At 51.9% G+C, this 111,369-nt stretch overlaps 1 protein-coding gene across 1 annotated transcript; it reads right to left on the reverse strand.

Moving 5' to 3' along the window:
* Window positions 1–15,311: 15,311 nt before the first annotated feature.
* On the reverse strand, window positions 15,312–53,292 carry SIGLEC1 (sialic acid binding Ig like lectin 1). Its single transcript, XM_065405615.1, has 21 exons — window positions 53,244–53,292; window positions 51,329–51,688; window positions 50,614–50,910; window positions 48,547–48,810; window positions 46,821–47,075; window positions 44,985–45,284; window positions 39,283–39,537; window positions 37,768–38,070; window positions 35,326–35,580; window positions 33,666–33,965; window positions 31,343–31,603; window positions 29,197–29,499; window positions 28,088–28,342; window positions 25,115–25,420; window positions 24,403–24,654; window positions 22,390–22,698; window positions 20,642–20,896; window positions 19,464–19,766; window positions 17,723–17,822; window positions 16,457–16,529; window positions 15,312–15,341 (listed from the first exon to the last, which is right to left on the reverse strand). The coding sequence occupies exons 1-21, from the start codon at window positions 53,290–53,292 to the stop codon at window positions 15,312–15,314; spliced, it is 5,085 nt and encodes a 1,694-aa protein (XP_065261687.1).
* Between the last annotated feature and the right edge of the window lie 58,077 nt (window positions 53,293–111,369).

A 111,369-nucleotide genomic window follows, 5' to 3' on the forward strand; every position in this document is an offset into this window, starting at 1 on the left:
ATGGTCGCCTTGAGGAGCTGGCAGGAAGGCAGGTACTTGCTAGAGGCAAGCACAACCGTTCCCGCTCTATGACTAGCCACTCACAGGGGTAATAATCAGCTCGGGGGGGAAATAGACCCTTTCTGAACGGCCGTGCTGGGATTGCACCGGGACCCCTGCATCCAGATTAAGATTTACGTAGCTTGTAAGCGCCTTGGGGCAGGGCCTGTCTTTGTTCCGTGGTTGTACAGCACCTGGCACTGTGGAGTCCGGGTCCAGTAGGACTTCTGCCCACTCTGTCTTTGTATTGCAATCGTAATGATCATGGACTGAGGAGGCAAGATTGAAAATGCCTGGCTATGGGCATGGGTGCGTGTGTGGGCCACGCCAACATCCTACAACGATGTGAGCTCTCTGGAGGGACAGGGAAGAGTTCCTGTGACCCAAGGGGGGTGTCGCTAGGGGTGGTGGCATAGAAGTAAGATAGTCGTAGGCTGAAGCTCAGGAGAAGTGTCCTGCCAATGGGATGAAGTTAGCTGGCAACCGGTTTCCCGAAGGGAAGATATGGTAATCCCACCGTTTGGGCTATTTAAAAGCAGACTGGGCAAACGCTAGGCAGTGTCTCCCAGGCAGCCCTGCACTGCCTGGCAGGGATTGTATGGGGATCTCCTAACACTATTCTGCCTCTGAGCTCTGTTGTTCTAGGAAATACATAATGTGAAACCACGGGAATGGGCTTTATGATACTGGCATATTAATATTGGCCTGTTTTTTCATGAATATTTTACACCAGGCATCATTCCAATAACAAATGAGCATGAACAGCCCAGCTCCCATTAACAACATGGCAACAAAGTGTTGCCCGATTCTTTCGTGGTTAGTGATTATTAGTTATTCCCAATTCATTCTGATTGGAAGAGCTGGGGGATTGTAGGGTTCTAATCCAAGAAGCCGGCACAACAGAATGAAGGTTATTAAATGCAATGTCTAGCTGGGAATCCCAGTGTGCACCGTGAAGACACTTTCTGAGGGGAAAGCAAAACTCTGCCATTTTATTAGCACAATTAATTAAGACATCAAAGCTCGGAACCACATACAGCTATAGCAGTAATACAAAGTGAATGCTCTCTTGCACCATTCCTCACACACATACGCACACCCATTCCTGGGGATGTGGGGTAAGAGACAAAGATACAGCCCTGTCCTGGCATACCAAATGAATCCGCTGGTCCAGATCAAGGCAAAGCAACCCTTCTTACGTGGAACCCTGGTCTAGTATAGATCGAGTTCCCTGAGTCTCTCGCTACAAGGCCGTTTTCTGATCCTTTCATCATTCTCATGGCTCTTCTCTGAACCCGCTGCAATTTATCCACATCCTCCTTCAATTGTGGGCACCAGAACTGGACCCAGGATTCCAGCAGTGGTCGCACCAGTGCCAGATACAGAGGTCAAATCCCCTCCCTGCTCTATTTGCGAGTCCCACTGTTTGTGCAGCCCAGGATCGTATTAGCTCTTTTGGCCACAGTGCTGCATGGGGAGCTTGTGTTCAGCTGATTATTCCTGTCTGAATGCTGCTGGGGTTGTGTTGTAGCATTAATTATGTGTTAGGGCTCCTAGCCCCTTGGATTGGGGTCTTTTAAATTTAGTATTTCAATTGAAACAAATACAATAGATAAAATAAAATGGGGATAACGCTTATCTACCACCGGGGGTGGGGTGGGGGAAGGGTTGTGAGCTTTAATTAATGTATTACGTGAGAGATCATTGCAAGGCATATTGAGATGCTATCCTAGGATGAAAGGCACCACATAAGGCAAAACCCAATTCTAGCAATAACAATGATTAATAACATAATGTAGCAAGCCTAGGTCAGCTCTTAGCAGCAGCCCTGTGACATCAAACCCGCGTGCTTTATGAAATAGTCAGGAGCAGCCCAAAACAATGCCTCCAACACAATGTGCATTTCAAATATCCCAGGGATTAGTATAAACAGTGAGTCAAATTGAATACTCCAATGGATTGATGTGCTGAGGAAGGCCTGGTGCTTTTTTAGAAGATACTTGGCCAGATGGTAAATCCCTGGCCTCCAGTTTACCTTCTGACCTAATGTGAGCTACTCACATTGCCTTTAAACCGGGTTAGAGAAGGATTTGGTGTAAGACGCTTTGCTCCAGCCTGAAAGGAAAAGGAGAGAGCGAAGACAAGCTGAGAAATAAAGACCGTTGCAGCTAGTCCATGCAGATGCAGTCACAGGTTTGCTTTCCAGGTGCGATCTAGGAGTTGAGGCTCAAAAGTAGCTGTGAGGAGACAAAGGTTCTGTTCCTGTCTCTGCCGGTGACCTTCGGGCCGACCTTGTGCCTCTGTTTCTCTTTGTCTGTCCGAGGCCTTGTCTACACGCAGTAGTTAGGATCTAGGACTGGAAGGGAATGCCTGGGCCATTAAGTCCAGTCTCTGCTAACGCAGCCTTCCCCGTCATATCATCCTGTTCATAAACTTAGCACGCTCTGTCTTCAAACGAGTTCAGTTGTTTTCCCACCCCCTGGACCTATTGTGAGGCTGATCCAGAACCTCCCTCCTCTGATGGTCAGAAACCTTCTTCTCCTTTCCAGCCTCAGTTGATTCCTGGCCGGTTTCTCCCCGTAGGCAGCGGGTATAATAGGTTAGGAGAGGCTAAGCCTCCCCCGGTGCAGCCGCCGCTGGCCGGATGCCTGGGCCGTGCTAGCTGCACCTGTTCTTCACTTCCTCCCCTTCCTGCTCTGCCCCTTCCACAAGGTCCCCACTGCCTAGGGAGTTCCTCCACTCCAGCCCCCCTCTCCTGAGGTCCCTGCTGCTTGCTCGTCCCCCCTCCTCCACGAGACACCCCCCCCCTCTCTGCGTCCCTCCTCACCTCTCTCCCCTCCCCCCCGCTCCATGGGTGGAGAGGAGGGACACAGAGCGGGAGCGACGGGGGCCTTGGGGGGGGGGGGGGAGCAGGGTGAAGGAGAGGAGGGACCATGGGAAGCTGCGGGGCAGTAGGGGGGAGCAGGGAGGGGGCCGAGTGGGGAGGGGAAGGGGTGGGGCCTGGGGCAGAGCTGGGGTGGAGTGTGGGGTGGGCCGCAGGCAGAAGCGGTGGGACAGGGGCACTAGCCTCCCCCTGGGTAAACTTCACCCGCCACCCATGTTTCTCCCCATTTATTGTTGGGCCACCATCACTCTTCTCCCGCCCTGAGGTATGTACGAGAGCAGGCAGAGCCCCGCTCATCCTGCAGACGAGCCAGGCTCTGTCTAGTCTCCTCTCTTACGCTCGGCGCTGCACGTCAAGCTGTCTGCAGTGACTCGAGAGCGCGAGGACCAGCCTCCGGCGAGGCTGTTAGGAAGCAGGGCACACACCCCGCATGGGCTGTGAGTTCTGGACTTCGATTTCATCCACTGAGCATCAAGTGTAAACGCCTTGGGTATCACCACAGCCTAACCACGAAGCCACCGCCAGGCCCCTGGGGTTCTCCGATCTCTCTCACTACCAGGTGAGCCTGTCTGTGTGATGGATGGTCCCTCACAACTCCCAGTCCCAAAGGACCCGTCATTTAACCCAGGTCAGTTGCAACTTCACACCAAAGACGACGCTTGTAGTCAACCCTACAATAAAATATATACAGATTTATTAAACAGGAAAGGAGAGAGTTATTTACACGGTTAAAGCAGGTAAACAGACACACACACAGATGAGTTCCAGTCTTACATTTCAAAAAGTCATAGAAGCTTCAATGATAAGCAAAGTCTTTATGCCCTGTAGGGCTAACCCAGGCTAAGCACTGGCGATCATTTGCGTAATTCTTGCTCCAAGCAGCACAAAGATACAGTTCCTTCTTGCTAGGCGGGTTTTATCCCTTCCCTGCTTCTCCTTCATTGATTTACATAGGCTGAGGGCTGAGTCCCGGCACTGATCTTTTCCCAAGTCCGTTTTCCTTTTCCTTGCGATGCTGGTTTATCCTTGGGCCACCTGGTTTGAGCCAGGGGATGCAGGCTCCCGAGGACCCTGGGCTCTGCAGAGCCATGGGGAGGGGGACTGAAGACGCAGGCCCCAAGCCCCAGAGCCCGTTCTTTCTCTGCAGAGCAGGATGGCGAGTTGCCAACAGCTCTGGGGACAACGTGGCATTAGGCAGCGCTTTGCATGACAATGGAGCAGTCGGTAGAAAAACAGGGTCCCGGATGCCAGTGATAGGAGTGTCTGGGTGGCAGCACCCGATTTGCATGTGACAGAGCTGTGGAATTATGTTCAGTGTCTCCATTGTGCAGTGTGACACTTCCTGACAGAGATTGCTGCCCCCTCGCCCAAACACGCGGGCCCGGATTTCTATGCTTGCCTGACACTAAGTGGTATGTTTGGGAACTGATTGAATGCAGCACAGTAAACAGTATTCTAATGCCATCATGTCTGATTGCACCGGAGTTGCCGTGGAGATGCAGCTCGGCTTTGGTCTGGCTCTGGCCCACCCCCTCCAAAGAAGGATGGGTCAGCCGGCGGTGCAGGTAGCCAGGTGCCACACACACATACACCAGTTCCGGGGGTTGTGCAGCCACGCAGCGCTAGTAGGGTAGTCCGCAATTCCTCCCAGGGACCAGGACATAGGGAGACCCCTTGCAGTGACACTAAGTCAGCAGTGTGCCCTTGTTGCCAAGAAAGCTAATGGCATTTTGGGCTGTATAAGGAGGAGCATTGCCAGCAGATCGAGGAACGTGATCATTCCCCTCTATTCGACATTGGTGAGGCCTCAGCTGGAGTACTGTGTCCAGTTTTGGGCCCCACGCTACAAGAAGGATGTGGAAAAATTGGAAAGAGTCCAATGGAGGGCAACAAAAATGATTAGGGGGCTGGAGCACATGACTTATGAGGAGAGGCTGAGGGAACTGGGATTGTTTAGTCTGCAGAAGAGAAGAGTGAGGCGGGATTTGATAGCTGCTTTCAACTACCTGAAGGGGGGTTCCAAAGAGGATGGAGCTCGGCTGTTCTCAGTGGTGGCAGATGACAGAACAAGGAGTAATGGTCTCAAGTTGCAGTGAGGGAGGTTTAGGTTGGATATTAGGAAAAACTTTTTCACTAGGAGGGTGGTGAAGCACTGGAAGGGGTTACCTAGGGAGGTGGTGGAATCTCCTTCCTTAGAGGTTTTTAAGATCAGGTCCAACCGCCTCAAGAAAGAATTCCTCTTGGATTCGTTATGGCCCAGTCCTGTCCCTTCTCTGCCAGGTTCTGCTCTCAGCCACACCAGCATATACCCAGAGTCACGGCACTGCCTTCAAGGGGGCAGCCTTGGACGCAGTGCAAGAAGCCAGCCAAAGCCCAGCTGGCACCAGTGGCAGAGTAACACCTGTGCCCCCTAATACAGAGCCCCAGAAGGAGTCTCCATCCCGCTGCATGAGGACTGCAGGAGAGCCCTTGGCATTTTCCTTCTGGTCAGAGAGCTATGTCTCTCCCAAAGTCACCAGGCCCGCCCAGTCGTCAGTGGGGCCTGGGATGGGGGGGAATCCATCCTGCCACAGCCCCTGAGGGGCTCAGAGACAGAGTAGATACCGCCTCTGCTGTGGTGAATCGGGGAACCATCAACAGCTGGGAGAAGAGACGAGAGAGCAGGCAGAAGGTCATGGCTAGATAGTTGAGGGAGGAAGAAAGGTGGGGAAATGGCTCAAGGGACCTCCAGGGACAAAGCCCAGGAAAGAGGTGTGCTGGGAAGCAGATGAAGGTGGCCCAGGGAAGCAGCAGTGAGTCTGAGCATGCAGACCTTAGCTGCATCCCTGGCTGGAGGGCCTGGGTCCCCTCTTGTCACCAGAGAAGGGATGTAAGAGTCCCCTCCCGATACATGGAGGCCAAAGACTATTGAGTCCAGGGTGGGGGCAAAGACCTGGCATAAGGCCATTAGACTTTGTTTGTTGGAGCCTTGGCTACCCAGGAAAGGATGGGGACTATAAGCCACCTGGCCAGAAGGTTGAATTGTGAGAAGGGGCAAACCCCAACGCAGAATTTCAGGAGGCTTGAACCTGAAACCTTTAGCACCACAGGAGAGACAGCACCCACCTGCGCTATAGGAGTAACCCCACTAGAAAGCAGTAGTAGGCTGTTATCCTCTGTGTCGGTGTCTCTCGGCCATCTGAGGTTGGCAACCCCTTATTTGAAGTCAAGCATTTTCATGACCCCCTTACATTTACTATAAAAGTAAGAGGCTGGGCGGAGGGTGGAAATCTATTGACGATCACAGTGCTAAACCCATAAAACTGATCGGTGTGGTTTTCGAGAAGCTGACCGAGAACATATGACCTTGATGGGTTGGGAAGTGGGGGAGCGAGATTTTCTTTGCTTCGTGTTGCAATAACATTTTCCCAACTCCTCACACTGCCCCCCATTGCCTTTCGTGATGCCCCTGGTGACCCACCAGTTGCAAAATGGACTCTGTATGACAGCAGTGCCCTTTTTTGTAATCGGTCTTGTTTTCGGGTCACCAAGAAGGGTTTTGCTCCTGGTGGACCCTTCCCCTGCAGTGTGCGGGCAACCCAAGGCCAAGAGCATGGGGCTAACCCAGGGCACTCTGGGAAGCAAAGCCTGACTGTTCATGGTGAACCCATGGCAGGCCAGGGCCGTGAGTGTGAAAAGTGAACAAGCGGCATAATGCTCTTTCAATTGTGACTTTTCACCACTCATTACCACAAGCTAGACCATTAAATCCACACTTGGGCACTTGTAATAAGTGACTTGATTTGTCAGGGGAGCCCAGGTCCAGCGGGGAGCTGCTGGATGCTCCGCACCTTGGAATGATCAGGCTCCTTAGCAAAGTAACTAAGTAAAGTTCTCGGTGCCTAAGGTTGTGAGACACCAGTTGTAGTTGTCTCCCTTCTCTGATCTCCCTGGTGCTCTGCAGTGATGTGGCATGCCATGCTCACGTTCTCCGGCTGGGGACCTTAACCTTTGTGAAGGAGTCCGTGCCCATGGCATGCCAGGAATACGGATGGTCACTACCATGGAAGATCCTCTCCCATGAGCCTAGGGGTGGATGCCTCCTTTAACACACCAGCCAGCGGTAAGTGACCATTTTTCACAGACACGGAGGGAAATTCTTCCCCTTAGCAAAAACCGGGATCACTTTAACCCTTGCACGTCAGATGGGTTTGCAGGTCTAATCCCATTTATGGGTCAAGATGCTGAACCAGTGTTAACCAAAGGCAGGTCTATATTTTTGCTCGAATCCCAGCCATGCGGCATCGTCTGGGAATTTCTGGGACAGAGAAATGTGAATGGCTGTTAGTCTCCAAGAAAAGAGTCTCTTTGTGTGAATTAGTGTCTTGAGTATCAAAGTGCATTAGAAATAAAATAGATTATAAAGACAGAAGGGAGCAGTATGATCATGTAATCTGACCTTCTGCATAACACAGAGAGATTAACGTACTTTTCCTTTAAAACATCCCTCCCAGCAGGATAAGTCATGGTACATTATTTCAGGACAGTAAATAAGTAGGAGAAAATATCAGCCATCTAGATCAAGACATGCTGTAAGGCCCATGCGAGCAAAACAAACCCACGGAGAAATTTCAATCTGGTTTAGAAAAGATCTCAACGTCCTTACATAAAATACAGCCCCTTTCTCCCACACGGTGCTGTGCAAATTCAACCCCAGGGGTGAATTTCTTCCAGCTCAGATTTCAGTGGTAGCCGTGTTAGTCTGTATCAGCAAAAAAAACGAGGAGTCCTTGTGGCACCTTAGAGGCTAACAAATTTATTTGGGCATAAGCTTTCGTGGGCTAGAACCCACTTCATCAGATGTATGAAGTAAACGATACAGGAGCAGGTATAAATACATGAAAGGATGTGGGTTGCTTTACCAAGTGTTAGGTGGGTCTAACGAGAGAAATCAATTAGCAGCAGGATACTCAGGGAGGAAAAATAACGTTTGAGGTGGTAAGAGAGTGGCCTATTAGAGACATTTGACAAGAAGGTGTGAGGAACAGTAGGGAGAAATTAGTATTGGGGAAATGAAGTTTAGGTTTTGTAATGACGCAGCCTCACAGCGCCACCTATTGTTCATGCCAATGACGGCTAGATCCAAGTAACCCTGGGGGTCTGAGAGCGCTTAGAAGACCAGAAAGCTGGTCTAAACCTTAATGACAGCAGCCCTGGTGGCCCACTCGAATAGGGGGGGGAGGGATAGCTCAGTGGTTTGAGCATTGGCCTGCTAAACCCAGGGTTGTGAGTTCAATCCTTAAGGGGGCCACTTAGGGATCTGGGGCAAAAATCAGTACTTGGTCCTGCTAGTGAAGGCAGGGGGCTGGACTCGATGACCTTTCAAGGTCCCTTCCAGTTCTAGGAGATGGGATATCTCCATTAAAAAAAAAAAAAAAAAAAAAGATTAGATAGATGGGTGTCTATGGGGTTAGACAGATTCATAGAGAATCTCCTTTTATGCTGTAAGCGATGAAAGGTGATGCCGTTTTGGGGGAGCAGTGTGGCTGGCTCAAGAGACTGGCCACGAGGGAATGCAGTCCCTGCCCTGGAGATCACTGGCTCCATGCTGGCCATGGCTGGTAGGGAACCAGAACCGTTGCCATTTGATGGCTCGTTAGCGACCTGCACGACATGAAGAGCGGGAATCTCAGCTGCAGTGAACAGGGGTCTATTGTAGCAGCCACTCATCAGGAACATCTGTGTGGGGAGTGAATGGAAATGGTTCGGGGGAGGGGTGACTCTTACCACTAGGCAATGCAGCCCAGTGGCCCAAGGTCCTTACAGCATCCAGTCCCTCCGGATACAAGCACCCCTTGACTTCCCCGGCAGCCCAGCGTGAGTCAGGAACGTGTAATTGCCAAGTGAGGAGCTCAGGATTTGCCCATAGGCCTTTTGCAGCCAAAGGAAGTTACCGTCTGATGGCTCTTCAGTGGTCCGGTGCAAGATGAGTTTGATAGGTCTCTGCAGCCAGGAACGCATGCTGCAGCCAATAGCAACCGGCACCGCTCGACAGCGCCGCCAAGGGCTGGAGCAGGCATAGGCAATGGGCAGCCCTCTCCGCGTGCAGGCAGGCTGTTGGGGGGGGAGCTTATCCCACAGCTGCCCCTGCTCTGAGGACTCCAGGCCTTTCCTGAGCATTACCCTTGGGAGCCTGATGATCTGTATTTGCAAGACTGGGACCCTGGGATTATAAGCAATGAGATCAGCAGCAGAGAGAAGGCAGCACTTAAAGCCCCTAGCCGAGATCAGGCTCCATGGGCTAGGTGCTGTATATACCCCTAATGAGAGACCGTCGTCCCCCCCCCCCCCCCCCCGCAGGAGCTCACAATAGAGACAGACAAAGTATGAGAAAGGAACAGAAGTACGGATGGGGGAAGTGACTTGCTCAAGGTCACCCAGTAGCTCAGTGGCAGAGCCAGGAATGAAGCCCAGGTCTCCTGACTTCTGCCCACCGGGGCCCGCCGCCTCCCCTACCTAGCTGGCGAGCAGTGAGCGTTGTGTTTCCGGAAGGAGGTGGTCACACAATGAAGAGCTGCTTTGGGAGCTGGCTGAGGAGCCAGAATCCCACAGAGGTGGCAGGTGCGTCTACACTGCAGTGCGGGTGGGATTTGCGGCTCCCGTCCACTAGCTGTACTCTAGCGACCTTGCTAAAAATAGAAGTGAGGATGCCACCCTATGGCCTCCAGCACCGGCTGCACAAGCGAGGACACACCGAGAGGGGCCAGGGGGGCTCGGACGACATGGGGAAGGGACTAGGAGAGGATTTGCTGCCTGTGGTGGTGGTGGATGGATCCAGGATAGGGAGCTTGGAGGATCAAATTCTTGGAGAAGGAAGTCAAGAGCGGGACTGGCTTTCTTAGGGGAGAGGTACCTCTCCTGTGCCTGTCTCCTTGCTAGCTAAGTCCCCACCAAGAAGGCACATGAATTAGGCCTGGTCTATGCTGCAGTGTTAGCTTGATGCAAGGCAGCCCACGTCCACATAACCAAGGAAGCGTCTACACTTCAATTTCACTCCCACCGACACGCCAGCTACACCGACTTAACAACTCCATTCCCCAGCTGGGCAGGGGCAAGGTCGGTGTAGTTAGGTCGACGCAGGGTCAGTGTGGACCCTGCGTTGCTTATGTCGACTGTTGCTGGCTTTCAGGAGCCTTCCCGCAATGCCCCGCACTGACAGTACAACCGATACAAGGGGAGGATGCACAGAGCCAACTCAAGAAGCGGCGCAGGGGCACGCACAAGCGAGGGAACCACTGTGGCGACATACATTTGTTGGACTTAATTTTGTAGAGTAGACGTGGCCTTGAGTGTATGAACTATTAGTGCTGCTTGTTCGCCTTAAGGCAGGCCTGCACAACTCGTAAAGCAGCGAGGGCCATATTACTCCATAGAAAACAGCTGAGGGCCGAAACCCCCCGAGCACCGCCAACCCCCTCCCCCAGTGCCACCCAGCCCCCCCGAAACACAACACCCCCCCCCCAGCGCCACCCACCCCATGGAAACAACCCCCCCAGTGCCGCCGAAACACACCCCCCCAGCGCCACCTGCCCCGCGGAAACAAACCCTCCTTCCCCAGCGCCGCCCCACCGAAACAGCAGTATTGAACCTCGGTAATTTGTTATAGCGGGCCCCTAAGGTAGTATAATTAAGGTAAAAGAAAAATGTCTTTTTGCTAGAAGTAGAATAAGCTCTTCCCCCCACTTTGTAATCAATTGCCCTGTTGAATGAATGAGGTGTGAATGAGGAAGGCGTGGAAGGCAGGCACCTCCAGACAGCTGCAACCCTTGGAGAGGGCAGGGCCAGCTCTAGGATTTTTGCCGCCCCAAGCAAAAAAAATTTTGTCCGTCCCCCCTTTTTTTTCCGTGCCCCTCTGCCCCCGGCCCCAACTCCACCCCTTCCGAACCCCTTCCCCAAATCCCCAGCCCCGCCTCCTCCCCTGGCGTGCCGCATTTTGCCCCCCCTTATTGCTTCCTGCAGGCCCCCCGTGACCTCCCGCCCTAGCTCACCTCTGCTCCACCTGCTCCCCCGGGCGTGCCGCCGCTCCGCTTTCCCCCCCTCCCTCTCAGGTGAGGGAGGGCAGAGAAGCAGAGCAGAGGCGCGTTTAGGGGAGCAGGCGGAGCGGAGCTTAGCTAGGGTGGGGGGCGCAGGAAGTAATGGGGGGATAGAGGAAGCGCTCCCCGCTCCAGCTCACCTCCGCTCCACCACCGCCGCCTCCCCCGAGCGCCCGCCACTCAGCTTCTCCTCCCTCCCAGCCTTGCTGCGCGAAATAGCGGTTTTGCGCGCAGCAAGCCTGGGAGGGAGTGGGGAGAAGCGGAGCGGCGGCGCATTCAGGGGAGCAGGCAGAGCGGAGGTTAGCTGGGGGGGGGGCGCAGGAAGTAACAGGGGACCACTCCCCGCTCCAGCTCACCTCCGCCACTTCCCCCGAGCGCCCCGCCACTCGGCTTCTCCTCCCTCCCAGCCTTGCTGCGCGAAATAGCGGTTTCACGCACAGCAAGCCTGGGAGGGAGGGGGGAGAAGTGGAGTGGCGGTGGCGCACTCGGGAGCAGGCGGAGGGCGCAGCGGAGGCAAGCTGGGGCAGCAAGGGCACTTTTTCCCCATGCCCCGGAGTCGGCACCTATGATGGCCGGCGCCAGAATGCCACCCCTAGAAATGTGCCGCCCCAAGCACCTGCTTGTTTTGCTGGTGCCTGGAGCTGGCCCTGGGATAGGGGATGGGAGCCAGACCAGATCAGTAGAACAGGTCAGCCACCGAATCGCCGCTCGCCTCCTCAGCCTCCCTCCCCCGGCTCACCTCCTCAGCCCCCCTCCCCCAGCTTGCCTACTCACCCCCCGCCACTGCCCGCCCGCTCGCCTACTCAGCCCCCTCCCTCACCCGCCGCTTGCCTACTCACCCCCCGCCCCTGTGGGCCGCACAGTGAGCCCACCTACTCAACCCCCGCGGGCCGCACAGTGAGCCCACGCGGGCCGCATGCGGCCCCCGGGCCGCATGTTGTGCAGGCCTGCCTTAAGGAATCTTCTGCGTCACTTGCCCGCCCCGCCTCTCCGATCTGCCCCTGCCCTCTCTGCAGATTGTGGCTGACCCCCCTCTGATGCAGATGGGAGCAGCCTGCCCTGCTGTGGAGTTGAATCTCCCTGCAGGAGGCAGGTCTTTCTTTGGCTTTATCATAGTCTGGTCAATCACAGGCCAGCAGTGTCACAGGGAGAGGGCGGCGTGGAGCACCAGGCAGCTGGAATCAGAGCAGACGCTGCAGTTCTGATACCAGGCCCTGTGGTGAATTGGATTGTCAATGGGGCTGCAGGGAAAGGAATCAGACCAGAGGGTTGGCTGCACAATTAGAGGGGAGCTGATGGGCGGGGAGTGAGTGGTTAAGACAGTGGACCGGGATCACAGAGGCGTGGGGTCAAGTCCTAGCTCCTCCGCAGACGCTGTGTATAGAAGCAGGCAAGTCACACTCTGTGCCTCAGTTCCCCAGGTGCTGCTGTGTGCTTTCTCTCATGGCTGTTTAGACTGTAATCTCTCTGGGGGACGGGCTGGCCTTCACTATGTCTGTGCGACACCCAGCACCAGGAGGCCCTGACTTGATGTTTTTTGGGGGCCTCGAATTGCAAATGATGGGGTGGGAAGAGAAGGGTGGGAGAAGGAGATGAGGGGAGGACCAGAGGCTGAGGACCTCCACTGAAGTCAACTCTGAGAAACAAGCTGCTTCCCCTGCCCCCCCATGCTCAGGGCTGTGCCTGCTCCCAGCCCCGTGGGGCCCAGCGGACTGAGCTGTAGGACCCTAAGAGGAATCCTCCGCTAGGCAACTCCCCCCCACTCAGGAGCCGGAGCCTCTTCAGTGGGGCCAGCGGCTGCTCGTCCTCATCTTTTCCTTAAGCAACATGCAGCACCCAGAGAAGCTGTCTGCAGCATGCATTTCCCTAACTTCACCACCAGGTGTCACCCTGGCCAATTCACGGACAGACGCTATAGTACAGAACAGGCCTTTGGACCTTAGTGTTCTCCTGGGGTGGAGGGTGTATTCCCAGGGCAGGGTCTGGGAAGATCACAAATGGCCCAGGAGGTGTCTCCACTGGGGGTATCTTGCGGCTGCCTCCTAGGGGTGGCGGTCGCTTGAAAGACACTGCAGGACAAACATAGAACGGCCAAACTAGGTCAGAGCAAAGGTCCATCTAGCCCAGTATCCTGTCTTCCGACAGCGGCCAGTGCCAGGTGCCCCAGAGGGACTGAACAGAACAGATCATCATCAAGTGATCCATCCCCTGTTGGCCAGTCCCAGCTTTTTCGTCTCTTTTCCAAGCTGAACAGTCCCTGTCTCTTTAATCTCGCCTCCTATGGAAGCTGTTCCATCTCCTCGTCATTTTTATTGCCCTTCTCTGCACCTTTTGCAATTCTAATATATCATTTTTGAGATGGGGCGACCACATCTGAACGCAGTATTCAAGATGTGGGCGTACCATGGATTTATATAGAGGCAATTTGATATTTTCTGTCTTATTATCTGTCCCTTTCTTAATGGTTTCTAACATTCTGTTCGCTTTTTGACGCCACTACACACTGAGTGGATGTTTTCAGAGAACTCCCCGCAATGACTCCAAGATCTTTCTTGAGTGATAACAGCTCATTTAGACCCCATCATTTGTATGTATAGTAGGGATGATGTTTTCCAAGGTGCATTACTTTGCATTGATCAAGACTGAATTTCATCTGCCATTTTGTTGCCCAGTCACCCAGTTTTGTGAGATCGATTTGTAACTCCTCCCAGTCTGCTTTGCACTGAGTAACTTTGTATCGTCTGCAAATTTTGCCTCCTCACTGGTTACCGTTTTTTCCAGATCATGGAAATGTGCTGGATTTGGGCATTCTATCCCATGTCACAGGAGTCCGGGCCTTGCTATGGGTGAAGCTGGGGAATGACTCTGAAGCCCCTGTTCTGTACCTGGAGGGTACCCCTAGCTCTCCTTGGGTAGGATGGGTTTCTACCCCGTCAGCTCTCTGCAGATATAATTAGAGAGGGACCTGAACAGGCATCCTCAGATCCAAACACACAACGACTTCAGGGAAAGTTTCGATCCAGACCCAAACTTTGCAGCTGACCGCTGTGTCTCTAATGGGCCGAAACCGAACTCCAGCCCCAGACATCCCCCAAAGTGTGAGAAGTGTTGGGATAAATATCTGGACATGATCAAACAGTTGGAAAAGCTGCTTTTAGTGATAGACTCCAGGAGCTCAGTCTGTTTAGCTTAACAAAGAGAAGGTTACGGGGTGGCTGGATCCCAGTCTGTAAATATCTACATAGGGAACAAATATTTGAGAGGAGAGGCCTCTTCACCCTAGCAGGCTAAGGTCTGACAATATCGGATGGCTGGAAGTTGGAGCTAGACATATTCAGAGTAGATATAAGGGGGACATTTTTAACACGGAGGGTAATTGGATTTTCCATCACTGGCAAGTTTAAAATCAAGACTGGATGTTTTTCTAAAAGTTCTGCTGCCATTCGAACAGGAATGAATTCAGGAATTAATTATAGAGGATGTCAGACTAGACGACCACAATGGTCCCTTTTGGCTTTATAAGAACGGCCATCCTGGGTCAGACCAATGGTCCATCCAGCCCAGTGTCCTGTCTTCTTACAGTGGCCAATGCCAGGTGCCCCAGAGGGAATGAACAGAACAGGTAATCATCAAGTGATCCATTCTCTGTCGCCCATTCCCAGCTTTATAATCAATGAATTCCCATCCTGGGCACATACGTAGGGCACATACCTAGGGCATTAGTCCATACCTGTGTATCTCCCATAGCAGCCCTTAGATACACGAGGGTTGAGTCTGTATTGCTGGGCACACCTCACCTGAGAGCCAAGATCCACCCGTAGCACCCCCTCAGTGGTTAGATACCGAGGGCTCCCCCAGCTCCCCCCCAGTAAGGTTGAATAGGCTTTGAGAATGACGAGGTTTAAGGGCCTGATCCTGCATCTGTGCTATCAAGGGGGAGCTCCCCCACTGCCTTCCCCTCACACGGGATCAGGCCCAGAGGGGTTGTACTTTTGAACATTTGTGACACTGACACTTTGCTCCTTGGTTTATTTTGTGACTGATGAGCTGCTTGGCAGCACGCCGGGAGGTTATTGCAAACGTGGGGGCTTGGCGGAGTCACAGGGCACAGATGAGGGTGCTCCGGATGTCATGGGTTTGTGGAGGGAGACAGCCTGGGATTTTTCACAGTGGTCCTGCATTTGACACATGCGACGTACCAAGTATGGCAAGCACTAAAAATGTGCCCCTGGGTGAGAACAACTTCGCTGCCCGGGTCCAGCCGGGCAAGGGGAGTCTCAGTGCGGCTGCCATGCAGGCTGCTCCAGGCGGCGTGGTTATCTGTTGGTCGAGGAGGTGTCGTCAACCTGGAAAAGTTACACAACCCCTCCTGGTTGGCATTTGCTGGGAAAAACCCCAGAGCCCCAAATCAGCCTGTGGGACAAGCTCCCAAGTGCACGATCCCCGGCCACGCACCAAACACGGGTCTCTGTTATCTTTGGTACCAGAAACGGACCAGGGGCCATAGACAGTGGCACCGACTTGCTGAGCTAAAATCCTGCCCCTCTGCCTATCTTTGACCCTCCTGCAGGGGTCGCTCCGCCCTTCTATTCCGAGCACTCCCTCTGCCTAGCGTCCGGCCCTGGACCCACCCGCCCTCAGCTCTGCCAGCCCGGGGAATGGGAGTGTGACTTCCCACCCTCGCCCAGCATTCTTCCTAGCCAGCGGGGTTAAATTATCAACATCCAGCCGGCGCCCGTCCGCAGAGCTCCATGGACGTCAGCGGGCCGGATCCCCAGCGGGTGCCGATCGGCAGAGATCCACCGACATCAACGGGCCAGTCGATGCCCACAGCTGCCCTGAAGCCAATGGAGCTAAGTCGAGTTGTACCAGCTGAGGATCTAGTCCTTAAGTAACTCCTGCACCCCCAGCATGGACTGCATCTTCCCCTATGCTCCAGGCACAAAGAATTATACTCCTAGGTGAGGGGTGAGCGTAGCAGGGGGAAATGGGGAGACAGGCCCACAGAGAAGGTTCTCCATACCTCATCGGGGCTGGAGGGTGAGACAGAGACTTGAAGGGGGAGGGACAGAGATGGGGGAGGCTGTGGGGAGCATGCAGTTTTCATGCCCAGGCCTTTTTGATAGGCCAGCATGCGCAGGGCAGGGCGGGCTGGAAAAAATTCAACCCAGATCCTGTTTGATCCCAACGCTGGCCCAGGATTTCAGCTCCTTATGCACCCCAGTGCATTAACCCCTCTTCCCGCTCCGTCCCCATCAGTCCCACTCTCCTGAACTCATGTCCCCAGTATCCAGCCCGAGGCCTGCTCTGTAGGCAACAGCAAAGCAGCCAGAGCCTCTCAGTTCAGTTGGCCAGACTGTCTTTTACGGCTTTGAGCAGCTGGGGGCCTGACCCCCAGCTCTGGTGCCCCCGGGCCAAGCCCCAAGCCCGGCACCAACCCAGCCACACTGAGGAATCGCACCTGTGATTGTTCCCTTGTGCCGGTCAGTTCCATGGAGCTTTCGTCTTTTAGCGGCTTCGCTAGCTTCGTTATCCTAGGCAGGGGAGGAGGCGAGGGGGGTTAGCACTTTAGGAGCAGAAAAAGCCCAACTCCGCAGGCCCGCCGTTCCGTCTGTCCACCTACATCGCAAACCCTTGCTTGGGTCATCAGCAGGATCTGAACCCAGAGCTGAAGAGCAGACCTCTGCTGCTTGAGTTAAAGGAACAATCCTGCTAGCGGTAGTAGGCTGTTTTCCTGTGGCGGACCCGCCACTAGTGAGGGGTCTGACACACACTTTGCCAGTGTGTTATTCTCATGTGAAAACACTGGTTCTCCACTTGCGAAGTAACTCCCTGCTCTCCATGTGTCAGTATATAATGCCTGCATCTGTAACTTTCACTCTATGCATCCGAAGAAGTGAGGTTTTTACCCACGAAAGCTTATGCCCAAATAAATCTGTTAGTCTTTAAGGTGCCACCAGACTCCTTGTTGTTTTTGTAGATACAGACTAACACGGCTACCCCCTGATACTATTCTCATGTGCCCATCATTGTGGTGTCTGACCACCAATGCCCCCCTCCGTCAGATGCGGCTCCTGAATGCACACGCTCGATACAAGAGGGGCTGCCATTCTCCGGGGCCATTCAGTTACTGGCCTCTCCACTTAGACTGCCAGGGAGGGGGCCAGTTGTGATGCCAACACCTGGAACTGGCCTGAGACCCCGTGAGGCATTGTGCACAAGGTGCTCAAAAACTCTCAAATGGCACCATCGGGGCCCAAACCAGGGACTTCCAGAGCTAACCATGGCAGTCTCTACAGCATCTGCTATAGAGACCAGCTCTTCAGGTTGGACTGTAACAGCCTGACATCCTCTGTGGATCACGTAGAGTGGGAGACACAACACACTGAGCAGTGGGTCATACAACTCATGTTCACCACTGGCTTGGCCAGTGACCCCGCGGCAAAAGGATTCACAGTCTGTAACCAGGCCAGCAGCCTCTCATGTGCCCCCTCATGGCCTACAGGCAGCCTGCCTCAATTTCCCTCTTGGACTGTTCAAATAAACGTCACTTCAGGCTTTTTCCTGGTCAAAACTTACCCCTCCTTGTGGGCTGGCTTTAGTAATATCAAATAAACAATAAATCACCCACCCCAAAACAAGCCGTCCCTTCCCAGCCCTTGTGAGCCAGCCCAATTGGACACCCCTGAGCTGCTTCTACGAACTAAAGCATCAAGAGCCAAGTTACCTGGGCCATAACAGGACCACTGCAACGGCCAGAACAATAGCCCCCAGCGCTGCGATGAACATCCCAGCCAGGATCTTGTACAAGCGGAGGTCAGCGAGAGCTGAGGAGTAGAGAGGAGAGGAGGGTTATTCCGGCCAGTGTAAAACCACAAACAGCTGTGACTCAAGTCACTCCAACAGGGGCAAAACATGGGTACGGGGCAGGAGGCAGTGAGTTTTGGAAAGGTGAAGTTGCCCCCCAATGTACTGGATTTAACCTCTCCCTCTCCAGCCCCCTTCCTGGAGGGCCAGTGACTTGTGTTTGTCAGGTCTGACAACACACTCAGCCCTCAAAGCCAGGAGGCTGTGTACTTCTACCGCAACATCTGAGTCTTCATGTCATCAATATGCTGTTTCAGTCATCGCGTCGTGGCTATTGTCTATGCTCCATCACCTCCCGATGGACAGGGTCCGACCTGCGTGTGTGTCCCACTGCCCCCTGCTGGGTAGGATCAGATCTCCAAGAGATCTCGGAGTTGTGGATGGTTCTCTGAAAACATCTGCTCACTGTGCAGCGGCAGTCAAACATGCAAGCAGAATGTTGGGAACCATTAGGAAAGGGACAGATACTAAGACAGTAAAAATCATATTGCCTCTCTATAAATCCAGTTCTATATGAAGTTCTGGTCGCTCCATCTCAAAAAAGCTACATTAGAATTGAAAAAGATACAGAGAAGGGCAACAAAAATGATTAGGGGTATGGAACGGCTTCTATATGAGGAGGGATTAAAAAGGCTGGGACTGTTCAGAATGGGGGATATGACCGAGGTCTATAAAATCATGACTGGTTTGAAGAAAGTAAATAAGGAAGTGTTATTTACTCCTTCATATAACACAAGAACCAGGGGTCACCTGCAGATAGGCAGCAGGTTTAAAACAAATCAAAGGAAGTATTTCTTCACACAACGCACAGTCACCCTGTGGAACTCCTTGCCAAGGGATGTTGTGAAGGCCAAAACTATAACTGGGTTCAAAAAAGCATCAGATACACAGGGCCGGTGCAAGGAAGTTTTGCACCCTAGGCGAAACTTCCACCTTGCGCCACCCCCGCACTCAGCTAACCCCGCCCCCCATTCCCCCACGGCAGCTAACCCCGCCTGCGGAGTCCCCCCCGCGGAAGCTAACCCCGCCCGGGGAGCCCGCCCCAGCTCACCTCCACTCCACCTCCCTTGCCTGAGCGGGCTTTTAGGCGCCCTCAACCACTAGGCACCCTAGGCGGCCGCCTAGTTCGCCTAGTGGTTGCACCGGCCCTGCAGATACAGTCATGGAGGAGAAGTCCATCAATGGCTATTCACCAAGATGGTCAGAGATGCAACCCCATGCTCTGGCTGCCCCTCAGCCTCTGATTGCCAGATCCTGGGACTGGGCAACAGGGGATGGATCACTCAATAATTGCCCTGTTCTGTTCAGTCCCTCTGGGGCACCTGGCATTGGCCACTGTCAGTAGACAGGATACTGGGCTGGATGGACCATTGGTCAGACCAAGTCTGGCCATTCTTATGTGTGTCTGTGTTTGCACATGTGCCTCACTGCCCCCTGCTGGATGGATTCAGATCTGCTCCTTGGAGGGTCTGTGCCCCCTGCTGGGTACAACGGTACTGGATGGAGGACACGCTGTAGGGAACAATCCTACGTTGTCTGTGGGGATGGATTAGATGGGACGTGGCAGCCTCACCCATGGCTGATAGCTCTGCCTGACTCACTTTGCGCACTGAAGTAGGAGGTGGCTGTCACGTTGCCCAGTGCATTGCTGGCCACGCACGTGTATTCTGCTGAATCCGCTGATGTGACATCCCAGATCTCCACTCTCAAGGTGTTGTAGGATGGAAACACACTGACCCTCTGGCTGGCTGCTGAGCGTGGGCCTTGGCTGGAAGCCACTAGTTTATCCTCTCTGTACAGGGCTAATTCAGCCCGTGGGTTGCTATCAGCCGTGCAATGGATGAGGCCCACCCTTGCATTGCGGTTCTCCAGGAAGGCGTTCATTGATGGGTTCCTTGGAGCATCTGCATGGAGGAGACAATGTTACTGTTAAATCAGGTGGCTGGACTTCTTCAACTGACAAAGAGGAGGTGACTGGTTAAGAGCAGCCAGTGGTGGTCTACAGTTATTGACTAGAACAGATCACAAAACAGACTTTCCATCCCATGAGAAATTCCAAGATTTCAAAATTTCATTTGTCCTGCTTTGAAATCTCGTAATTTTTTGCATAATGGAATATTTCTTCTCAACCTTATCCAAAAGTTTCTTTCGGATACCATCAGAATGTTTCATTTCGACTTTGTAGTGTTGACTCTTCTATTATATTATGGAAATGAAGCATTTCAGCCTTATTGGAACAAAACATTTGGATCTTATCACAACAAAACATTTTAGTGATTCCCCCTTGAAAAATTCAATGAAATGGATACATTCCGGGGAAATGTTTGTGTTGTCAAATCAGCATTTTCCAATGGAAAACTGTCCCCTTGTAAATTGTTCGACTCACTCTATTATTGACCTTCAAAGTGAATCTGCAAACAGCGCTACACAAACGCCAAGAAATCACGTTAGCCAGGCTTTTAGCATCCAAGGGGTGAGGGGTGAAAGGACAGGGGAAAGAGGAGGAGGGGAGACTGCAGGAGAAGGAAGAGGTTGTTTCAATTATTGTTTGGTTGGGTTCATTTAAAGGGAGGGGACGTTTGCGTCTTGATTTTGGATTCTAGATGCTCCCCTAGTTCAGAGCGGGTTGGATCTGGGGCTCTGCCTTGGGCCTGGGTCTTAATTTTACTCTCATGGAGCTCTGGGCACATCTATGGCTCTATAGAAATAACAGATAATAACAACAAGTTGCCTTTATTTAGTGTGAACAAATCAACCCCCAAATCCCCTTGACACTCACAGAGCACATCCAAGCTGACCAGGGCAGAGGTGGCACTTCCTGTCCTCCCCTCTGCCCGACAGTGGTATGACCCCGTGTCCGCGCTGGAGACCCTATCAAGGTGGAGCGACCTAACGGGACCGTCCTGCAGCCACTTGCTGTTCTTATACCAGGTGTAGTTGGCCTCGCCGCCGAGCCAATCGGCAACCAGGCAGGTCACGTTGACTGTGACTCCTTCGTGGATTTCCTGAGATGGTTCAATCATGATTCTGACAGCTGATGGGGAGAAGAGATCAGGAAAATCAGCCATGTGTATTCTAGTAGGAACTGGCAGAGCTCCATGTTTCATGCCATTAGCTGCTCATCAGCAGAGCTGCTTACAAAATTTTCATCCGAGTTCTTTTTCAGATTTTTTTTTTTTTGACAGAATGGACATTTTTGCAAGAAAATTTCCATTTTTGCTGATTTTGGGGGGGGATGTGTGTGTGTGTGTGTGTGTGTGTGTGTGTGTGTGTAAAAACAACGACTCATTTGGTTTTCAACAATTTTTGAGATTTTGATTTTTCATCGAAAAATTCTGCAAAAAATGTCCACAAAACCAAAAAATGTTAATTTTTGTCAACATTTTGGACAGAAAATAATCTCCATTTTCCAACCAGTGCTAGTCATCTCGGATTCCAGTTCCACTCTAGCCCAAGGTTCGACCCTTCTGATGGCTGTTTGGTGTGTCTTAGTCCAGATGCCTCCTCCACAAAACCCACCACCATAATTGGCACTGATCGGACCCCTTGTTGGCCCCCTTTGAATGGACCAAAGAAATGAACTATCTACTCATTGCTAGAGGTGATCCCTCCAGGTCAGAGCTGGGGCATGGAGAAGCACATGCGTTGGGTATATTGCACCACCATTGCTTGTGCAGATAAAGATATCATCGGGGGAATGTGATTTTCAAAGCAGGCTAGGGGATTTTGACACATATCTCCCAGTGACATTATTGTATGCCATGTTGTTGTAGCCATGTCAGTCCCAGGATATTACAGTGACAAGGTGGGTGATGGTTCAATAGAAGATATTACAACTTCAATAAAGATATTACCTCACCCACCTTGTCTCAGTGACATTATTGGCATCTGTCTAAATCCCCTAGATCAGGGTTCTCAACCTTTTTCTTTCTGCAGCTGCCCCCAGCATGCTATAAAAACTCCACCGCCCACCCGTGCCACAGTAACTGGTTTTCTGCTTATAAAAGCCAGGGCTGGCGTTCGTGCAGGGCAATTGCCTGGGGTCCCACGCCACAGGGGTCCCTATGAAGCTCCATTGCTCAGACTTCGGCTTCAGCCCCGGGTGGCGGGGCTCAGGGCCCTGGACTTCAGCCCCATGCGCTGGGGCTTCGGCTTTCTGCCCTGGGCCCCAGCTAGTCTAACACCAGCCATGCTTGGAGGGACCCCCTGAAACCTGCTCGCAGCCCCCCAGAGGGCCCCAGACCCCTGGTTGAGAACCACTGCCCTAGATCACTTGGCAAATCTCAGTCTTAGCCTCTAGCATTGTCAGCTTAGCACCAGCTGCTAGCATTGAGCTCTACACCCAAATCTGTTGTGATGCTCAGATCAAGATTTAAATCTGAGTTTCCCCAGAGATTGCAGGTGCACAAGCTCCAGATCCTGCTTTGGCCCCACCCCGTGGGATCTGAATCCAAATCCCCCCATAGCCTGTGGGTGCTCCAGGGAGAGAGCACGGCACAGAAGGGTTAAAAAGACACCTGCACTCACTCTCCACACCGAAGCGCACGGATGCTGCGGCACTGCCGTAGGTGTTGTTAGCCGAGCAGACGTACTGGCCTGCGTCCTCCAGCATGACGTCCTTCATCTCCACCTTCAGGGAGTTGTGGGACACGTGAATGCTCAGCCGCTGGTTAGGCGAGCCCCAAGAACCCCGGGTGGAAGCCATGGGCGTGCGCTCAGCCCCTCGGTACAAGGCTATATCTGACGGTGGGTGGCTGTCGACAGTGCATTGGATGATGGCCTGGTGCCCATCCTGGGCATCTAGGAAGGAGATGAGTGAGGGCTTCCTTGGGGCATCTGAAGGGACAAGAACACGCTGTACTTGAGTTAAAAAACAGACAGTGACTTTCTTCTGGAAGGGGGTTGCAGAGTTTGGCCAGATGGCTCTGGGGATGGGCAGGGGGTATGGAGTAGCTCTGGAAAGGAAATGGTTTTCCTGTTCTTTGAGCATTTTTGAGATTTAAAAAACTCTCCCTGTCCCAAATCAGGATGGAAAATCGAAATCTCAACAACTTTCGCAAACCAAAAATCTGAAATTTGTTTTTGAACATCGCAATCGGAACATTTTGTTTCAATGTTGACCGATTCATATTTTTTACGTTTTGTATCTTCAGTTAACTTTCAGAGGGGTAGCCGTGTTAGTCTGGATCTGTAAAAAGCGACAAAGAGTCCTGTGGCACCTTATAGACTAACAGAGGTATTGGAGCATAAGCCTTCGTGGGTGAATACCCACTTCGTCAGTCACAGTGGGTATTCACCCACGAAAGCTTATGCTCCAATACGTCTGTTAGTTTATAAGGTGCCACAGGACTCTTTGTCGCTTTTTTCAGTTAACTTAAATTTCTAAATGGGAAATTGGTTTGAACCAAAAAGCATTTAGAAAATGTCGAAATGGGATGCTTCGACGACGTAGAATCTCTTTTCCAAAAAAGTTTGAAATGGGAAATTCATTGAAACTGACCCTTTCCTATGAAGCTTTTAGGCTCTGAGGTATCAGTGTTTTCCAATGAAAAAACGTTTTGTTACAAAATTCCCAATCGGTTCTAGCGTGATGCTTATAACACTGGGCCCCTGGTCAACTCTCTGACTAGCTCAGTGGTGACCGGACGTCATTGGCACTTGATGACTATCCACCGATCCGTGTGACGTGACCCGGAGCCTGAACAGAGTTGCTAGGGAGCAGTCACCACAACTGGCGCTGATTGCCTCCCGTTGGCAGTCACAGCAGAGAGGCTGAAGGTGGAATGGGCCACAGCAAATGAGCTTCTCCTCTGTCTCTCCTGGAGTTTGCCCTCCAGGCCAGGGCCGAGGCCCAGGCAGACAGCAATGCGGGGAAAGCCCGTGGGGCTGTCTCCACTGTTAATAGAGTGCTAGGGCAGATGGAGTGCACCACATGCCGATCTCCGTTACACTGGTGTAAACACAGAGTAGCTCTGCCGGAGTCAATCTCCTTCTATCTCAGGTATTTTGAAGGCACTTCTCATTGGTCCCTGAATCACTGTGGGGTAGCATTGCTCTGGAGAAACTCTGTTCCTCTGGATTTACGCTGCCACCACTGAAAGCAGGTTCTGGCCTGGTATGTTTCTATAACTGACCCCATCTGAGCCAACAGCAGGATTTGAACCGAGGATTTACAGAGCTAAAAGTGGCAGTGAAAGGACTAAGCCCGTTCATTAGCTGGCAGCCATGGCAGACTCATTAACCTCTGATGTGGAGCAGCCACTAGAGGGGGACAAAGACCTTCCCTTTCTAGTGTGGGTAACGTTTCCACTTAAGATATTTAAAGCTAAATAACGTTTCAAGAATTTGACCCATTTGGGTTGTGTCCAGCAGGGAAATGTCCCCCTTTCCCCAGAGAAACAATGATGTCTTGTCCCTGGAGCTAGTCCTGGCAGGTACCCAGCAAGACTTGGTTTTGTGATTGAAGTCGCCTGCACTGGGAATTCGATTGCATGCTCCATCTGAGAGGACGTAACGTTATCTAAACTGCAGGCAACTTACAGAGCACGCGCAAGGCGGTGGGCAGAGATGTCCTCCTTCCCCTGTCATTGTGAGCCGTGCAGGAATACGAGCCAGCATCAGTGCCCGCCGCACCACGGATCGTGAGGGAACTGCCAGGGCCCTCCGCCAGCCATTTGGTGTTCTTGTACCAGGTGTAAATGGTGCTCGGCTGGGCACTGGTATCCTCACAGGTCAGTGTGATGCGGTCCCCCTCACGTACATCGGGACCTGCTTGGATCACAACCCTCACAGCTGTGGAAGAAACCAGAGCAAAGCTGGAATGGATACAGCTGGAGCAGCCCTTTGAAACCAATAACTAACCATCGGAGTCAGCGTGGTAGACTGTTACAGATCTCTGATCCTCTGCCCAATTCTACCCCAGGCCTGGCACAGGTTAGAGCAGCATGGGGGCTGCTCTAACCTACACACCTGGCAATGATCCACATTCACCAACCAGGGATAGCTGGCGCGCAGCATGTTTCAGCCATATCTGCTTCCCTGTCTCTACACACCCCCTATGCTGGGGTCAGATGGCTCTGTGGCTTCTTTGCCCACTTAGTTAGCACTCTCCTGGCCAGGAGAATCCCCAGCAGAATAGACAGGAAGATTTCACTCCCTGGTGCAGGGGTAGGGCAGTATGGGAGAGAATCTGCCCCGAATTCCCTTCTAAGCAACACTGGAGTGCAATGGGAGTGACGAACTCCATACTCACTCTCGATGGTGAAGTATACGGAGGCGCTGGCCTCGCCGATCGCATTGTTTGCCGAGCACACGTACGTCCCTTCATCCTCCAAGGTGACGCTCCTGATCTCCAGTTTCAAGGTGTTAGGAGAGGACGAGACGCGTAACCTCTGTCCGGATGCCCCGTCACCTCGGGAGGAACCAGAAGCAACCAGCTCATCAGCTCTGCGCAGGGCCAGTTCTGACTGCGGGTTACTGTCAACAGCACAGACGATGATGGCTAGCTTCCCATCTTGAGTCTCCAGGAAGGACTTCACCCAGAGATTCCTGGGAGGATCTACAAGGAAGGAGGATTTAATTTGACTTCAGAACTTTAATGTGACCTCAGTGACTCACAAATTATTGGGTACCTGGGTGAAATTCCCTGCCCTGTGCTATACAGGTGGTTGGACTGGATAATTGAATGGCTTCTTCTAGCTTGGGACTCTGTGAATCTGTGAACTAGAGCCAGGAAGGTTTCAGGAAGGAGCCGTTATTAGAGCTGGGCAAGCAATTTGTCACAGCTCACTGGGGGGGAGGGATAGCCAGGGCCGGCGCAACCCATTAGGAGACCTAGGCGGTCGCCTAGGGAGCTACAATTTGGGAGGCAGCGACCGCGACGGTATTTTGGCGGCGGGACCTTCCGCTGCCTCTGTTTGGGGCGGCATTTCGGGGCGGGACCTTCTGCCACCTAGGGCGGCAGAAAAGCTGGCGGTGCTCCTGGGGATAGCTCAGTGGTTTGAGCATTGGCCTGCTAAACCTAGGGTTGAGTTTAATCCTTGAGGGGGCCATTTAGGGATCTAGGGCAAAAATCTGTCTGGGGATTGGTCCTGCTTTGAGCAGGGGGTTGAACTAGATGACCTCCAGAGGTCCCTTCTAACCCTGATATTCTATGATTTATTCAGTGAACTTTGCCTCTTTTTTCTAGTTATGTCATTATTCAAAATTACTTGGCAGGGGATTTCTATGACTGACTCTTGGCCTGTCGCTCGTTCACAAGCTGTTTGTGATGAGTATTCAATACAAAAAGTCAAGCAGCGTTGATTGGACACGTTGGTGTCGCATGGTGTGTCACTGTTCCCTGATTGGATGAGAGTGTGACTCTAAGAATCAGGGTTCTGGGGGGGGAAATTGAAAACTCGCTTTTCATCAGTATTCTCTAGAATCAGCTGCGGATTCTCCACTTTTGGCAACTTCTCTCCCGGGAACTCTCTTATACTAATACTCATGGAAAATAAACACAAACAGGGCTTGAATGTAGGCAGTGTGAACTCCATTCAAAAGTCAGGCCCATTGTCCTGTGCCATTTTTAGCAATGTTTGCTCCACTTTCTTGCCTCGGCACTTGATACTCAGGATAAGGGGAGTGAGGAGGACCCCTGGACTTGTTGGCTGAGTTTTTGGGGAACCCTAGGGTTGGGTGTTAAGTAGTGCTGGTCACCAGACTCAAGGAGATAAATTTGTTTTACTCAACAAAGAGAAGCTTAAGAGGTGATTTGATCACAGTCGATACGTGCCTACACGGGGAACAAATATTTAACAATGGGCTCTTCAATCTAGCAGACAAAGGTCTAACCGATCCAAAGGCTGGAAGTTGAAGCTGGACAAATTCAGACTTGAAATAAGGCGTGCATTTTTAACAGTGAGCATAATTAACCCTTGGAACAACTTAACAAGGATCATGGTGGATTCTCCATCATTAGCAATTTTTAAATCAAGATTAGCTGGTTTTCTAAAAGTTCGGCTCTAGGGATTATTGTGGGGCAGGTCTCCGGGTGTGTTATAGAGGAGAGCAGACTGGATGGTCACAGTGGTCCCTTCTGGCCTTGGAATCCATGAACCTCTGAAAAATATTTTTAATTGAAACTTTTTTTTAATGAACATAGAAAAACCGGAAACCAAAAATGTTTCTGTAAAATGTTTTTTTGGCTTTCGTTTTAAAAAAAAATGGTTTCCAATAAAAATAAATCCATTTTTGGTTTTCAAAAATCAGAAAATGTTTAATGAAAACAGTTTTTGAAAATGGACCATTTTTCCGTTTCAGTTTTTTGTAAATTTTTCTTGGGGAATTTTGAAAAATGTGAAAAAATTTCAACACTTTCTGTAAAAAATGCTTGGTATTTTTCACCCACATCTAGTTCCAGGTGAGGCTGTGGCTGGTGGTAACAAGGAGGGCCGTGGTTCTGGCTTTAGATGAGATTTGGCAAATTCTGAATTTACCTGGTTTCCAGCTGAAACTAGCTCAGTCCGAACCACTGTCCATCCCACTTCCACACCTAGACGTGACCCTTTGCAGCTGCCTTACCTCCCCAATGAGCTCCACCCACCCATCTCCCTGCTGCCCATGCCCTCCACAGCTACTCACCTGACATGTCCTCTAACAGCTGACTCCTAAACTGATAGCCAGGTTGGGAACCAGCTGGGAGCACATGCCCAGGAGCATGGGTGGATTTCCACTCTAGGGAGTCAGGATGGGGACAAGGAAACCTTCCCTGACCCCCAGACTAGACCCCACCCCTTACTTGACACAATTCCCAGATCCTTCGAACCCCCAGTTCCCAAGGGATAGCTCAATATTTTAAGGCTCAATCCAAACACGTCTCTTGCTAATGTTTGAATGCCTTTTCTCCCATGTGTGGTTTGAGTGGGCACAAACCCTGGAGCACTGTCTGCTTTCTAAAGACCGGGGGGCAGGGGAAGGACTACACTACGCTCCTACAATGGGGTCCCTCTAAGGACGTAGACTTTGCCCTGCAGATCAGACCATAGGTCCACCAACTCTGGGGTCTTGTCTCCAGCAGTAGCCAAAGCAGGATGCAGCCCTCCCCTACCCACTCATGTATGGAGGGGTCGCTTATCTAGCTCCCCTTTTTAGTGCCAGTGGGCTGGGGGCGCTGGGCTGGGCTGGTGGATACAGAGGCATTTTTCTCTGAACCTTGCACAGTTCAACCATGCAAAGAACTTACAGAGGACGTTCAAAGTGCCTGGGGAAGAGCTTCTAACCCTCTCCTGGGTCTTCACCGTGCAGTGGTAGGATGCAGCATCAGTGGTGGTGACCTTGGGAAACACAAGTGACCTGCCAGGGCCCTTGCTGAACCATATGTTGTTCTTATACCAGGTGTAGTGCGGCATCCCCGGGGCATCACTGTCAACTGCACAGGTCAGGTTAACAGCATCCCCCTCGTGGACATCCGGCGAAGGAGAGATCCAGACCCTTGCAGCTGGGAGGAAAGACTAATGTGAGAAAATGTTTATATACTATGGGGAGGGAGGGATGGATGGATGGATAGATAAAGGGGTATGTATGGAGATGGACAGATGGATATGACAGTTATGTAGAGGGATGAATGGATGGATACAGCGATCTGTATGGGGATGCAAGGATTAGAGAGAGAGAGAGATACAGGGATAAGTATGGGGAAGGATGGACAGATAGATACAGGGGTATGTAAGAGGATTGATGGATGGATGGATGCAGGGGTATGTATGGGAATGCATGAATAGATAGACAGATACAGGGGGTATTTAGGTGGATGGATGGATATAGGGGGATGTATGGGGATGTGTGGATGGATAGGTAGATACAGGGGGTAGTTAGGTGGATGGATGGATATAGGGAATGTATGGATGGATAGGTAGATACAGGGGGTATTTAGGTGGATGGATGGATATAGGGGGATGTATGGGGATGTGTGGATGGATAGGTAGATACAGGGGGTAGTTAGGTGGATGGATGGATATAGGGGATGTATGGATGGATAGGTAGATACAGGGGGTATTTAGGTGGATGGATGGATATAGGGGGAGGTATGGGGATATGTGGATGGATAGGTAGATACAGGGGGTAGTTAGGTGGATGGATGGATATAGGGGTATGTATGGGGATGGATGGATGGATAGGTAGATACAGGGGATATTTAGGTGGATGGTTGGATACAGGGGTATGTATGGCTGGATCTATAGCTATAAGAGGTAGTAGGTGGCTGGCTCGCTGGCTGGATACAGCAGTATGTAGGGGGACAGATGGATGGATGGATCCAATTCCCATGGCAGTAGAGGGCAATGTTGTACTCACTCTCTGCAGTGAAGTTCAGTGAGGTGGTTGAGTTGCCATACGCGTTACTAGCAGAACACACATACTCTCCTTCATCCTCCATCACCACAGCCTGGATCTCCACCTTCAAGCTGTTGTGTGATGAGGAGACGCTGACTCGCTGTCCGGCTGCAGGGTGCGAGCCAGTGGTGGAAGCCACAAGTTCACCTCCTCTGAACAGAGATAACTCTGACTGTGGGTCACTCTCAACAGTGCACTGGAGAACGCCCAGCTGCCCATCCGGTGTCTCCAGGAAGGAGGTCAACTCAGGCTCCCGGGGTGGATCTGTTGGGGTGAGACACTCGCATTAAGGCACAGTGAACATGCTCTTCATTTGCCATCATCTTGAGCCTTTAATGCCATGATTCCTTCTTTGATCAGCAAAGCATTGTCTCTGGGCTGCCAGCCTATTTCACCAGCACAACATTCACTGTCAGTTGCTTGAAACGTCTGTGCTGAATCCCTTCTCCCCTCACAACCCTTCATCTCTTAAGTCCTTTTATCCTGTAGGTTCTCCATTGCAGACACTACTACACTATAAATAATAGAAGGAGAAGAAGGAAAGGCAGATCCACCCAGAAGAATCTGATCAGACCGCCCCATTCCCATTTGAAAATCTAAATTAAAGAGTCTACTCCAAATACTTTTTAATTTATACTTGTGGTTCGCTTCTGTTCCTAGAGTTGGTTGGGAATTTTCAATGCAATTTTTTGGGGTCAAAAAATGTTGATTAATTGAAAATGAATCTGCTTGTGAAACAGAGTTGGTTTAGACAAATCTCCAGCCTTGAATAATGTTTGGAAAAAAAGTTGCAGAAGATTTGAAATGAAAAACACCAGTTTTCAAGTTCAAAATGACTTTCTTTTGAAAAGTCAGCCAGTTAGACTTTTAAAAAAGGTTAACAAGGAAAGAAAAGTTCAAAATCAAAACAAAATGGTTTCGAAATGATCAAAATGAAATATTTCCATTGACCTGGACCTGAAGTTTGGTTTTGTTGTTTTGTTTTTTCAGTTTGCAGAAAATTGTCAAGATTTTGGTGTTTGGTCCAGATTCAGGATGGGAAAATTTTTCCAACTCCTGAAAATTTTCGAAGGATGGGAAAACCTTTTCCCTCTTGGCTCTGCCTTCTACAGCGTAAATGCCATGATACAGGCTGAAATGGGTGGTGCCCTGACTCTTTCACCTTTAGTGTTCCCAAGGATGTGTGGCCCGTACCATCTCCTGCTCTGCTCAATAAGCCTTTGATACAACATTGGCAAGGGGCAGCGTGAAACCTGCGTCCCTTCCACGGTTCCTGTTCCCTCTTTGCTCAGGCAAATTCCTACTGAGGTCAGTGTGAATGTTACTGAGCAATATGGGCTCCTGCATCTGGCTCGTCATGATCAGTGCCAGAACCTCTCTCTAGAGCCATCGGGAGTGACAGGCTGTCCTGGAGCAGGGCCCTGGTTCATGGAATCTAGACCAGCCGCAGCCTGTGGCAGTCGCAGAGCTGTGCAGAAACTGCCATTTTTGGTTCAGGGGGAGATTCGTGATTTGGAAATGTCTTTGGTTCCAGAATGGAACAAAATCAAAGAATTCTGAAATTTCCTGCTAGTCAAAATTCTGAAGAAAAAAATAAATAAAATTTCAGGTCAATCAAAACATTTTGTTTTGACAACATTGAAACGTTTCGTCCTGATTTTGCCTTTTTGTTTTCATTTTATGTGATATTTTATAATAAAAACGGGAAAAATCAGAAACCAAAAGACATGTCGAAATGGAAAAGCGAAACGTTCTGGTCCGAGAAGGCTGCAATGGAACATTGGACCCGATTGAAACGCTCTTTTCACCTTTTGGTTTCAAAACAAATTTTCACCAAAGACGACGCGTTTCTGCGAAACGTTTTGCTTTCGATGAGTCAGCATTTCCTGCTGGGAAAATCTCCCGCTGGAAAATTTCCAACCCGCTCCGGGAATAGCCGTCCTCCGGCAATGCTCTGGTGAAAAGCAATGCACCTAGCCCAGGGCGCAGTTAAGCAGCGATGCAATGCAACGGGCTGCTCCAATATCCACTGACATCAATGGGACACTGTCCACAGACCTCCATAAGAACTGGCTCAGCCTCCACCTGGATAAACAATCTCACTTACAAGAGACGTGTAAGCTGACGGCTGGGGAGATGCTGCTGCTGGTTCCCTCGGGGCTGTGAGCTTTGCAGTGGTACGAGCCAGTATCCCCACTGGTTATGTGTGGGAAGGCGAGGGAGCTCTCCGAGCTCGCTTGAAGCCGGTGGCCGTTTTTGTACCAGGTGTAGATGGCGCCCTCTGGAGCATTTCCTGTCACATCACATGTCAGGGAGACATCATCCCCTTCCTGAACGTCCGTGGAGGGCGTAATTAGAACTCTGGCGGCTAGAGGATGGAGACAAGCCACAGCAAAGAGAGATAACAACAGCCTGGATCTCAGCAGCAAGTTGAATCCTACCTCTGGCCCCACCCTAGATGGCCCCGACATGCCAAGTTTGGATCTGAATCCAAAATACGGGGGCTGCTATTCCGGCAGTTCTCATTCAGCCTTTTATAGCCAAGATGGGAAATCCAGATCTGGAAGTGGATCTAAAGCTGGCGCCCACAAAATCCAGGGGGACAGAGGTTGCGTTCAGTGTCGGCTCATTACAGAGACAGGCTTGAAATGCAAACTCTGGATCCAGATCCTAACTTCCCTGAAACTCAGGCTTTGGATCTGGGGTTCCGATTTTGGCCTAACCCTAATTTCCATCACCATCCGTCAAGGCCTTTTCCTCTCCTCCTTCAAGAATCCCCACCCGCCTCAGTTTCCACCACCCCAGTGCACTTCACCGCCCTCCCTACGCTGGCTCAGGTCTTGGCAGCGGCATTCCAGTCTCACTCATTACAAAGTCAACGGGAGTTTGCCTGAGGAAGGGCTGAGCGAGGACATCAAGATCTAGTCCGTGGTTTGTAAGCTTCTTGGGGCAGGGATCTTTATCTGGCTGCCTGGGCGGGACTGTGCACGCCTCTCAGTGCTACATCAACAACAGAGCCCCAAATGCTCCTGCTGGTGCTTTACAATCAGGATCACCCACCATTACTACGCTGCCACCTCTGCAGTGGAACATGGCAACTGTGTATGCAGCAATGCTACATAACAGGTTAGGACAGGAAGTGAAGGCTACGGTGTCCAATAAACACAGCAGAGAGGCCTTAGGCCAAATACTCATTAAAGTACCCCTGAATGCAGAGAGGGCTCTTCCTCTCCTAGGGTGATGGGCAAGTCCCACCCGAATGCTCCCGGGAGTTATTCATCTAGGGGCAGCTCCCCTGCTTCACAGTTCTCAGATGCTCAGCTATTCTCAATGCAGCCATTTTGGGCTGTATAAGTAGGGGCATTGCCGGCAGATCGAGGGATGTGATCATTCCCCTCTATTCAACATTGGTGAGGCCTCATCTGGAGTACTGTGTCCAGTTTTGGGCCCCACACTTCAAGAAAGATGTGGAAAAATTGGAAAGAGTCCAACGGAGGGCAACAAAAATGATTCGGGGGCTGGAGCACATGACTTATGAGGAGAGGCTGAGGGAACTGGGATTGTTTAGTCTGCAGAAGAGAAGAATGAGAGGGGATTTGATAGCTGCTTTCAACTACCTGAAAGGGGGTTCCAATGGGGATGGATCTAGACTGTTCTCAGTGGTACCAGATGACAGAACAAGGAGTAATGGTCTCAAGTTGCAGTGGGGGAGGTTTAGGTTGGATATTAGGAAAAACTATTTCACTGGGAGGGTGGTGAAGCACTGGAATGGGTTACCTAGGGAGGTGGTGGAATCTCCTTCCTTAGAGGTTGTTAAGGTCAGGCTTGACAAAGCCCTGGCTGGGATGATTTAGTTGGGGTTGGTCCTGCTTTGAGCAGGGGGTTGGACTAGATGACCTCCTGAGCTCCCTTCCAACCCTGATATTCTCTGATTCCTCCTCACCCCCTTCATTACAGGTCATTTCCCTGCATACCCTTTGCCCTTCCTAGCTACAGACAGAAGAACCAGGGCCAACCCGTCCCCCATCTTGTGGTATTTCTAGCCGGGTGCATACTAGGACTCTCCATTCTCACACTGTTTCCAGGCTGGTTTTGTAGCCTGGGAAACCTGGTTCAAGATTCGGAGAAGTAGCCAAACTTGAAGGCATTTCCCCAGACAGACCCTATGAAACCTGTAGTCAATCACCTGTCTCTAGTGCAGGGACCCCTGCCTAGTGCCAGGGCTTCCTAGGAGGTCCTTGTCCCCATGGAACTTTAGGGGAGAGCGGGGATCGAACTCAGATCCCGCTGCTCCTGAGGCCCTAGAATCAAAGTAGCATCTGACCACTCCCTAGCAGCACGGGATCTAGGACACACAGATGAGCAGTTCTGCGTGCACCCAGCAGAGGGCAGTGCTGCACATGTCCTCTAGCCATTTCCTCCATACTCACTTTGCACACGGAAGTACAGGCGGCCAGAAGATGTGCCATATGCATTGCTAGCGGTGAAGTGATAGTTCCCTTCGTCCTCCAGCGTGATGTCCCGGATCTCCACCCTCAGGGAGTTCGGGGAGGCAGCGATGCCGATCCGTTGGGCGGCTGCAGTCCTGGAGCTGGTGGAGGCCACAAGTTCATCTCCTTTATACAGGGACAGCTGGGCCGGGGGGTTGCTGTCCACCACACACCGGATGATGGCCAGTCTGCCCATCTCCGCCTCCAGGAACGAGGTCATTCGGGGATTCCTGGGGGCGTCTGAAGAGTCGGGAACAAAGATCGTCCTCAAGTTATACATGTCTTGAGGATTGTTTAAAGACCCCTCCTATCCCTCTTGGACCATCCCATGGCCACCTAGATCCTCACCATTGTCATCACTCTGCTGCATACCACAGCCACTAGAAACCTTACAGGGACACAGCGATGGAACTCAGCTCCTCAACTGATTGAGCTAGCAGAGAATCGCCATTAGCTGTGAGCTGTACTGGGGCTATGACATACAGAAGAAAAGCTCTGATTCCATCCAGTAGAGAGAATCACACACACGAAGGCACATGATCCCATGCATGCTAAAATACACACACATGCTCATGCGTGTTCTAATACACACATGGTCTCGCCCACACCCACACTAGCCGGTTAATTACAGACAAGCTATTTATTGTCAGTTCTGCTCAGGTTTTAGCTTCCTATGGTAACCCTTGAAAAGAACACAGCCTGGCCCCAAATCTACTCTTGCTGGCAGGGTCTGCAGCGGAGGAGGCACTCTCTCATCAGCAGTGACCAAGTGGAGGGCAGGGCGGAAGCTGGTACTAATGACCGGAAGCGGAGAATGAGTTTCTGAGGCTTTGAGACTGACGTGAAGAAACCGACAGTGAGTTTTAAAAAGCCGGGCGAGCAGTTTGGATCCTGACGCAAACAGCCCGGCTGTGCGAGGATGGGAGGGGAAGCAACAGCACTGCGCGTTTTAGACGACAGCACAGGATCTGCACGCGGGCTGGTCGCCAGTGTTCAATAAGTCACATCTGATTGCAGTGTTTCACAGGTAGCTTCTCTCTGGAACAGACGCACGTGTCACCCGTTCGTACTCAGGGTGGCGCATGGTCCCCCTCTCGTGGTTGGATCACATGGAGGTCGGTGGGCTGGCTCCAGCCTTGAGCTAACGGCTCTGGGTATTTTAGCTCATGCTTTTAGAGACAGAGGTCCCTGTTTGGGGCATAACAGGGTCCTCAGCTTTCATGTGATTCGGCCACTACTGGGGCCAGAGCACCAGCCTGAGTAAGCCTGGGTTACACGTGCACATACGTGTTGGCACACACGCATGCTCCTGCGTGTACGCAAGAGACCAGACACACACAAACCATGCACACGGGTGCACATACACCCACACATGCACACACCCACACAGCATGGACCCACGCACCCAGATGAACACACGTGCATCCACCGACATGTAGCCAAATGCACCCTCCCATGTACACACAACCGCAACGCGCACCTGCAAGTGTAGTCAGGTGTGTTGGTTGGGACCCGACTGACTGCACCACTGGGGCCCATGCGCACCTACTCCTGTGGGAACCGGCCACTGCCATGAAGATTCAAAGTGTCTGGCACTTACAAAGCACATTCAGCGAGACCAAGGCGGAGCTTCTGCTTGTTCCGTTATTCGTTGCCTTGCAGTAATAGACCCCGGCGTCTGCACTGGCCACCGGCTGGAACACCCGGGAATTGGCCAGGCCCGTGGACAGCCACTGGCCATTTCTGTACCAGCTGTAGTTAGTCATGGCCGATGAGTTGCTGCTCACTTCGCAGGTCAGGTTGACCCCCTGGCCTTCCTGCACCTCTGAGGCCGGTGTGGCGATGACCCTCGCCGCTGAGGGGGAAGAGAGACAAACAGGATTCAGGGACTGAGCGACGGGGGAAGTGCAAAGCAACGAAAGATGCGTCTCTTTGGGTACATTATGGGGCATGACATAACTGCCTGCTAGGGCTGGAAGACCAAGGGGGCAGCCCATGGGGGTATACGAAGGGGCAAGGGGATGGTCTTTACCCAAGGGGGAGTTAGTCTGTATCCTAGAATCCATTTCCTGACAGTGCAATCTGTCCCCAAGAGATGGGCTGGAGCCCCATTGCGTGGGACATTTAAAATGAGACTCCACAGAGCTCTAGAAAATGTTCTGGAGGCAGCAGTCCTGCCCCTGGGGGCTAGGAGTGTAGAAGAGGGTCTTTTCCATCACTAGATTCTGTGATTTGATGAGGCTGGAGAACAGGCTCTCGAGAAGTGGTGGTAGCTGTAACAGACAGTTAAAACGGGAGTAGGCAAAGTCCTGGAGAATGTGCGTGTGAGGGTTACGGTGTGTATGGGGGGGCCAGGGGGAGTACATTGGGGGCAACATACATTAGATGACCTTGTACATCAGAGTTGTATGATGCTTTGAGAGGGGGATTTTGACACAGAGCCAGATTCTGATCTCAGTTACACCAGTGTAAATGCATAATAATTCTATCGCTTTCAGCGGAGTGACTCTGGATTTACCTTGGTGTTCCTGAGAGCAGAATCTGGCCCACCGATGGGAATCGTTGCCTCTTGGAGTATCGCTGGCTTTGAGGGACTTTGGAAACATTTTGCAAATTTCACAATTGTCTTTTTTTAGCAGCGAATCAATCAATCGTTTCAAATGTCACAAACGGGCCATTATGCTGCCCTCATTTGTCAGCCATTTTCCTACAGCTATCCCCGAGTTCTATCAAATGGCCAGCGCTTGGCAAAATGTGCATGGCCTAAAGTCATTCGTGATATGTCATATTTATCCAGTAATGTGTGTCCGTGGACAGAAGCTTGGTTTTATGTAGCAAACTCGGTCAAAAGGCCCAAATTGGACACTTACATTTCAGGCAGTTTCCTTTCTTCATGATGGATTAGATGACCTCTTGAGGTCTCGTCCAGCCCTGGGTTTCTATGAATCTATGATACACCTCTACCCCGATAGAACACGACCCGATAGAACACGAATTTGGGTATAACGCGGTAAAGCAGCGGGGAGCCCCGGGCCCTTTAAAGCGCCACCCGAGCCTCGCTGCTTTACCGTGTTATATCCGAATTCGGGTGGAGCCCTGGACCCTTTAAATCACTGCCCAAGCCTGGCTGCCGGAGCCCCGCCGGCAGCCAGGCTCGGGCGGTGATTTAAAGGGCCAGAGGCTCTAGCCGCTGCGGGGAGCCCCGGGCCCTTTAAATCCCTGCCTGAGCCCTGCTGCCAGAGCTCCGGCGGTGATTTAAAGGGCCCGGGGCTCCCTGCAGCGGCTGGAGCACCGGGCCCTTTAAATCACAGCCGGGGAAGCCGGTCTCGCGGTCTCACCTATAAGGCGGTGAGATTTTTTGGCTCCCAAGGACCGCGTTCTATTGGGGTAGAGGTGTATTTAATATTCAGTGGTTCCAAAGAATACTGCGGAATCTCCCCTTTTCCTTGTTCCCTTTATGGATCCCATCCCACTAACTCGGATGCCATCCTAGGAAGCAATGGGGGCACCCCCTACAGGAGTTAATAGGGTGGGATCAGTAGTGAATCACCCAGAGATTCATAGATTCCAAGCCCAGAAGGGACCACTGTGATCTAGTCTGACCTCCTGCATAGCCCAGGCCAGAGACCTGCTCCACAGTAATCCCTAGAGCCGAGCTGTTAGAAAAACATCCCATCTTGATTCAAAACTTGCCAGTGATGGAGAATCCACCCCAACCTTTGGGAAATTGTTCCAGTGGTGAACGACGCTCAGGGTGACCAAACGATTCAATCCCTCACAACAGCCATTTCACTAAGGGTTCAATCCAGGGCCGTGACAGGAGTCGGTGGGACGCGCCCCGCCCCTCCAGTGAACCCCCATTGCGATCAATGGAATTGCTGGGGGGATTTTTTTTTTATAACAGCAGAAGGATTCGTGTGAATCGTCCCTTACCGCCAACACGGGGCCTGGCCCCCTCCCTGCCTGCCTGGGTCTCTCTCCCACCACACGCGGTTGGAAAGGCCAGTTCCCTTTGACAAGAGGAACCCAGCTGGGCACTCACTCTCTGCACTGAAGACCATGGAGGTGCTTGCATTGCCGTAGGCGTTCCTAGCCAAGCACACGTAGGTCCCTTCATCCTCCAGCACCACCTTGCGGATCTCCACCTTCAGGCTGTTGTACGATGGAGTCGCACTGAGCCTCTGGCCGGCCAACGAGCGGGAGCCACTGGTGGAAGCTACTAATTCATCTCCTCTGTACAGGGCTAATTCGGCCTGCGGGTCGCTGTCGGTGGTGCACAGGATGACGCCCAGGTGCCTGTTCTGCGTCTCTAGCAGGGAGCTCATCTGGGGCCGTCTCGGTGGGACTGCAGGGTTAAAATGTTGTTGGCCGATATGTTATTTGACATATGATTATTTACTAGATTAGGAGAAACCCTCGCAACCCCCCCTCCTCCCCAGCGCTCTACCGGGTCCTTCTGATGGCACCAGCAGCCAGGCTGTTGCTTCAGTCTCCTTCTTTGCTCAAACAGGCCTGGGCCAGTAAAGGCGAGACAGGAATCTGGCCAGAATTGGAATCTGGAGCAACTGAAGGTCCCTGAGCCGCCAGCCTCACTTTGATAGGACGGACTGTATGTTCTGGGGCAGAACGTTGGGAGTTTAGATGATAACAGTGGGCCAGACTCTCAGCTGGTGTCAATCTGCAGAGCTCTATTTCCTTCAGTGGGGCTACTCCGATTGACACCCATTCAGGAGGTGGCCCAAGAATCTTGCATTGGTATGGAGCCTTGGATCCTGATAGAGTCGAGAAATGTAAACTCCTACACAAGCTATGGGTAGGGAGCACGTCATCCACCTCTGAAATGCACGTGCAGCTCTGGGGTGGAACGTAGCAGCTGTTTTACGGTGCACAGCAACGCTACACTCAAGTTAAGGGCAGGAAGCGAAAACAACGGTTTCCTCCTAAAACGACAGGGAGAAGCGATTGGCAGGACGAACAGCAGTTACCGCAGGCAGAATTTGGGCCTGGCACCGGAGTTAATACTCTTATGAAGAATGCCAGCCAGGACCTCTTTTTACTGACCATGAATGGTCAGGATACCAGTTCTACTCTACATCTCACGTGCAAGATGACAACTCCACCAGCACCACGCCAGTTTAGCACCCTGCTGTGGAATCTGGATTGTGTGAACTCCGCTTGGGCACGGAGGCTAGCTACGTAGCATCAGTTGCAGGACCAGGCCAGTATTGTCAGATTGATCTGATTAACCGACTTGCATCTTACTTTAATAGAGGCTTTCAGGGCCAGATTCTGCTCTTAGACAGGCTCGTGTAAATCTGGAGTCACTCTGGTGTAAATCTGGAGTCACTCTGGTGTAAATCTGGAGTCACTCCATTGATTCAGGGATCACTTTAGTTTCACGATGGGGCAGCTGAGGGCAGAACTTGGCCTTTAGTGTGTGAATTGTGGCCTCCCCAAGATGTCCCCCAGCTGATCTAAGGATTAGCCAGTTCCCTAATCACAAAGTTTTCCCTCTTTGGCCTTATTTGGGGGGCCGTGGAAGGGAGGTCATACTTACACAGCACCCGCAGGGTGACAGCCGGAGAGGTGCTGCTGCCTCTCTTAGTCTGGGCCTTACACTGGAAAGCGCCCGCGTCCCTGCTGCTCACGGCTGGGAGGACCAGGGTGTTCTCGGAGCTCTCCTTCAGCCACCCTGTGTTCTTATACCAGGTATAGCTGGGCCCTTCCTCTGCGCTTCGGGTGGTGACGCACGTCAGGGTGACTGTCTCTCCTTCGCGCACCTCCGGGGAGGGACCGATCAACACTCTCGCTGCTGAAAGAGGGAGGGAAGGAAACACAGTAAAGCAGGGGAATGAAATCTTTGTCGGGAAACTTTTGCCTGCCTGCTAGGGCTGTCACCCAAGGTTTGCCCTCTGGGCCTCACATAAGCTGTGTGAGCCTGAGCAGCCTCCGTCTAGTCCCAGCTGGACACTGGCCCACGTTGCCCATCCAAATATATGCTTTGGTGCTAAGGGCTGTGTGAGTCCGGTGATGTACGGGGAGATGTAATGAAGCCAGGGACACTGAAATCAAGCCTCTAGTCCAGCTGCTGAGTGTAGATTCAGCGCCCGGCTCTTGTTTGGGTTTGCCTAAACCGCAGTATTATGGGCTTGGGAAAGGGGCTAGGTTGCGGTTCTTTATTGTTTGCTGTTCTTTTTTATTGTGTCCGGTTTGGGGGAGGGAGGGAGAGGAGGAATACAGGCCATTTATAAGACTGGCAGGATGGCTTTCGGCCTCTCCTCCCACATTGGGATAGCTGCCCCAAAGGAGGAAGGGGGGTTGAAAAAATCCTGTTGAAACTGTTTTTCAACAGAAAAATTGCTTTTTTTTTGGCAAAACAAAATGTTCCACAAAAGAATTCTGGTTTCTGTGCAGAAAAAATGACTTTTTGTCACAAAATCCTAACACCCAAAACCAGAAAAGTTTTTGGCTTTTGGCCCAAAGCTGAAACACTGCGGTTTGGGAATACTGCTGCAGTGCTTCATGGGAATTGTAGTTCAGGTGCATACTGCCCACACTCTTCTCTATGGGCTGGGTTCCCTAGTCAAACTACATTTGCCATGATGCACTGCACCAGGGAGTCCCTTGATGCACCTGTGATGGCTTAACAAGAAGGGAGCCATGGTGCATCATGGGAATTGTGGTTTGGCCAGGGATTCTGGACTATAGAGGAGAAAGGGAACATGAGGACCCTAAACTACAATTCCCATGAAGTACCATCACTGCATTTCCAAATTGAAATATTTTTGGTTTCCAGTTGAAATTTCTGTCAAAAATTTTGGGTTTTCAATATTTTGCTAAGAAGTCTAAAAATTTTGGTGAAAACTCAAAATTTCCAAAATGGAAAAAAAAAACCTGAAAAACATTTTCCGATTAGCCCTATTAGGGAGGCTCCTGGCTTCTCCAATCAAAGAAACAGTTTCTTCCCAGAGAAAGCTTAAAAGAAAAGAGTCCTCATAAAGATACACCAGGCCCATATGAAACGTGTCAACTCAGCAACACAAGAACTTCAGCACCGGAACAACACGCTCTCTTCATCTCTGCCTAGTTAGAACCCGAGCGTCTGCATTATTAATCAGCTGTAGCTTCTTCAAGGCACAATCCAGAAGACTGGAGAAAAGTGAGTTGAAATCATCAGTCCCTGAGCTGTCTATAGTTACAGCTGGTCAAAAATGTTTACGCAAAAGATTTTCCCACTGCAAAAATGGGATTTGTCAAAAAGGATTTGTTGTTGTTGTTGTTGTGGGAAAATGTCATTTTCAATGGAATTTTTCAGGCAGAAATTTCTAACTGGAACTAAACTTTTCAATTTGTTCTCATTGAAATTTTTGTTTTGTTTTGGTTTTCAAAAATCTAAAAATTACTTAAATTTTGAAACTATAGATTTTTGGTTTTTCTCCTCTCTCATCATTCCCTCCCTCTCACTGAATCTAACTGGATGAGCAAACTGGTGAGGTTGTTTCTCCCCCCCCCCCCCCCCCCTTTACTCTTCTTTTTTCCCTTTTGCTGCTCTGTAACTGGTCTGAAACGGGAGAAGATCTGAAAAGTCACTGAGTGGAAAAAGGAAAAACAAGGAAAAGAAAAGGTATGGGGGGGGGGGGGGAACCCATTGGACATTATCCACATGCTTTCACTGGCTAGCCAAAAGGGGGCAAAAAAAGGAAGAGTGTTGAAATGTTTTGAAAAAATATTTAATGAAAAATTTTGAAAAAATATGAAAAATGGTTCCAATTTTGGCACCAACTCTGAAACTTCAAAATGTTCCGTGAAATTGTTTGTTCTGTTTTGTCAGCCAGCTCTGCCTGTCTCAGAACGTTAAATAGCATCGCGATAACTTCCTTACTGAGTGTAGGTCTGTGATTGGGAGTAACAGGCCCCCGGGTGATTTCTGGAGGGGTGTCAGGCGTAACTGGTTATCCAGCCCAGCTGGGGAGGAGACGGGTGCTCATAAAGGAAGGAGCACAGGGCAGAAGAAGGGAGGAGACCCAGGTGAGAGATAGCTGAGAGCTTCCTTGGGCTAAAGGATGAGAGAAGCCTGGGAGCCAAAATCAGAGGGCCCAGAGCCAGGAGGAAACCTGGAGGCCCAGGGGCAGTGAAGCTGGGGCCAGAGGCACATTGTCCCTAGAGGAAGTTGGGTGTTTCCTCTCTCTGGGAAGGGCCAGGGGAAGCTGTTCTAGACTTGATTTTAACAAATAGGGAGGAACTCGTTGAGAATTTGAAAGTAGAAGGCAGCTTGGGTGAAAGTGATCATGAAATCATAGAGTTTGCAATTCTAAGGAAGGGTCGAAGGGAGAACAGCAAAATAGAGACAATGGATTTCAGGAAGGTGGATTTTGGTAAGCTCAGAGAGCTGATAGGTAAGGTCCCATGGGAATCAAGACTGAGGGGAAAAACAACTGAGGAGAGTTGGCAGTTTTTCAAAGGGACACTATTAAGGGCCCAAAAGCAAGCTATTCCGCTGGTTAGGAAAGATAGAAAATGTGGCAAAAGACCACCTTGGCTTAACCACGAGATCTTGCATGATCTAAAAAATAAAAAGGAGTCATACAAAAAATGGAAACTAGGACAGATTACAAAGGATGAATATAGGCAAACAACACAGGAATGCAGGGGCAAGATTAGAAAGGCAAAGGCACAAAATGAGCTCAAACTAGCTACGGGAATAAAGGGGAACAAGAAGACTTTTTATCAATACATTAGAAGCAAGAGGAAGACCAAAGACAGGGTAGGCCCACTGCTTAGTGAAGAGGGAGAAACAGTAACAGGAAACTTGGAAATGGCAGAGATGCTTAATGACTTCTTTGTTTCGGTCTTCACCGAGAAGTCTGAAGGAATGCCTAATATAGTGAATGCTAATGGGAAGGGGGTAGGTTTAGCAGATAAAATAAAAAAAGAACAAGTTAAAAATCACTTAGAAAAGTTAAATGCCTGCAAGTCACCAGGGCCTGATGAAATGCATCCTAGAATACTCAAGGAGCTAATAGAGGAGGTATCTGAGCCTCTAGCTATTATCTTTGGAAAATCATGGGAGACGGGAGAGATTTCTGAAGACTGGAAAAGGGCAAATATAGTGCCCATCTATAAAAAGGGAAATAAAAACAACCCAGGAAACTACAGACCAGTTAGTTTAACTTCTGTGCCAGGGAAGATAATGGAGCAAGTAATTAAGGAAATCATCTGCAAACACTTGGAAGGTGGTAAGGTGATAGGGAACAGCCAGCATGGATTTGTAAAGAACAAATCATGTCAAACCAATCTGATAGCTTTCTTAGATAGGATAACGAGTCTTGTGGATAAGGGAGAAGCTGTGGATGTGGTATACCTAGACTTTAGTAAGGCATTTGATACGGTCTCGCATGATATTCTTATCGACAAACTAGGCAAATACAATTTAGATGGGGCTACTATAAGGTGGGTGCATAACTGGCTGGATAACCGTACTCAGAGAGTTGTTATTAATGGTTCCCAATCCTGCTGGAAAGGCATAACGAGTGGGGTTCCGCAGGGGTCTGTTTTGGGACCGGCTCTGTTCAATATCTTCATTAACGACTTAGATATTGGCATAGAAAGTACGCTTATTAAGTTTGCGGATGATACCAAACTGGGAGGGATTGCAACTGCATTGGAGGACAGGGTCGTAATTCAAAATGATCTGGACAAATTGGAGAAATGGTCTGAGTTAAACAGGATGAAGTTTAACAAAGACAAATGCAAAGTGCTCCACTTAGGAAGAAAAAATCAGTTTCACACATACAGAATGGGAAGAGACTGTCTAGGAAGGAGTACGGCAGAAAGGGATCTAGGGGTTATAGTGGACCACAAGCTAAATATGAGTCAACAGTGTGATGCTGTTGCAAATAAAGCAAACATGATTCTGGGATGTATTAACAGGTGTGTTGTGAGCAAGACACGAGAAGTCATTCTTCCGCTCTACTCTGCTCTGGTTAGGCCTCAGCTGGAGTATTGTGTCCAGTTCTGGGCACCGCATTTCAAGAAAGATGTGGAGAAATTGGAAAGGGTCCAGAGAAGAGCAACAAGAATGATTAAAGGTCTTGAGAACATGACCTATGAAGGACGGCTGAAAGAATTGGGTTTGTTTAGTTTGGAAAAGAGAAGACTGAGAGGGGACATGATAGCAGTTTTCAGGTATCTAAAAGGGTGTCATAAGGAGGAGGGAGAAAACTTGTTCACCTTAGCCTCTAAGGATAGAACAAGAAGCAATGGGCTTAAACTGCAGCAAGGGAGGTCTAGGTTGGACATTAGGAAAAAGTTCTTAACTGTCAGGGTGGTTAAACACTGGAATAAATTGCCTAGGAAGGTTGTGGAATCTCCATCTCTGGAGATATTTAAGAGTAGGTTAGATAAATGTCTATCAGGGATGGTCTAGACAGTATTTGGTCCTGCCGTGCGGGCAGGGGACTGGACTCGATGACCTCTCGAGGTCCCTTCCAGTCCTAGAATCTATGAATCTATGAATCTAAGGCAGACTGAAGAAAGCCGCAGGAACAGAAGTAATCCCTGTGGCGGGGAGAGGCAGTCCTGAGGGGTCGGCGTTCCAGCAGAGAAAGAAGGCTCTAGGAGGACCGAGGGAGATGCCTGGGGACCAGCAGAGAGGCTGTGCTAAGTGCAGGCTGCAGGGAAGGAGAGTAGACCAGGGTTCCCCTCCCAGCCCTGAGGAGGGGGCCTACATGCTTCAGGTCAGGACTGTTGAGCCCAGGATGGGGCTGAAGACGGAGCCTCAAGGACAAACTGAGTAATAGCACCTGAGGGGGCCGAGGAATCTCTCGTCTTGGGACGATTTGGAACGTTTCGTTGCACGTTCGTTACCCCAGCTGGGGAGAGACGTAAAGCGAGCTGGACGGAGTCATGAGACGAGGCAGACCACCGCTGTTGGCCGGGGGGTGGATAGGTGAGGAGAGCCTGCTAGGCCGCATCCGGACACGAGGGTGCCCCAGCAGTCAGCCGACCTTTCTGTAAGGCCTTAATCTAAGGATGGTGCAGGTATGGCACAATGGACAATCGTGAAATGCTCCTCAAATGGAGAGGCGAAAGAGACCCCATTGCCCAGGGTTTCCACTGTGAAGATGGCAGAAGAATGTTACTATTATTAAACATGATGCTCGGAGAAGGCGTCATGCCCAAAAATCCGTCCGGGGGCCTGGGAGTCCCGATTGGTGGCAGCCCCTTACCCCGCGTGATAATCACAAACCGTTTACTCACTTTGGGCATGGAACAGCTTAGCAGCAGTCGCGTTCCCGTACGCGTTGCTCGCCGTGCACCGGTATCGGCCGTCGTCCTCCGGCAGCACGTTCAGGATCTCCAGTTTCAAGGAGTTGCGGGAAACTGTGATGCTGAGCCGCTGGCTGGGGGCTGCATGGGAGCTGGTGGTGGCGACGAGGGCCTCGTTGCGGTAAAGGGCCAGTGCAGACAGGGGGTGGCTATCCACGGTGCAGTGAATGAGAGCCAGCTTTCCTTCCTGCGTCTCCTGGAACAAGGTGATTGTAAGGGCCCTAGGGGGATCTGTGCGGTGGAAGGAGACAACGACAGAGCATTGGCGCTGTGATGAGCCAGGAATCGAAGAACCCAGGGGAGAGTTGGGGGCGGGGGGATAACAACTGGTTTTATGATTAGAGCAAGAGGTTAAGAGGTGACGGCCAGATTAAAATCACCTAGCTACACCTGGAATAGGTATCCAGCTTGGAGGGAGAGGTTAAAAGGGGAGACCCCAGCTCAGGTCAGGACTGGCTGGGAGGGAGAGCAGACTCTGTGAAGCAGAGGGCTGGCTGGGCCCAGCCACTGACTAGACATGCTGCCTGCAGAGTAACTCTGGGACCATTGGTTTGGATTTGCTAGCACTGATGCAGCTGTTGTTGCTGAGTAAAACAGCTGCAGGCAGGGCCGGTGCAAGGATATTTTGCGCCCTAGGCAAAACTTCCACCTTGCGCTCCTCCCCTCCCCCCGGAGCATCGCTTATTATAAACTTTCAAAAATGAATACAGTCGTGTTAAAAAATAATTTTGGGCACCGCTTTTTGGTGCCCCCAAATCTTGGCGCCCTAGGTGGCCGCCTAGTTCACCTAGTGGTTACACCGGCCCTGGCTGCAGGTAATCTCTGTCTGTTGCACCTGACCGGGGAGACAGCTGTGGTTGCTGTGAGCTCAAGAGCAACCCGGTCACGTTTACCCAAGTACCAGCACCCCATTATCAAACCTCCCATGATCTCATCCTGGCAGATATTTGTGGGGCAGTTGATATTTCCTGGAGCAGGGATGGTTTCCCCAGTTTTTAATGACAAACATTTCAAGGCAAAACTCCCTAAATATTTATTTTCCCCAAACCTGCAAAACTGTGATTCCCCTTCCCCCCCGCTGCTGTATTACTCAGAGGCTGTCAAACTGGGGGAGGGGCTGCTCTGCCATGTCCCTGAAAATCTCCTGGGTGCACCTCTCTGTCTCCCTTCGCTCCCCCAGTTCAGCCCCTCTGGTCTCTGAAGGCCAGGAGCTGTTTGCACTGAATGCACACGTATGCAACCTGCCCACAACCATACAGGCTGTATTCAGTGCAATAAACTGGATATCCTCCCTCGCCCCCACTCTGCTGCTGGACTTCTGCTGGCGTTTTTTTTACTCTTGCAGGATTTTGTGGTTTGCTTTTGGGGGGGGGGGGGTTTAAGCTTAGAGAATGGTTGTTAGGTGTATCTGCCTCTCGCACCCCCTCTCTAAACTCCCTTGCAAAACTCCCCTGTTCACTAGTTCCTCTGGTCACTTAGGAGCTGGCTTTTTAAACCCCTCTTCTCCCTGAGCATCCCTGCTTCCCCCCCCCCCCCCCGGGCTCAGCACACAACCCCCCAAACTACACTGGAATCTTCAAGCAACAAACAAACTACCAGTCAAACTCACCCCAAGGATCACATCGTCTCTCCTTCACCCCGGAGACCTCCCGGGCAAAACTCTTCTGTTTGCTAGCTCCTCCCATCTATTAATCATTTATTAACCCTTTAAAAACCTCAGGTCCAGGTGCCCTGCAGTCGTAGGTGTGAGTTTTGTGATACACTTACAGAACACGCTCAGACTGATGGCCTGGGACATCTGACTCCCTTTGTCGTTCTGCACCTTGCACGAATAATAGCCGGTGTCGCTGCTGGTGACTTCGTGAAACACCAGGGAGCGGGCCGTGCCTTCCTTGATCCAGACGTTGTTCTTGTACCAGGTGTAGCTGAGATCCTGGTTCTCCTCGCCGGGAACGGCGCACGTCAAAGTGACCATCTCGCCTGCCTGTATCTCTGCAGAAGGGCTCACCAAGACCACGGCAGCTGAAGGAGATGACAGCAGATTTGAGTTCTAGAGATTAAGACTAGACGGGACCACCAGATCATCCAGGCTGACCTTCTGTATAGCAGAGGGCACTAAGCACCACCCAGCCACCCCCTAGCAAGCCCATCCGCCAGAATTAGACCAAGGGGATACTCGATTACTTTGTGCCACGGGCAGAGATCGGGGAGAAGGAGATGCACCAAGGCTCCAGACCCCTGCAATGCCAGGAAACTGAGTATGTGAGATACACTCACATGATCCTAGCAAATACCCTGTGCCCAGGACGGGGTGAAGCCAGATTTTAAGGGCTACTGATCCTCCAGCTTCAAGACATGAATGGGCAGGGCCGGCTCCAGCATTTCTGCTGTCCCAAGCAAAAAAAAAGCCGTGATTGGCGGCGGCAATTGGGGGGGGGGCGGGGAAAGCGGCGATCGGCGGCAGCAGTTCAGTGGCAGGTCCTTCGTTCCTAGAGGGAGTGAGGGACCTGCCGCCCCCGAATTGCCGCAGGTGCTGCCCCTCTCCCTCTCCCTTGGCCGCCCCAAGCACCTGCTTGTTAAGCTGGTGCCTGGAGCCGGCCCTGTGAATGGGACACCCTCTGGGTTGAAGAAGGACCCCCCCACACACACATCTCTCCAGGATGCAAGAGTGAAGGGAGAGGAAGGCTGGGTTTGTGATTAAAGCACTGCGCTAGGACTTGGGAAATTTTGGATTCAATTTCTACCACCCTGGCAGACTTGCTGTGTTTGGGCAAGTCATTTAGTCACTCTGTGCCTCGGTTTCCCCATCTGTAAAACAGAGCTAGCGATGCTTCCTTATCCCAAAGGGTAGATTCAGTAGTGCTTGCGAGGCACTCGGACATGAGGGTGATCAATTGAGCTGAGTAGGAAACCATTTTCCCATCTTATAAAATAAATCGGAGACCTTGAAAAATGTTCCTGTCCAGAAGTGGGACGAAAAGTCAAAATATCACATTTTTGTGAATGAGAAAAAGAATTGGTTTGGGTCAATGGCATGTTTCAGTTTGATTTTGACCTTTAACTATTTTTTTTAGTCAAAATTTACTAACATTTCTAAACAAAAAGTCATTTTGACTTGAAAAGTGGAAACATTCCAGTGCAAAAAATGTCAAAACTGGCCAGCTTGACCATTTCAAAAAAGTTTTCTGATCATTTTTTGAGTCGTGAGCGTCCTTGAAACCGACCCTGCTGGGTTTTGATGAATCAGCATTTTAAAAAAACCCATTCCTTGAAAAATTCCCAGCCCGCTCTAATGAAAAATACTGAGGCAGACAGTCAGTTGCATTCGGGTGGAGGGAACGTTATTGTTTTGCTGAAGCATCCACCTGTGGCCATCCTGGCCTAGATGGAGCACTGGTTTTAGTTCTCTTTGCTGCACAGGGTCCCTGTGAAGCCATGGTGCTACAGTGGTATTAGCTGGTGATTCATCTGCGGCCCCGTCCTCCATACTTACAAAAAACATAGAGAACAACTGCTTCCGCCACCCCGGTCCCGACGGAATTTTCCGCTTCACAGTGGTACGGGCCATAATCTTCACGAGCAACGCTCTGGAGAGTCAGAATCTGTTGGCTCCCCAAGGCGGTCCCGCCCTTGTACCACTTGTACGCGGTGACCTCGGGGAAGGTGCTGTTCACGCTGCACGTGAGAGAGACGCTGTCGCCCACCCGGATGTTCTTGGTGGAGGGGGTGATTACCACTTTTGTGCCTTTCGGGGAATCTGCAGGGGAGTCGGAGGAAGAAAGGACACGCAGTGAACGGAGGTGGCAGCCAGTGGGCACCACCACAGCCAGGAATCGCTGGCTGAGACTGAAGCCAGCGGTCCTGACTTAGGGAAGTCGGGTTAGCTCAGAGGCGTTCGTCACTCTGTCACTGTCTCCAGTCTGGTCCATGCTGCTCATGACCCTCTGAGAGCTCTTCTATCTGTGGTCTCTTGGAAATGATGTTGGCACAACAAGTCCTGCATCCTGGCAGGGGGTTAGACTCGATGCCCTTGCAGTCCCTTCTCACCCTATGGTTCTAGGAGTCTCTATAGCTGACAAATCCCCACAGGGCAAAAGACCCCCCCACCTCAACTAGCCCCCTTGCCAGTGTCAGAGACCAAAGCCTGAGTGAGCAAAAGGACCTGAACCAGCTTCTCATCCTTAGAGATGGTTCCCTGCAGGTCAGGAAGCCAGATCCAGGACTTAGGGCTGCTTCCTAACCACGTTCCCTGGGCGGTATAGCCTGGAGCTCTTCTGCTTTTGGGAAAGGAGGCAGCTGCACGGGTAGAAGCTGGAAAGGTCTTGGCCCACATGGTCAAGCTAATGACAGAGGCAGGAGGTGGCTGCTGGCATTAGCCTATGAGCAGAAGAACAGGGCATCATGGGTAGAGTTCTCAGGCTGAAAAGTGTGTGCAGGCTCCATGCGCTCCATGGAGCACTGGAGTTCTTTGACATACGGGGCAAGGGGGTCTGGCTACCAGCTATCTCAGCACCACAGTCCCCATTGGGGCTGGGAGGAGAGTCCTGTTTGCCAGGCGGACGGTGGGTGGGGAGGAAGGGCTGGGCACAGCGCACAGGGCGCGTTCTGAGAGGAAAGTGGGGAGCTGTAATGAGTTGGTGGTGGGTAGAGAAGGAAGAAGTGATATTAGAAGGGCAGCTGGCAGTTGGCCTTAATGAGAAACATTTCTGGAGCTGACATTTGCACCCCCAAGTGGTAAGAGGGAGTCGGAGGGGAGGGTCTGTACAGCAGAGATAAGTCGGTCCAGGAGACCGGGAGGAACTAGGAAACTGTTGGCCAGATGCAGCTTTCAGGAGACATCTGGAGTAACTGCACCGACATCCAGGGATTGACACCAGCCCCTGGGACCTCCGGCCACTTTTACCAAACTGGTGGGTGCTGTCTTAGGCACCTTGTCTTAGGCCGCTGAGTCTGAGAATGTCGGCACAGCTGCTCCAGGGTGAAGGCCACAGATTGTTTCTAAGGGGCATCATGTTCTGCGTTTGTACAGCCCCTCTCTTCTCAGAGAGCTTTACAAATGATATTCACCGGGCTCCCCAGCCTGCCTTCCACTCCTGCGCTCTCCCAGCGATAGCATGCAGATGTCCAACTATGCAGGTAGTCAGACCTCTGCATCCTCTCACTTGCATCCACAATTAATTGCACCCAGCATCGAATCAACCAGAGGAGGTTTTTTCCCAAGTGTGGCTCTATAAGACACAAGACCCAATTCGCTCCCCACAGGAATGCAGCCGCCTCTGGGGTGGAACAGGGCAGCGGCTGAAGCAGCACCCAGCAATGCCACAGCACAGGATAGGGCTGCAAGGCGAGAAGAAGTCTTTGTTCAGTGGAAATCACAGAGGAGACTTTAGGGAAGCCAGACGTCCGTTGGAATCTGGCCATGAATTTCTGGCTGGGTGTCAGAGATCACATGGCAGAACTGGAAGCATTGTGGGCTGGAAAGACATGACTTGGGCAATGCAGAAACCGAGGCCGTAGCTGCTGGTCCTCACTCCAGTGTTTGAAAAGCAGCACTACTCACGTTTCACCCGCAGAACGATTTCCCCGGTTGCCTGCTTGGAGCCAACAGACACTTTGCAGAGCAGTTTTTTGGAGTGGTCCTGCCACGACAAGGAGGTAACGAGGATCTGCCGGCTGAGCACTCCAGCGGTGTCCAGTTGCACTGCCCCAGATACGGTCGAGAGCAGGGCATTGTAGCCGCTCCACTGCAGAGCGGTGCTCTCGTATGGGCAGGCGTACGGACTGGAGCAGGTGAAGTTCACTCTCACACCCTCCCTTACATCTTCCGGGGCAGCAATGGCTGGGCTGGTGGGGGCATCTAGGGATGGAAAGAACAGGTATATTCTGGGGAATCTGCGATGGGATAATAGCGATTCCAGTTTATTCCTCCATCACGGCGCGGTACCCTTGGACATTCATAGAATATTAGGGTTGGAAGGGACCTCAGGAGGTCATCTAGTCCAACCCCCTGCTCAAAGCAGGACCAATCCCCAGACAGATTTTTACCCCAGTTCCCTAAATGGCCCCCTCAAGGATTGAACTCCTAACCCTAGGTTTAGCAGGCCAGTGCTCAAACCACTGAGCTATCCCGGCAGCAGTGGGGATAGAACTCAGCTGCTCCACAAGCACTCAAGCTACAGGAGACTCGCCCATGGCTGGCAGCAGTACAGGGCCCATGACACACAGTGGAGTAGTTGTGATTTTACACGCTCTGGCTAGCTCGTCTCCATACTCACCGGTAACCATCACCGTCACCCCACGCAGGTCTGACCACCGGTCGCCCTGGTTGATCTCGAACCTGAAGTTGTACTTGCCGCTGTCCTCGCTCCTCACGCCCCTCAGCAGCAGGGTGCAGTTGTGCCCGGCTAGGTCGCCCAGCAGCTCGGTCCGGCCCTGGAACCTGCCGTCGACCTCGCTGGGAGTGGCCGAGTGGTAAATCACGGCGTGCTGGCTTTCGTAATCCTTGTACCAGATGGCCACAATGCCACCCGTGGGGGTCACTGTGCTGGGGTAGCTGAAGGTGCAGGGTATCTGGAGGCAGGAGTCCTGCACACTCTGCAGGCTTTGGGGGTAGGTGACGCCCCACGAGCCAAAGGCTGTGTTGGACAGAGGGGAACAGACAGAGGGAGCAAGGCACAAGCAGAAACCTCAGTCAGGACAGAGCTAATCTGCTGGCTCCATCAGCAACATGCTTCTCTCCTCTCTGCCAGCCAGCGGGACCTGGCTCCTGGGCAGAGATCTCTTCCCTTCTGGCCTTGCTACTGATCTGCCGTGTCTGGGGGTGGAGGCGGGGAGAGGGGGAAGGGGCTTGAGCATCTCACTTAGGCCCAGATTTTCAGAAGCGCCAACCAGTTGGGTTAATTGACTTTAATGGGAATTGCATCTGATCTCTGGGGTAACTCCATTCAAGTTGGTGGAGTCATCCCAGAGCTGAATTTGTCCTATTGCGAGCAGCTGGTGCATGTCACCGCTGTAAATTGGGCTCTCAAGCTGGGCATCCAAAATCAGGGGCCATGCTGGAAATTTGGGCTGCTGTCTTAGTGCCTCCGTTTACCTGCGTGTAAAATGGGGATAATGATGCACTGCCTGTGTTCTGTGTCTGAGGCATAACCGAAATACAAATTAATGCCACCTGCCTCCAAGGGATTGGTTAATTGGTTTTTGTACCGTGCCTTAGGACCAGTAAACGCTCAGTGTCTGATCCTACTCCCACTCTTACTGGTGTAAAACAGGAGCGTGCACTGCCCTGGGAGAATATACAGGGGTCGGTTAGAGATTGCTCCTGAACCTAGGAGAGAGAATCCTACAGGCTCTGGGTAAGAACATAAGAACGACCAGACTGGGTCAGACCAATGGTCCATCTAGCCCAGTATCCTGTCTTCCGACAGTGGCCAATGCCAGATATTCAGAGGGAATGAAGAGAACAGGGAATCATCAAGTGATCCATCCCCTGTTGCCCATTCCCAGGTTCTGGCAAACAGAGGCTAGTGACACCCGGAGCATTGGGGTTGCATCCCTGCCCATCTTGGCTAATAGCCATTGATGGACCTATCCTCCATGAACTTATCTGATTCTTTTCTGACCCCTGCTTCACAACATCCCCTGGCAACGAGGTCCACAGGTTGACTGTGCGTTGTGTGAAGAAATACTTCCTTTTGTTTGTTTTAAACCTGCTGCCTATTAATTTCATTGGGTGACCCCTAGTTCTTGTGTTATGAGAAGGAGTAAATAACACTTCCTTATTCACTTTCTCTACACCAGTCATGATTTTATAGACCTCTATCATATCCCCCCTTAGTCATCTCTTTTCCAAGCTGAACAGTCCCAGTCTTTTGAATCTCTCCTCATACGGAAGCTGTTCCATCCCCCTAATCATTTTTGTTGCCCTTCTCTGAACCTTTTCCAATTCTAATATAGCTTTTTTTTTTTTTTTTGAGATAGGACGACCAGAACTGCACGCAGTATTCAAGGTGTGGGCATACCATGGATTTATATAGTGGCATTGTGATATTTTCTGTCTTATTCTCTATCCCTTTCCTAATGGTACAAACCCTTTGCCATGCTGGAGGCAACGGAGGGAGTGCTGCATGCAGGCAGCAGCTAACAGAACACGATTGATCATTATTATTAGGGTTAAACATGGCACCGTACCTCGCTGGGCATGACTGGCCAGGAAGATAAGCTGAAATAAGAAGGACATGACAGCTCCCACTGGATAACGTTATGGGAGATCCTGGTGGAAGAGAAAAGAGGATCATGCAATAGGCTCTTGCAGGATGGTTAGTCTTTATAAGAAGTGTTTGGAAAAGGAAGCTGTGCTGGCGAAAGGAGCTGAGTCTAAGGCCCTGCAGTCTACAGGCCTCTGTTTAACCAAAGATTTGAGGCAGGATGAGTAGCAGTAGAGCAGGCTTCCTCCATATTGACCTGCCAACGTGCTGCAACCCAAACCAGGGTGGAAGAGGAGTGCGGTCTTCATGGCCCAGCGAGGCCTTGGCTCCTCTGCTCGGACTGGTGGTCATCTACCCGCTAGGCATCGGGCTGGGACCCCGCTCATCTCACCGAGATTATGCTGAGCGTCCATCAGATGAAAACCGCTTTTGATTGCTATGGGATAAATGTCGCTCTCAACTGAACCAGCGTCACGGTGGAATAACCCCCCGGTTATTGGTGTTACTTGCTGACTCCTTTGGTGTTACTCCGGATTCACACTGGTGCAGCTATCGGAATCTGCACCCGATTCAGTACAATGACGTGGTTGCTGCTGCAAAAGCATGTACCTGGCATCCCAGGGATGGAGGCATGGGACCTTGGGATGAGCATAGCCCAGCTCCATAGCATTGTTAAACCAGACACCTCTACAGAGGTTGGAGACCCCATCTATCAGTTACCTGCTGGTTGGAGATGATCCACTCTTGATTGGATAACCCACTAGTTCTGGGCGGCTAATGAGAGACCTTAGACAAAACCACCATTCTGCTTGGCTTGTTTGGAAGCTCTGATGTCTCTGGGTTGAGGACTCCAGCTGTGGGACCGTGTCCTGCCCCCACAGACTCAGACACTGGGAATATTTAGATCTTTTTATTTTTTTGGAAGGGGAGGGGATAAGAAGGCTGCTGGCAGCTCCCCCCAGTCCCAAAAAAGTCAGACATCCCTTCAAATTCTTCACAATGTTGTAACCTACAGCTGATTGTGGGGAAAGGAAGAAAGCCCATAGCTGAGATTAAAAACTCCCAGATTAACAGGAAAATTTGCAAGACTGGGCCCCAAATATCTTCTGCAAAACGTGTGGGCACTGGGCATGCCTGTGTACAAGTGTAAATGCATTCCTGGCTCTTCCAGGTGTCATCTCTCTGCATCCTCTGCCTGGGAGCAAGGGCACTTGGGTTCAGCCAGGTGAGCCCAGCTCAGACCTACACAATGGCTTGATGGGGCAATGCAGAGAGTTTGTCATGTGACGTTTGGTAGCAGAGGGTCATGGGATGTCCCCGAGCTGGGCGCAAGCCCCACCGTTCACATCGGGCCCCCTGTTTGGAGGCGTTCAGATCCAGAGTGTTGGTGCAGATTGCAATGACAGATGGGATCCAAGATCTGGATCCAAATTTCCCTGCAGCTCAGCTCCAGGATTTTGTTTTGGCCATGCGTAGAGATCAGATCCAGGCTGATTAAATGAGCATCCACCCCCACATTGCCCTGAAGTGCAGGGGAGTGGCCATGGGCCCTTTGTGGAGATAAGGGATTTGGTCACCTGACATAACCCCTCTGTGAGTGCAGAGAAGCCTGAGAGTTTGAAGGACGCTGAGTTTAGACAGACGATAGTGCCGGTGTATTCCATCGCAGAGAGACTTGAATAGCAGCCTCCTTGTGGATGAGAAGAGACCCAGCCCTCGGTGTCAATCCAGTGTCAATCTAGAGTAGCCCCGTTGGAGTCAGTGGAGTCATTCCACCATGACACTGGCGAAGCCAGAGCAAAATTTTCCCCACAGTGGCCAGTTTTGATCTGATGGACGTTCAGCATAAGCTCGGTGAAACCATAGCGTGGGCAGAAGGTGAGGGGCTCATCTACTGCCCTCTCCTGTTGCACATACTGTGGGGATGGGATCCCCAGCTGTAAGCCCTTCTAGGCAGGAACCATGCCATGGGGAAATGTCTGTGGTAGGAGCCCTGTGTTTAAAAGGCAGCAGCTGGGTGGCTGTATATCAGTGACTCTCGGACAGAGGCTCTTTAATGTTTCTCCTGCAGCTGTTTGCAGCAGGTGATATTAAAACACTGTGTGATTTAATTAGTAACCAATCTAACTTGTTAACCAACCAGGATGCTTTATTAGCCAATGAAGTTATTAACTTGCACTACGTTATTAATTTCAGAGTAGTAGCCGTGTTAGTCTGTATCAGCAAAAAGAACGAGGCGTCCTTGTGGCACCTTAGAGACTAACACATTGATTTGGGCATGTTATTAATGTATTTGCTGTGAGAATAACACACTAAATCTTTCCCCGTCATATTGTTTAAATATGAATAGCACTCTAGTAAACAAATCAGCGAATTCACACTACGGCTAGGTCTACACTGCAGCAGGGGTCCGACCTAAGATACGCAACTTCAGCTACGTGAATACCGTAGCTGAAGTTGCGTATTTTAGGTCGGCTTACCTGGCGGTGAGGACGCGGGAAAGTCGACAGCTGCCGCGCTGCCGCCGACTCCGCTGCCGCCTCTTGCCGAGGTGGATTTCCGGAGTCGACGGCAGAGCGATCAGGGATCGATTTTACCGCGTCTTCACTAGACGCGGTAAGTCGATCCCCGATAGACCGATTGCTACCCGCCGGATCGGCGGGTAGTGAAGACAAAGCCTACCGTTCGGGCAACATTGATCACTAATTTGGCTCCGGAACCACTGAGGTCGGAGTATCACTGGTGTATGTAGTTAGTCTGTCAAAAGAGCACCACCTAGTGCATGCAAGAAGAATAGCACCTGTTGTTTTACTCCTAAGTTTGTAGGTCCAACCATAGAAATGTAGGGGTGGAAGGGGCCTAGAGAGCACAGTTGCCAACTTTCACGCGGTAAATAAGCACCCGACTTTCACAATACGCCAAAAATCAAGCTGATCTCATTTCAAAACAAGCCAATCCCTAAGGACCCCAACACTCTGTGACTAGATCCCCCCTGGCCTGCAGTCTGGGACTATGGTGGGCCCACTGTGCACCCCTGACTCTCTCCCTCCCTTGCCCCTGCTTGCCGGGAGCCGATCAAAGGGGGGAAAAAAGATGCTACAAGCCCAACAGGCTACAAGCTAAAAACAAGCACCTCACAAGCCAATTAAGCCAAAAACAAGCCCAATTTCTGCGTTTTTTCACAGGTTTGGCATGTCTGCTAGAGAGGTCTAGTCCAGCCCCTTGTGCTGAGGCAGGACCCAGATGTTGTTAGGGAGAAGGATGTTCTAGCAGTTAGGTGAGCTAGTCTGACATGGGACACCTAGGTTCAAGTCCCTGCTTTGCCTCCCGTTTCCTGTGTTGTGGGGATAGATACAGAAAGGCGGTGAGATGTTCAGATGCTACGGTAATGGAAGCAGTATCAGTCCTGTAGCTAGATTAGTCTACACGGCAAATGGCCTCCTGTGGGCACCTTTTAGCAGCTACCATCGAATACCCTCCACTCTGGGACCCCAGCAAAGACAGACCCCGAGATCTTCAGTGAAGGCTTTTATCTGTTGTGCAGGCTAACCGCTTGCAGGGGACAAGAACGCACACTTCCGCCCAGTGCTTGAAAAATGCAGCTGGTCAAAAATGTTACCAATTTTCACACTTCCTGGAAAATTTTCATGATTTTAATTTTTTTTTTTTTTTTTTTTTTGCAGGCCAGAAATTTCCAAAAATGTGAAATTTTGATGAACACTTTTTTGCAACAAATTTCACAACTGTTTTGCAACAATGTCTGCATTTCCCAGCTATCTCTAGTGTGCGAACTTGCAGTGCTTGGGTTAGGAGGAGCCCATTCCCATTATCACCTTGTTCTCCTGGGGCTCCCATCTAGAAAATGGTCCACTCTCTCCTGATCTATAGCAAGCCTCAATGGAAGATCCCCTCCAGCACATGGCGTCCCACTGGGAACAGCACGCTGAGGTCCTAGGGCTGTACATGTTTGCCCCAACTTGGCTCCAAAGATATCCGGCAAATTACAGAACTAAAACAGGTTGGTGGTGTGCCAGAGAGCCTAAAATAACTGCTAAACTCTGGACACTGCAAGCCTGCAGGGCTGAGAAGGAAGTGAACATCCCCGTGTCTCTCTGCAATGTCCCATCTGTTTCCTGGAGTCACTTTTCCACACACGCTTCCCCACTAAGTTTCGTTTCTCCTGCGCTCCTGCCCTGGTTTCACAGTTTCGTTGTCGCTGGTTCGCTCTGGTGAAGTGATGGATCCTGAATCAGGTTTCTAAGACACACCCCAGGCCTGTATATAATGAGAGGAGCCGTTTCTGACATTCAGATCTGGATGTGGGTTTGAACATCCCCAAGGTTCCGGGGTGTTTCGACCCGGGGTTCTGGTTCTGACCCATCTCTAGTGTTGCTGGCTGTTGTGGTCCAGGGGATAGGGCATTAGTCTGAGATGCAGGAGACCTGGGCACTACTCCTAGTTCTGCCAATAACGTTCTGTGACACCCTGGGCAATTCCCTTGACCTCTGCTTCCTGCCGTCTCTTTAGTTTTATACCTAGCGCTTCTATAGTGCTTTTCATCCAAAGCTCTAAAGGCGCTTTACAAAGGAGGGCAGTGCCAATATTCCCATTTTACAGATGGGGAAACTGAGGCACAGACTTGCCTGAGGTCACCCAGCAGACCAGCAACAGAACCCTGGTCTCCTGAGTTCCAAGCCAGCGCTCTGTCCACTAGACTGCACAGCCTTAGATTATGAGCTCTTTGGGGGCAGGGAGTGTCTCTCAGTTTGTGTCTGGGCAGCGCCCAGCACAATGGGCCCTGACCTGGGCTAGGGTCTCTTGGTGCTGCTGTGATATAATAGAGATTGGCCCAATGCAAACCCACAGGTCCGAACCCTATTCGTTACTGCTGAGACCCATCTCACTGCAACTAAAACCTTCCCTGAGACTGGGGCTCTCCTGCCCTAAGGAAATGCTGCTGTTCAGGTCTCGACCCATTCAGGACCTGTCCTGTTCTCTCCAACCCCCATGCAACTCAGCCGCTCCTCAGTCTCTCTGGTTTTTCTCCTCGACAGACCAGACACGGGACAGATGACTGGAGTCGGTGATTGCCCGGGAATCCCAGGCTATGAACATCAGCGGAGCCACCAGCAATGTTGTTCAGCCAGAGCCAGTTCATGAGAGACCCATGAGGAGTCCCCAGCTGCTGCAGGGAGCTGTTGATTTGATAGGTGGAGCTCGTCTCTGGCTGAGCTCAGGGCGCTGCTAGCCGTTGCTATGCTGCTGGAGGTGCAGTGGTTGGGGGGGATGTGAAACCTCGGTTTCCCTGATCTCAGGGGCCATTACAGGTCACAGGGCCTGTTCACCAGCAAAGCCCTGGTGATCTGACCACGTTCTAGTGTGGGATCATTGCTACAGGGCTGGGCACAGAGTAAGAAGGAGCGCTGGTTGGAAACGTTCTGTCAAAAGTGGGTTTTGATGGAAAATTGGGATTTTCAACTAAACAGACTGTGGGTGGGGGGTGGAGAGTGTGTGGGAGGGGGAGGGGGAAGAGGACGAGGGGGGGGGTCTGCTTTCCAGGGAAAACTAAAAAACTGGACTCTTGAAAAACATCCATTTGGAAATGCTGTCGCAGTGCAGCCTGGGGGTTGTAGCTCAGGTGCCTCGCTTCCCCATTCACCTCTATGGGATGGGTTCCCCAGCTGGACTACGTCTGCCATGATGCATCACTATGGCCCTGGAGCCCCCGGGGAGGTGAATACTACTGACCCGCTCCCAGGCAGCCCATTCCTTCGGGAGCAGGGGAAGGAGAGAGGGGGCGCTGCTGGTTCTCAGCCCCACACCTGAGCCAGTCGTGGGTAGAGTGACCAGATGTCCCGATTTTATAGGGACAGTCCCAATTTTGGGGTCTTTTTCTTATATAGGCTCCTATTACCCCCCCACCCCCTGTCCTGATTTTTCACACTTGCTGTCTGGTCACCCTAGTCATGGGTTGAGCAGCCAGTCTCCAAGCTGCTCTGTGGTTTAGGAGGCAATGACTAGCCAGTGGACTCCTGGGTCACACTGAGGACCTGACCCAAAGCGCAGTGAAGTCATTGGAACGACCCCCCTGCCCCAATGCCCTCAATGGGCTCCAGACTAGACCCTGAGCTGGGACCCTCTGGGAACAGCTCCCCTGTCCCCGAACAAGTAATGGGCTCCCCAGGGGAGAACAGCAGAGAGGTGCAAACCATATCTACAGTAGCCCAAAGACTGGCTTCGTAAAGATGGCAGATACTCAGGCCATTTGAAAATTGTCCAGTGCCCATCCCTGCAGCAGGGAGTCCCACAGGTTAGTCAGACCTTGCATATGGAAGTTGGATGACAGATGCCCTCTTGGCTGACGCACCTGGCGTTGAACCCGGAACCTCTAGCGCTAAAAAGCATGAGCTAAAGGCTAAGATGGTGCAGTCATTCATCGCCTCTAGCTATTGGCACGGGGGGCACCTGTAACACACACTTCCCAGTGGATTACAGCAAATCAGTTTCATTGCCTTTTAAATTCACCAAGCTCCCTCTTGTCCAATCCTCTGCCGTGGTCTCACAGTCCAGCTGGCCAAGCAGTGCCCTCGGCAATGCAACAAAGAGACAACCTGACTTTATTGGAAGAGGGCAGAAGGATGAGCCTGATTTTCATCAGGATCAGTAGCGTAGCTAGGGGGGTTCAGGGGAAGCAGCCGCTTCCCCTCAGTAAATTTTTCAAAAGCGGCGCCTGCCGGGCCGCCGCTGGGGTCCTGCAGGCAAGTGGGGGGGCAGCATGGCCGGACTCCGGAGGAGCCATTGGGGGGGGGGGCGGCGGCCATGGCCAGAGGAGCAAAGGGGCCGGCTCCTCGGCCATCGCACCCCACGCGGCCCCAACATCGCCGCCGCCTCCTGCGGCAGCTCAGGGCTCGGCGGCCGAGCGCTCCGCAGTTGGCGGGCAGCTTCCCTCTCCCCGGCAACTTCCTGCTTCCGGGCCGAGGGAAGCAGGAAGCTGCCGGGGAGAGGGGATCTGCCCGCCAGCTGCCCCTCGCCCGCCGCGGGCTCCTCCTCTGCAGCGCTGCCCGCCGTGGGGCTGGGGCTCTCCCGGGGCTCTGCCCTGCACGCGCCCAGCACCCCCGGGGCTGCTCCTGCCTCCCCGGGCTGGCCCCAAATCCCCTCTCCCGGGGGGCTGGGGTCCTGCTGCGGCTTGCGCCCCTCTGCCTCCTCCGCGGGGCAGGCAGCCCCAGGGGGTTGAGGCCGTGCCACCCCTTCCCCAGCTTCCCCCTCCAGCAGCCCCCGCACCGCCCTGCCAGGCCTGTTCAGCCCTCGGCCCCAGCAGGGGGCTAACCTGGGATGGGGTTCGCGCCTGGCGTGCTCTGTGCTTGGGGTGAGGCGGAGATGGAGGAGCGGGCGTTCAGCAGCCCCGCCGGCCGGACTACCAGCTCCACGGAGCCGCCGCCGCCTCCTCGAGGCCAAGCGAGGCCGTGGAGACCCAGCGGGACCCCGTGCCCTCCGCAGTCGGGGAAGAGACTGAGAGTCCCTCCCCACCGTGGCTCGGCCCGGCCCGGGGCATGGGGGGGTGTCAGGGTGCGTGCAGGGCCCTAGCAATAGATGGGTCTGGAGGAGCCAGCCAAAGGGGGGGGGGGGGCGCGGAGCGGCCGGAGGAGGAGCCAAGGGGGGCCACTTTTTTTATGTTTGCACCCCCTGCTCTTAAAACCTGGCTACGCCAGTGGTCAGGATCCTATATTGAGTCAGACAGGGGAGGACCCATCTCCTTCCTTCCCCAGCTGGGGACACTTCCTCTCCATGGTCCCGGCAAAGGTGCCCAGTAGGCCTGTCACAGGATGCACATAGACCAGGGTGGGCAAACTACGGCCTGCAGGCCAGATCCGGCCCGTCAGGGCTTTGGATCCGGCCCGTGGGTTTGCCAGCCCCGTGGCGCAGTGGGGCTAAGACAGGCTCCCTGCCTGCCCTGGCCCCGCGCCGCAGCTGGAAGCGGCCGGCACCACGTCCCTGTGGCCCCCCGGGGGATGGGGCGGGGGCAGAGGTCTCCGTGCGCTGCCCTCACCTGCAGGCACTGCCCCCTGCAGCTCTCATTGGCCAGGAATGGGGAACTGCGGCCAATGGGAGCTTCAGAGGAGGTACCCGCAGGCGAGGGCAGTGCGCGGAGCGCTCTGCGCCATCCCCCCACCCACCCCCCCAGCGGCCCCAGGGACATGGTGCCGGCTGCTTCTGGGAGCGGCGCGGGGCCAGGGCAGGCAGGGAGCCCGCCTTAGCCCTGCTGCGCGTCGCTGCCACCCCAGGGCTGCTCAAGGTAAGCGGCGCTGGGCCAGAGCCTGCACCCCAACCCCCTTCCCTGAGCTCCCTCCCACATCCCTCCCTGCACCCCAACCCCCTGTCCTGAGCCCCCTCCTGCACGCCGCACCCCTCCTGCACCCTGCACTCCTCCCAACCCCCTGCCCCAGCCCTACATTCATGGCCCTGCTGCAATTTCCTCACCCAGATGTGGCTCTCGGGCCAAAAAGTTTGCCCACCCCTGACATAGACCTTTCTGACTGCAGAGGCAGCCAAGGTATCAGGGTGCCAGGGGATGTGCTCTGCTCTAGGGAAGGTGGCACCTACGTGCTGATTCTCTTGCCCCTGGCTCTACTCCTGTGTCTGGTGAAGGTGAGCAGCTCCCTGCCCCATACAAAGCCAACAGGTAACCAGACTCTTCCCACTCGCCTGGCTACATCCAACGCCATCCTCACTGAGCCGCACCCTGGGGGGGTTGCGGGCTCCCCACCGACCTTCCCGGGTCCCACCAGTGTGCTGTGGTCCTGCAGGTGTCTGCGTGGGGTGGGGTCCCTTCCCCTTCCCAGATGTCTGCCTCAGCCTGCCCCACTCCTCGCATCCTTTCCAGAGGCCTGTGTCATCTAACCACAATCTCATGTCTTATCGACACCCTTCCTTAGCTCTGGCTCCAGACTGGAACGCCACATCTGGTCACGTTCCCTGGTGGGGCAGGAGGGGGCCGTTTGGGTTTGAACCCCTGGGTCTGATCCCAACCCTGGGGTTTTGGTTCTGGATCAGGTCTGGGAGCCTGTTTCCTGGGTCTGGGTTGGGTGGGAGGTGGAAATCACATCTTGGTTGAGTTCTGCACCAGCAGATCCAAACCTGAGCCTGTGCCATCCCCCTCCGCTCAGCTCTGGATGGGATCCGTATTGTCCTGGAATCTATGTATCTACCCCGGCAGCTAGGTACCAGTCGGCATCCAACCTGTGCAAGATGGCCACGTCGCATTTTAAACCCCCTTTATCCAGGCGACCAGCCCCGAGACCCAGGTATGTCCCCTGCCATTGCCACTCAGGTCGCTACCTCCCCCCCAGCCAGGGGTCTCAGGCATGGCCTGGAGAAGCAGGAAATGTTACCTTCTCATGGAATGGTCCCCAGGAGAGAGCTACTCCCTTAGGAAATCCCCAGCCAGAGGACCAGAGCCCCGGACCTAGGAGACGGCGTCTGCCCACGCTGACTCCAGGAGAGCGATTTAATCCCAGGGCTGGAGAAGAATCCAGGAGAGCGTGTCACTTCCCCTTGCTGGGTTTGTAATGACTCTGGTTTGGGGAAGTCGCTGATGCCGTCAGCTGTTTTGCTCCTTTCACCCTTTGCATATTTAGCAATATTTTTAGTGCAGGGATCGGGATGGTACTGGGGGAAGTACCAGTGTGACGGCCCTGGCAAGCGCCCAACCTCCCCTTGGCCACAGCAGGGCTTGCATGGCTCCAGACTGGCCCCTCTGTGCCCAGAGGAGATTGAGCAGAGGCAGTTCCAGCTGCCAGGCTCGAGGGGTGGCATATGAACTGGCCATGTGGCACATGCCAAATTTATTGTTCTTCCTAACGAACCCCATCACTATCTGAGCACCACACACTTTAGTGGATTTATCCTTACAACCCCCCTGGGAGATAGGGCAGTGCTATTCCTCCCATTGTACAGGGGGGAAACTGAGGCACAGAGCAGGTAAGTGACTTGCCCAAGGTCACACAGGAAATCTCCCCTAGCTACTGGACCATGCCTCGTCTCTGTCAGTGGCCCCTAGACACTGTTGTGGCTGCATTACACACCCGTACCTCTCCTTAGATTCCATCATACTCACTTAGATGCAGTTATACCCCCTTGCACATCACTTCGGGATTGCTGTCCCATCTCTCGGCATGGCTGCAGCACCACGAAAATACTAAGCACTAACTCCGGGCTAAGGGAAGAGTGCTCAATATACACCTAGTCACTGCAATTCAAGGAGACTTTTTGGCAGGGCAAATTAGACATGGGGGTTAGACTAGATGACCCTTGCAGTCCCTTCTAACCCTATGGTATGATTCTGCATGTTGTGCTCTGTCAGAGATGAGCACGACACGCCCAGCACAGGGTCAGATGCTTTGGTGGGAGGGGTGAGGGCTGATTCCCTGGGTCTATGGTCTTTCCTGGGGGGGTAGCAGGTCACTCCATAGTACAGTGCTGTCTCTCTCCCCTGGTCGGGGGCAGTTGTTTCTCCTTGCTCTTTGATGCACCTGTATTCCCCCTCCATGGTTCATCAAGGGCACCCACTTCCGGCTTCTGGTTCCCAGCCGGCACCTCTCTTGGATGGAGCCCCGCGTCTCCCTCCCTCCTGACGGGGGATTTTAAAGCAGCACACGTCCCTGCCTTACGCCGTGATATCCCCAGCAAGCCAGACTGCCCCCTGTGCTTTGCTTTCTCTTTGAGGTTTATGCTCAGTGTATCGCCCACAACTGCAAGTTACAACCCAACGGCTTCCAAGCAGGCACATTCATTCTTAAGGTAAAAGCATCGCAGAGAAAGCATATTGAAACGATAAAAGAACCCACACGCATGCCAGAAAGCTCCCCCAAGGTCACCCCCAAACCCAGCCTAGGGCTATAGCAGGTATTAGTCCTTCCAAACCTACACCTGGGTTTTCTCCATTCATCCGACTTAGGTCCGGACCCAGGGTAGAGACTGGGCAGATCAGCTGTTTCTTCATACAGCTCAGGTCTTTGGTCTTTGGCCTTTGGTAACAGGTGATGGGCAGACAATGACCATCTCCTCAGAGTGTAGCTTCAATAGGCTGGGTTTTCGCATACCTGGAGTAGGGGAATTGGCATTAACTTCTTGCGGGATTCCCTAGGAAGTCCACATACTACTGGACTCTATGGCTCAACTTCACTTCTAAATTCAGTGCAAATGGGGTGGGTGTCTGGGAAATCCCCCTTTTCAAGCCCCAAACCGTAGCAAGTAACTTACAATGTCCTGGGCAGCTCCACTGCTTGGCGTCGGGTGTGAATCAAATCTGAGTCAGCTGACTTCACGGGCCAGGAGTGCTGAGCCAGCATTAAAAGGAGAAGCTGCTGGCTCCAGAGTTTGATGTGAAAATCCAGAGTTAGGATATTCATTTATTAAACGATACTAAATGAAGCTGCGTCCCAGGACTGCAGAGGCCAGGAGTGATGCTGTCCCTGACTTTAGGATGGCAGTGTGGTCTAGTGGGCGGTGCCCTGGCTTGGCATTCAGAGCACCCAAGTTCCATTTTTGGTTCTGTTACTGATCTGCTCTGTGACCTTGCATAAATCTCTTAATTTGTCTCTGCCTGTGGTTCCCCGCCCGCTCTGTGTCTGTTTAGACTGTGCTCTTTCTGGGGCAGGGGCTGTTCCATACGCTGGGTTTGCACAACATCCAGTGCCAGAGGGGGAGGACGGTCTCAGTTGAGCTGCAGTCTCGCATGATTGGCTTGCAAGATTTCAGGGCGGCTGGATCTGAACTTGATCCCTGTTCGTAATCTTCATTCTCCAGGGGCTCTCAGTCCTGAACCACAAACTACAGCCAGGCTGCAGCCAAATGCCAATCTCTACCTGAGCAACTCGGGAAGAGAGCTGGCTGAAACGCGAGGAGTTGGGGTCACCTGAAGTTCCAGGATTTTCTTATTTGCTTTTGTCCCGATTCAGAAGAATAACGTCAATTTCACTTAGCAGCTCCCTGGCAAGGAGCCGGCCAGCTCCCGCAGCCCCCCTGGAGCTGGGTCTCTCAGGGCTGCCCTAGCCACTCCCTGCTCCAGCTGGGCCTCTGAGGACTTGCAGAACGCTTGCCGGGGAGTCTAGCAGTCCTGCGGGTGTCTCTACACCACATTGTAAACCTGGGCTCAGATTTGAGCCTAACCCCCCAGAGCATCTACGCATGAATCTTTCTGAATCAGGTCTGCAAGCTGTCAGGACCCGGATCCTAGGATCCACCCGGAGGGCTGGGTTCAAGCCCAAGTTCTGGCGGGACCAAGGACCATCAAGACTTGGGTCCAAGCCCCGTCATTTTGCAGTGTGAATGCAGCTCAAGCCTGCTCGTGTCCAGAAAGTCCTCCAATGTCCCACAGTCCTCTGGGCCTGTGGATCTGAGCCCTTCTACCCCAAAACTTGCCATTTGATTCCCAGGAACCAGTCCAGAAGCAAGCCTACTTGGTTCAAATACAGCTGCTGTGCATTTAACTCTTCCTTTCCATGCTCACCTGAAAATCCACGGATCAGTTTCCTGTGCCAGCTATACCCACGGACAGACAGATGCCCGACCCTAATGCACTGCTACCTGGCCATAGGAACACAGCCAAATTCTGGTAAATTGGAGTGCGAGACTGTTAGGGGGCTTATTCCTTCACCCTCTCACTTCCCTGGTCCTTCGTGCATGAACAGAGAGCAACAATACCCAAAGTCCAAAGGCGCAAACAATTCGATGTTTATTGGGGTGAACTTCCAGCAAGCATGATTCCAGTTTCCTTCCTCAGTGTCCCCCTTCCCAGCTCTGACACCACAGAGCCTTGCCTGTCTCCCTGTTCCCATTCCCCCCCCTTAGCAAAACATGATTCCAGTTCCCCCACCCCAGTCCCTGTTCCCATCCCCACCCTTACTTTCTGATTGACTGCAGACTATATAGTAAAACTTGAGTTCTGCTTAGCTATACCTTTACCAATCATTTTACTGAAATGTAACTAACCAATCCGGACACATTGTAACATGGTTATTTAACCAATTATATCCCACCACCTTAATTGGTTAACACCCAACAAAATTGTTTCTGTCTGCTGTATAATTAATCACAGCACCAGACAGAGATTATACAGACAAACAATAGGGAAGTGGAGACTACAGTGATAGAACAATACAGAAATGAGGATTTCACATCCCAGCTATTGATAAGTGAGGTCTTGCCAGACAGGATGCTATCAAACTAAGTTTCCTTTTACATCTTCTAGGCTCTTCCCTATCTCTGGAGGTGATAGGAATATCAGGACAGGACTGTATTCCTAACAGCCCAATAGCACCTTATTTCAATGTGACTGGTTTGGGATGTGAGGATGTGACCGTTCACTTCCCAGTTTATGGCTGCCTCTGCTGCTTAGCCGAAGGCCTTAGCCTAAGAACCAGGCCTCAGACTGTCCCTTACACAGACAGACAGTGATTTCGATTCTCTCTTTTATACCTCTATAACTCGCTAAGGGATAAGAATACACCTAAATTCTTAAAGTATAGGCCTTTGCAGACAGGCTTGAATATCTCTATCCTAACAGAGACAAGCAAGACATTTGACTCCAGTAAGAGTGCAAGAAGTGATTGTGGGTACAAAGAAATCTTGCAGGCGCTTGCGGCGTTGGGAATCCACCGGACCGCCCATCAGTGCAGCGAGCGAATCAAGTGGCTTGAAACTGACTACTGCACAGCCAGAGTGAGTAACCGCACCTCCGGGAACTCCCCTTCTACCTGCCTCTTCTGTGAACAATCTGACCAGGTTCTGGGGGCTTCCGCAAGCCCTGAGCCCACCAGGGTGCGTGACAATCGGCTCAGCGGGGACAGCACCTTTATAACCAGGACCGCCAAAGGAAAGCCAGCAGCCACCAGATGAAACTGGGAAAGTGACTCTGGGGAAGCGACATGTTGTTACCCTTATTGTATGAGTAAAGGGGAGCAGAACGGCACTTAGCCAGTCCTGATGGAGGGGGCTGCCCTCAACTGAAATGAATTTGCTGAGTAGGGGGCTTGGATGCCAGACCCCTGTGAAGGGTAAGAGGGGGTGGGGACAGGTTCCTCTGCCAGCAGGTGTGGGCTCTACCTAAGAGTCCCAGGCACCATTTAACCATCCCCTCCCCACTGTTCAAAGGTAGAGCTAATTAAGACTCTGTTAGGAGTCTTTTGTTTGCTAAGTGCTCACTAGAGCTGAAATCACCTGTTGTGGGACGGCCTTTCCTCCCAGCCTGCTTCAGCAAAGAAGTTCCCCCACTAAGAGCTGACAATCGCTGAGAGCTGGGGGGAACCGCAAGAGACGGACCCACAGAGGTCACAGTGGAGAAGCAGGTGGCAGCAGGAGGTGACCATGTGCATCACAGCGGCTGGCAGATCAGACAGCGACTGGTCAGCAGGGCGGGGAAGGCAGAGCAAGTACTCGGATGGCGGAACAAGTAAGGTGCTTCCCTCTTTCCCTCCCCCGGGTGGGAGGGGAACTCACACAGCTGCACCTCTGAACCCTGGGTCCTCACTGACCCAGGACACCCACTGTGAGTGGGGTGTGGAGAGGGAGCCGAGAGGGGCACAGAAAAGGAACAGTTGGTTGTAGAACTGAAGAACAGGAGGCAGAAGGCTCTGCCCCACGCACTCTGGGGTGGGCGTCCTGCTCACAGTTTTGTTTATAAATCCTGCTTGTGGCATTTTCCCTAATTAATGTCGGCTGACTTCCCTCCTTTCATTAAAAGTTTCTTTTCTACACTCAGACTCTGTGCTTGCAAGAGGGGAAGTGTTGCCTCTCAGAGAATCCTGTGGCACCTTATAGACTAACAGACGTATAGGAGCATGAGCTTTCATGGGTGAATACATTGGTGGACGTGCAAGTGAATGAACCGGTGATGGTGTGGCTGATCTGGTTAGACCAACACCTACAAAATCTTCACCAAGCATTCTCAAAACTACGATACCCGCATGAGGAAATAAGGAAACAGATCAACAGAGCCAGACGTGTACCCAGAAGCCTCCTACTGCAAGACAAGCCCAAGAAAGAAACCAACAGAACTCCATTGGCCATCACATACAGTCCCCAGCTAAAACCTCTCCAACGTATCATCAGTGATCTACAATCAATCCTGGACAACGATCCCTCACTTTCACAGGCCTTGGGAGGCAGGCCAGTCCTCGCCCACAGACAACCCGCCAACCTGAAGCATATTCTCACCAGTAACTACACACCGCACCATAGTAACTCTAACTCAGGAACCAATCCATGCAACAAACCTCGATGCCAACTCTGCCCACATATCTACACCAGCGACACCATCACAGGACCTAACCAGATCAGCCACACCATCACCGGTTCATTCACCTGCACGTCCACCAATGTAATATACGCCATCATATGCCAGCAATGCCCCTCTGCTATGTACATCGGCCAAACTGGACAGTCCCTACGTAAAAGGATAAATGGACACAAATCAGATATTAGGAATGGCAATATACAAAAACCTGTAGGAGAACACTTCAACCTCCCTGGACACACAATAGCAGATTTAAAGGTAGCCATCCTGCAGCAAAAAAACTTCAGGACCAGACTTCAAAGAGAAACTGCTGAGCTTCAGTTCATCTGCAAATTTGACACCATCAGCTCAGGATTAAACAAAGACTGTGAATGGCTAGCCAACTACAAAAGCAGTTTCTCCTCCCTTGGTGTTCACACCTCAACTGCTAGAAGAGGGCCGCATCCTCCCTGATTGAAATAACCTCGTTGTCTCTAGCCTTACTCACTCTTGCTTGCATATTTATACCTGCCCCTGGAAATTTCCACTACATGCATCCGAAGAAGTGGGTATTCACCCACGAAAGCTCATGCTCCTATACGTCTGTTAGTCTATAAGGTGCCACAGGATTCTTTGCTGCTTTTACAGATCCTGACTAACACAGCTACCCCTCTGATACTTGCCTCTCCGAGGTGCCCGGGGTGGTGTGTAAATTTCCCAGGTTACGGGGTGGGGGCTCGAGCTGGTTCTGTGTTGTACTGTTGAAAAGGAACCCCGAGATATTGAACCCGGCTGCTGAATCCACTCGGCAGAAGGGTTACATTAATTGCCCGTGATCAAGTCACCCCTTAACCTTCTTTTTTGTTGCACAAAATGGACTGAGCTCTTTGAGTCTATCACTAGAAGGGATGGTTTCGAATACTTTTATGGCTGTTCTCTGAACCCTCTCCAATTTATCAACATCCTTCTTGAATTGTGGGCACCAGGACTGGATGCAGGATTCCGGCAGTGGTCACACCCGTGCCAACTATAGAGGGAAAGTACCTCTCTGCTCCTACTGGAGATTCCCATTTCTCTATCCAGGGATCGCATTAGCTCTTTTGGCCACAGTGTCAGCTCATGTTCAGCTCATTATCTGCCAGGACCTCCAAAGCTTTTTCAATCCCTGCTCCCCAGGATCGAGCCCCCCATCCTGTAAGTGAGGCCGTCAGTCGTCTTTCCCAGATGTAGACATTTACATTTAGTTATATTAAAATGCATGTTGTTTGCTTGTGCCAATTTACCAAGCGATCCAGATCACTTGAAATCGGTGACCGGTCCTCTTATTTATTTACCGCTCCCCCAGTTTTTGTGTCATCTGCAAACTCTGTCAGCGATGATTTTATATTTTCTTCCTGGTCCTTGATAAAAATGTGAAATAGCAAAGGGCCAAGAACTGATCCCTGCGGGACCCCACTGGAAGCACACCCACGAAATGACGATTCCCCATTTACAGTCACATTTTGAGACCAGCTTTTAATCCGTTTCATGTTAACTTTCTATTGGTCTAGTTTTTTAATCAGAATGTCAGGCGGTACCAAGTCAAACACCGTACAGAACTCTAAGTATATGATGCGAACACCATTTTAGCGGGTGCTTAGCACCCACCAGCAGCCAGTTTCCCTGCTCCCCACCAGTGCCTCCGGCCCACTGCGATCAGCTGTTCTGTGGCATGCAGTAGGCACTGGGAGGGAGGGGGAGTAGTGGAGACGGGGTGCACTTGGGGGAGGGGGCAGAACTGGGAGGCAAGAAGTGGGGTTGGGGCGGGGTCTGGGGTGGAACAGGGGTGGGAAGAGGCAGGGCGGGGGTGGGGCTTGAGGGGAGGGGTGGAGTGGGGTGTGGCTGAGCGGGTGTTGAGTCCCCCCAGGGAAAGGAGGAAGCCGGTGCCTGTGGTGAACATTATTACCTTTATCAACCAAACGTGTAATCACATCCAAAAAAATATCAAATTAGTCTGACAGGAGCTATTTTCCATAAACCCATGTCGATCTGCATTAATTCTCTTAGCCCTGGTCTACGCTACGAGTTTAGGTCGAATTTAGCAGTGTTAGATCGATTTAACCCTGCACCCGTCCACATGACAAAGCCATTTTTGTCGACTTAAAAGGGTTTTAAAATTGATTTCTGTACTCCGCGACGAGGGGATTAGCGCTGAAATTGACATCGCTGGGTCGAATTTGGGGTAGTGTGGACGCAATTTGACGGTATTGGCCTCCGGGAGCTATCCCAGAGTGCTCCATTGTGACCGCTCTGGACAGCACTCTCAACTCCGATGCACTGGCCAGGTAGACAGGAAAAGCCCCACAAACTTTTGAATTTTGTTTCCTGTTTGGCCAGCGTAGCGAACTGATCTGCAGAGGTGACCATGGAGTCCCAGAATCGCAAAAGAGCTCCAGCCTGGACAGAACGGGAGGTACTGGATCTGATCGCTGTATGGGGAGAGGAATCCGTGTTATCAGAACTATGTTCCAAAAGACGAAATGCCAAAATATTTGAAAAAATCTCCACGGGCATGAAGGACAGAGGCTATAACAGGGACCCACAGCAGTGCCGCATGAAACGTAAGGAGCTCAGGCAAGCCTACAAAAACCAAAGAGGCAAACGGCCGCTCCGGGTCAGACCCCCAGACATGCTGCTTCTCTCATGAGCTGCATGCAATTCTAGGGGGTGCCCCTACCACTACCCCTCCCCTGTACATGGACTCCTGCAAGGGAGTCTCATGCAACAGGGATGAGGATTTGGGGGCGAGGAAGATAGCGCACAGCAGGCAAGCGGAGAAACTGTTCTCCCCGACAGCCAGGAACTGTTTATCAGCCTGGAGTCATTACCCTCCCAACCCGGGCTCCCGGACCTTGAAGGCGGAGAAGGCCCCTCTGGTGAATGTACCTTTGTAAATATAATACATGGTTTAAAAGCAAGCGTGTTTAATGATTAATTTTCCCTGAAGACTTGGGATGTATTCGTGGCCAGTAAAGCTACTGGAATGCAGTCAAGCAACATCCATTCTTTATCTCTCTCTGTTATCCTCAGGAGAGTGATATCATTCATGGTCACCTGGTTGAAATAGGCGAATTTTATTAAGGGGACATTCAGAGGTGGCCGTTCCTGCTGGGCTGTGTGCCTGTGGCTGAAAAGAAATCATCCCCGCTGTTAGCCACGCGGTGGGGGGAGGGGTGAAGTGATCATCCCAGAGAATTTGGGGGGGAGGCTAGTTGGGTTTGTGCTGCATGTTAACCCAAAACTGCAGCCCCTCCTTTTAAATGGCCAACCCAACTCTCCCTTTTTTTCCTCCCGCAGCTGCAAATGTTTCAACGCTACCACTATCATCTCTGTCCCAGAGGCTAGCGCAGATAAGAAGGTGAAAAAAACGCACTCACGATGAAATGTTCTCTGAGCTCATGCAGTCCTCCCGCACTGAAAGAGCCCAGCAGAATGCCTGGAGGCAAACAATGTCAGAGTCCAGGAAAGCACAAAATGAATGAGAGGACAGGAGGGACGCATGAGATGACAGGTGGCGGGAGCAAGAGGAGCGGTGGCGGCAGAAGGCAGCTAGCAGTCTTGCCTGGGTGGCCTCCAGGCTGCAGCAGCACCCGGTTCTTCTTCCTAGACGTTCCAGAGGGGACTTTTCCATCTGCAAAGAAGAAGTTCTGGGGAAAGGGAAACTAGTGAATGTACATGACATGGGGGACCACACCCGCTGCACCACAATGGAGCGACTGGCAGCTGTGATTCAAGGCGGTGCGAATTCCATCAAGGGGCTAAATCCCAGGAGCAAAGCTCCCATTCGTCTTGGGCTGCTGGGCCTCAACCCAGGCGTTGGGTTTCCTGGTGCAGATCCTGCAAGCACAACTCTGCATGGGGAGCGGGACTGGTGCCTAGAACGCCACGCTTGGATCTGGGAGGCCTGAGTGTTGGTCCTTCCTCTGCCTCTGACTTGCTAAGTAGCCCTGGGTAACTCACTTTGCTTCCTCATGCGCCTGTTTCTCCATCTGTAAAATGAGGATAGCAGTGTTGCTAACCCCAAGTGCTCAAAATCATGAGTCAGTTCCCCACCCCACAAATCAGAAGACTGGCTTAAAATCACGAGATTTAAAAAATGAGAGTTTGGGGGTCTCTTTATTTACCTTCAGGTTTCTGAGCCTTCAGGGGCACTTGGATCACGTTTTCCACCTTTGCTCCACAACTGGCAGGGCTAGGAAATTATTTTGCCTTTTACGGGGGAATCTCAGCTTTCATTGAACTCTCCTGATTCCAGGAGCTGGGGCTTTAAGGAAAAAAAATGCCACCAAATACCGCGAGACTGGTGATAAATTCATGCAAGTAGGCAACGCAGGCATTGTCAGACTGGCTCACACCCACGGGCCATCTACTCCAGTAGCCCATCTCGGACAGTGCCCCACACACGATGCTGCAGAGGAAGGTATAACAGGGTCATTAGTTACACCGGGGTAACGCACTTGCAGTGCTTGGAAAATACCAGACACTGAGATGAAACCAACAAACAAACCGTGATGCCATTTCTAGCCCCGTCATTAAACATGTGCTGCTGTGTGATGTTGCCCATGAATATTTGTGCATGGTTTTTTTATGCGCTGCAGACTCTCTGTTGTCCAGTGGGCTATGGATTCTGGGTCTGAGCAACATCTGGTGGCAGGTCTTTAGAGATGTCCCAGGGAAAGGTGGGCAGGCTGTGGTGCTGGTGCAGTGGCTGGAGCAGGGAGCTGGTAGCCCCGAGTTACAACCCCAGTTCTACCACTGGCTTGGCTAAGATCCCACCGTGAGTCATGGAACCGCAGGGACTGGAGGAGAAAGAGACTGGCTCCAGCGATGCTATGGGGGGAGGGCTGGGCTGGATTAGCTCCTGGCGGAGTCGGTGTGTCTGTGTTTCGTCGAAGGTGGCCAGCAGCACGCTGCCTACGCTGAGGTCTGGGAAGCTGGGGTTTGGGGAAGCCAGAGAGAAAGTGGCCCAGATACGGCGATAAGCAGCGGGGTGCCAGTACTGTGAACGGCCGGGAGGTGCCGTGACAGTTCATGCAGGAGGATTCATGCAGCCCTTTAGGAGAAGATGCCACGGCTAGTGGAGACTCCCAGTCTAGTGCTACAATAAGAGCAGTGGGGAGATGTGGCTGGGCAAGGGCTGCTTTCTGCTGATTCCTGGGAGGACTTTGGAATGGTTTGCATTCCGCGGCGATAAGGGGCCTGGAGAGCATCTCAGGAATTCAGGGGAGGGGATCTGTGCTGGAGAAGAGCAAGAATCAGCCAGAGCTTCCATCCTGCATGGCAGAAATGCACCTGGTCCCCTCCCTCCGTGGGAATTCTCTGCTGAAGGGAGAATAACTGTTAGCTTAGAAACCTGGCTCCTCTGGGGCGGGACACAAATCCGGAGGCCCTGATCACTTACAGCGAAGGAGAATAATAACAATGACACTGTTTGGAGGCCACTCGGATGCCTTCACCTGGGATGCAGTGTCCCCTTCCAGCCACCCTGTCTCAAAGGCCAGCGGAGAAATAAAGGCGGTTTCCAGACCAGCACTGGAAACGATTAGAGACCATTATTAGTTACTAGGTACAAACCCAGGACAAAAAGACAGTCTCCGCCCCAAAGCACTCGCAGTCTAATCGGGAGAGACTGGGCCCAGTTTGCTCTGGCTGGTCGGGAATTTTTTGGCAGAATGTCTTTTCATTGGAAAAAGCCGATTCGTCAAAACTGACACTTTGTGTGGAAACCCAGTGGTTTGGATGAAACTTTTGTTTCTCAGGTCCAGGCTGGAGTCTCTGGTCAATGCCAGCGAGGGAGAACAGGTTACTGAAGAATGGCCAATAGTCTGGTGGCTAGGGCATGCTCAGGGACTGTGGGGACCCAGGTTCAAATCCGTGCTTGCTCTGATTCTCTTTCCCTTGCCCAGTGGATATAGGTAATTATTTATACAAGGTGCAGCAGCTCCAGCAGGTGAAAATGACTAATAGCTCAGCGATCAGTGTAGGGATCCCCAGAATTCTTGCTTCCTGGCCAGCCCTGCTGTTTACCTCTGGCCTTGTCTACTCTGAAAAGATTTGCTGCTTTCGCTATCCTGCTCTAGTTAAAGCAGCCACCCAGCCACCCTCCCCATACAGATACAGTTATACTGGCAGTGGAGAGAGCTACATCCCGTAAAGCGGCTATAAAGAGCTGGGCCAGGCTGTACAAACCCCGCACTAGACAGGAAGGGACTGGGGGCTGGAGCCATCCCGCCCTGCTGCAGCTGCAAGGCATGCTGGGATTGGAGGAAGGGTTCAAACGGGGGGAAGCCCAGCTCAATAGGAGGTGGCTTGGGGAGGACTGACCTAGGGTCACCAGACAGCAAGTGTGAAAAATTGGGACGGGGGTGGGGGATAATAGGAGCCTGTATAAGAAAAAGCCCCAAAAATCGGGACTGTCCCTATAAAATCGGGACATCTGGTCACCCTAGACTGACCCTTGGTTCTCCAGCTCCAGGGGAGAAGCCCAACAAAGCCTGCGTCGTGGCTATGGTCTGTCCGAACTCACTGAGAGAAAGGCAGGCCAGGCTATCAATGATTACCAAGCTGCTTTCTGGTCAGGGCCGGCTCCAGGGTTTTTGCTGCCCCAAGCAGCGGAAAAAAAAAAAAAAAGCCGCGATCGGCGGCACTTCGGCGGCAGCTCCACCGTGCCATTTTCTTCTTCGGCAGCAATTCAGCGGCAGGTCCTTCCCTCCGAGAGGGACCGAGGGACCCGCCGCCGAATTGCCGCCGAAGAGCCCGACGTGCCGCCCCTTCCCCTTGGCCGCCCCAAGCAACTGCTTGCCAAGCTGGTGCCTGGAGCCGGCCCTGTTTCTGGTGGTGGCCAGAGGAGTGGGGCTGGCTTGTGGCTTGCCGAAGGAAGAGAGGCTGATGGCTTGTTTGGGGCTGGTTGTTTGCTCCCTTGTCCTCAGGTGTAACTCCAGAGATGCTGGTGACAGTGTAAAGGGACCTTGGTGAAGTTTCATTTACTGCTGTGAACTGCCTTTACGGGCTGATTTATTGAAGTGCCCGCTACTGATTCAAAGTGGCTGTGACATTTTCCTTGCTCTCGTGTTTTTCTAAGTTAAGTCAAGGTGTGTGAATGCTTAGCCAAGAGGAGACGGGCTGTATATTGGTTCTAATCGGTACTTTTGATTTAGACCCATAGTACAGATCAGCTCAGGTTTATTCCTCCCAGTGCACAGGGCCCAGCCAGGTGGAGGCACTGCCAAGGTTAATTTCCTTTATAAAAGTTAAGGGACTGCGGCAGAGGGGTGGCTAGAGGATTCCCATCTATCCAACATCGCCACTGGGATACTCTGGATCTCCATCACTGCCGACAACGTCAGGTGCCTGGGCACACAGGTGAGCGTTGCCTGCTCCCCAGTAACCCAGGAAGGAGGGGGGAGCGGGGCGGGGGGTACATTTATGGAATAAATCTGGATACATTCTGTAGTGTTGATTTGAATAATAAGGGACAGGGCTGCAGCTGCACACTAAGGTACTTTGGTGCCTTTCTCTTTTTTGCCGGCTGGCAAATAGGAAAAAAATATTAAAGGTTAAAATTAGAAAGCATCGCTATTGCTGTAAACAACATGGATGTTTATATCCTTTGGGCTTAGAAACAGTGTGTAAATAGACCTGACCTGACTTTCTCAGGCAGCTACAGAAGAAACTCATGTTTCTAGAGAAAAAGTTTGGAAAATCAAGGTCCGAATAATGTCGTTAACAGAGCACACTATTAAGGACCAACAGTAAATTCAGGTTTATATCCAAACTTTTGAGTAGCAATAACACCAGACTCTTTAACAGTCCTTTGTCATCATATATAGAGTAAGTGCTGTAACTGCAGTCAAAACTAGCTCTCCTGCATAACATAAGAACAGCCAGACTGGGTCAGACCAAAGGTCCATCTAGCCCAGCATCCTGTCTTCCAACAGTGGCCAGTGCCAGGTGCCCCAGAGGGAATGAACAGAACAGGGAATCATCCAGTGATCCATCCCGTTGCTCATTCCCAGCTTCTGGCAAAGGGAAGCCATGAACCAGTATAATACACCTCTACCCCGATATAACGCGAATTTGGATATAACGCGGTAAAGCAGTGCTCTGGGGGGGCGGGGCTGTGCACTCCGACGGATCAAAGCAAGTTCAATATAACGCGGTTTCACCTATAACGCGGTAAGATTTTTTGGCTCCCGAGGACAGCGTTATATTGGGGTAGAGGTGGATAACTGAAACAGTTACAAATGTATTCTTGGAAATGCTAGCCTAGCTGAAGCTTTTCCTTCTTTTCTTCCTCTTTCATTGCTCAGTTGGAGAGAAAATAGTTCACAGAGCAGTTGCTTTTCAGTTTCCCCCCAAATTTCCAATTTTTCGGGGCCTTGGAAAAAACACGGAAAAATTGTTTTTTTCCCCACAAGTCTGCAGGTTTTTTTCCCAGACCTTCACATCTCTACACACAGCACCCACTCTCACGTGTATGAACATACACAAGCGCCCGCATGGGTGTGCAAACTCCCACACAACACACACTCCCACAAATATTGCCAAGCAGCCAGCTTCCCCATAGCATCCAAATCTCTGCCTCTGGGCTCCGGTACTCTAATGATGTGACTATAGACAGAAAGATGTACATAAAAGGTTGTTACAAGGAGGAGGGTGAAAAATTGTTCTTCTTAACCTCTGAGGATAAGACCAGCAGCAATGGGCTTAAATTGCAGCAAGGACGGTTTATGTTGGACATTAGGAAAAACTTCCTAACTGTCAGGGTAGTCAAGCACTGGAATAAATTGCTCAGGGAGGTTGTGGAATCTCCATCATTGGAGATTTTTTAAGAGCAGGTTGGACAAACCCCTGTCAGGGATGGTCTCGATAATACTTAGTCCTGCCATGAGAAGACTGGACTGGACTAAATCAGTGGTTCTCAACAAGAGGTACGCGTACCTCTGGGGGCAGGCAGAGCTCGTCCAGGGGGTGGGTACATCAACTCAGCTAGAGATTTGCCTAGTTTTACAACAGGCTACATCAGAAGCACTAGTGAAGTCAGTACAAAGTAAAATTTCATACAATGTCTTGTTTATACTCCTCTATATACTATACACTGAAATGTAAGTACAAGATTTATATTCCAGTTGATTTATTTTATAACTAGATGGTAAAAATGAGAAAGTCAGCAATATTTCAGTACTAGTGTGGCTGTGACACTTTGGTATTTTTATGTCTGATTTTGTGAGCAAGTCGTTGTTAAGTGAGGTGAAACTTGGGGCTACACAAGACAAATCAGCCTCCAGAAAGGGGGACAGTCGTCTGGAAAGGTTGAGAGCCCCTGGACTAGATGACCTCTCAAGGTCCTTTCCATTCCTACGATTCGATGTTCCTTCCCCTAAACGTGCTTTGCTATTTAAAGCCGTGTCACTGCACATCTTACCTATCCAGGGATTCCCAAGCTCACCTGGGGTGCGGCAGGGGTTCCACACAAAACCAGCTGGAACTCGGTGGCTCTGAAGCTTTTGTTTTGAGCTTTTCAAAGCTGAAACTCACAATGAAGCTGTAGGAATGTGACCTCCCCTCCACACACACCCCCCCCCCCCCCCCCCCCGCAGGGGCTGGGAAGGGTAGCGCAGCCTGGAGAGCTCTGACCGTGGGTAAATATTTTTCTTGGCAGGCAAATGGATGGGAGCCCTCCCATGCGCTCAGCAGAGGAACCCTGGGAGGTTTGCCCGCAGTAGGGCTTTGGAGCGAGCGGAGGGCGTGCTTAATCGCGACTCTCTGGGGGAAGGTTGTGCTGAGAACTCAGGGCCCCTGGTGCGCTGATCCCAAGCCCAGCACAGGCAGGAAGGATAATTCCACCCTGCTTCTTCCTCCTTATTGCAAAAGGCTTTTCATCACCGGCGTGTCTCTGGAATGGACCTGTATCTCCGAACCTGCAGGCGACAGGAGAGGCCATAGCCTTTCCATCAGTGCATAGACCCCATGAGCTTTAGGGGCCCCACGGCACACCACTGCCTGGCCCTGCTGCCCACTGTGGGTGCTGAGGAGACGGGAAGTGGGTAGATCCCTAGACAAAACCTACCTATCCCGAGAGCCCAGAAAAAGCGGTTCTTGAGCCTCTTCCTCTTGAGGCCCGGGCAGAAGTGACGGCAGCTCTCCTGGCTCCAGGACAGCAGCAGTGTTTGTAGCAGGAGGGTTGTGGGATGGATTGAGGGGCATCTGCAGAGGGGAGCCCAGGACTGGGATAGTGGGGGGTGGGAGGGGCAGGCCAAGCTGGCAATGCTTTGCCAGAGCTGCCCATAGGCAGAGCTTGCTCATTGCCGGGGCCTGACATACTCAGCTGTGAGGAACCGCTGGGCAGATCCCTGTCTCTGGGAGGCTGCCGAGCTGACCAAGCGTCGCTCAAGCTCGTTGGTTCATTAGCTGAAGGGACAGGTGGGGCCTGGCCCCTGAGCAATGTAGACTTGTCTGAGCAATTCTTAACTTGTTCTTTCCCTATTTTAGCCTCCGATCCTACCCCGGTTACACGGATGTTCACTACATTGGTCGTCCGATCGCTGCTGAGCTGTTTGGTGAAAACGGAACCAAAAAGGGCATTTCACACTTCAGCCATTGCTGCATTGTGTGTGGTGGTTTGTCCCTCCTCGCGCAAAGGGAAAGTGATGTGATCTGAGCCCAGGGCCGCGAGGCAGGACTGCTGAGTTCTGAGGGTGGCTCTTACACCGTGTCCTCTGGCACGTCACCTTGGCCCAGGTTTTGAAAGGTGTCCACTAATCTGAGCTGTTCAAGCTTTGGATCCATAACTTGACATGCTTAGGGCTTGATTTTCAGAAGTGCTGGGCACTCGCAACTCAACGGGCGTGGGCAGGGGTGTCAGGGATGGTCTAGATAATACCTAGTCCTGTCTCCATGCAGGGGACTGGACTAGATGACCTCTCGAGGTCCCTACCAATCCTACGATTCTGTGATTTCTATGATTCTGCTGGGAGGTTATTGCTAAGCCGGCTCTTCAGGCGCGTGACCAATTTGACATCAACACGCTGCCTCCAGAGCTGCTAGCTTCAGCTCTTCCTTTTCAGTGTGTCTACACTCGAACCGGCATTCCTCGTTCCCCCACTCCGAGCCTTTCCTGCACAAACGAAGCCTCCGGCACGACTCTCCTGGGTCGAGCCTGCTCGCAGCTGAAGGAATAAGGTCTAAAGTCCACAGGTAGTTGCAAGTGTCGCTCCAAGACGAAGGGTGTCACTGGGCAACAACGCGGTGGACTCTCCGAAAGTGCCCGCTGTCAAGTGGAGGCGCGTGTGTCCGAGGAAGGGGGGGACCTAGGCCGAAGCTGAAGCCACCTGAAATAGGCATCAGCGCCTGACGGGTACAAAGGGTCACAGGGGTACCACTTCATTGGTCTCAGGTACCTATCTGGCCCTCATTGCCCTGAGCACCTCACAATCTTTAGTGGATTTAGCTTCATAATCCCCCCTGGGAGGCAGGGCAGTGCAAGGATCCCCATTGTACAGACGGGGAACTGAGGCACAGACCCTCAAATGTACTTAGGTGCCTAACTCCCATTGATTTCAATACCTTTGAGGATCGGGGGCAAAGTCATAGAACCATAGACTCATAGACTTTAAGGTCAGAAGGGACCATTATGATCATCTGGTCTGACCTGCACAACGCAGGCCACAGAATCTCACCCACCCACTCCTGTAACAAACCCCTGACCTATGTCTGAGCTACTGAAGTCCTGAAGTCATGGCTTAAAGACTTCAAGGTGCTGAGAATCCTCCAGCAAGCCCAGGGTCACACAGGGAGTCTGTGGCAGAGGTGCGAATTTTAACCAGGCCAACCAAGTCCCAGGCTAGCGCCCTAATTACCGGACTCTCCTCCTCCTTGATCCATATGCCTCGTTTTCTGAAATCCACTTCTTGGCCTTCCCCCTGGAGACTGAACTCCCCTAGCTAGTCACAGAGTAAACTTAACTGCTCCCCCCCCACAGCACAGGAGCCTGCCAACACGCCTTCCTTCTGACCTAGCCCAATGAACATTGCAACTCTCCTCCCCCTCCTCACATCTGCAGCGCTAAAGGAAGGGACACCCTCCGTCGCCAGACTGCCCCCTGCCCCCGCCCCACCCCCGGACACGCTCGCCCTTGAAAGCTGAAAACGACTCGAACGAGGCACAGATGCCGACGGGACTGGCTTTCTCATTCCTTTCGAGAGGCGGTCGCAAAAACTGTTGACGAAACCCTCTCGATCCCAAATGGCTTTTTGACGCAGTGGAAATCATCACGAACAGTTTCATTTCGAGGGTGATTTACTGGGGTTTCGTCCAACTTTGCAAACCTGAAAGCTTTTCACTTGTGGAACACCAGAAGTGTTTGATTTTCGAACCCCAACCCCCAAAATATTTTCTGTTTTTCTATGGTCAGAAACATGTTTTGATTTGGGGGGGGGGAGGAAGTTGAGTTTAACAAACACTCACTCAAGGCCTCACTTTGCCACAGACTTCCTGTGGGACCTTGGACAAGTCACTTAAACTCTGTGTCTCCGTTCCTCATCTGTAAAAGGGGATGAGAGTGTTTCCTGTGCCTCTCTTGTCTATTTCAGTTGTAAGCTCTTTGGGGCAGGAACTCACCCCCCTCTGTCTGTGCAGCACCAAGCACACTGAAAATCCAGTCTGGGTTGGGGCTAGAAGCTTCAGTAAACATTACTAATAATCTAAAGAGCTGTTAATAACATAGGCAAGAAAATGGATTATTAATCTAATATAGTTTCTTGGGCCTCTGTCTATACAGATTTCTTGTCTCTGCTCTCTTATGGCCCCCTCAAACATTCTCCTTTTGTGCTGGAATTTGCCTGTTTGGTCTCAGTCCAAAGGGCAATTATTGGGAGTGAAATCCGTCCAGCTGTTCTTGAGTTATATGTTTTTTATCTTGACAGGGTCCCTTTAAAAGAAATAACCCCAGAAGCGAGCACACTGCAGTCGGAGAGGAACTCTGCGGTCGGTTGGGTCCAGAGCTGGGAGGGGGCTGGGGATGAGAGAGGCCCGAAGGCTGAGGAATCCAGGGGGTATAACACTTACAGTAAGAATTTGAAGGCTAAACATTCTGCTCCGAAGGAGGTGTCTGACCCAGGCTGAAATCCATCTCTCCTCCTCCGCTGGAAAAATAAATGCTGTTACAGACATGTTTGCCTTCGTTGGCGCTTGCTGTGCGGGGAATATGAGCAAGCAGAGGGGAAGGGGAAATACTTTCTAGGGGTCCCAGGGCTGGGAAAGAGATACACATCGGGGGTGTCGGGAGGGAATTCAGGGCTTGTGACAAGCCTGGTGCTGGGATACATGCTCCCTCATTGGTCACGGGTAGTATCAGAGCCAGATTTCCTCGTGCCACCCTGCAATCCTGACCCACCTCTAATGGAGGAGGGGGGAGTCCAGTTTTTGGCATCCCTGGTGGAGCATCCCACAAGAAAGGCCAGTACGGGGGTGGGGGGTTTGCCACATGGTCACCTTTTCCCCAGGAGATCCCCAACCTCCTGTCATCCAGAGCACCCAAGACCCATCTGGGACACACCAGGGTATAATCCAGATAAATGAGCAGCTGTCAGCCCTGTCCTGCAACCTTGGCTGTCTTACCATGCCTTGCTGAAGTGGCTCCCACCTGGGCCACTCACAGAACATAAGAACAGCCACACTGGGTCAGACCAAAGGTCCATCTAGCCCAGTATCCTGTCTGCTGACAGTGGCCAATGCCAGGTGCCCCAGAGGGAATGAACAGAACAGGGAATCATCAAATGATCCAGCCCCTGGCGCCCGTTCCCAGCTTCTGGCAAACAGAGGCTAGGGACACCATCCCTGCCCATCCTGGCTAATAGCCATTAATGGACCTATCCTCCATGAATTTATCTAGTTCTTTTTTGAACCCTGTTATGGTCTTGGCCTTCACTTCATCTTCCGGCAAGGAGTTCCACATTTTGATTGTGTGCTGTGTGAAGAAATACTTCCTTTGTTTGTTTTAAACCTGCTGCCTATTAATTTCATTTGGTGACCCCTAGTTCTTGTGTTATGAGAAGTACTATACAACACTTCCTTATCTACTTTCTCTACACCAGTCATGATTTTATAGACCTCAATCATATCTCCCCTTAGTTGTCTCTTTTCCAAGCTGAAAAGTCCCAGTCTTATTCATCTCTCCTCACACGGAACAACCAAGCAGCCTGCAAACCACAACCTGAGTATCTGTGTAACTGCCAGCCACACTGGGGTTACACGCTGGCTCTCACCAGCCTTGGTTATACTGCAGAGTGACCCCAACACCTGCCCAGTCCCAGATTTCCCCCAGAAATGTACGTCCTGTACTGCCCAGCCTTCTCCTGGACAGTACAGAATATTTTAAGTCTATCATTGCTTACAGGGAATAATATGCCAGCTCTTTAGCTCAAATAGTAATTCAGACACACCAGTTTAAACACACTGGATTAGATAAAACAAGTTTCTTAACTATAACGAGATGGATTTTAAGTGAGTACACGTAACGAGGCATAAACCTCAGAAATGGTTACAAGACAAATGATAAGACGGTTACTAATACCGAACTTAACAAACGATATCAGATTCAAGCAACGTTTCCCCGCACATGCCCTCAGCAGCTGAGCGATCTCCCAGAGTCCAATGAGTTCCTGCTTTGTCACTTCAGGTGCAGTGAATGCGATGGGTATGTGTGTGTGTGTGTGTGTGTGCGCCTTGGGGGGTTTGTCTCTCCTTTTTATAGTTTCAGCCCCTCTCTTGAAAGACATTTCCAGCTGGGCACTCGGAGACAAAGAGTCTATGGAGAAGGATGTTCCCTGCAGACTTTTCTCACCTGTTTGAGCTTTCATTGTTCCCCTTCCTGCTTGACCACTCTGTTTGCTGCTTAAATGCAAATGAAGCAGAGCACGCGTTCCTTTGTGCAGGGACCTGTTTGCTGACCTCCGTTTGGGCTGGGCGGTGGGGTTTGGCCCAGGTGTTAATAACACCGTAGAGGGACATCTTACTGATTTACATACAGTGTTGCCACACGCATTTTATCAGGATGATGCTGACCAGCAAATTATGAGTTTGCCAATGATAACTAGACTAATGGATCTAGACTGTTCTCAGTGGTGGCAGATGACAGAACAAGGAGCAATGGTCTCAAGTTGCAGTGGGGGAGGTTTAGGTTGGATATTAGGAAACACTATTTCACTAGGAGGGTGGTGAAGCACTGGAATGGGTTCCCTAGGGAGGTGGTGGAATCTCCTTCCTTGGAGGTTTTTAAGACCCGGCTTGACAAAGCTCTGGCTGGGATGATTTAGTTGGGGATTGGTCCTGCTTTGAGCAGGGGGTTGGACTAGATGACCTCCTGAGGTCCCTTCCAACCCTGATATTTTATGATTCTATGATAACTTACAAGACATGCCTGGTACAACAATTATTACAGTAGTGTGTAGGGTGTGACCACAGGGGTCTATTCTATCCCACCGTCCTATCGCAAGGTCTTAGTAGATGGAAAAGACTGGCCGTGGTACATAAAGGCTGGGAGATCTTGAGATGGGAGGCAGCCCATGCTGCTATTATTTGATATTTGTATCACAGTCGCTCCTAGAGGGTCTCAACCAAGATGGGGGGCCCATTGGGCTGAAAGACAGGCCCTGTGCTGAAGAGACACAAGCAATTAGTGCAACACCGAAGGGATGGAGGACAAGGATAACACTGGCCAAGACTCTAGCTAGGAAGGGCAAGGTGGCTCCTTGGCAGTAGGCCAAAGGCCTTGAGTCAGAAAACCTGTGTTCTAGTCCCATCTCTGCTGTCTGATCTCTTACTAACTGACTGTCTATGTGCAGCATGTTCTGAATGGGGCCCTGACCAGATGTGGGGCAGCCAGTCTGTTGGGAGTTGTGTAGCCTCAGTTTCCCCCCAGGACAGAGCCCTCGGTCACTTTCTAAGCTGGCTTGCTCCTCACATCACAAGGAACCTTTCTGGGGCTAACTTTTCCTGTGGAAATAGCACGATCCTGCTGGACAGTCTCTCTCCCAGCTAGCTGTGGGATCTGGCACCATTACAGAGGCTGAGCAAAAGGTGGTTTATTAAGAGAATTCATACTTTCTCCGAGCAGGAAAATCCCCCTCCTGTCCCTCGTTTAAAGCCCCCGAGACCTCCCCCACTTGCCAAAGCACGTGGATGGGGGTTAAAGCATTTTCCATGTAATAAAGTCTCACAACTGGGCAAGCGCTCGGCTCCTGAAATGCAAACGACCGAGCTGAAACCTAATCCGCCTCCAGGAGGCCGTCAGCCTGGCTAATGTGTCTGCAACTGAGATTTCCAGGGCTAAAAGCTTTCTTGTCCTTGGCAGATTGATTACACCTGCACCTTGTTATTGCTCAAGTCGCTGCACTCCTGAAGGCCTGTAACAGTGCCAGAGACAGACATGGCCTGCTGCTCGGCGGGAACAAAGGAATGGAGAGGCGAGAGAGGAAGGGGTGGTGGGGGAGACACAGAGCAAGAGAATCGGAGCGAGACAGAAAGAGAAAGGAGGCATCTTAGCTTCATTCCTCTCAGGCCAGCCCTTTCCAGGGAGCACAGAGCTGTTCCCAACCCCTACACCCCAAACAGGACCCACCGGCTTTATCGACCCTTTAAAAGCAAGGCACCCTGGCAAACTCTTTGGAGGGCGGGGGGAAGATTCTCTGGAGCCTGACCAGGAATTGCAACCGTTTAAAGGTGGGAGGTTTTAAATCCAGTTTCATTCCCATGCAAGCCCTGTGGGGCTGCTCTGATTTGGGGTTAAAAGCAGCTCATTTCAGATTAGCTTAAACCTGATTCCACTTGACTTAAATGAAACCCAAATCAGCCTAGTGTAAATGGAAATCAGAGCAGCCACACAGGGGTTTGCCACTCTGAGTGTAGACAAGGATTTGGAATGGGCTTTTGGCAGCTGGAAGCAAGGGTTACATTAGGCATATGCTAAGCAGGTGGGGCCCATCTGTCTAGGTATTTATATTGTTGCCCTTTCTACTGATGCCAGTGTCCTGTTCTCACAGCAGGGTTGCTCTGCTGGTGAGCAGTAGCAGATGTCCAGGGCCTTCCAGCTCAACTTCCCAGCAGAGAAGAAATCAGTGAGGTGGAGTCTGGGTATGTTCTAAGCGTCCCTTGCTTTATTTATACACACCCTAGTCCTGGAACAGAGCCGGTCAAACAGCATGCAGGGCAATCCCTTCTCCTGGGAATCTCAGCCCAACATCTATTTCTCCAGGAACAGCTCTGCCTCAAGAACTTACTCTAATCAGAGCCCACAGCAGGTAGCAAATGCTCCTTCTGCTCACACAGCTCCCTCTCTCCTCAAACTGCCAAAATGTAGACATTTATATACCCCAAACTAACAACTGCACAGCATGTCTTCCCAGGTGTCAAAACTTGCTTGCATGCTAAGAAAAATAAGCTGGAAGATTGTGTGTAACAACAGCACCACCTGACAACGGGGGGGAGGGATAGTTCAGTGGTTTGAGCATTGGCCTGCTAAACCCAGGGTTGTGAGTTCAGTCCTTGAGGGGGCCATTTAGGGAACTGGGGTAAAAATCTGTCTGGGGATTGGTCCTGCTTTGAGCAGGGGGTTGGACTAGATGACCTCCTGAGGTCCTTTCCAACCCTGATAGTCTATGATTCTATGACACCTGTCATAACAATACCCTGCCCATTGTTGGGGTTATCGGAGTGCCTGACAAACACATACATATAATAATCCCCACCAGTAGAGATCCCCCAGGATCTCTAGCACCAATGTACCTTTCTATCACCTGAGCTAAGGGAGTAACTCCATTAGCTGCTGGCAATAGTAGGGTGTTATCCTGTGGTGAATGGCCCACTAGAGGGGGACTGGACACACCTAGCCAGGGTGCTGCTGGATATATAAATTACACACGGTCAAAAGATTTTTTTTCCCAATGAAAAATGGCTTTTTAACCAACATGAGCGTTTTTGTAAAAAAATGTTCCTTTTGGTCAAAATGTTCTGGGGTTTGTTGTTTATTCTTTTCATTTGAGTAAAAAACTAAAAATCCGTTTCTGACAGTGGCCAATGACAGGTGCTTCACGGGTGAATGAACAGAACAGGGCAATTACTGTGCGATCCATCCTCTGTTGTCCACTCACAGGCAGGGAGGGGCTTTGAACCCCAGAGTATTTCGGGCCAACCGCTAAGGCAGGGGCAGGCAAACTTTTGGCCTGAGGGCCGCATCGGGTTTCAGAAATTGTATGGAGGGTCGGTTAGGGGAGGCTGTGCCTCCCCAAACAGCCAGGCGTGGCCCAGCCCCTGCCCCCTAGCCAACTCCCCCGCTTCTTGCCCCTGGGACCCCTGCCCCATCCACACCCGCCCCCGCTCTCTGTCCCCTGACCGCCCCCAGATGCCCCGCCCCTAACTGCCCCCGCCACCCCATCCAACCCCTCCTCTCCTTCCTGACTGCCCCCGCCCCCGCACCACTGCCCCATCCAGCCACTCCTTCTCCCTGACCGCCCCTGGAACCCCCGCACCCATTCAACCCCCTGTTCCCCACCCTCTGACCGCCCCCACCCCATCCACACCCCCGGCCCCTGACCACCCCCTGAACTCCCCTGCCCTCTATCCAACCCCCACTGCTCCCTTACTGCACTGCCTGGAGCACTGGCGGCAGGGCCGCACCAGGACAGGCAGCCGCGCCGCCCGGCTGGAGCCAGCCACGCACGGCGCAGCACAGAGACCGGGTCAGGCCAGGCTCTGCAGTTGCACTGCCCCAGGAGCTCACAGCCCCCCCGCCCACAGCCTTGCGCCAGCAGCGGAGCGGGCAAGCTGAGGCTGCGGGGGAGGGAGGACAGCAGGGGAGGGGCTGGGGACTAGCCTCCCGGGCCAGGAGCTCCGGGGCCAGATGTGGCCCGCGGGCCGTAGTTTGCCCACCTCTGCTCTAAGGCATTTCCTTCTGCAGCCTGTACAGAAGGCTCTAGGGTGAATTCCGGGACAGAAGATCATGGGGAACTGGTGGAGAGAGGGGATCAGGGAGCGACACCTGGGGACAGTGGGCACCTGGATGGATGTGAGGGGCAGGCTGGGACTCTTGGCCAGAGCAAGAGCAGCCCCATTGCTCCACTGCTTGACACTGTTTTTCCTCTTTAGACAGCCTAGTTATTGAGACTCGCTGTGCCGGGCCGGCCGCCGGGGAGCCGGGGGCTTGCTGTGCCGGGCCGGCCGCTGGTGAGCCGGGTGGCGGGGGCTCTCTGTGCCGGGCCGGCCGCCGGGGAGCCGGGTGGCGGGGGCTCTCTGTGCCGGGCCGGCCGCCGGGGAACCGGGTGGCGGGGGCTCTCTGTGCCGGGCCGGCCACCGGGGAGCCGGGTGGCGGGGGCTCGCTGTGCCGGGCTGGGTGGCGGGGGCTCGCTGTGCTGGGCCGGCCGCTCTCGGGGATCTGAATTTCTTGGGGGAGTTCCTCTGAGTTTCGCTCTGATCCTTTCATACAGCCCCAGCATTCAAGGCGAACTAAGGACAAATGAAAAGTGCCCAGGCTTCGCACAGGCCTGCTCCGTTGGAAAATCCTCCCTGCCCTCCCTTCCTCCCTCCCCCTGTCTGACCGTCCCTTCTGCTCCGGCTGATCGCTCAGAATAACATGAAGGCTGAAGCGGAGTAAGTGAGCTTGAGCGAAGACACCCGAGCAGCACTCAGTGTGCATGATATTGTCAAAGAGCCGTGCTACGACATGAACTGCCTTAATAGCTACACCACATCCATGTATGCAGCTGGCAGAGCCGAGACACAGCAAAGCAGGGACTTGTATCTCCCCGGCTCTCGAAGGCCCGGAGCCTAAACCTCTGTGACAGCGACACAAGGAGCAATAACTCAGCTCAGTCTCATGGCATTTAGCCACCTCCATTTCTCCTTGCCCGGGAGTGACGCGCCCTCCGCAGCGAGCGCAGGGGATAATGTTCTGCCTAAAAGGAGCCTCATGTTTGAAAGCGCCATTGGAGGGCAGCTGTCAAGGCGATGAGCCAATGTCTCAGACACTGTTCTCGCCTTCTTTGCCTTGCTAATCGCGCCCGAGATTGCTAAGAAACCAAAAGAATTGTAATAAATGTCCAGTTCGCTCAGCTCCTGCTACAGCCGGTTCTTCGGGTCACTTTGCCTTACCCTTCCCTTTTGTTTTCAGAAAGAAAGTACGTCTCGAGCTCTCCAGGGGGCAGAGAAAAGCTTGGAAACATGAACCTCGAAGGCTCCAGCACCGGGGGGGCAGATAAAAAGACCCCCCCCCCACTGATTATCTTCCAAATCTTATGATTTTTAAGCCAGTCTCATGATTTCCAAGGGCCTGACTCATAAAGGGCAGGGCAAAAAGTCAGTTTCAATGTCTCGGTCTTGTTAGTTTCACTTCTTGGTTAGCGCCCTCGTGCTAAACTTCATCTCAGCGGAATTTGATTTTTAGTTTTGTATAATTTTGACGGCTCATATTGAGGTTTGTTTTTCAGCCTTTTTGAGCTATTTAAATTTTCACAGTTGCAGGAAATTAATGGGGGGGAGGGGAGACAATAACTTAATGAGAGTCGAGGTTGAGATTCAAAAAGTTAAAGCTTTGTGAACCGTTAAAACACCAATTGTAAATTTGGTAGGAGCAGCAGTGATCTGTATGCTCTGTATAAGAACATAAGAACGGGTCAGACCAAACGGGTCAGACCATACCGGGTCAGACCAAAGGTCCATCCAGCCCAGTATCCTGTCTGCCAACAGTGGCCAATGCCAGGTGCCCCAGAGGGAATGAACCTAACAGGAAATGATCAAGTGATCCCTCTCCTGCCATCCATCTCTGACAAACAGAGGCTAGGGACACCATTCCTTATTCATCCTGGCTAAAAGTATGACTATGCTCTGTATAACCGGTATGTTCAAAAGGTCTGTTACACCTTTCTCCCCCTTTTTGTCTCCTCACCCTCTGTGAATACCTGTGAAGTGGCTTTCCCCCTCCCCCTCCCTCCTGGAATGCTTGTGGGATGGATGGGCTGCTTGAGCAGCTGGAAGATCAGAAGAGCTCCCAGGTAGACAAGGTGTCTGGGACTCTGATTAGGCAGCGCTCACACACCCAATGCATGGGCACTGCCCGAGGTGGAGTGTGCCCAACCAGACGCGGCCAAGTCAGCTCTAGTCGCAGGCCATGAGGAGCAGGCCCTTAAAAGGGGAAGGGGCCATGTGCTCGGCAGTGCACTCACAAGCTTGGACCTCCCGTGAAGGCCCTTCGCCCGGACCGCCGGGCCAGTGGTTCGCCGCGTTGCATTTTATCGTGCCTCGGGAAGACTTACCTTCATCGCCCCATCCATCACTGCACTGTGGGACACTTACCTTGAAGGATCCTGACATCTCCAGTGCCGTGCCTGTCCTGGGAGCGTGAGTATGTGAGGGTGAGGGTGCCCCTCCCCCTTCTTTTGAGGTTAGCTATCAATATAATAAGCGTGCTGCTTTCTGCCAAACTCTGGTGGGTCATTAGTCCTCCCTAAGCTTACTAGCTGGCCCAATTTCAGGTAACAGTAAACAGCACATGTGCAAGTAGTCAAAGTAAATATCTTTAAATCAACAATGACTCTCTCTTTGCGAGTCCATTTGTAACAAGCCTGGCTTACTAGTCGTAAATCACTGCATTTGGAGTCCAGCAAGTTTTCAAGCAGCATTTTTCTTACTTTGCCTATCTGTACAATTTGATTTATTATCAATGGAATTTTTTTTTGTCAGTCTGTGCGTGTAGCGTGAAATTGACATTACTAATACAATTCTAATCCTTCTTAACCTGACTAAACTCTTGGATGCAATTCTTGGGCTAGCTGAGTAGAGCTGGTCGGGGAGGTGACTTGAAGCCACCTCTGTACTCCGTCAGTTCTGGATTGGCTGGGGCCTGCCTGGTGTAATTTAGAGCCGCCTACAGGGTTTTAGGGCATAACCAGCACAGTGGTCTATATGGGACTGCAGCAATCTCATATGGATCACTGTGCTGCTGGCCAAGGACTGTGCACTGTCCTGCCTCTTCCTGCATCCACTACTCCCGCTACACAAAGCCGGAGAAGGACGGAGGTGGCTATCCAAGGAGTCCTCCGTCAGGGGGGGATCCTGGCTGCCTCTTTAGGGCAGTTTAGTGCTGCTAAGGCTGGGGCAAAGCAGTTGGATCCACAGATTGAGACCATGTGTCTGTGTTTCCGCTGCTGCAGGGGAAGGTTAAACTGGGGCCTTCAAACAAAACCAGCAGCGTATTTCCTGGCTATTAAAACGTGTCTGAAAAGCTGCTCCGGAGCTCCCTGTCTGAGTTAGTAGTAGTGTTCCTTCTGACGCAGGCCCGGATTGTGCAGTTGGATCCACATGGGCAGATCCTGGCTCCACACTGGGACCAGGCCCCCCAGACCCGTCAGTTAAGGGTTCTCTGGGCTCTCTCTGGATTGCATGGAGCAGCCTGGGTGTTCTGACTCCAGCTGGACCCGGATTCTGGTTGAGCAGGGCTGACAGGGCCGGCTCCTGGCACCAGCGAAGGAGGCCGGTGCCTGTGGCGGCCAATAGAAAGGGGCGGCACTCCGGCCGTTATTGGGGCGGCACGTCTGGATCTTTGGCGGCGGGTCCTTCACTCCCCTTCTTCTTCTTCGGCGGCACTTCAGCAGCAGCTCAATCGTTTTTTTTTTCTTTTTCTTCGCCGTTTGGGGCGGCAAAAAAGCTGGAGCCGGGCCTGAGGGCAGAGAGGAGCTTTTTGCATTGAAGGGCAGCTGGAGAAAGGGAGTGTGGAACAGCTCGAGTGACCCGCATGAGCCCATGATCAGTGACAAGGCCACGTAGCGGGGTGTGGGGCTGGAGTACAGGGAACAGGCTGCGGGTCAAGCAATGTACAGAGGCTTTGAGTGCACTCAGAGATTTTTCAGGCACCTAACTCCCTTGGGAATCAATTCCTTTGGGGATCTGAGCCTGAGAGACTTGCCCAACGATCTGTGGCAGAGCAGAGAATTGAACTTCAATCTCCAAGCTAGGGCTGGAACCACGGGTCCCTCCTTCCTTAACAGATCGCCAGGTAAGGGTAGTTTGCTGACATGTTGGTACGAGCTCTCCGCAAGCATTTGTTCCTGAGCAAGCAGGCTTGTGGTGAGCCCTGTTAATTTAAACTGGCAATCAATGAGTTAAAAACCCTAGGATGGCCCTCCCCAAACCTGTGTGGGGACAGCTGCTCCTGGGCAGGTACAAGGGGGGGTCACCTGCCTGCAGTCACAGAAAGATAAATAATGACCCTGCTTTTTCCATCCTGGGATCTGGCTGGCAAGCGCAGGATGGTTACTTATCCTTCTGTGCCCATCTCAGCTGTATCTCATGGCTACACGCTACAGTGAGTGGAATCCTATATGAGGGGTAGATTAGATAAATGAGGACCCGTCCCTCACATTGCAGATTGTCTTTGGGGCAGGGCCCAGCTTCTGGGTTACGTTTGTACAGCGCCGAGCCTCAGGGGGTCCTGCTCCATGAGTGCAGCTCTTAGACGCTGCTGCAACCGTAACGATAATTAATGGGAATAATGAATGTGGTTCCAGACGGATAGCTAGAGAGATGATCTGGAGATAAATGAGCCTTACAATTTATATAGCACTGTGAATACTGAAAAAACTCTACAGCTCCCAGTCTTGTTATCCTCATTTTACCGGGGGGTGGGGGAAACTGAGGCACAAAGTCGTTTAAGTGACTTGCCCAAGCGAGCCTGGGGCCTGGCTAGGAACGGAGCCCAGCTGGGTGGAGAAACACCAACCCTTCACGTCAGTCATTCTGCGGCAACATAACACAGCAATTCTACCCTGGAAACGGCAGTAGCCCAGCGGCACCTCGCACCGGCACTGCCGCACAATCTGCTCCTTCGCTCGGTAAGGAGCTCTTGCCATCGGGGTGGTTTTGCCCCAGAGATGAGGTGCTGTCTCTGTGTTGCTAGTCTTTTCAGTCTCTAATCCGCCCACGGGCATTGGCTGCCCCGAAGGCCTTGTGCTGGTCAGAATCACAGTTCAGTTCAATGCAGCTGAGCGAAGAGGGACACGTTTCCAATCGATTCACAAGTGGCTGCCGGGCTGTGAATGGTGGAGGAAGGATGGTTACTGGCTCTGCCGATGGCTTGCGGTGCACTCTTGGTCCCCAGTTGAATGGGACGTGGACACGTATTTACCCACTCCAAGTAGGGCCGTGAGCCTCCATTTCCCATGGTGGCTATTGTGGCCTGAGCACCATAGGAATGTCTGTCAAAAAGGTGGCCAATGTAACAGGGTGCCCGGCCCCTTTAAGGGGAAGCAGCGTGGTGTGGTGGGTCAGGCACTGGGCTGGGACTCAGGAGCCACGGGTTCTTATCCAGCTCAGCTGGTGATCTTGGGCAAGTCACTTCCTCTCTGAATTTTCCCTCCCACTCTGCATCTGTCAAGTCCATTTAGATCTTTGGGCCTCTCTCAATGTGCACATACAGCCCCTTGCACAATAGGCCCTAACCTCGGTTGGAGCAGCCAGTGCCACCACAATACAAAGCAATGAAGTGAGAATTTTCCCTGTCCCACAGACCCAGATTGGCAGGAAGGGCAAATTCCATCCCTCGAGACCTGGGCTGGGGTAACTCATGGGTATGAAGGTGCAACCCCCTGATCTTTGGATCTCATTCACTTCTGCTCTCCTCATCTGCTACTGAAAGGCCCTGCTGAGATAGAGGTGTCAGGAGATCGGGGTGAGAAGGGGGCTTCCATACAAGGTATAAATATTTACCACCTAAATAGACAGGACAGGTGGGGATGGGGTTGAACACACGAGCAGAGTGAACTGTGGGATGGCAGCCAACTCTAAGTTAGAACCACAGTTTTGGGGGGGAGAGTGAAGCTGAGGTGAAGAGACGGAGGGAGGGGAAGGACTGGATCAAACCGCCAATCAGCACAAGGCAGAGAAAGTCCAATCAAAACCGTAGAAAGTTCTCTGAACATCCCAGGGTCCAGGCTTTGACCACTTCTACTCCAGTTCAAACAGGGATTAATTTGGGGAAGTCCTATGGCCTGTGTTAGACAGGAGGTCAGACTAGAGAATCACAATGGTCCCTTCTGACATTGTTGTAATGATCAGTGTAGACAGCACCTCCACCAATAGATGGTGCCGTAGCTTTATCTTAGAGTTAAGTTGTTGTCTTGTATGTTATGTTAATATATTAAGGGCGGTTATAAAGAGGGCGGTGATCAGTTATTCTCCAATCCTTTGAAGGTAGGACAAGAAGTAATGGGCTTAATCTGCAGCAAGGGACATTTAGGACAAACTTTCTAGCTCTAGTATCAGAGGGGTAGCCGTGTTAGTCTGAATCTGTAAAAAGCAACAGAGGGTCCTGTGGCACCTTTAAGACTAACAGAAGTATTGGGAGCATAAGCTTTCGTGGGTAAGAACCTCACTTCTTCAGATGCAAGTAATGGAAATCTCCAGAGGCAGGTATAATGCTCCCAATACTTCTGTTAGTCTTAAAGGTGCCACAGGACCCTCTGTTGCTTTTTTCTAGCTCTAAGGGTTTTTAAGCTCTGGAATAGGCTTCCAAAGCAGGTTGTGGAGTGTCTCCATCATTGGAAGTGTTTTAAAAACAAGTTGGACAAGCACCTGTCAGGGCTGGTCCAGGTTTACTTGGTCCTGCCACAGTGCAGAGGGCTGGATTGATGACTTCTCAGTGTCCCTTCCAGCCTGGTATTTCTATGATTATGTGATGTTGTTGGTTGACCGAGCTCCTGGAGGAACCATGCACCGTGGAAGGTCTTGCCAGGCTACAGACAGGGCCATATCATATGATAGTGGGAAAGGACACGAGAACATTTGGAAGATAGGATTAAAATTCAAAATGATCTGGACAAACTAGAGAAATGGTCTGAAGTAAATAGGATGAAATTCAATAAGGACAAATGCAAAGTACTCCACTTAGGAAGGAACAATCAGTTGCACACACACAAAATGGGAAATGGCTGCCTAGGAAGGAGTACTGCGGAAAGGGATCTGGGGGTCATAATGGACCACAAGCTAAATATGAGTTGACAGTGTAACACCGTTGCAAAAAAAGCAAACATCATTCTGGGATGTATTAGCAGGAGTGTTTTAAGCAAGACATGAGAAGTAATTCTTCCGCTCTACTCCGTGCTGAATAGGCCTCACCTGGAGTATTGTGTCCAGTTTTGGGCGCCACATTTCAGGAAACATGTGGACAAATTGGAGAAAGTCCAGAGAAGAGCAACAAAAATGATGAAAGGTCTAGAAAACGACCTATGAGGGAAGATTGAAAAAAAATTGGGTTTGTTTAGTCTGGAGAAGAGAAGACTAAGAGGGGACATGATAACAGTTTTCAAGTACATAAAAGGTTGTTACAAGGAGGAGGGAGAAAAATTGTTCTTCTTAACCTCTGAGGAGAGGACAAGAAGCAATGGGCTTACATTGCAGTAAGGGCAGTTTACGTTGGACATTAGGAAAAATTTCCTAACTGTCAGGGTGGTTAAGCACTGGAATAAATTGCCCAGGGAGGTTGTGGAATCTCCATCATTGGGGATTTTAAAGAGCAGGTTAGACAAACACGTGTCAGGGATGGTCTAGATAATACTTAGTCCTGCCTTGAGTGCAGGGGACTGGACTAGATGACCTCTTGAGGTCCCTTCCAGTTCTATGATTCTATGAGAAGAAAACCCACTAAGAAAAAACTGAGTAACAGCGCCATCTACTGACACCTGCCACATCAGTATAATAAACCCGTGGAACTCACCACTGCAGGACATTAATGAGGCAGATATTTTATTAAGACTCAGAAGAGGATTTGACATGTGAATAAGGAACAGTAGCTGCAGTAACTGGCTTAGGGAAAACATTACAAGGGCCATTGGCCCATGTTTCAAGACATAAACTAAGAACTAGCTGGGGTCAGGAAGGAAATGTTCTTCTCCCCTGTGGGAGAAGTGTTGCATTATTGTCCAGCTGCCTTTTTGAGCAGGGACATGGAGAGGGGCTTTGTACTTCATTCTGGAAGGGGAAAAAAGCCCTGGCTGAAGTCAGAGGTAGGACACCAAGTTAAATACCAACCCCCCTGCGTTTCTATAGCAGCTTCCATCTGAGAGCTGCCTGCACTCCTGAGAGGTAGGACGTGCTATTATCCCCATGATAGAGACAGGGAAAGCCAGATACAGTGAGACGGAGTGACTTGGCCGAGGTCACATGCCAAGACAGCGAACCCAGGAGTCCTGATTCCCAGTCCCATAATCGAAAGCACCAGGCTGTATGTGTCTCGGACGTGAGAGCCATTCTGATGTTCCTAACCCATCTCCCCAACACTGTCCCTCTCCCTGGGTTTATTTTCATTTCCAGAGAGAACTCCGGATGAACCAGTTCAGCAAATATTTACCGACCTGTCACTCAAGCCGCGGAGAACGAGGAGGGAACCGAGGTAGGTTTTAATGTAAACCCAGCTCCGTTTTTGAAGTCTCCGCGCTGGAGAGCAGAGCTCACATGTTCTCTTCATTAATGTCTAATGCATAATGCCATTCGGATAATGCTTTCCAGACACGCAGCCTGATCTGGCTTGGAAATATGACAGGCAGAGTGTGCGTGTAATATACCACCACACACAAAAATGAGAGCACTAATGTTAACCTTCTGCAGCAAACAAACCTCAGCTGCTCCCCCCCAGCCTTTGCCACTGCAAAACTGCCTTCAGTCCCTTCATGCAAGGCCTCATCGCCGTGCCCGGGGGGACGAGGGACAGGGGAGGAGCTGCTGTTTGTTTCCAGGGGACCTGCTTTGAGTTTGGCAGCTGATTTCCCCCTCCCCCAGCTTTGGTGGGGATGGAGTTGTTCTTCAAATTGTTTCCATTAGCATCTTCTAGGCCAGAAGGACCTTTGGCCAGTTCCGGCTGTCTGTTGCTAATCTGAGAGACAAGGTGGGGGAGGTCATCTCTTTTCACAGGCGCCGACTTCCCAAAGTGCTGGGAGGGCACTCGACCCCTGGCTCTGCCCCAGGCCCTGCCCCCACTCCACCCCTTCCCCCAAGGCCCCAACCCCACCCGCCTCTTCCTGCCCCTGCCCCGCCTCTTCCCACCCTGTTCCGCCCCCTCCCCTGACCGTGCCGCGTTCTCGCTCCTCCCCACTCCCTCCCAGCCTCCTGCATGCCGCGAAACAGCTGATTGTGGTGGGCGAGAGGTGCAGGGAGTGAGGGGGAGGCGCTGATCCGCAGGGCCCAGCCGGCGGGCAGGAGGCACTGGGGGGTGGGGGAGTTTCTGATGGGGGGCTGCTGGTGGGTGCTCAGCACCCACCATTTTTCCCCCATGGGTGCTCCAGCCACAGAGCACCTACAGAGTTGGCACCTATGTATCTTTTGTTGGACCAACTTCTGTTGGTGAGAGAATCAAACTTTCGAGCCACACGGAGCTCTTGGTCAGGTCTGGGAAAGGTACACAGAGTGTCGCAGCTAAATGCAAGATCAAACAGATAGTTTAGCATAAATAGTTAGCATATATCCTAAGGGATCATTCAAGGTGAAGCGGTCCATTAAAACTCCTGTAGTCATAGGACAAAAAGAGGGGGTTAGTGGGTTACAGATTGTTGTAATGAGCCATAAATCCACTGTCTCTGGTCAGTCTGTGATTTTGAGTGTCTAGCAGAGTAATGAATTTAAGCTCCCAGGCTCGTTTTTGGAAAGTGTTGTGCAGGTTTCCTTTGCGGATGAGGACTGAGTGATCGCTTGGTGAAAAGTGTTCGCCCACAGGCGATAGGTTGTTTTTGTCTTTGATCATTTCCCTGGGTGAGTTCATTCGAGAGCGCAGTGATTGTCTGCTTTCACCCACATAGTGGTTATTGGGCATTTAGTGCACTGGATGAGGTACGCCACATGTTGTGATGGGCATCTGTAGGACAGTCCCATGGATCTTGAAAGGTGTTTTGTGCGGGGTGTTGATCATTGTAGCAATGAAGATATGGCTGCAGATTTTGCATCTATTGTTCTGGCAGGGTCTGGTGCTGCTTTGAGTTGGTGTGTCCTGGTCTGTGGGGAGCTTGCTTTGGATGATGAGACTTGGAGAGATTGGGGAGTTGTTTGAAGGCCAGAAGAGGGGGGTTCAGGAAATATTTCTTTCAGGATGGGGTCCCCATCGAGTATGGGTTGTAGTTGTTTGATGATACCCCTGTGTGGGTTCCAGTGTGTGTGTGTGGGGGGGGTAGGAGACGGCTAGGGGTGCGCGGTCTGCAGGGAGGGGGTTATTTCTGTACTGAAGCAGGTTCTCTCAGGGTATTTAGGTCACCTGTTCCAAGATGTGATCTGCTTCTTTGGTGGAATGTCCTTGTTTGGTGAAGGCGGTTTTGATTGCTAATCAGTTTCTTACACCAAAGGTTTAAGAACAGGTGGTGGCAATAGTGGCATGAAATGAGTTGGTGGGTTCTCAGAGCATGGCTTAGTTGGCATGCATCCACACCATGAGACCCATCACTGCCAGCCACACTCTTGGCAGTCTCAGCAGAGAGGCCAATGATTGAATGGGTGTTAGAGGCTCATCTGCCCTCTAGAAAGGGGTCCTGTCAGGACAGCATTAAGATACCATGGCAAGGGGGTTAGGTTGGGAGAAGCTTGCCATGCCAATGACCATGCTGTTCCTGTTCGTTTGTTCAAGAGAGGTCTCCAGGGTAATCAGCGCAGAGCTGTTTGGGAAATGACTTTTTTTTCCTTTTCCCCGCTAAAAGTTAGTGGGTTTCCTTGAAACCCTGGAAGCCACCAATACTTTCCATTTTTGGCAACTGCAACGTTTCAGTTTTGGGGCCAAGATCTGCATCGGTTTCATTTTTTTTTTTGGCACAAGCCCCAAACTCTTTGAGAAAAATGAGATTTTTTTCAAAAATTTTTTGTTGAATCCAAAAAGGCCATTTTAAAAACCGTGTTTTAAGGGGAGGGTTTCAGCCGGCTCTGCGGCCATCCTTGAGCTCACACATTAAAAATAAACTCAGTAAGACTAAGAATGTTGTATAGCCTCAATCATCTTCCTATAACTTACAGTTCAGGGTGCATTCCATGTCTCCCACTCTGCCTGATCCACAGGGGAAAGGGGTCTACTAAAATGTATAGCTCAGGGACTTAATTCTTTAGGTTGGGCTATCCTGACTTATGCTTTAGCTTTGGAGGTCTCAGGTTCGATCCCTGGTGTCGACCGAGACAACTGTCAGTTGTTATCTTTTGTCTGCAGTGTTCTTGTAGCTGTTTTGGTCCCAGGATATGAGAGACAAGGGAGGGGAGGTTGTGCCAGGTTAGAGGTAATATATTGTACCAACTTCTGTTGGTGAAAGAGACAAGCTTTCAGGCTACACAGAGGTCTATGATGCCAGCCAATAATAAGGACGCTACTCTACAATGAGAGCAATTAACCACTGGTACCACTTACCATGGTGGATTTGCCATCAGTAGAAGTCTGTCACTGATTCTGTTGTCCCTCTGGGGTATGCATTCCCTCTCCCTGCCGTTAAATAACAAGCACTAACCAACAAAAAGCACACTTGAGTAAATAAAAATTAACATGGAAAGCATATTCCAGCTAACCCAGAGGTGGGCAAACTACGGCCCGTGGGCCACATCCGGCCTGTGGGATGTATTAACAGGTGTGTTGTGAGCAAGACACGAGAAGTCATTCTTCCGCTCTACTCTGCTCTGGTTAGGCCTCAGCTGGAGTATTGTGTCCAGTTCTGGGCACCGCATTTCAAGAAAGATGTGGAGAAATTGGAAAGGGTCCAGAGAAGAGCAACAAGAATGATTAAAGGTCTTGAGAACATGACCTATGAAGGAAGACTGAAAGAATTGGGTTTGTTTAGTTTGGAAAAGAGAAGACTGAGAGGGGACATGATAGCAGTTTTCAGGTATCTAAAAGGGTGTCATAAGGAGGAGGGAGGAAACTTGTTCACCTTAGCCTCTGAGGATAGAACAAGAAGCAATGGGCTTAAACTGCAGCAAGGGAGGTCTAGGTTGGACATTAGGAAAAAGTTCCTAACTGTCAGGGTGGTTAAACACTGGAATAAATTGCCTAAGGAGGTTGTGGAATCTCCATCTCTGGAGATATTTAAGAGTAGGTTAGATAAATGTCTATCAGGGATGGTCTAGACAGTATTTGGTCCTGCCATGCGGGCAGGGGACTGGACTCGATGACCTCTCGAGGTCCCTTCCAGTCCTAGAATCTATGAATCCTGCCCGGCCCCCGAGCTCCTGGCCCGGGAGACTACCCCCGGCCCCTCCCCTGCTGTCCCCCCTCCCCCGCAGTCTCAGCTCGCTCGCTCCACCGCGGGTGCAATGCTCTGGGCGGTGGGGCTGTGAGCTCCCTGGGGCAGCGCCGCTGCAGAGCCCGGCCTGACCCGGTCTCTGTGCTGCGTGGTGGCGGCGGCGTGGCCGGGATCCAGCTGGGTGGCTCAGCTGTAGCGGCACCAGCCCCCAGTGCTCCAGGCAGCGCGGTAAGGGGGCAGGGAGCTGGGGGGGGGGGGGGGTTTGGATAGAGGGCAGGGGAGTTCGGGGTGGTCAGGGGGCGGGGGTGTGGATAGGGGTCGGAGCGGTCGGGGGGGAATGGGGTCTGGGGCATGGGTCCCGGGGGGGCAGTCAGGAAGGAGGGGGGGTTGGATGGGGCGGTGGGGGGCCGTCAGGGGACAGGGAGAAGGGGGGGTTGGATGGGCCAGGGGTCCCGGGAGGGGCTGTAAGGAATGAGAGGAGGGGTTGGATGGGGTGGCGGGGGGCAGTCAGGGGTGAGGGTCCGGGGGCGGTCAGGGGACAGGGAGCGGAGGTGTGTGGATGGGGCAGGGGTCCTGGGTGGGGCCATCAGGAATTAAAGGAGGGGTTGGATGGGGCGGCGAGGGTCCGGGGGCAGGGAGAGTGGGTGTGTGGATGGGGCAGGGATCCCAGAGGGGCCGTCAGAGAACAGGGTGGGTTGGATGGGGCAGGAGTCCCGGGGGAGGGGGCAGATAGGAGGTGGGGGCTGGGCCATGACCCCCTCCCCTAACCGGCCCTCCATACAATTTACTAAACCCGATGCGGCCCTCAGGCCAAAAAGTTTGCCCGCCCCTGAGCTAACCCCTCCCCCCAAATTGTTCCTTCCTTTGCACCTTAATAACAATCCAGATGTTAGTGTCTGGAACTGAACTCTGATGCGCTCCAGCTACCACCGCTATAGACTCATTAATCACTCGCTGTCAGTGTTACTCCCTGACGCCTCCCGCCCACGCTGTGCTCTGTCCCCACCGCGCGATGCTGGATCCAGCACCGCTGCGACGTTCGGCGCTGGTTGAAAAACAGGAACATGGATTTGAATGTTTGTTTGCAGAATTGTTGCCAGTTTTTTTTCAATTGAAATTGTCACGGACCTTTTTCACGTGGTACAAAGCAGGGTTTCCCGCTCCAAACTAGCCTTTCTGCAAATGAAAACTTTTAAAAACTATTTTGATAAAAAATGTCAATTAATATGTCATGGAACATTTTGTGGAAAACAGAAACTTTTGAAAAAGCCAACAAAGCCTCCGTACCCTAGGTAGTAGCAACATCTGTTCTCTCTGGCCTTTGGATACTGGTAACCTGAGGATACAAAAGCACTTTATAAACATTAAGCCTCTCGTTGTCTGTGTCATGTAGTTAAACGCAGGATAAATCCATTAATTGACAGGTGGGTAAACTGAGGTTCAGAGAAGTTAAGTGCCTTGACCAAGGTGACCCAGCAAGTGAGAGGCGAAGCTGGGAATAGAACCAAGCAGTCCTGATTTCCATGCTCCTGAGCTCACCACTAGACAACACTGTCTCCTATTTTAGAACTCCGAGCAGTTCGGCTGCTCTATTTATGTCTGTCCAATCAGCCTTGGGGAACGCGGCTGAAGACAGACAAGTGTCTGTTCAGAGCCCTCCCTCACTTGGATAAATGCCCAGCAATCCACACTCATTGTTGCTGTGTTGGCTCAAGAGGGGAAGAGGTGAGGCCAGGGGAAGGAAGTTGGCATCATGCTGCTGGTGCTGGGGACAATAGCGTGTTCAGGGTGGCCAGGAGAGATTAAAGGTCCCGTGACTGAAGAAGAAGGCAGGTCAGCAGCGATTTCCTGGGGAAGTCAGGAGTGAGTGTGTGTGTCTGGGTGAGAGGGAGATGGCCTGAGACGAACCATTCTATGGGCTGTGGGTGTGTGCAGTACGTGAGCGGAGCGTGTGGTGTGTGACTGTAAAAGGGTGAAGTTTATGGGGATGTCCAGGGCTTGAATTGGGAGGGGGGGTCAGGGCCCCCTGAATGTCCAGTGTCCTGCTTTCATTTAAACCATGAGGAGAAGTATAGAGGCCAGCAGACAGACACGAGGGATCCCCTAAAAGAGACCCAGCCACCTCTGGGCCCCTCCCTCGTCAGAGCCCTGGGTATGCCCCAGGCTGCAGTTGGGAGCGTGTTTCCCAGCCCAGGGAAACAGACAGGCTTGAGCCAGCAGCATTCAGCTCGCGTGGTAAAACCAGTGGTGTGGACATGGCTCAGAAACGCAGCCTGAGTCTAAGCGCCCCCCCGGAGACCTGGGTCTGAGCTCGGGTGGCCAGCCCGTGCCGCAGCATCCATGCCGTTATTTGCAGCATGCTAGATTGAGGGACGCTAACACACGGGTCTCTGCCTGGGCTGGGACACATGGTTCTAGCCAGTGTGGACACACACACGCCCCCTAGTGGACACAGAGCGGGGTGAGGGGGGTGACAGAGGGAGAAGGGTTAGGAGAGCACGTGCCCAAGAGCAGGCTGTGTATCTGCCGGGATAGTGTGCAGTGGATGGAGGACAGGGAGTGTATTGCACATGGGTGGGACCGAGTGGACCGTGTATGGATGGGTGAACGCACGAGCGTCTGCCGTGGGCAGGCGGCTGAGTGTGCCGTGGGGGCGTCTGGTTCAGATCTAGCTTCTGATGACATCAACAGCTTGATTGGAAGTCAGGCTGAGTACAGGTTGAAATCATTTCCTGGGGACTGCCTGGCTCCATCAGGCCCGACAGACCCTTTCGCTTCAGCATCAGGCCCAGCTCAGTAGCACCCCCGAGCCGTCCCCATCTGCTGGCTGCTTGGGGGGTGGGACCCTGTTTGCAACGAACGGGAGGGTCTCAAACTCCGGCCTGTGTCCACAGCTTAAGAACTGCCCCCATATCTGAGCCTCCTCCTTCAACGGCCACCGGGGGGAGCTAAGTCCTGGAGGGGCCAAAAGAAAGACTATTTGCCATGAGAAAGAGTCATGGGGGGTGTCTGGGAGGGACGTGCTCTGTGGAGAGAAAGCTTCAGTCCAGCACCAAACTTCAGAGATGAACGTGAGCCCAGGATCGTCCAAGGAGAACATGCTGGAGACCTGCCTGCTTCTTCTGTATCTGCCAAGGCTTTCTTCACCTGCTAGAAGGGGCCGTGTAGTAACGAACGGCCTTTCTCCCTAGATCACCCATTCCGTTCATTGGAATCTGGCGTGGGGACCTGGGGAGGCTGCAGGCCGATTTCCCTGCGGTTCATGCCAGTGGCTAAGCAAAGGATGCGTCTCTTAAATTCGCCCACCTCTCCTGGCCAGGAGATCACACCTCTCCAGGACGTGCAGACAGAGGACGTGTTCCCTGCCCCTCCCTGCCACGCGGCAGGACAAAGGAGCCTTGAACTAAACCACGGAGTCAAAAATAAAGCGATAGCAAGGCCAGGGCACCCCGCCACCTAAAAGCATTCCTGAGCCTTTCAGAACTGCAGCGAACTCTTTGTTTATTACCGGGCTGAGGAGAGGGGATGGAACGGATCTGGCAAGGAGGAAGAGGGGAAGAATGAGAGAATGAGAGCTAGCAGAAGGAGGATGAGTGGTGGAGAGACAAAGAAGAAATGACAGAGAGAGAGAGGAAAAAGAGAGGGATAAATGGGAGATATTGCGAGCGAAAGTAAGTCCTGTTATTCTGGCCTTTACGCAGGGAGGCTGGGGAAATTCCATCAGCCTGGAGGATGATAATAAGTATTAATAAACAGCCCTTCCAGCACGCTTTTCACCCACTTTACAAAGGAGGGCAGTGTCATAATCCTTATTTTCCAGATCAGGAAACTGAGGCACGAATGACTCTGCTGTGGGCACAGACAGCATTTTAAAAGTCTGGGGCTGATCTTACTCGTGCGTAGTACCTGTCAGCCCCAGTGTCTTTCCAGCCAGGTGACACTGATATGCAAACCAGGCACCAGGAGTGCTTTGTCTGCCACAGAGCAGCCACCTCTGGAGCGGAGCTTGGCAGCTGTTTAGCAGCATGCAGCAACACGACACAGACGGGCGGATCTAAATGAGAGCCAGGGGAATATTCGGGAAGTCCCATTACACTCTCAGGGCATGGCATAGATGGGCTTTCGCAGGACAGATAATCAGCCCCCAGACTATTTTTAAAAGCACAATATTTGTCCAATGGGGAACAAAGTTCTAATCTGGCTGTGCAAGAAACGCACATGGCCGAAGAATTCTTACAAACAAGGGGAAGCTTTAAAAATGTGGCTCTAAAACTGTCCCCACCCACCCACCGTGGTGACGGTGACCTTCTTATGCAAATGTCTGGCCTTGGTTCTTTGGCCTCACTCAGCAGAAGTCCATTCGGTGTGGCTTATAAACACTAGGCTCTATTGTGAGACAGGAAGAGAAACAGCCCTGCCCAGGCCGGGTGTGTTCCAGGCTGCACTCTGTGTGCTGGCTTTGAAAAAGGGGGGAGACTGGCAAACAAAAATATCCGCTGCTGGGTAGGGCACCAGGCCGTGGATAAGCAGGGGGTTCCGGCCCGCTCGGCTCTGGGCTCAGAATTCACGTATGCTAGCAGCGTGAGGTCCAGCGCTGGTGCTCAGGAAGCCTTGCTCAGGGGGTCAGCGGCTGGAATTTATGGCCCATGAGGGCATTACGCCCACAGTCCCTGTAGTGCTTCCCAGAAGCAGAGCCCACATGATCTCCCAGCAGGGACCTGCCAGCCGACGAGCGATTGAGAGGGGCATTCGAGGCTGGGGAAATAGTGGGAACAGGAAACTCTGTGGCTAGCAAATGAAACAGTGAGCGAGTCCCGACCTTAACTAGAGCAGAGGCGTCACTCCGCTATCATGCAACGCTACCCCCAAAAGCTGCTATGCAAGACAATACTGCTGACCCCCCCGGGCCACTCAGTGCGATCCTGCTACCAATGGCCACCCCAAAATGCAGCCCTGCTGACCAGAGACCCTGAGAACTGCGGCCCTGCTGATCCGAGATGCTCTGGATGTAGGTGGATTACAGACGGCTCCCCAGGACGGCAGAGCACGGCGGGGGGAGTTTTATTTATTGATTATGGTAAGAATGTTCCCAGAAAGCAAAAGCTCACGAATCCCCAGACAGTGCTCACATAAGGGTGGTGAGTCAGGCGACAAACCCCACAGCAGCAGCTACAAATAGTCAGCGATGGCGTTGAATTGTTTGCCACCAATCTGTAGGCTGGACAATGTTTGCACGGGGAGGGAGGATGGTCCAGTGGTTGGTTCAGGCACTGGCACTGGTGAATTTCCTGCTCTGCCACGGATTTCCTGTGAGCCCAGGGGCAAGTCCCTTAGTCTCGCTCTCTGCCTCGGTTTCCCCATCTGTACAATGGGGATGATAGCACTGCCCCGCCTCCCAGGCGTGTGCAGAGATCAAGCCAGTTAAAACAGGTTGTAAAGTGCGCTAAGGTTGACAGCTGAAAAGCACTAGATGAGAAACAGGCATGGGTTTTATTTTATTATTGATTTACTATTCCATTCCCCCTCCCCCATGCAATGGCTCCGTTATCTATCTAGCCATCACGTTGCCAGGGAGGCGCAGTTCCCTTCTCCCAGCCCATGTTCAATAATGCACAAGTGGGTAGGTGCATCATGGGGGATTTTGCCTTCCTTGGAAGTATCAGCTATTGGCCGCGGCTAGTTGCAGGAGGCGATGGGTCAATAGTCTGACCCAGGGTAGCAGCCCCATGCTCCCAATGATCCCTGCATGCTATCCCGCCCCTGGCTGCGCTGGGCACGCAGAGATCTGCTGACAAGCGCCTAGTACATGGGACTGGGGCAGAGGGGGGGTCAGTGCAAGGCTGTGGCGTCCCTGTGGGTGTCTGTGTGACCATGTTTGGTTGGTTGCAAAGTTAAAAACCAATCATCCTTCTATATGAGCCTTCCAGGCTGGCGAGCTGCATTCACTCTTCAATTCTTCATTCTCCTTGTGCATTTCCTCTCTCACCAAGTCATTTCTATGGGGCTTTCATCACCTCCCGGAAGATGCTACATCACTTCTTGACACGACGCCAGGGCAGAAAGCATAGGCATAATCTCCAGATGGACGCCTCCCTCCGGCTCAGGGTCAGCGGTACAATCACAGAGGAGAAAACTGGGAGTGGGTGTGAAATCTCCCTGTCCTTAATGACCCCCCAGCTGTCTCAGAGCCACAGGTCACCCAAGCACTGCCCAGGTAACGGGACCCCGGACGGTGACCACAATCCTGCAGGTAAATTGAATCTCTAAGCTCACCCCTGAACTTGATCCATCAAATCCACACACCCCTCTTGGCTATGTTTTTTTTTTTTTTTTTATAAAGTTCTACGTCACAGTCCTAAGTAATGAAGCAGAATCGGTGTGTGCACACAACCGGTCATTTCCTACTCACAGGCATGTTCTGGAATCCATCCGAAAGTTTGGTCAATGCCTTGTGAACTTGCCAGAGCCTGAATTCTTAGCAAACTCCCCCGGCAGTCCATGGAATGCAAACCCCATTCCTCTCTAGTCCTCTCTCCCATCTCACTTGCAGCCGTGTCCTTTGCTCTGGACCTCCACTAATGTAATCTTGCCTCCCTTGAAGCCACTCAGTCCTTGTAGCTGCTGCAAAGATCATTTCCTAGCCCATTGCGTTGGCCACATCACCCCTCTCTTTGAGTCCCACCACTGGCTCCCGGTTCTCTGTCACATCCAATGTAAGCTGCCCGTCTTCACATTGAAGGGCCTTCACATTCTATCCCCAGCTGACCTCCCATCTCTCATTCGCTATCAAACTGTCTGCTCCTGCCTCCGATCAGCCCCTGGCTGCAGCCTCCATCACCCACTTGTTACATTTGCAAACAAGCCCCTTTGTGGTTTCTCCCCTGCTCCCCACAAACATCCACAAATCCCTCCTTAAAACCTCCTTTGCTGTGATGTCTCCAAACCCCTTCGCCACAGCTGGTGCGCAGAGACCACTGCCTGTCCTGTTGACTGATATTGTCCCGTCGTTTCCCCATGCTCCCCCATCGGTCCAGATCTATTTGTTGTCTCTTGTCTTATGCTGAAATTTCAAGCTCTCTGGGACAGGGACCGTCTCTTGTTCTGCCCAGCACTAGGGGTCCCGGTGCAGGGCTGGGACTCCTCGGTGCGATGGGAATACAAATAATACTAGTCAATCAGCAATAATCTCCACTGGAAACTATGGGATTCTGTCCTTCTTGGTTCCCCCTGGGAGTCAGTCCAAGGATATCTTCAACAAAGATGTGGTCCTTGTCAATTTCAACCACTGACCTTAGCGGGGGGCGAAGGTGCCAGCGAGGAGACGTGTCCGCGCTGGCGCTGAACCAACTACAGAAGCGTAGCCACGGCAGCGCAAGGAGCAGAAGGGGCTAGCCCCCGAGGCCATCCAAGTTCCTAGCACATGCTCGGGGCGGCCAGCCCCTCCTGCCCCTGTCACTGCCCTGGCTGCATGCTATTTTTAGCGCGATAGCTCGCTCGGAGCCAGCCTGGGGTAGGTCTCCTCGAGCTGGAATCCACACCTCCCGCGGGAGGGGTCATTAGGAACTCTTGCTGGCTGTTCCTCAGAAGGCCTGGCAGGAAACCTGGGTTTCCGGCACAAATTCACAAGGTTAGACAGCTGAAAGGCATCAGAGTGGAGCAGGTGATGTCGTGCTAATGAAGCCCACAGACCACAGCTGCTTTCTCTAATCAGGCCAGGACTAAATGTCCCTTGTCAAGAAAGTCCAGCCAAGTCATTCAGGAGCCAACCCCACCAGGAGTGGAGCATCCTCAGCGCCGTCCCCATTGACTTCTAGCATCAAGAGGTGTTCAGCACCTTCCTGGATTGGGCCCTTGGTGAACCAATCAGGCCACCATGTAAAACGCCACCAAAGTTCCTGACTTTGCTCTGCTCTTATCTTGGACCCAGCCCTTTCTCTAGATCCTCCCATCCAGGCTATGTCTAAATCTTACCAATTAGTCCTGCCTACCACCTCTAAGCTCCAGCCTTTCCTCTCCCTCCACACGGCTAAAATGGTCATCCACTCCCTCATCGTCTTGTGTCTGGAATGTCTGCTCCAGAGACCCGATCTCGCCACCACCATGAGAATCGGGGAACTTATGAGCACCAATGTCTATAGGCCACCACGTTGCACCCGGCCCACGCTGGCTCCACCAAATCGCAGCAACCCTCCCATATGGGTTGGCGACGTCGATAGCCGCCAGACATCCTAGGGTTATGACAACGGCTGCATGGAAACAGAGGTTTGCTGAATACCTACAAACGTAACCAACTACAAGGGGCATCAGCCTCCTTAAAGTGGCCATGAAAAGGAACATCCCCCGTGACTGCAGGAAAGCCAGCGCCCCCTGCTGGTTGGCATACAGGGAGACACTGCTAAAGGAGTAACATCAGGTAACCCTGCTGCTACAACCGCACACCTGGAATCACTGAACTCTGATGGATAAAAGCTATGCAGGGCCTAGATTTCACCCACTCAAGCAGGAAGGCATGGAGGCTGCTCCGTAATCTGGGCGATGCTCACCCTTCCCAAAGCAGAGTGCCACATGTCCCAGCCACCGCTACCACCACTCAAACCTTCCGGAATTCCAAGGCTCAAGCAGGTCGTCGTCACAAAAGGAAAGTGAAGAAAAAATTGTATCACTCCCTGTCCGACCTCCCAGCAACATCGAACCCATCGAAGCCGTTCACTAGAGAAGATGCAGACAAGGCCAAAGGGTGCACCAACCTTGGCCAGACTACAGGTGCGGCTGGCATCTTCCCAAAACTTCTGGCAAACCTAGGTCAGCTTATTGGCTGACCTGCTTCCTTACCAATGTGCCTGCCTTTGGCCAAATGGCCAAGATATGGGGCAACAGGCAAAAATCCCCACTGTCCTGAAACCAGGGAAAGCAGCCAAGAATCAGAAAGACTGCCGGCTGATATCATTACTGCGTGTAAAGTATACACCCTTGGGAAGGATGCTGCTCCAGAGACACACATCCACCTCTGAGGACTACATCCCGAAAGAACAAGTTGGATTTGAACTGGGGCAATGCACCTGTGATCAGGTAATCAGACCGATGATCTACATTGGAGCCGGCTACTAACCCAGGCTTAAAACAGCAGCTGCCTTTGTGGACCTGTCCTCAGAATAAGACATGGTTTGGCAAGATGCCCTGCTTCTGAAAATGTCAAAAATAGCATGTTGCAGACTGCCACCAACTGTAAGTTTTGCAGACGTATAATGGAACAGACCAATGGACGTTCATCTATTGAACAATAGGCTTCCACAGGGATCTGTCTTGGTACCATCACTCTTCAATATCTGTATCAGCGACATGTGATCAACCCAGTCACGATCCTTGGTAAGTTGTTCCAATGGTTATTCACTCTCACTGTTAAAAATGCATGCCTTATTTCCGGTCTGAATTTGTCTAGCTTCAACTTCCAGCCATTGGCTCGTGTTAGACCTTTCTCTGCTGGATTGAAGAGCCCATTGTTAAATATTTGTTCCCCACGTAGATACTTGTAGACGGTGATCAAGTCACCCCGTAACCTTCTCTGTGTTAAACCAAATAGATTGAGCTCCTTGGATAGATGGAAAGAGATGCATGGGGATGAAGGGACAGAGAGATGGATGGAGGGATGGGGATAGAGGTGCATGGGGATGAAGGGATAGAGAGATGGATGGAGGGATGGGGATAGAGGTGCATGGGGATGAAGGGATAGAGAGATGGATGGAGGGATGGGGATAGAGGTGCATGGGGATGAAGGGATAGAGAGATGGATGGAGGGATGGGGATAGAGGTGCATGGGGATGAAGGGATAGAGAGATGGATGGAGGGATGGATAGAGGTGCATGGGGATGGATGGATACTTTGGACCCTCAGCCTCTTTATCCCTCCCTCAATTTCCAGCATACCCATCTCGGTGCTGCCCAGACCCCACTGGATGTGTTGGGAGCCTCTTATCACCGGCTGATCTCTCCCCACAGAAGTCTTAGCAGGGAGCAGCGCCCAGCGGATCCTTCCAAAGGAGAAGGAAAAGGACTGTAAAGGGAGCGGTTAGCCCTCATCGCCCGCCGCTGGCCTCCTGCAAACAGGGGCTGCGGGGAGGCCCTGGCGCGAGCCAAGCTGGGAGTTTAGATTTCAGTCCCTGCGGACGGCTAGCCCTGCCTCCTCCCCTCTCACATCTGCAGCTGGGATTGCAATTTGAAACACTGCCTGGGCTGGGCCAGGGCTCGGGGGTGGGAGGAAAGTACTTTGGGAAGTGAGAGGAAACCATAAAGAAAGGCAGAAGTGCAGCCGGGGTGGGCTGTCGGAGGAGAATGCACCAAGGCCAGCAGTAGCCCTTCTTGGCATGACCGTCTGCTGGGAGACAGGGAGGATCCGGAGACCAAGAGGAAAATCCTTGTGTGGGGGCTGAGGGCAGCTCGGACGGTCTCTGGGCTGACAGGGAACAAGCTGAGCATGGAGGAGCTGCATAGCTGGATCTAAAGGCATCAGCGGCTCAGACAAGCGGGATCAAAGCTTCTCTGTGCCGCACCTCAGAGGTGAGCGTACGCTGGGCCCTTTGGGAGACCCTGGGCTGGGGGTGACGCTGTGGGGCGACCTGGGACAGGGCAGCTGGCAGTCACCTGAGCTGGAGCTGGGAAGGGGCTCGGTTGCCCGCCAGCGTGAGCAGGGGAGCGCTGGAGAGGGGGGCAGAGGGTGGTCTGTAATGTGGGGAGGGGAGCGTGCTCGAATGGGCTGTAACTCCGGATTCCTGGCTTCTACTGCTAGCTTTGGCAGGGAATGTGGAGCGAGCCCAGAGTGGGAGTCAGGACTTGTGGGTTCAACTCCCACCTCTGGGAGGGAGAGTGGCCTGCAAACAGGAATCTGCATTTCTGTGGGTTAGCCCTGGCTCTGCTCGCCAGGGCCGTAGCGATACGGGAGCCCCGCCGACTACCTGCCCCCGCAAAGCGTGTTGAGTTCTGCCGATACCAAGCACCGTATGCAGCCAGCCCTAAGTATTGCGAATTGTTCGTGCTGGGAGGCCCGCAGTCTATTCCCACTCCGCCGCGGGATGGACTGCCGTCCTGCTCGCTTGTCTCCGCTGGATAAAGTCATTGCCAGCAGGAAAGCAACATGTTTTCAAACAAATGGCCGATGAAAACCCCGGGTCCCTGGTTCAGTTGAGGCTTTTCTGTCCCAGCAGAGCCATAGACATTCTTGCTGATTGGGACAGGAGGTCAAACACTTCAGACAGGCAAACTTTACAGCTGCATCCGAACTTCTGCAGGCCCCAAGGAGCTTCTCCACGAGGAATACTTTGTAATTCCATAGTGTTGGGTCTGAGAGCAACGATCACGCACTGATTAACTGCACCTTACGATGCCTCCCCTGCCAGGGAGAGGCTCCTAATTCCCCGCTTTATACGGGAGCTGCCCTCACCCTTCTGCCCCACCCAGCTCTGACTTCCCTGAGCTGTAGCTAATTTATTTCCTTCGCAGGTTTCCATGGAAGCAGAAATACTATAAAGCTCTAAGAAACGTTGCTTCTTAACTATTTGCAACTTGATCCAAAGC

The sequence above is a fragment of the Emys orbicularis genome, chromosome 5 (genome assembly GCF_028017835.1).
Source record: "Emys orbicularis isolate rEmyOrb1 chromosome 5, rEmyOrb1.hap1, whole genome shotgun sequence".
Lineage (NCBI taxonomy): Eukaryota > Metazoa > Chordata > Testudines > Emydidae > Emys > Emys orbicularis.

Coding starts and splice junctions, on each gene's coding strand:
- SIGLEC1 (XM_065405615.1), bottom strand. CDS start 53,292: ATGTCCTTCTTATTTCAGCTTATCTTCCTGGCCAGTCATGCCCAGCGA. Junction 39,538..44,984: donor TAAGCTGTTCCATGCCCAAA/GTGAGTAAACGG, acceptor TCCCTCTTTCAG/CAGCGAGAGTGTTGATCGGT. Junction 24,655..25,114: donor CGTATACTTCACCATCGAGA/GTGAGTATGGAG, acceptor TTTCTTCCACAG/CTGTGAGGGTTGTGATCCAA.